Source organism: Mytilus galloprovincialis, chromosome 9 (assembly GCF_965363235.1).
Source record: "Mytilus galloprovincialis chromosome 9, xbMytGall1.hap1.1, whole genome shotgun sequence".
Taxonomy (NCBI): Eukaryota; Metazoa; Mollusca; class Bivalvia; order Mytilida; family Mytilidae; genus Mytilus; species Mytilus galloprovincialis.
The window spans coordinates 74,734,980-74,839,943 of NC_134846.1; the positions used below are offsets into that span (position 1 = coordinate 74,734,980).

General features: G+C 32.3%; 4 protein-coding genes across 4 annotated transcripts; 2 read left to right on the plus strand and 2 right to left on the minus strand.

Moving 5' to 3' along the window:
- Window positions 1-5,000: 5,000 nt before the first annotated feature.
- On the minus strand, window positions 5,001-12,253 carry LOC143047047 (trypsin-like). The gene is made up of 7 exons (XM_076220031.1): window positions 12,152-12,253; window positions 11,556-11,995; window positions 8,199-8,293; window positions 7,134-7,408; window positions 6,274-6,434; window positions 5,873-5,927; window positions 5,001-5,268 (listed from the first exon to the last, which is right to left on the minus strand). The coding sequence occupies exons 1-7, from the start codon at window positions 12,210-12,212 to the stop codon at window positions 5,147-5,149; spliced, it is 1,209 nt and encodes a 402-aa protein (XP_076076146.1). The 5' UTR covers window positions 12,213-12,253; the 3' UTR covers window positions 5,001-5,146.
- A 10,580-nt stretch (window positions 12,254-22,833) lies between these two features.
- LOC143045930 (trypsin-1-like) lies at window positions 22,834-36,948 on the plus strand. Its single transcript, XM_076218778.1, has 7 exons — window positions 22,834-22,993; window positions 29,561-29,634; window positions 30,916-31,019; window positions 32,185-32,456; window positions 33,474-33,616; window positions 34,659-34,713; window positions 36,783-36,948. The coding sequence occupies exons 1-7, from the start codon at window positions 22,915-22,917 to the stop codon at window positions 36,884-36,886; spliced, it is 831 nt and encodes a 276-aa protein (XP_076074893.1). The 5' UTR covers window positions 22,834-22,914; the 3' UTR covers window positions 36,887-36,948.
- Window positions 36,949-39,935: 2,987 nt separating this feature from the next.
- On the minus strand, window positions 39,936-70,245 carry LOC143045931 (uncharacterized). Its single transcript, XM_076218779.1, has 3 exons — window positions 70,012-70,245; window positions 46,817-47,122; window positions 39,936-41,738 (listed from the first exon to the last, which is right to left on the minus strand). The coding sequence occupies exons 1-3, from the start codon at window positions 70,064-70,066 to the stop codon at window positions 41,536-41,538; spliced, it is 564 nt and encodes a 187-aa protein (XP_076074894.1). The 5' UTR covers window positions 70,067-70,245; the 3' UTR covers window positions 39,936-41,535.
- Window positions 70,246-86,134: 15,889 nt separating this feature from the next.
- Window positions 86,135-91,341, plus strand: LOC143045932 (uncharacterized). The gene is made up of 5 exons (XM_076218780.1): window positions 86,135-86,304; window positions 86,818-86,853; window positions 88,564-88,710; window positions 89,299-89,444; window positions 90,498-91,341. Exons 1-5 carry the CDS (start codon window positions 86,220-86,222, stop codon window positions 90,687-90,689), a joined length of 606 nt encoding a protein of 201 aa, XP_076074895.1. The 5' UTR covers window positions 86,135-86,219; the 3' UTR covers window positions 90,690-91,341.
- Window positions 91,342-104,964: the final 13,623 nt, after the last annotated feature.

Sequence of the window (104,964 nt, forward strand, 5' to 3'; positions counted from 1 at the left end):
GTATTATTGATGAAGTTCATCAGATTTCATATAAAAAACTCCTGCAGATTTTATACTTTCCATCGTAGAATGGGCTCAATTGCCTTGGACACCTTTAAAATAATTGATAAAAAAAATCCATTTCTTATTCAAGATCTAGTTGTTATAAAAAATCAAAAATAACAATTCATATAGGTTCAGGTATGTGTACGCTGCTGACGTACCTCAGGAAAGAGCCTCAAGTTATGGTAACAACAAATTAAATGTTAAATGATTCTTGTGATGTGATATTTTTTTGTATGAGAAACACTATTAAAAATGCAACCTGTCATACTAGAAGTTCTAAACCAACTCGTCTTGATGTTAATTTAACTAACCAAGATAATAAATGTGGTAAAATATGTAGGATTGATTCATGTTCACAACCTGGGTCAAGATTAAATGTGAGTCACCTAACATCACCTAGTTTCATGCCGAATGTATGCATATGTCCACCCCTGTATACATGTCTCTAAACAACCTCTCATGGCACTGCCCTAACTGCGGAATGCCAAACTTTACATCTAGTTTATTTGACACCACAATAATATCTACACACCACATATTTTCAACCTTTGATAGCAGTGACATCAGCGATGTACTTACACACAGCCCAGGGCCACTAACATCCTGCTCTTCACCCTCTAAAAACCAACAAAGCAAAATATACCACATAGCTCGCCAATGAAAATTATTCATCAACTTTCAAAGCATAAAAAGAAAAAAAGCAGAGGTAAATATGAAAATTTAACCTAATCGAGCAATCAAACCTAAGTGTCATCATGGGAATAGAAACATGGCTACTGCCGTCAATATGAAGTGCTGAAATATTCCCACCTAACTATGAAATCATCCACAAAGACAGGAAAGATGGCTATGGAGGAGTTCTTTTGGCAATAAAGAAAGAATACATCGCTGACTCTATTGAAACCACAACAACATCTGAGGCCGTTTTTGCTAAATTAAATTTTGGAAAAACTTTGTCACTCATTATCGGATCTGTATACAGACCACCATCAAGCGACACCACCTATATGGATCAACTTTGCGAAACTATTTAACATGTACACCAAAGCAATAAAAATTCAGTTTTATGGGTAGGGGGTGATTTAAACCTTCCTGATATTAACTGGAACTCAACAGCTATTCAAGGAAATAAAGTAAACTCTGGTATCAAAAGATTCAATGGACTTGTTTCTTACAAACCGGCCAAGCCTAATCAATAGATGCTCTCCTTTACCTGGTATATCAGATCATGACACAGTCGTTTTTGAATCATCAGCAGCTGTAAAACGAGGGAAACCGGTAAAACAGAAAATACACCTACAAAGAGCAGACAGTGAAAAACTGAAAAAAGAATGTTTAAAATTCAAACAACAATTCCTAAACAAATACACCATTCAGTCGTCTATAGCAGAAATGTGGCTAGACATCAGCATCACATTAACGAACATCCTAGATTCCTCAGTACCATCAAAGATGACCACCAGCCGCTTTAGCCAACCCAGGATCACAAAAGAGATAAAAGCACTATCACGGCGAAAGAAAAGATGCTTTAACAGGGGCAGATCCTAAAACTGATCACGGGACAAGAAAAAGTACCAACATCTAAAATCAACAACAAAAATAGCATGCAAAAAGGCAAAGAATGATTATATCACCAACATAATCTCACCAGATTGCACTTCAAATCCAAAACGCTTCTTGGGTTTTATCAACAGTAAAAACAAGGACAGCAGTGGAGTGGCACCCCTTAATGCAGATGGCCTTACATACTCAGAACTAACAGCAAAAGCTAACATCTTGAACAAGCAATTTCCATTTGTATTTAACTCCAACGAACCAGAAGACAACATCAAATCAATGGGAAGAAGACGTTCCCGAATATAAGCTACTGGACCAGATAGACGACGTACCATACTAGTACCTAGTCTTTAACATTATGTAGGAATTCTTGACTTGACTTGATAATTATACCATGATTCTTATTCATCTGATATTAAGTGCTGGTAGCTTAGACTGTTCGAGGAGGGTATCGTAATAATTTTTGTAGTCATCATAAATGAAACTGAGTGCTCTTTCTTTTTCTATTTTCTTTATGTTTTGTTCACTACAGTAGTGCCATGTAAGTGGAAAATAGCTGAGGATTGACAAGATAAATGAGTGTTACATGTATATTGAAAGTTTAGAAAGGCTGATGAGATGAGTGCCGATTCTTTTTAGTACGTTTAGTTGACGTGCAGCTTGTTACATATATTTGAGATATGAGTGTTGAAATCCAGTTTAAAGTCTATTGTTACACAAAGAAGTTTTACCTCGAAAAGCTTTGGTTATGAGGCAGCAAGACTGGAACTCCTAGTTTCATGAGGCAAGAAGCTTTTCAACTTTTGGCCAGTTCAAAAATGTTATGTCTACGTGGTTGATTTGTACCTTCAGTTCTTGTTCCAGTAAATAATGTAACTTCTTGCTTCACCATGACTTGACCTTGAAGCCTGCTTTTTGTTTTATGTTGTTATTGTTTGCAATTGTTATTTCTTTGTTTCACTTTATGCATTACCTGTGCTGTTGTTGCTTTCAGACTTTTGCGTGTATTTTATAGTGTTTAATTTTACATGTGCTACTTGGATATAAAAACTGTGTGCTACTATGTGTTGATACTTTACATTTGTTTTAATATGTATCGTGCCTAGCTTTTAGTTAATTTGAATGTGATTTCTATGTATCAATACGCAATGATACATGTGTGTGTGTGTGTGCTGTCTGTCTTTATGTTTGTGTTGTATATGTATATGATGTTATAACATGTATGGTTTGTTTATTAATACCTGTCGGTTCAAGAGCTCTTAAGAGCACATTCCTTCTTAATATGTATATATTCCAGACCGTATGAGTATTTGGACCGTACGCGTACAGTCTGACTAATACTAAGAAGTTGGTCAATTTTATACGCAAAGGAACATGCATTATCAAAACATGTGAATTTAAAAAAAATATGACGGTCTTTGTAGAAGCTATTGTCACCTTGGCCTAGAGTAATAAAATAGAACTCACGGATAAACAATTAAACAAATATGTTATTTCGATTGTTCGCTTATTCACTTTATCCATCTAGTTGTAATAATAACAATTATATAACTTTAAATAAAGATTTTGATAAATGTTTGTTTAAATTTAACCCATATGATCCCGTAACATGTATAGTCAGCTGGACCGTACGCGTATACTCATACGGTCCGACCGTACGCGTATGGTCGGACCGTACGAGTATACGTATACGGTCTGGACAGTACGCGTACGGTCCAAATACTCATATGGTCTGGAACATATATATATGCAACCCGACTTTAAAAAGAGTACTTTACTTTACTTTTAACACAAATTGCGGCAATAGTATTCACCGCTATGAATAAAAAATGTTATTTTCAACTTATTGATCTATAGTCGATTAGTGTCCTGTCAAGGCTAATGTTAAAAATTTAAAACCTTGGTATTGCCGGGATTTATACTCTTGACATCTCATGCAGACTGTACAAACTATATTTAATATTACCGCCTTTGTCTTGTAATGAAGCTTATGATTTTGAGTTCATTATCTAGTAACATCATTTACGTAGAACTACGGAAGAAGAAGGCTGCAAGTATTACCATAATATTTCAGATTTACTTTACAATATGTTTCTTCTATGCATTTAAACAGTCATGGCATTGGGATATTCCTTATGCCGACAACATGTTCCAAAACACACAATAACATATACCTACCAGTGTTTTCGATTGATTTATAAGGTACCCCTAAACCACATACAATGCAAAAGTGCAAAACAAGACTTCGGCAGATGATGCATGTAAATTGTTTGTGAGTATATCATATGTTTAACAGGAAATCAGAAAACCTTGTTAGGCGTAAGTTTCCAACTGGTTGTCGAACGGGTAAGCGTTTTTGTTGTGTGTACTGATTTTGTGTCATGGATGGGTGCCTCCTATCCTTTCTTGTGGATTAACATATATTTTATTACATACTTGACTAAACTTTTATTTAAATTGTTTATATAAACATATAACATGTATGTTTCGTATATAAATCAGACATTGCTTTAAGGTATTTTGTCATGGTGAAAATGTAAACAAAAGACTTTTAAAGTAATAAAAAATATTTTAAAATACATGAATTTATTTTGATGGTTTTGTCTTATCGCGAACAGTCTAATCCGATTTTATTTGTTTTTAATTATTTTATTTGTTTTACATTTTAATAAAGTTGAGTAAGCTAAGTAACCAATATATGAAGTCATTTACTTCTGTTGTAGTTTTTAATCATGGTTTATTAATAATACACATCACCTTTACTTCGATCCACTGTCGTTTTGGATTTACAACACAGGTCAACCATTGTCTTCCGAACTTGTTTCAGAATCTTATATTTGATGTATAAGTATAATTATAAATGTTAATTTTTCATTTTTCTTTAATATTAAAAACTTAAAACGTGACCAAGTGCACAAGAACACGAAAAATTGCTGATACATACTGATAAATCGCACACCAACAAACGGAAACCCTTAATGCAAGGGGTTGAATGCAAAACAGGATAACTTTCTACATATGTTTCCTAGTCACCCATTGATGTCATGTTTATCCTTGTATTGTAGCCTTGTGCGAAGAGTAAAATTGTCTATTTCCACGTCCGAATTAATAGTCAAAAGTATTTATATTTTCAATATTAGGTCAATTTGAAAACGACATATATGTTCACCCAAAAAAGTTTACTCTGGACAAAAGATGTTTGTTTCGTTTTTTCGTGTGGCCCTTTACAGCTTGCTGTTCGGTGTGAGCCAAAGCTCCATGTTGAAGGCTGTATTTTGATCTATAATTGTTTACACATTGTGACTTAGATAAAGAGTTGCTTATTGGCACTCGTACCACATCTTCTTATTTCTATGTAAACATTTCATTACATAAGATGAAGAAATGAGGGATGAAAATCCGTATAATAATCTTTTAAACAAAGTTCTATTGAAAATAATTCTCTTAGTCCTATACTTATAATCAAGAGATAGATTAGTCCTCTTTCGTCTAAAACATCTGTCCCATCAAATTGTTCGTTAAAATTGTTTCTTTGTGTTTTTGATCACGTGTTTTCGAATATATTTTGCAATATCCAATCAACGTAGTTGTATACTTTTGTGTAAACTCCTGGTTGAAGTGGTTGTGCGCATTCTGTGTAAGTTATTCCTCCCCAACTTATTATTCCTTCAAAAGAAACTATAAAATGTTAATACTGCATACTAGTATAATATCTTTATCACAGATGATGTCAATATTTGCGTATGTATTATCGTGAGACATCAACTGTCGAAATGCGCTTCTGGTGCATGGAAATTGGTATCGGTTTTTATAATATATTATTGGTGAGATATGTCTTGTGAATTTAATATTTATCTCTGATCTTTATTTCGAATTTGTAGTTTCTGAATATCCTGTTATTTTAAATACTTTGCCATATATTTATTTTCAAATACGCATACATGAAATGAAAACTTTGTCTTTATCGCGATAACTATTTGAGTGTTAAAAGACCAATTTACTTCAAAATATATTCCTGTGTCAGTCCAAGGCCAGGAGTGTCGTCAGTGCTTGTTTGTCATCTTTTCATATTTTTTTATGGAAATTTAGTGATAATTCGTTCTTAATAGTGCTTCTTTACTGTTTCGCCATTTTCTAGAGTCGAGGTGACATAAAGCTTAAAATATGGTATAGACATTTAACAACACATTTTGTAGAATCCTATATTGATCTCTAGAAGTCTTTGTCATTATACTTCACCATGCATATATCGTCAAATAGTAATGCGTACCTCTTAAGCACCAGCGTCCATCTTCCTGACATTGTAAGGGCCCACCACTGTCACCCTTCAGAGAAAATAATACTGCTTAGTTCAGGAGATTCATTCAAAGTGTTCTGGACTACATATACATTATCAAAGGTTAGATTTTGTTACTTCGAAAACAAAAGGCAGACATGATACAAATTTTGATTGCTGAACGACTAGTGTCAAATATAATTATCATGTTTTTGAAAAATTCAAGAAAAGAAAAGAAACAATGGTAGTGTTTGTATAGTTGAAATTGCTATGCAGAACATCACTTTTTGAAAAATCAAAATATTGACTAGAAAACTTGTCACATTCAACCAATTTCTGTACAAGACGGGCAGATTTTATGTATTCATATTTCAATTAAAAAACATCAAACTTACTTGACATGCGTCGACACCTCCTTGTTCATATCCGGCACAAAACATATTATCTGTGACTTTATTTTTATAGTTTGACATACATATCTCCTGTGGAAGTATTGGAACACGTGTTTGTTGTAACATTTGAGGCCAAGCATCTGGGTCCGGTGTCTTTTTGGGTTCTTTAAATCATTAGAAATAAAATCATTTATTTGAAGAAAAAAAAGTGCGACTGCCTTAGTAAATTTAAATTAATGCAGCAGACCTCTAAATCAGAAAAAAAAATCTCATTACATTTTTTTAAGTATCATGGCTCCCTTTTAACACTGAGTTCTTTTAATAGCACTTTTCAGTTTTGTGAACCTTAACCAGTGAAATTTAGAGCTTAAATGATAAAATGGTGTTAAAGTTGAAAATATATAAAATATACATTTACATTGTGTAATAGATCAAATTTATTCGTTCAGTGTATGTTCTCTTGTGTTAATATGTCTTTTGATTGAGTGAAGTCATTTCAATTGATATTTTATAGTGTTTCTTTCTATATCGTGATGTTACACTATTGTTTCAGATAAGGCTGAAGGCTGGTACCTTTTAAAACGTGTAAACCCGCTGCATTTCTTTGCCCATGTCCTAAGTCAGGATTCTGATGTTCAATCGTTGTTGTTTGTTGATATGGTTCATAAGTGTTTCTAGTTTTTTAAATAGCTAAGATCGTAGGTTTGAATGGTTTCACACTAGTCGTGGTTTACTTTTACAAATTATGACTCGGATGGAGAGTTGTTTCCTTGGCACTCATACCACATATCCTATATCTATATAGATCACTGTGTATTCAAAAGTATATGTTATGAAAACGATGTCTGTCCATCATTTCTCACCTTTATAACGTCCCCATCCACTGATAGCACATACTGTTTGGTCTATGTTTGCATTATCTGGTAAACACACCGGTCGAACAGCAGAATTGTATGTCACAGTCCGGTCAAGTTTGAGTAAAGCAATATCATTGTTAAATGGTACAGTACTGGCTTCAATTCCTTGGTGTTTTAACACTTTGATAATCTTAAATGCTTGCTCATTCGGATCTTCAGCAAACGCCGAAGCATTGTGCAGGCCTACCCTAGCAGTTATAAACGTTTCGTTGTCAAACATCCTGCAATAAACGTATTAAATAAAACTCATCTATTTATACACCCTGCCAGTGAGTTACATTCTTGCGAGCAACCATTTCACTGATTAACAGCTGTTGGTGTTATTTTAATTGCCTGGGTTTTTTTTTTTTGTTTATGTGCTGTTGACGTAGAGTTGATATGGTTTATGGATATACAGTGGTTAAGTATACTTGTCTTTGTAAAAATCTTAGAGGTTCTTTTTTTATGTGTGATTCATGACATTTTCATATGTATGTATATTTTGTTTTCGAAGAAGGTATGGCATGAATTGAAGTTTCGTATATTTAATATTTTATTTTGACCTCTGTTGACATGAAAACCATCCAAGCAACATTTTGCATAAACAAACTTATAAATTACAAATTAAACTCTCGGTTTCTTTCGCATCCCCTAGTTTTCACGGAATCATTCTCAATGATGTAACAACAGTTTTAGTGAAGTGTCTATTATGTTAATGTAAGATGCCTTTACTAGTCTACTATTCATTTTTTTTTTTATTTACATGAAGTAACATTGTAGAAATTAACTCCGAATTAGGTGCTTTCTACCAAAGTTGGTTAATACTTTAAATACAGTGTTATGTTATAATAATAACATTCTATCTAGTTTGAATTATACTTAATATATTAGCATAAACAATACAGAATGCAGATACAAGAGTTCATTACTAGAAAGATGTTATGCTCAGTCGAAGTATGTTAAATATTTTCAACTTTCATAAATATGTGACTTTTTAGTTATTTTGGAAAGACTTTTAAGATATAAAAGTACCTTGAAAAACAGTGACCTGCTGTTAATGCCCACTGTTCCGATATTAGTACTGCTGCACAAGTTGGCTGTCTGAGAAGGTTGTTGAACAAGGAAATCTGTGAAATAATTCGAGTTTAGATACTCAGAAAACGGTGCAATAGAGCAAAGAATTTTTAACGTTAACTATCTACACATAAAAAGTTTCTGGTTATACGAACAATCATTATATGGATAGAAAAATCATTGCATTATAAAACGTACAAATTTGTGTTGGTATGCATTCACTCCTTGTTAATATGTTTGAAGCTGATTTCAGGGCCGTAACTACATTGAGGCAAATGAGGCAAATGCCTCATGTTGGAAATTTCAAAAAAAAAAAAAAAAAAAATGAAACAAAAGATTGTCTTCATATTAAATTTTTTTCACGGAAAGTGTCTTGCAAGAGGCAAGTTGTCTTCCCTCTCTGATGTCGCCCCTGCATGTTTTTCGTAATCCATTTTTCTATTTTACTTTTAGTTTTCAGAGTTGATGGTCTATTGTTTGTATTTCTGTGTCCCGGGTTTGTCTACTACTGTATGACTATAGTATGAGTTTTGATTTTCATTTGAAAACGTGTGGTTTTGCAATGTTGCATGTCCACCGATGTCCAAAATATTTTAAGAATATACTATGCTACTGGTCACAGAAAAAAATGGTCGTTTCTGCATGGTGAATTGAACTTGATATCAAACAATACATAGATGGTACTTTTTTGTTGATAAAACTAGATAACTGACATGGTTTAAATTAAAGTGAGACCACCAATTTCCTGGTATCAAATCATCTATAAAAAAACATCAATGTATTGCCATATGACCTTATAGAAAGGATTAAATTTGCATTTAGTCGTGTTCAGACTCTTTAACAGAAATAAAGGAATGTGGGTGGAGTAAACGTGCACGGGAGCTAATCGCACACAAAGTCAATGCATAGAAAAAATACAAATGATCAATGATCAAAGTTTTTATTCCTGTTTTTAATTTTGATATTTGCTGGAGGAGCTTCAACAATAAAATAATCATAATAATACCGTAAAACAAGTTCAAGATGGTCCTTAGTGTCGACTTAAACAGTACTAGTACTTAAAGTATAATACTGCACTGTCACATACATAAAAAAATCACTAAAGTCTAAGCACAATACAGGACAAGAACAGACAGACAGATCCAGTTTTAATGATTATGAGAATTACGATTTTTGCTTTATCCTATATTTCGATCTACTTTAAAATTGTTCCAGTAAAACCTAAAAGTCTTAAATTACAATGAATCTATGTTTTTTGCCTTTAGACCAGAACATTGTCGAAAAAATAGCTAAAAATTAATTGTGTTTCAAAGTAAGATAGAGTCCGGGAAACGCTCAGAATGCATGATTTTGCATTATTTTGCTCAGAGCTTCTGGGAGCGGCCCCCTGACCCCTCGCCAAAAAAGTTTCTAAATATAGAATAGATTTTGCCTCAGAATGCATGATTTTGCGTTATTTTGCTCAGAGGTTCTGGGAGCGCCCCCTCGAAATATAGAATAGAAGTTTTGCCTCATTATTTTAAGAGGCTAGTTACGGCCCTGGATTTTGTGATGACACAACAAATTGATTTTTCTTTTAAAATATTTAATTGTTGTAAACGTGATTTCGTTTATTTTGGACCGGTCTTTTATTTTGTTCACGTGTTGCTTGTGCGCCTACATATTGGTTATATGTAAAAAGTACTTGAATGTCTAACAAGCATATGTTCTGCTATACATGTTTTTCGTTGCTTGATCAATTATAGAAGAAAATAACTGAAGCTTTAACCGATTAAGTTCTGAATATGCATGTCATTTACATCTTATGTCGGCGTCACACATTGGCATATAGACAGGCGTGCACCAGACGTTTAGAGAAAATTGACCAAGTCGGTATACGTTAGTTGCACGCCAGAGGAACGCTAAGCAATCATTAAGGGCATACGATACAGTTTTGAACCTGTATTTACAAGTTGATGAAAATTTGCATATAGGCTATTTTTTACCTGATTAAATCAAATATGTCATAAAAAATATACCTTCATGTGCTACTTTTTGAGTAAAATGAGGTCGAAATTTTGTATATTTGCTCAAAATTCAGATTTGTGTCCGTATTTTCTTTTTCGAAAGAACGACGTAACTTTTTTGCTTTAAAAGATAAACACAAATTGTTTTTTGTTAAATAATCGGTAATTTCTGTATTTTATAAGTATCATTGAAAATTATGCAATTTTTATTCCGAAATAACTCTATATTTATCAAATGTTCATGAATCGAGGAAAAAACGTCATTTTTTGCTGCATGTTTATCAAAATTAAAAAAAATTGCGCTATTTACAGTTTTATAAAATTTGGGTCACGTAATCTCCTTGCAAAATGAAACAAATTGCTGTTTTAAAAAATAGGGGTCCATGCACTCGTTTTCAAATTAAATCAGTTTGAATGATAAAAATCAGTCGAAAAATGCATCTTTTCCCGATATGTCATAGTTTGTAAACGCTATAACTCCAGAATTTTTTTATGCCGCATAAAAATCTTCATCCAGCTCAAGCGTTTGTCAAGCGTATGCCTGTGCGCTACAATACACAAGCTACAAGCGCGTTGAAAACGCTATAGATAAGTTTGAGACACGTTTAGGGCACATTGTATACGCTTCACGATCGTTTGACTTTAACTAAAACGTATGCCGGCATGTTTGTAACAAACACCCAATAATAAAACGTCCCAGGCACGCCGAAAGCACGGATTATCGTCCGAGATACGACTGGGACGCGTCTCAAATACATTCAAGAGACTTTTTTTCCTTCGTAGCGTGCATTCCATCTACGTTAGACAAACGCCAGGCATACGCCAACATACGTTACTTGAACGTACGATAAACGCTTAGGTACACTTCTCGTTCGCCCGATACACGAGTTTTTATTACTGGGTCGCTAGCTCATTCACTTATATCCCTCATTTATCTATACCACTGGATCAGGGCATTGATTAAGTATGCTAATTTCAGTTTTAAATCATCATTTTAGTAATAAGAAAATGCAAAAAGTGTACAGACTACGGGCATACGAATGCAATATCAATGCGTGATGTCAATATATCTTTAGTGCTTAGCTAAAGATAAACTGGGTTGCTGTCTAGTTGAAATTTACTTTGCGTCTCCTTTTACTCATTATTGAAAATAAGAAATAGCATGACGTTAAACACGTTAAAATTAAATAAAGAAGGAAGAAAAATGTATCTTGAATATAATATGATAAATAGTAAAGACCGATCAACATCCCATATAATTATATTAATGTACTGTTGCCTATGATCAAAACAATATAATATAACATACCATCCATGGCCAGCTTCCTTTTATAGCTTCTCTTCCACCTATTATTCTGCTTAATGAAAACCGTGGTTCTACTTCTTGTTTTCCACAGATTTCTGAATGTGCATTCCACCAATTAGATTTCCAACTTTCAAAATGATTTGTATTTTGCTGATGAAGGTGTCTATCTGTAGTAATTGACTGTTTAGTTGTTTGGTGGTTGGGTAAATTGTGGTTTAATGGCACATTGTAGCTATTTAGTAGGTGACCGAGGTTTGAGACTTTATGACCATTGATGTGACCATGCCCATAACCATTCGAATTGTGACCTTTGTTATCTTGGTTCTGATTATGACCTTGACCCTGTCCAAATTGCGTATGAGAATGTCCGTGTCCATAACCATGTCCATTTCCATTTCCGAAGTTATGTTCTTTTGAACTATGGCGTTTAGAATAAGCAATATCTAAAAACAAAGAAAAAGTGTTTTAAACTGTGAATACATCAGTTTTAATAAATGATTTAGGATTAAAGCTAATTTGTTAAAAAAAAAAAACCATTAAAAACACTTGACAGTGAAATTATAAAATGTTTTAGACTAAAGACATATATTAATAAATACCTGTTACTGCCCCGAGAAATAAAAAAAATATACATAAACATTTTGAGTTTATATTAATCATTGCGTCAGTAGCTCTCGATGATGACCAACAACCCTAAAGTATGTTATGCCAAAGATTTTGTATGTTTATCTTTACAGTAATTGTAAATAATCGAGGCTAAATTTGAACATAAATACACTCATATTGAAGTTAATAAATATTTCATTATGAATAAATATACAGAATTCAATACTTCTAACTGATAATTAGAATCAGTAATGTTATAAATAGACGACAGTATTCTTGATTAGAAATGAAAATGTTAACAACACTGAAATGTCCACAATATGTTCCATATGACGTTGTAATCGCGTACCAAAGCTGATTATTCTAATAACTGGTCCAATGTTTGGCCAAAAATAATATCAACATGTTGCCATATTTGAAAACTTCCACAAGTGCATGATAAATATGTTAGCATCAAAACTAGATATCATTAGTCCATGGTACATCTCTTTTATTCTTTTATGATAAAATGTAAAATAAATGTCTTATATTACTAGATTAGGGGGACACCCATATGATTTTCTAAGGGAGAGAGGATTTTGAAATAAATAACACAGCACAAGACAGGACAAAAAAAATATTCTGTACAATAAATATGTTAATCTTTTAGTTTTATGATTTGATAAATAAAAAAATATGATTTAAGAAGTTGTATTATTGTTTTGTTTGTTTCACACCATATGGTCAAGAAAGGCAAAGGGAAAGGTTTATATTGGTTTTATCCACGAAATGAAGAGAAAGGCTAGTTGGGTCGAGATCATTTCAATTAACTTTGTAGAATGGATGTGAATGAAAGTTTGAGTTATGAAAAATCCTTTCATTCAAAATTTTACAAATGTAAAATATTTAATTTTCGTCAGTAATGCTATCCAGAGGAGTAAAATTCGATTATCTCTTATTACTATCAATGGTGAAATCTTACTCCCCTCATGAACGGTGATCGTGGGTTTTCGTTCGTTTCAGACTTGATGTTTAAAAACACCAATTCATTATACCTCTCTAATGCAAGGCAGCTAATTACAAGTAGCTGTCTCTGCCTTTACAAATAGGGTGTTGTGCGATTGCCAATGAATCAATTGTTCTCTCAGACTATAGATCAAGAAAGCAAAATACCTAGTTGCATTCCATTTTTACAGCGGATGACTGTGAGGGCATTCCGGTGTATTGCTATCGCCTAGATTTCCATTACGAACTTTTCGTTTTGGGTTTTTAACCGGTCTATAAACATGATGAATACGTAGACATCATCAAGTGCAAACTCATATTCCTTATCGCTAGTTATAAATTCATAATATAAAAATGTTTTGTTGTATGTATATACACATAAGTAAAACAAATCATTAATATCTATACACACGCATGCGGAAGAATATCTTTGCAATCTCAAGGAACGATGACTCTGTATGGATGATTAAATATTTTTTGCGGGAAAATACGAATGCCTAATCGAATCCATTCTAGTAGAAAAATCAAATTATTACAGAAGAGTGTCCACCATGCACTGCACTGTACTATTATTGATATAGTAGAATAGAATGATATACAAATGCATGAACATATATATACAAGTAACTGTAATATGCAAGTATTAATATAATATATAGCAATAAACCAGAGTATACTGATTTGTATCACTACAATATAATAGGTATTACGGTGAGGTTGGATTTCCTGTCATTAATTTATCATCCACACACGAACTTGTCCCAGAAAAAAATAATATCTGTACATTAAACTCACTTTCAGGTATAGAGATGTCATTTTTTCTGAGACAAGTGCTTGTCGGACCATCCAAAGAACTTGCTGTCATCCGATGTTCAGTACTTGAGTAATTTGATTAATTTAGACATACATGGAATAGATTTTGTTTGACAGATAATCTGGGACATATCTGTATAAGTGTTTAAATCCGTTCTGAATTGGTATGTTAACTCGGTTTTAAGAACGCTTGGTGCAACTCCTTAAGAGTTTGGGTTATGACATGTCGCAAGGCACATTTTTGCGCTAACTTACTTGTCCTCATTTTCCGTTGACAGTCCAAATTTTCTGTCCTTTATATTGTTTGTTGCAGAGCATATTCAATGAATTGATTTTAGATTTATTCTTGTCCTGAACACAAATGCATGAAATACTTGCCACTGTTCATTTAGCAATACACTTTAAATAAATCAAGAGTTCTATGGTTTTGGTTTATGTATGATTAATTTAAATGAGAATTTAGTTAAAATGGAAAAAGTAGCGGCAGTAAATTCGTCAATGTATGATCTGACGAGAAACAAATACCAATTAAGTACTCGTTAGGGGCATACGATACAGTTACAGGGGAGGTAATGTCGTTGCCAATGTAAATTGTTATTTTCGCGACGTCAAACTACGACTTATCGGGAAAAGATGCAGTTTTCGACTGATTTTTATCACTCCAACTCATTTAACTTAAAAACGAGTTCATGGACCCCTCTTTTTTAAAATGTCATTGGTTTGATTACGTGAGAAGATTATGTGTTCCAATTTTCATGAAAACGTAAACAGTGAAATTTTTTTAAAATATGATAAATATACAGCAAAACATGATGTTTTTTTCCTACATTCATGAACATTTGATAAATATGAGTTATTTCTGAATAAAAAATGTATAAATGTTTTGGATACTTATAACATACAGAAATTAAAAATTATTTAACAAAAAACAATTTGTGTTTATCTTTTTGAACAAAAAAGTTATGTCTTTCTTTCGAAAGGGAAAATGCGGCCACAAATCCGAATTTTGAGCAAGTATACAAAATTTCGACCTCATTTTACTCAAAAACTAGCACATGAAGGTATATTTTCTATTACATATTTGATTTATTCAGGTAAAAAATAGTCTATATGGAAATTTTTATCAAAATGTAAATACGGGATCAAAACAGTATCGTATGATAACTATGGCATGGTATTGGTTGCAAAAATTCGATATTTTTCATTTAAATGCAATATTTTATATTTAATTGATATATTTCTTCATTTAAATGCAATATTTTTTCATTTGAATGGTATATTTTTTCATTTAGATGCAATATTTTTTATTTAAATGGTAAAATTTTTCATTTAAATGGTAAAATTTTTCATTTAAATGGTAGATTTTTTCATTTAGATGCAATATTTTTTATTCAAATGGTATAATTTTCCATTCAAATGGTACAATTTTTCATTCAAATGGTATAATTTTCATTCAAATGCAATATTTTTCATTCAATTGGTATAAAAAATCATTTGCATGCAATATTTTTTATTCAGTTGGTTTAATAGTTTTTTTTTATTTATGCAATAATTGCATCATGGGAAATTCTTTGACGCCTAAAGGTCAAATTTGCAACAACGTTTGTGATTGGTCGGTATTTATTTTGATTTTCTCCCCTTTCTTTCTAAACTTGAGTGACCAAGAATTAAAAAAACGCGTCAGCCTCAGAATATCGCCCATCTAACTAAAATTTGGAGTTCGTGCAATTAATCCCAATAATGGCCAGGCAGAGCCAAAAATGCGAGTGACAAGTAATAATAATTAATTTGACACACAACTTGTTCATGGATAAAAACTGATGCCTGCGTGCATTGCAAAAACATCTCCAATAAAAACCCTTTCTGAAGAAACTCCCCTACAGTCTTCACATTGAAATAAAAAAATATATATACATAGCTAGTCCCCCTCCCCCTCTAAGTCCAGATACATGTTATCATGACGTTCTTTTGTGCTACATGTATATTATTTGTTTTTACTTTCTTGATCCTTAGAGACGTTGCAGGTGGACAAACATGAAAAAAGAATAAAAAGCCTCCCAGGACGTTAAAATTATTTGAACTAAGCCACCTCTTTTATGCTACATGAAGAAAAAAATATCACCTAATTACAACAGCAGAACCAGAGACCCCGTGACAAGGAGATACATAAGCTGTTATACTCCGGAACCAGTTCTTTAATAAAGACAATTCATGATAAATTGGAACCAGTTGCTAACCCATGTTACAACAATAGTCCTATGACATAGGACTCCACTGTATGAGGCGTGAACTTCATATTTAATGCTATCTATAATATGTGCTCTCATGTAGTATGCCGCAAATCATTTTACATTTAGGATTCGTTGTTGAGCTTTTTTTTTTACTGTTCTCATCTCCGAATCCCTTAAATAGACTTTTTTCAAGCCCCACAGTAGTTCAATAATTACTATATGTCATTGCTTAAATAAGTATGCAGGTGGCATACTTCAAAACATATTTTATCTTCAGGACTTTTAAATGATTTACTTTTCAATACTGCATTGGGAAAGGAAGGGGGTTATACAAGTTTATTTTGTGATACAGTGTATAATATTATTATAGGTATCCAACAAATTATATGATTGTACGTTTAGCTATTATCTAAACCCGCACAAAATGTATATAATAAGACACACATAACAGGGGCGGATAAAAAACCTCGGTGTCTTAGGGGGGAGGGGGGAGGTTCAAATTTAGATATTTGTATAGAGATGTATATATGCGAGTATTTGCAGCAATGGTTATGGTGTGTGTGTGTGTGTAGGGAGGGTTTCAGATCAAAGATCGTTTCTATCATTCTATATTTTTAGTTTTTACCATTTCACTCTTTTCTTTATCATTTGATCTCTATTATATTTGTTCCAAACATGCGTGACATATTTGCCACTGGACATAAGGCAACCAAAAATCAATCAACTTATTCTGTATATTTCATCATTTCTTTATTTCTTTATTATGTTATCTATAGGTTTGGTCCCGCCCCTTATGTATTTTTTTGTTTATATATTTGATAATGCCATTTTTTTGAGAAAAAAAAAAGGTAGGGGCAAGGCGTTTTTAAAAACATATTAATAATAAATCTCGCGTTTTTGTTTTGTTTTTTTTTTTTTTCGGAAGTGAGCCAGGAGAAGTCTATTTCTGTTTGTTCTGCTTTTGGAAGATCTTCTGGCTCTCTTTTACCTCTTCTTTTTTGATAGGTTATTAAGACGGTAGAGGCACATAACAAACATGACGTCGTTTAGTCTAAATGAAATTATTAATTTATGAATGCAGATATATAAGAATGTGAGCTGTTTATAAACGTTTTTTATGGTATGACAGTAGGACGATAAGCTGGATAAATATAAGAACTACACGGACAATAACTGATTTAAAGGGACAATTATTTGATATTCTAGGGAAGGGTTTTTGATTGATTAGTGTTTAACGCTACTGTCAACACTATTAATTGGCCTATTCCGTGGTGGTCAGTTTAAATTTATAAATGAAGGATGGGGAAGGGAAGGGAGAGCATTATTACTCATTTCAATCTGTCTCAAAACATGCATATTTTTCAGCTCTTACCAGGCAACCATATTCATATATGAAATCCTTCTGTCACCCACCCGAACAAATAAATAAATATAAAATGGCTCTTATTTAACACAAGTTTAAATTGATTGATTGTATGTTGCTAATTTTAACACCCAGTGACAAATATTTCATGCTTGTTCATGAAAACACGAGTTTAGAAGTCAGGTATATAATACAAAAACGATGAGATGGAATGTGATTGCAAATAAGGCAACTATCCACCGGAGTTCAAATATGAAGTGGATGTAAGCAATTATAGACAATCGTAAGGCTTTCAACAATGACAAAAACCTGATACTGTAAAGTCGTCTATAAAAGGCCCAACATGAAAATGTAAACAATTCAAACGAAAAAACAGCCTAATTATACATAACAAAACAATTTACAAAATATCAAATATGAGTCGAGACATGAATCAACGACAACCACTAAACAACAGGCTCCTGACCTTGGACAGGTAATAAAGAATATGGCAGGGTTGATATAGAAACGAAGATGTGGTATGATTGCAAATGAGACAACTCTCCACAAGAAACCAAATGACACAGAAATCAACAGCTATAAGTCACCGTACGGCCTTCGACAATAAGCTTAAGCATACATCGCATAGTCAGCTATAAGAGGCACCGAAATCACAAATATACAACAATTCAATCGAGAAAACTAGCGACCGAATTAATGTACAAAAAAAAATGAACGAACACAAATATGTATAACACAGCAACAAACGGCAACCACTGAATTACAGGCTCCTGACTTTGGACAAGCACATGCATACAGAATGTGACGGGGTTAAACATGCATGTTAGCGGAATCCCAAATCCTCCCCCTAATCTGGTACAGTGGTGTAACAGTACAACAACATGTTTGTGAGCACTCAATCCATCCCGAATATTGGACAGTGATATAACAGTACAGGAATTTAACAACCTGTAAAATCAGTTGCAATTAGATTAACTCAAGAGATCGGAACGAGACACACACACAAAAAAATAATTTTAAGACAATAGACACAAAGCACCGACATAAGAGTATTTGTAATTACTGGAAATTGCTCAAAGCTCAAAGCTAATACATGTAACAACTAGAACTGAAATGAATCTTGTTCTACCTGATTGAGTTATCAAACCGTACACAACGTGGGGCAAAGGATTTAAAAAAAAAACAGTCTGAGAAACGTCTAGTTTACGTTGTATATAGATATAAGAAGATGTGGTATGAGTGTCGGTGAGACAACTCTTCATCCAAGTCAAAATTTGTAAATGTAAACCATTATAGGTCAAAGTACGGTCTTCAACACAGATCCTTGGCTCAAACCGAACAGAAAGCCATAAAGGGCCCCAAAAAATGTCTAGTGTAAAACTATTTAAAGTCTAACCTATTTAAAAAAAAAAAAGGTATACAATGTACTTGCATATATATCTATATGCAATGGAAGTTTTTGAAAAGCTGCCCGAACGTTATGACAATCGAAATTTTACAATAGAAATACTAGTCAGTACCACAAGATTTTAATAAAACAGCCAGTGCAGGACTCGCACGAACGCCAGATTTATATAGAGCGGCGATAATCTGGAGCGTTTTTTTTTTTTAATTATTTAGAAAGAAAGGGGAGAAAATCCAAAAAAATACCGACCAATTACAAACGTTGTTGCAAATTTTACCTTAAGGCGTCGAAGAATTTCCCATGATGCAATTATTGCATATAAATATAAAACTATTATACCAATTGAATAAAAAATATTGCATGCAAATGATTTTTATACCAATTAAATGAAAAATATTGCATTTGAATGAAAATTATACCATTTGAATGAAAAATTATACCATTTAAATGAAAATTATACCATTTGAATGAAAAATTATACCATTTGAATGAAAATTTATACCATTTGAATAAAAAACATTGCATTTAAATGAAAAAATATACCATTCAAATGAAAAATTATACCATTTAAATGAAAAATTATACCATCTAAATAAAAAATATTGCATCTAAATGAAAAAATATACCATTCAAATGAAAAAATATTGCATTTAAATGAAGAAATATACCAATTAAATATAAAATATTGCATTTTAATGAAAAAAATCGAATTTTTGCAACCAATACCATGCCATAGATAACGTCATTTCTTTTAGACATACTACTTTTTGATATAAACATTAATGTAATCAAATTATATACATTATTTCACTTATAATAATGATAAAAAAATTATCGGGTTTAATTAGTAGAGCGATATATTTTGTTGACAGTTTTTTAAGATATTTAAAACCAAAGTAATCAACAATTTTAGAAAGTAAGATGTCTGAACTAAAATTGTTCTTAAAAGCGTAACATCAAAACTCTGTTAATTGAAAAGACTACTATATCTTCTGGTCATTTTCATTAGATAGTATCTATTGAGAAATTTAAATGACCGGCGATAGATTTTACTAGATAAATTGTCCGTCCTCGGACACCTATTGTCAAAAGAACTTCGCATGTTTTTATATTTCACGGTCACTTACTTTGTTCAGTTTGTAACTGTGAAACATGATCGTTCTTGTTTACATTGTAAATACGAAAGTTATAACGTCATCAAGAATGCATTTCTTTCTAACAAAAACGATGCAAACGGCTAAGCGCGCAAATGTTTTGATCATTTCTTTGAAACATACGTTTGCAAAGTTTACATAAACTTTGACAAACTATGCAAACGATAAAAATGCGTCTGCAGTTTGTTGTTTGTCGTTTGTTAGTACAAACGCTACATTTGTTTCTTACTTCAACCTGATTAAACGAAGTATTTGTTTCTACGTTTGAAAAAGTCTGCTTATCAACAACATGTGCATGCATTATTGAAAGTTTAAACAGGGTCAGTAAAGACTTATTAAACGATGTATTTATTTCTACTTTTGAAGCGTTTAGAAAACAACAACAAACGCGACACAACATTTACAAAATTTTGGTTAGAAAGAAATGCGGCCCAAGTTTGCACATCCTACAAGCTACTTTATATTAGTTTGAAGTATTTATTTTAACAATGCTAAAACAAAGTGTGTTAAAACAGGCAGAAAATTTTCACTTTTGGATTTGTTGTTTTGTTCATTATAATCTTTTAGTACAATTAATTACCGTTTAGTCTTTAGTTATTTGATTCTGTATCTCAGCCTTTCAAGAGGAACCTTTAAGATTTTTTAATGTACTGAGAAGCAAATTTCCGATTTTAATTTAATTTTTATCGCATGCATGTGTTCTTCGCTTATATTTTACTATAACTTACTTTACAGCTATATATTGAATGTGTTATGGCATCTATATATTGTCATTTTCTTTCATGGTATGAATCTACGAAACGGTGATCTTTCAAGTCCACAATCCAGTGCTTTCTGTACTCGTTCGCCAAGACGTTTCTTCGCTGTTGCATATGAACCATTATAATTAAAAGTTAGTCCTAAATATAACGTTTAAATTCATCTGACACAGTATCTTTCAAAAACAATTAAGGCTTGTTGCATTGATTCGACCGTCTCAGATATAATAATAGTGCCATCTCACTCCAATGTTACAGTTAAAAAACGACCAACACTTCGTTACATTCCTAATGCACGAACGAAAATTAACAAATACAGTTGTAAACAAAATAATATCTATACCAAAGCAATATTGTTCAATTTACAAAATCCTTTTTTCTGTATTTTTTTTTTTAACTTTTCCAGATGCACAGATAAAGCGCGTTTCGTGTTATGCCATAAGAACACAAGATCTATAAATAAATAGAACATGCTTTGTATGGTTCTATTCAAATAAAAGCTGTAGGAAAATTTGGAAAATCTCAAAACACACAAAAAAGTGACTTCAAAGAACGCATGTTATGTACAAACATATTTGACTTTAACCGATTCCGTCAAGTTTGGTTCAATTTCAATATGAATTAAATTTTGTGGTGACGATTTCTACAAAAGAGGGGCGAAAGATACAAGAGGAACAGTCAAACTCATAGATCGAAAATAAACTGACAACGCCATGGCTAGAAAACTAGAGACTAAGCAACACGAACCTCACAAAAAAACTGGGGTTGATCTCCGGTACTCCGGAAGAGTCGTCACCACAAAATTCAATCTTGAAGTCAAATATGTCACATGAAATTACACATGCACGCAGAAAGTGTTTTCTTCCTCTCTGGTCTAAATCTAAATTGAAGGATGGTGTGTTTGTTGTGGCGGACTGACGGACATGCAAACATAGGACCAAAAGCTGATAGTGTAGACTATGGTTTAATATTCAATGAGATTACCGTACGGCCTTCAACAGTGACCAAAGCCCATACCTCATATTCACTAAAGACCTGCACGCGTTTGTAAGTTGGTAAAAATTAATCGGACAAGGTTTACGTTATACCGTTATTAAAGAGTTAAGTGGTTTTTTTTTATAGTATTGACTTTTATCTCTCTTTTGTTACTTTTTATGGTCAATATCAAAAGTTGATGGTTGACTGATCTTTAAATCACACGATCATATTATATAGAATCGAATAACGTCACGCGGCAACCAAGCCATCATCCGTAGATGTATCTTGTATTATAAAATATTGATATATTTATATTAGGGCAATAAATAATATTAGTTGAGTACAAATAACTTAAAATTTTCATATGTTTATACACCAAGATAAGTTCTACAAATCTGCCATTTGTAATTCTATTGTATGATCCTAGAAAGTATCTACTGCATCTGAGCTGTTCAGAAAACTTGGTTATCTCCCCTCCACGTGCAATTGCTCATGTACAAAGAGCCACATTTAGGGTCCTCGTTGTGTGTTTTATTGTCATATCCTCCTTTCGGGGAGGGGGAGTGTCGTATGTATAGAAAATTTCGGGTTGGTTATGGATCTTTTGTTCACTAATCGGCGAGATTTAGAGTTTGGCATTTTGTTTAGACATATGTCTGTTTTTAAAGATAATATAACCGCTGCAAATTTATAGAGTTTCATATGTGTTGTTGGGTTGTTGTCTCATTGTCCAATGTCACCTGATATATTTTTGTCGTTAATATGACCACATTTAGCCATTTTTCACTTTTTAATTCTTGAAAAGAATTGTCACGAAGTTTTATTTTCTTACCAAAATTGGTTATATCTAGACTCTAATTAGATGTCAATTCAGTTGGAAAGCTATTTAATATTATTCACGTCATGGATAAACAATACGAGATTTTGTTCACGCACGAAATACGTTCCCCAAATCCTTCATATCTGTATAAAACGTGACGTACATTTTATTGTTCTTTAGACTCCTAACACCGAACTATTTTTGCTGAAGGGTCTTAGCGGAAGAATCAGAAAGTATATAAACTAATTTTATGTACCCGTATTCAGAATTGTTCAGTATAGTAAAGATGAAGTATCTAATTTGCTGTGTGATCTTTGGTGTAGTTGCGGGTGAGTTCGTTTTATATTCTGTCTATATGTTATGTGTGCATGTATGTTAATTTTATATTCTGTCCATATGCTATGCGTGCAGATGTACTCATTATATATTCTGTCTATATGCTATGCGTGCAGATGTGTTCATTATATATTCTGTCTATATGCTATGCGTGCAGATGTGTTCATTTTATATTCTTTCTATATGCTATGCGTGCAGATGTGTTCATTTTATATTCTGTCTATATGTTATGCGTGCATGTGTGTTTATTTCATATTCTGGGGTGGTGTTCTCGAAGCTATCTTAGGATTAGGACGTGTCCTAAGTCTATCTTATGACAAGTCTTTGTCCTAAGTCGTGTTCTCGAAGCTCTCTTAACTTATGATATATCTCATTTTTCGTCCTAACTTTAAGTCACCCAATAAGGTGTGTTAAGATCATCCTATCTTCATTCTAGCATAATAAAGTTTGGATTTCGCCTTTTGCTCATTATTTTACGTGAAAATGAACATGAAATGAAACGCATCATCGGTTATTAACTCGTATATAAATAAATTGTGAATGATTTTAAACTTTGAACTTCGTGTTTCACGATACGATTACACTACAAATGTAATTCTCATTTCAAAACAAATTGTTTTTCAGTTTAAATTACAATCCTTTTTGATATAATTACATTGGTAATTATGCATTTAATTCTATACATGTTATTATAAAATTCGTAATCAATTTTATTAAATAATTTCGTCATGAATAAATGTTTTATCAAAAAATTACTTTAACGATTTAAAATTTCGACTTAGGATATGTTTAGGACGTCCTAACATAAGATTCGTCTGAGATAGCTTCGAGACACAACTTCAGAGTGTCCTAAACTGGTCCTAAATCCATCCTAAAATTGATCTAAGATGTGTCTTAGGACGAAACTTAGGATACTTTCGAGAACACCACCCCTGTTCATTTTTTTATGCCTGCATGTGTGTTCATTTTACTATGATATTTTTTTCATACGTTGTGCGCTACATGACAATCGACGAATCAAAGATATTGTGGTTTTAACTGTCTTTATAAGCTATTGTAAAACAATTGAGTGAGATAGAATAATTAAGTCTGCACTTCATTATCTTGCTTTATATACATTAACTAGTCTTCGCCTCATCTAAATAAGTAACATTATCAGGAATAAACAAAAATGGAAATACATATGTTAGATATGAATTCATATTTTGACTTCTTACACTGGGAAACAAATAAGTTTATTTTAGAAGTAAATAATGTGGCACTGAGGAAAATATATTCACTTGCTATATACCATCAATTATACATGTAGGGTCAGTTTTGCATATGATTAAGAAATGTTTCTATTTCTCGATTTGTTAAAACATTTCTCCAACACATCAAATAACTCTTGCTCACTTACTGACTTAGCCAAAATCTTCAAATATTGGTACTCGTAGTCCAACCTGACGTTAAAACAGCTCATTCACTTGTAAAATTGAAAGGAAACAATAACATTTGATTATATAATTTATCACAGATAACCTTGTCTTGATTATTTTGTGTTTGAATTAATCTCATTGCATTGAACCATAGTACTTTTTAATCGTCTAAGCAAATGGCTTGAAGAAAATCATTGTCTCTGTGATGAGCAGAATGCATTTCGGCGTGGACGCAGTTGTGAAGAACAAATTTTCACATTTTATTTAATTCTAAATGACAGAAAAATCAGCCGTTCGATACTGTAAGGCGGGATTTTCTTTGGTACAAGCTTCAAGTTATGGGAATTCGTGGCCAATTTTTAAATGCAATAAAATCATTATATGAAGATGTTCAGTGCACGGTTCGAGTGAATAATATGCTAACATCGTGGTTTGATGTGTCATCTGGAGCTAAACAAGGATGTATTCTCTCGCCTACATTATTCTCTGTATATATAAATGACTTAGCCGACCGTATCAACAGTCTTGACTGTGGAGTGTCTTTAAGTGAAAGATCATTAAGCATTTTGCTTTATGCTGATGCTGATTTAACAATAACGGATTCTTATAAATACCTTGGGATCTGGCTTGACGAACACCTTACATTTACAAAAAATACCAAGGAACTAGCAAAATCAGCAAGCCGAGCTTTAGGGGCTCTTTTTAGACGTTTTATTTCATCCGGTGGTATGTCATATAAAGTTCATACAAAATTGTACAACTCAATAGTGGAGCCTATCTTAATGTTCGGAAGTGGAATTTGGGGAACAAAATCGTTTAGCGTAATAAACTCTGTGCAAAATAAAGCCTGTAAGTACTTTTTATTAGTTGGTAGAAATACGTCTAATACTTCTATTATGGGCGAATAAGGATGGACATCATGTTTGAATAAACAGCGTGTTTCATGCGTTCGGCTTCTGTGTAAGCTAACACGAATGGATCAAAGTAGAACTGTATATGATATTTGGAGTTGGATATCACGTCGACGGAAAGGCTGGAAACGGAGGTGAACATGATGGTGAACTTATTGGAAATTAGGAACATTGTTAGTGATGTATCATTAAGTACAAAAGTAGTCATGAAAAAAGTCACTGAACAAGTTAACATCTTAAATAATACAGAATGGCAGAGAGAACTCTTTAACGATCGCGGAAAAGACAATGGAAATAAACTTAGAACATACAGGCAATACAAAAGCAACTGTTCCGTGGAACCGTATGTGTCAAAAATTATTCCACGGTCGTACCGACGTGTAATGGCCCTGTTCCGTGAAGGCTCGCTCGGCCGGTTAAAACTGAGAAACATTTTTTATTGAACTGTTGTCTATATAATGACTTAAGATTTGACCTTTACTCAGAATGTTCACAACATATCTAAAATAGTTTTGAAAATTTGAATGACGATTTAAAATTTATACAAATCATGAATTGCTCCGAGATTCAGCCATTTTTATGTAAAAGTATTCATAAGTTTTTTATTCGACGTAAATTATTTACATAATTTTTAACTCTTTTCATGCGACATAAATTGTTTACTTAAATTTTTAACCGTGGAAAATTATTTATTTCATTCAGTTTATTTAAATTATGCATATCAGTTGATCCCCCCCCCCCCCCCACCACCACCACCACCCACCCCACAATATCTTAATGTAAATATTTTCACATATATGTGTGAAGTTTTAGATGTATGCATGTGTGAAGTTTTAGATGTATGTAGGGTAAATATTTTTTTACGGAACATTTTTAAATATTTTTTACTAAAGTTTTATTCATCATGTTGAAAATACTCTAAAATCATAGTTATTAGTTTTTAAAATACAGTGTTTCAAGGTATCGTTGGATTTTTAAGAACATGTATATATAATTTGTGCAATGTGTCTCATAAGCCAAATGATATGGCTGGGTATTGATTGTTCTATGTATGTTTTAATATTGTTGTATTATATGTTTGTCAATCAATTATGTGACACAATAATAAAATAGATTATTATTATTTTTATTATTATGTATAGTCTGATTTTTATTCTGCTTGGGGAGTTTCATTAAGAAAATAAAGATTTAGAATTGTAAATATTATTTTTTAAATGGCAACATGTAATTAAACGGCCTTTAATTAAGATTCATTTAAACAAATTACATTTATATAAACGAAAATTATTAACCTAAAATGAAAACCAAAGCACGATATTTCTGAACATTTGGTGAAAACAGCCTCTTTTATTTCAATGTAATTGTAAGTTATTTGCAAAATCTATTGTCTAACAAACCTTAATTTCGGAAGTAACTTTATCATAACATCCGAAAATTAGTTTTTTTTTTATAGAAACAGAGGGACAAAAATTCCGTTTAAGATTAATAAGTCAGGAGGCTCAAAGCAATTAACTTGTTTTCAACTTTTTTTGGAAAAGGGGATCATTATATAAATACGTAGGTGTGTCTGTCAACGTATATTTGTTCTACCTAACAACATTTCTCTATTTTCTTACAATTCTTTTATGATTTGCATATTAGGGAGAGGACTTCCGGTAGTTGATCTTGATGTTGTTTATTTTTCGATAGACGACGTTGACCGAACTTCTTTTGGCGTAACCAACGTAAACAAGATGGCGGCGATAATAACATCGACGTTAACATAATTTATTTTCACTGCACAATAATCGTTAAATTAAATAATAAACACAAAAAAAAAAAATTGTTTAAATGATGATCAGAGTTTTTGTAGTTTATTTTTTACTATACACATGGAAAAAAGTATTGCAACACCAAATTGAAATTGAAATAAAAAAAACACTTTTTATTTTTTTGTGATATAATTTGGTAAGATAGAACAACTTAAACATTATTTAAGTATCACCTGAGCTTAATCAATAAATATCGAATCGATAAGTTTTTATGTGCACATGCAGCTACTGTACCCGTAAACAGCAAAACAGATGTTTTCATCCTCATTGTTTTCAACACTTTAAATAACCAAGTTTTTAAAGTTATGTGATTGACACCTTGTAATGGGTCCTTGACAACTCTAAACTGCAGCAAGATGGCATATTATCAGCATGAGAGAAGCAGGGATGTCGCTGTAACAACTGCACGTATTGTTGGTCATCACCATTCCACTATAAGTCGTTTTGAGTTAAAAATAAGGCACTAAACGATGTTCAAGACCTTCCGAGATAAAGAAGACCCCCTATACCATTTGCTAGGGAAAATCAAGCATAATGAAGGTTGGTCAGAAGGAAACCCATTGCATACAATACAATCCTAAAAAGAGAGTGGTGGGCATACAGGAGCTTTTTAACAAGAACTGTTCGTGATCGACTCATCGCTACTGGTTATCGTGCGATAAGACCATTTCAGAGACCTTTGCTTACAAACAGACACACAGTTTTCCGTATCCAATGTAGTGCAAAGCTCGCTAAAGTTGAAAATTAGCATCGTGGAGGAAGATCCATTGTTCCAATGGAACTCGGTTCATCTTCCTTGGACGGATCGTAGCCCGGATTTGAACCATATTGAGCATATATGGAACACTATTGTGCGGAACGTGCGCGAAAGGACACCCTAGTTCAAACACATCATGAAATAAACAATGCTCTTCATCAGAAATGGTTGCTGCTACCTTAGCAACAAATTAGTCGATTTTTGGCAGGAATCAGAAGACGTTTAGATGCGGTTATCCGTTTGAATGGAGGATGCGCACAAAGTACTAATTCTTTGGCGTATAACGATCAACCATGATGTGAACAGTCAACTGAAGATTAATTTTGAAATGTCTGACATTGTAAGGTTCGACTACAGTAAAAGTTGTAAAATGCATTTTTTTGTACAAAAAACACTTCATTTTGTTATTAAAATTGTGGTTATATAAATCATTTTTTTTTCAAACATTTTTTGTTCGTTTCAATGCCAATGTTATCATAAACTATGTTTCAATAATATTATACAAATATTTTATTATATTCCATCCAATAAAAGAGGCTGATTTTTCAAATTTTAAAAAATCAAGGTGTTGCAATACTTTTTTCCATGTGTATAGAAAGGATATTTCATAGAGTTCATATTTTTTGCGTTAACCAACAAAATTATTCATGCGCCATGCCTATTCAATGACACAAATATACAATTTACGTGTGATAGAGGTTACGAGTAGGGGAAAATGTATTCCTTATCTCCAATTTTAAAGAATAACGCCTTTTGAAAGGACTTTATTGGTGTATAAACTGGACTAAGTCACTCACAATCATATCATAAAAGTCCTTCGGACTTTTTATTTGTTTGTGAGTGAATTGGTCGAGTTTACACACTAATAAATTCCTTTAAAAAGGCGTTTAATCATATCTAGTAATAAATAATTCTATAATATTTTTTCCTGTTTGAACAAATATTTCATTTCCGTTTTGAATAAATACTGTAACTTTTCTTTCATTGGAAGTAATATTAAATTATAGTTTTATCATTTTAAGTAATTATAATTCATTAACGACTGAATGTTTCAAAAATAATAAATAGAAAAACAAAAACAAAGCACATATGACGAAAAAAATACATGATAAAAAAGGCGCAGTTAGACCACCCTGTTTTGTTTTTTTTTTTTCTATGCTGTGTTTTGTATACTGTTGTGTGTCTTGTTTGTTTTTGTCTTGTGTTGCCATGGAGTTGCCAGTTTATGTTTTATTTGTGAATTTGAATTTCCCTGTGGTATAGTTTACCTCTCTTTATACTAAACAATGCTCAGCTATATGTTCTTGACCTTTTTGTGAAAATGCATTCGTAAAATATATTATTTTTCGTATTTGACTTCAAATGTCTTAACTTGAACACATATACTACCATAGTTGGCAAGCAACTCGGTCAAACTTTTGGTCTACATGCAAGTGTGTAACAGTTTGAAAATTTCCAATCGATAATCATCCCAATTCCTTATTTCGGTATGCATTTCCATACACAACCAAATGCTTCCATAAAAATACCATTAGCTTATATGTAGTACTGCATCTGTATGCGTGTAAGGATACAGAGTTTTACATAGTGTTGATATTAACCAGTTCTAAGGATATACTGTTCATATTCAACGTAATAAAATGATTGTACAATTGTATTTCAGCTTCCGGCAATCATGGAGGTCCAATGAGTATAGTTGGTGGAACAAATGCTTCACCCAATCAATATCCTTATCAGGTAGGATGTTTAGAAAGAGAAAGTTGAACATTTAATCGTTTGACTACCTAAGGTCAATTTCAATGTCAGCAAAGTGGTTGTTGTTTGTTGCTGTATATGTTATTTGTGTTTCGTTCATAATTTAGGCCGTTTGTTCTCTCGTTTTGAATTGTTTTGCCTTTGGCATTTCGTGGACTTTTATAGCTGACTGCAGTAAGGGTTTACTTATTGTTGAAGGCCGTATGGTAACCGAACGTTATGTCTATGTCATTCGGTTTCGTGTAGAGAGTTGTCTCATTGGCAATCATACAACATCTTCTTTTAAAGACTGATTTTACACGTTTAAACATAAAATTGAATGTGTAATTTGTTATATTAATACAAGCATGTCTGATAAAAACAAAAGTAAATACATTTTGTACAATGTAAAATTTCATGCATTTTTCGTATCTCATATTGTCAAAACTGATGGTATGCCAAGTGAAAATATCGACATCATGCCTATGGTTTGTGTTTGATGAGTGTTATGATCCTTCAATAGAAGTCATGTGCGTACGCCATACCTAAATTACCAACTTAATTCACTTTTTAGTATTGCTATTATAATTTTAGTCAAAAGTCATTGTTAAAGCGTTTTTTTTATTTCCTATTAAGTTTTATATAATAGTTAACTGTGTTATACCTATAAATCCTTCAATATTACATGATGTACGAATATTATGTTGACTATTGTCGATGCTATTCTATATGATCTAGTAAGGGTTTTGTTAGTTGATATCATGTTTTTTTTTTACTTGTGTATACAATTTATTCCAGATTTTGTGTTGCTGATAGTTCATTATCTTCCTGTCAGACACAATCTTTATGTTCCCTTGCCCCTCCGAAAATCAAACGGTTGTCCCCTAATGCAATATTAATATTCACTAAGTGAAAATTTAAAGTCATAGCACAGTCTTCAACACGAAGCCTTAGCTCACACCGAACAGCAAGCTGTAAAGGGTCATACAAATGACTAATGTAAACCCATTCAAACAGGAAAAACAACGGTCTAATCTATATAAAATACGAGAAAACGAGAAACACTTATGAACTACACCAACAAACTACAACCACAGGTTCCTGACTTAGGACAGGAGCACCAAATGCAGCGGTTTGAAACGTTTTAACAGGAACCAATCTTTACCCTAACAAGTACATGTATTATCAATTGGAAACTTAATAAATATATATATGGTAACAACTATGGCTCTTTAGTTTCATGGACATTTTAATCATCATTACCACTAATTCTATATTTTTTAGATTTCAATGAAATCAGCAGGTTATGACCATTTCTGTGGAGGGTCTCTTGTTCGAACTGGAAGCGGTGAAATAGTTGTAGTGACAGCTGCACATTGCTTAGAAGGGTAAGAGTTATGTCATGTTCTAGTTGCAAAAATCTAACATCACCAGACAACTTACTATTAACGTTTATTGCGAGTTTGTTCTTGTAAACTTTACAGTAGAGACAAAAACAGATCAGGGCTAATACTTTAAAAACATAATTACGTATTGGATTAAATATCCCGTACTTGTCTCGCGTCGAAAAGCGAGACTAAGGCGTGCTTGTCCGGCATCGGTATTAGTTTGTGATTAGTCCAGTTTATGGGGAACCACTTGTTATAGGTAAATGCTATTTAGTATGCAGTTAGTATGCAGTTGAAAAAGCATTAGCACATTTCATTTACATGGAGATTATTCGGCCCGACCCTCAGTCATGGTCTTTTGATCTTAACATTTTTCTTAGTTTAAATGCATTATCATAGTTTACAAGTTTGTTTTGTTTTGGTTTATTTTTGTTAATTTTAAAGGAACTAATTACGATGAGTCAATGGTATCAGTTCGAAAAGTTATTTCTCATTTCCATAGAAGTTATTTAGCCCCGCAACATAACACATGGTTTAAAAAAATGACTTGATTGATTCACATGGTCACATGTTTAGATATCGCCTTTCAAATTTTAACGATTGCGTTATACTATCAAAATTACAAAAAGTAAGATATATCTCTGTGTCGACGGTTTATTCTACATTTCTACTCCATATATTTTGCTAATTTTCTGGTTTTAATTACAAAAAAATCTCTGAACTGTTTTCTTAGATAATCGTTCATCATATACATTTCCAATTCACGTACCTTTCCATGGAACTTAATGAAGAGGCCATGTTTTTATTGTATTGTGGTTTTCCCCTTTGAATTCGTGAAATTATTGTCAATTTTTGGTATGCTTATCACTATGTTCAGATTTGTTGTGCTAGAATTATGAAATGTCGGGGATCGAAATAAGGGGGACATATCTATCATGTGCTCACGACACAGTTGTTTATATATTCTTTTACTAGTGTGGAACCTTCCCCTTTTTCCCACACTGGTATATCCCAATGTTGTTTTCAGATTTATCAGCTTTTACTTAGAACGATACTTCCAAGTCCATGTATTTTTCGTATAATGATTTATCCTTTTGCAATTTTCAGTCTCAGTCACATATGCATGTATGTTCTGAAGTGTTTTTTATCCATTTGAATTTTGTAGTGAATCGGCATCTAACGTTCAAGTTGTTGTCGGTAGACATACCATTGATGGCAGCTCAGGAAATCAGTATACAAAGGAATATAAAGTTAAGAAAATGATCCTGCATCCCGAATACGATAGTGAATCAGTTAACAATGATGTTGCAATCATGTACCTAGATGGCACTGTGGACATCAATGCTGGAGTTGAACCAATAGAACTGTCAGATAAAGCAACAGTTAACTATTTTAATAAGGAATGCATTATCACTGGATGGGGTGCACTAAGTGAAGGTAAGCCGTTCGGAACATATTCGCTCATACAAGTTTCGATGTCGATCGTATCGGATGCAAGTTGACACGTGTCAATAGCAATGTAATCAGTATATTACGTTTATATTTAAGTAAGAGTATCACATAGCAAAACAGATCAGAAACATAGTACTTTGTTTTGAGTCGTAAGATATTTCACACCTTCACAAAAGTAATCAATCTATTTTTTTTTTTTTGCACATACCCATAGCCTCTATTACTTTATATGAGCAGGCAATGACCAAAACTAACGCACATCTATTAAACCACTACTTTTAAAACATATAAAACGACGCAAACTTTACCTATTGTTGTTTAAATCCTCGTCACTTGGACTCATGTGGATATCTGTCTCATTGGCAACTATTCCAAATCTCCTTGTTCTTAAAATAAAAGACAAAACTAAAAAAATACTATAATAAAAGATACACTATATATGTGTGAAATACTGATGACAAAAATTCACCAATCACACAGTTAACTTAAAATGATTACAAGATTGAGAGCAACAGTGGTGTAATCTGGCGCCAGAATTGTAGTTTCATTCATTAGTGATTAATGTGGTATGGGTGTCATGCCATCTTGGATTGTAAAAAATAGAGAATTTAAGGTTCATATTTTCAATCAAGTTAGCAAAATTTGATGTAGGAATGAAGAAAACTATGTGAATTTTCATTCAAAGAACAAGAAAAAGATAATTACTTATACATATTAATATTTTTACAAAATGTATTTTTGCTCGATTTTTAATGTTTTTAAAGTGGCATTTTAAGGGTAGGTAACTCTGAAATAGTGTATTTTCTGAAGGAATCTGCATGCAATTTTCATACCCTATCTTTGCTTTTGATATTCTAAAAGCATTTTCAAAAAGCTATCTTCTCGTATTTTATTTTACAATTCTATCATTTAGTTTAGGTTCTTATAACATAATGATGTTTTTTTCCTGTATAATCAACTTTTTTCAGTAGATCAGCTGCATTTCATTTTTAATATTTTCAGGCGGTAGTGGTCCAAATATACTTCAGCATGCCTCAGTCGATTTCTTTCCTGATGTCAAATGCACAAAAGATTACGCTGATGGATATAACAAGAAAACAATGCTTTGTGGTGGAAAACGTGCTGGTGGTATTGATGCATGCCAGGTGAATGAATATCTTAATCCAGACTTGTTAGATTTAGCCTGTCCCTAAGTTATGAGCAAATTGTACAGTGGTTGTAGGTTGGTTCATGTATGGCATACTTTGTCTTTTGCAAATTGTCTTTCTATGAATTAGGCGGTTTTTCGTTTGAATTGTTTTACATTTTTCATTTCGGGACTTTAAATACAGGGTATATATCCCGTGCTTGCATTTCCTATCATGATTTTCTTGATAGAGGGTTGCTGCTCACAAGGAAGCTATTAATCCAAGAGTTCCAAATGGTGAAGTTGAAATCATCCCTTCGTAAATTTTACGGACGCCATCACGAGTTGGTTGACCGTTATGGAATAACCGTTTCACAAATGATATCGGATATGTTCCTTACGTCGTAACTACAATCCCCTTCCCTTTCATGTATGTGACCTACCGAATTAGACTATTTACCGGATTTGTTATCACATAAGCAACACGACGGGTGCCACATGTGGAGCAGGATCTGCTTACCCTTCCGGAGCACCTGAGATCACCCCTAGTTTTTTTTAGTTTTTTTTTTGGGGGGGGGGGGGTCGTGTTGTTTATTCTTTAGTTTTCTATGTTGTGTCATGTGTGCTGTTTTTTGTTTGTCTTTTTCATTTTTAGCCATGGCGTTGTCAGTTTGCTTTATATTTATGAGTTTGACTGTCCCTTTGGTATCTTTCGTCCCTCTTTTAATAGCCGACTTTATGTATTTTTGTCCCTCTGATGAGTTAAGCCTTTTTCAACTGATTTTTATAGTTCGTTCTTATGTTGTACTGTTATACCACTGTCCCAGGTTAGGGGGAGGGTTGGGATCCCGCTAACATGTTTAACCCCCGCCACATTATTTATATGTGCCTGTCCCAAGTCAGGAGCCTGTAATTCAGTTGTTGTCGTTTGTTTATGTGTTACATATTTGTTTTGACATTCATATATTGGTGTTAGTCCTATTTATTATATACAATTGCTGTTTCAATTTGAAAAAATAACGTAAAGGCAGTGTCAGATAACCTGTTTTCCAATGTTTTAGGGAGATTCTGGTGGACCATTTGCCTGTAAAGAAAATGGAAAACTGGTATTAAGCGGTGAGTACTCTCATTCTTATGTTACTTTAACTTATGGTTGAAACGCAGCTTGTTTGACTTTTTTTGCAAACATACATGCCTCTACTACTTGTAATAAAAAAAATGTTAATTTTGCAAAATTATGACGTTCTTAATTTTAGTCTAAAATAAATTGAGAAATGGTGATGGTTAAATATTTATATATTATATATATATATACACATGGAAAAAAAAGTAAAATCACAGAAATACTGAACTTAGAGGAAAATCAATTCGGAAAGTCCATAATCACATGGCAAAATCAATTAACAAAACGTATCAAAAACAAATGGACAAGAACTGTCATATTCCTGACTTGGTACACGCATTTTCAAATGTAGAAAATGGTGGATTAAAAAAGTATTGCAACACCTTGATTTTTTAAACCTTGAAAAATCAGCCTGTTATTTTGGATAGAATATGATAGAATATTTGTGAAATAATATTGAAATATAGTTAATGATAACATTGGCATTGCCCGGAATAAAAAAATGTATGAACAAAAATGTTTTATCTAACCCCAATTTTGATAACAAAATGAAGTATTTTTTGTACATAAAAAATGCATTTTACAACTTTTACTATAGTCGAACTTTACAATGTCAGACATTTCAATATTAATCTTAAGATGATTGTTGACATCATGGTTGATCGTTTAACGCCAAAGAATTAGTACTTGGTGCAGCCTCAATTCAAACGGATAACTGCCTCTTAGCGTCTTCTGATTCCTGCCACCAGTCGACTAATTTGTTGCTGAGGTAATCGCAACCATTCCTGATGAAGGGCATTGTTTGTTTTATGACATGTTTGAACTGGGGGTGTCCTTTCGCGCACTTTACGCCAAATAGTGTCCCATTAATGCTCGATATGGTTCAAATCCGGGCTACGATCGGGTCAAGGAAGATAAATCGAATTCTATTGGAACAATGGATCCTCCTCCACGATACTGATTTCCAACTTTGGCGAGGTCTGCACTACATTTGATACGGGCCACTGTATGTCTGTTCGTAAGCAGAGGTCGCCGAAATGGTCTTATCGCACGATAACCAGTAGCGATGAGTCGATCTCCAACAGTTCTTGTTTAAAGTCTCCTGTATGGCAACCACTCTGTTTTTAGGATTGAATTGTTTGCAATGGGTTTGCTTCTGACCAACCTTCATTATGCTTGATTTTCCCTAGCAGATGTTATAGGAGGTCTTCTTGATCTCGGAAGGTCTTTAACATCGTTTGTTGCCTGATTTTTATTCTCAAAACAACTTTTAAATGTTTCATTCATGCTGACACGAGGTCCCACAATAAAGTGCACAGGGTAAATTAAATAAAAACTTGATGAAAATCGTGTTTTCATGATCCTAACTAAAAATTGTAATTATAAGTATTGAATGCTTCTTTTTGTAACTTCATAGAGTTGTAAAAGCGTTGACCGTGCGCACATTTTTAGAATGAAGCGCTTGCGCCCTTCATACAAAATGTACTTCAGTCAACGCTTTTACACCCCAATAAAGTTACAAAAAGAAGCATTCAACTCTTAAATATGTTATAAACATATGATGTAATGACACGTAGATCATATTTTGCGTAGAAAATATTATATAATTACACGCAGGTGTTATCAAATATTATGTAATGACACGAAGGTCATATGTCGCGTAGAAAATATAATATAATGACACGCAGGTGTTATCAAAATATTATGTAATGACACGTAGGTATTATCAAAATATTATATAATGACACGTAGGTGTTATCAAAATATGATGTAATGACACATAGATCATATGTCGCATAGAAAATATTATATAATGACACGCAGGTGTTATCAAAATATAAAGTAATTACACAGTGGTGCTATTCAAAATTTCAAGTAATGACACGTAGGTGCTATGAAAATATCATGTAATCCGAGAAGGGGTTGTCCAAATTTTATATAATCCAAGTAGGGTTGTCAAAATGTCATGTAGTGAATCGTAGATGTTATACTAAAACAATTTACGAACATTTAGGTATGTATTGTTCTATATTCGTTTTATAAAAGGTTGTATAAATTGTAGGAATAACAAGCTGGGGACAAGGTTGTGCTCAAGCTGGAAAAGCTGGTATCTATACTGATGTATTTATGATGAGAAGATTTCTCGATGGACGACTTGGATTTTAATCTGTCTAGAGAAAACTGTGGTCTCTCTTATTTTCTATAAATAAATTTCATGTTGCAAATATCGCTATGTTGTATATATTTGTGCATTAATTCATCATAAAACAATGTACTTGTGGATTTAAATACAAAAAATCATTTGATTTTATATTTCAAATGTTGGCGTCTACAAAGGGTTCAAGTCTTGCATAAGCATGCAATAGACCAACATTTTGAAATCCTTTATACACAAATCAATATAATGTGTGATGACCATGCAGTATCTTGCAAACCAATGTCAGTTCCTTGGCACTAGTTTTTGGTATAAAAAAGGAAAATCACAAAAATACTGAACTCTGGGAAAAATTCAAAACGGAAAGTTCCTAATTATCAAATGGCAAAATCAAAAGCACAAATAAATTAAACTAATGCATGAATAAAAACTGGCATATTTCTGACTTGGCAAAGGCATTTTCTTATGTAAAAAATGGTAGATCGATCCTGGTTTTATAGCTAGCTAAACCTCTCACTTGTATGATCAGTCGCATCAAATTGCATTATATTGACAAAGATGCGTGAATTTAACAAACAGACATAAAAGGTAAAAATGTCAAAAATAGGTACAGCAGTCAACTTTGTGTTATAATCTTAACCAAACAAATATGTAATAAAGAAGCACAAAATGTCATATGGACATAAACAAATATTAAAGACAAAAATACACACATTTACCATAGTTAAATATCACAATGACGAGATATATAAGTACAGAGCGACGACATATATTTATCAAAGAAACATAAAAAGGTATATAGAAAAAGCACGTAGAAAAAATGAAAGACAAGCATATACACATGTTTTACAATAACATAATAACGGGATGTATAAGAACAGAGCCACGCTATATGTATCGAAGTATCACAAAGAGGCATATAGACAAAACACATTAGCAAAGATGAAAGATAAGAAGACGACAATTATCATAAACAATAACATAATGACAGGATGTACAACTACCGCAAATATATTAATCATAATAAAAAACAAATATTTAACAAAGAAGTACAAAAAAGAACACAGCAAACCAAACAACCCAAACTATTGCTTTCTTATTTTTAAATTTTATTTTTGTATGTTAAGGGCATAAGATAGATACAGTTATAGGGGAGGTAATGACGTTGCTAACGTAAATTATTATTTTCGCGATGTCAAACTGTGACTTATCGGGAAAAGATGCAGTTTTCGACTGATTTTTTCTTATTCAGACTTATTTAACTTAAAAACGAGTTTATGGACCCCTCTTTTTTAAAATGACATTGGGTTTGATTACGTATGAAGATTATGTGTACTAATTTTCATGAAAAAGTACAATTTTTTAAATTTGATAAATATGCAGCCAAAAAATGACGTTTTTTTCTTCATTCATGAACATTTCATAAATATGAGTTATTTGTAAAAATGAAATGTAGAAATGTATAGAATATTTAAAGTATGTAAAGAAAATGGCCTAAAGTTCTTTAGACATATCCATTGCAGAATGTAAATTAGTTTTTTACCTTTCCTTCTTGTCCCTAAATTCTTATTGAGTATTTCTTCTTCTAAAAAAAAAGAGAGCCACGTCATTAATTATAAAAGAAACACAAAAGGGTATATAGAAAAAGTATTATCAAATACGAAAGACCAGCATAAAAAATTATAATAGATCAATAACTCAATAGCGGGATGTTTAAGTACAGAGACACGTCATATGTATCAAAGAAACGCAACAAGTGACACGGACAAAGCAAACATGAAAGATAATACAAACAACACAATGACGGGATGCATACGACGCCATAGTAAAGATTTCCAGTTTATTAGCAACGCTTCTAGTACTATTTCAACACAAGATGAATGAAATATAATACATATTAAAAAGGTGTGATTAAAGTCATAAAGAAAAAGATCAATTTCTTTGCACATTCAAAACCTCTTGCAAAAATTCTTCAGTGAATTGTTGAAAGACATATTTGTTTTCTTTTTATCACACAAAATTTGATTTTCCATGCCTAATGTATACAAAATCTGACAATTTTGCACAGCGTGAAAAAAAGTCCGGTGACCCATACTTTTCAATATATTTGTGAAAAAAGCATGATAAAAACTTCATTTTGACAAGTTATCAAAAAATTCTATCAATTTTAATTAAGACTCCCTAGCCACCTTAATGCATTTTGCAGAGCTGATATAAACCTATTAGGTTTAATGTAAAGCAGGATCTGTATACCATTCCGGAGCATCTTGGACCACCCTAGATTTTGGTTGGGTTGGGTTCGTGTTGCTCAGTTTTTAGTTTTCTTGTTATGTACTGTAAAAGGTTGTTTTTCGTTTTTTGGCATGGCGTTGTCGGTTTGTTTTCGACTTATGAGTTTTGATGTTCCTTTTGTATCTTTCGACTCTCATTTGCTAGAGTGTCTAAATAAATAACTTACTTAATAAAAGAAAAGATGTTTATTCAAAACATCAACAAAAAATCAGCGCAATAATTAACCAATAATTATACGTTGACACTTTTGATACAATTTTGCTGATTTTATATTTTATGTTTAAAAAAATAATCTGAGTTCAAATGTCAAATTACCTCAATTTGTATCTGAACGACAATGTGGATTTGATAAAAAAAAAAAAATTATTGGTTAATTCCCATCTTATCTGTGTAATCAAACAATCAAAAATCTATTGATATTTGTAATATTGTGAGTTTTGGGTAATGTTTAAGGTACAGGGTAAATTGGTCATGAAGTTATGTTTCCTATGCTGCAAATAGAAAATAATATATGCAATGATAAACAATAGGAAATGTAATACATACTAAGAAATACGAAATTTTATTTTCAGAACCTCGCAACAAAATAAATCTCCAAATCTTCAAATTCTATAAAAGGCTTTTTGAAAATGCTATCGGGTAAAATACATTCAGCGGACTTAACCAAGATAAAAATTATTGTACGAAAAAGTCGTCATCGCTGCCAATTGCGCGTTTGGTGGTTGATGGTCTCGCACTGAATATTAAATGTCACAAGACTTATTAAATAGAGTACAGAAACAACAGACCGATCGGATGGAAATTCAAATTTTGTCAATTAAAATTGTTTGATCGTTAATTTAAGCTTCCTTTTGGGCATATATCTCTTCAAGTATTCAGCTTGTATACAACATTGACTTTTAAATATTTGCTTTTAAGAATTTCTGATTCAGAAAATCTAACGTTAAAGTTTTGAGGAAGCAGAACGAAAAGAAAATTGAATATATATAGCATGGAAACTCAAATGACTCACATAAAAAAGTAGTTTAATGTACGTATAAAAAACAAGTCAACAAGGGAACGAACAAAACAGTTTAAAAAAAAAAAACACATACCTACTGGACCAATTGCTACCATTCAAATAGTAGTGTGCTTTTAAAGTGAAGTCATAAAACTTAAAGCTGAGTATATAATAGTATAGTTTAAGCTCAATGTAAATGACAAATCAGTATGTATTGAAAATGTAATGATATGTAACTATACATGCAAAATACAGACTATATATATTCATATTATGTAAAGAAATATTTGCATTTAAATTTTTAATAGTTCTGCCGCTATAGTTTTACTCATAACATAACAAATTTCAGAATGCTCTGATTTGTAAATATAAAATATTTTCATTCCAGCATTTTTCTTAAAGGGACAGTAGCTGTCAAATTAGTGTTCACCGATTTTAATCAAATTTTCATATTTCATTTTTTAGTGTAATATTCTTAAACTAGTATCTAAATTATAAAGAGTCTTGAATGAAAAAAAAATATGATAAAATTGAGAATGGAAATGGGGAATGTGCCAAAGAGACAACAACCCGACCATAGAAAAAAACACAACAGCAGAAGGTCACCAACAGGTCTTCAATGTAGCGAGAAATTCCCGCACCCGGAGGCGTCCTTCAGCTGGCCCCTAAACAAATATATACTAGTTCAGTGATAATGAACGCCATACTAATTTCCAAATTGTACACAAGAAACTAAAATTAAAATAATACAAGACTAACAAAGGCCAGAGGATCCTGACTTGGGACAGGCGCAAAAATGCGGCGGGGTTTAACATGTTTGTGAGAATACGATGCATGGACTCGATAATATGTATCAGCAATTCGTGTATATTTTAGTCTAGATGCCATCTAAATAAAACATCGATGTGACTGCCAAAGACTATCAACGGTCATATTTTTATATAACCCGATAACAACAAAAACAATGATATAAATAGATAGCGAACACGTGCCATTGGGTCGGTTTGATTTCACAATATAGGTTTAAAAATATGTAGATTATCGTTTTAACCTGTATACAAATGAGTTTTTGTGGATCTAATCTTTCAACCAAATGGTTAAATCTTGTTTCACGTTCAATGCTGACATTATTTTCCTATTAATGGATAGTTTATGCATAACCAATCTCTAGCTAAGGAGTAAAATTGAAAGTCACATGCATACGAATTAATCACTTGGCAGTGAATGATATAACAGTATTTTTTTTTCAGCTTATTTTTTCAAAACTAAAAGCGAATTTATATTTCACGATTTCACTTTAACAAAAATCTTATTTTTTTTTATATCTCACAGCTAATGCCCCTTTAAAATTTCTTTCACATTAATTTATTATAATAATCGATCATGGATCACTTTTTTCACCATCAGTTTCATAATTCTGTATCTGTGAATAGGAGACAATTGTTTCGATGAATTATAATTTCTTTCTAGTTGAAGGATGCAATCTCGCACGATTGCACAGTCTCGTTTCAAGTCTCGAATTTGGCCACGTAAAACTCTATTTTCGTTTGTAATTTCTTCTTTTGTCATTGCTGTAAATAAAAAAAAAATATAAGTGTTATAAAACTACATACAAAAGATTACTTTACAGAAAGTACAGGACCGTTTTCAATTATAAAGTCCACAAGGGTGACTAGGGAATACCTGAGAAGTATGATCACCATTGGTCTTCCTCCGACCGGCAGTAAAACCCTCGCCAAATGAGTTTGACTGTGCAGGTCGTATACATTTGCCGTCACGTCCGGTCAAAATGTGGACTTTAATAAAGAAAGTGCCACACTCTTTGCACGTTAAGATTCCTTACAACAACTCTTTGATAGGTCCGTAGCTGACCTGTTGCAAGGCTGAATTTCTGTCCCTATCCAATATACCCTCATTTCCGGAGTCTTAATTTCTCCGACCTTAATCCCGGACTCCTCTATACAGAAACTACCTTTTGTAATTATTGTTAGTTAGTTCTCGTCCTGAATATGCATGAAATATTTGCCAAAAAATGGGACTCATCTGCCGCAACTTTGCACTTGAAACAAAGTCTTTGACGACGTGGAATATTTTTAATGTCTTCTTGTTTCAAGCGATGGTATACTCACTTATTCTAAATCTACATATACGTTTTGTTTTATATCCAGATTAAGGTATGTCAAATAATCTTCTTGTTTGTATTCATGTTTTACATGTTTGGTTAATAGAAGTTGACTATTTTGTTAAAGAGATGATATTGTATAGTCATATACTTCTTTATATCTAAAATTTGCTCAAGTTCATTATATCTTATTCTTACTTAGATGTTAACAGTCTTGCATTTGTTTTTTAATCTATCTTTGGCTTTGCTAACATCATTGTCCGACCTAACAAGATATTCATTTAAGAACCATGTGTAACATCTTGAAAATGAAGATTATTTGAAGGAGATGGTCCCTCTTAAAATGATAACTTTAACTAGAGGCTCTCAAGAGCCTGTGTCGCTCACCTTGGTCTATGTGCATATTAACAATAAACACAGATAAATTCATGACAAAATTGATTTTTGGTGATGGTGATGTGTTTGTAGATCTTTCTTTACTGAATATTCTTGTTGCTACAATTATCTCTATCTATAATGAACTTGGCCCAGTAATTACAGTGGAAAATATTTCCTAAAAATTTACAAAAATTAACAAAAATTTATGAAAATTGTTTACAATTGACTATAAACAGCAATAACTCCGTAAGGGGTCAATTGACAATTTTGGTCTTGTTGACTTATTTGTAGATCTTATTTTGCTGAACATTATTGCTGTTTACAGTTTATCTCTATCTATAATAATATTCAAGATAATAACCAAAATCTGCAAAATTTCCTTAAAATTACTAATTCGGGGGCAGCAACCCAACAACAGGTTGTCCGATTTGTCTGAAAATTATATAGATCTTGACCTGATAATTAATTTTATCCCATGTCAGATTTGCTCTAAATGCTTTGGTTTTTAAGTTATAAGCCAAAAACTGCATTTTACCCTATGGTCTATTTTTAACCATGACAGCCATCTTGGTTGGTTGGCGGGGTCATGCCACACTTTTTTTTAACAATATACCCCAATGATGATTGTGGCCAAGTTTGGTTTAATTTGGCCCAGTAGTTTCAGAGGAGAAGATTTTTGTAAAAGATAACGACGACGGACGACGACGACGGACGACGACGGACGCCGGACGCCAAGTGATGGGAAAAGCTCACTTGGCCCTTTGGGCCAGGTGAGCTAAAAATGTGGTCTACGTACAAAAGTATTATACGTTTTTTTTTTATCTATCACCTATCACTCATAGTTCATGTTTACAAAAAAAACTTGTAGTTAACTTCAGGTATCATTAGCAAGCTCCAACCTGATCGTACTGTTTTGCTTGTATTTTTTTCTGAGAAAAAAATGCCAAGAAATTCGATGACGATACATTTTTAATACTTTTATTGATATGACGAGATTGACTTTGACTCACCGTAAAGACAAATGTCTTCATTGGAATGGCATTGAATATGAATGAATTTTTATCAATAGACGCTAAGTAAACTCTTAATCCAAAATTAATATTTTGTTGAAAATAGTATATTGAAATCGAAATATCTTAGCTTCTAAGTTCTATGGTATTGCTAGAACATTGTATAATTCAAGTATACAATTCATCTCTTTCCATTAAATATTCAATCCAAACCTACTTCCATTGTATTATACGTTAAGGATCGTTAAGGCTGAATTAACTTTTTAGGAGATTTTGCAAATTAAATACATTTCTAAAACTATGCATCAAGGTCATCCAGTTTATCCAGTTCAAAACTAAACATCATTTATCAGAGGGAGAAAACATAAACAAGATAAACATTCGATAGAATTTTGTGTTTGAGTTGGAATTTAAAAAAAAAAACACCGAATCAGTGGTAGCAAGAATATTGAATTGTACTGGTGGGGTGTTTCTCTGTAGACAATAAAAAAAAAAAGCATTAATCCAGTGGTAGCAAGAAAATGAATTGAACTGGTGGGGAATTACAATGAAAATGTCGAACCAGGGTAGTATGCATAATGAATGGTATTGGTGGTACACTTTGTGGATTAAAACAGAGATAACGAACTTAAAGTAGTGTAACATTTTATGGTACTGGTGATACTATTTGGGGTTTGCGTAATAATTATCAAAACAGTGGTAGCGTAAACATTTAATGGTACTGATGATACTATTCGGGGTAATTAATAGAAATATATAACCAGTATATAATTTGGAGTTTAGTATGTCGTTCATTATCACTGAATTAGTATATATATTTATTTAGGGGCCAGCTGAAGGACGCCTCCGGGTGCGGGAATTTCTCGCTGCATTAAAGACATATTGGTGATCTTCTGCTGTTTTCTGTTCTATGGTCGTGTTGTTGTCTCTTTGACACATTCCCAATTTCCATTCTCAACTTTTTTTAGTATGCATATTAGAAAGAATTGGGATACTATTTTAGGTTAAAAATGGGAATAACAATAGAGAAATCGAATCAGTGGTAGTATGAACATTACATAGTACTCGTGGGGTGATACCTTAATGGGAATAACAATAGATATACCGAACCATGCAGTGGTGGTATTAATATTAGATAGTATATGTGGTACTCCTTCATACTCACAATTGTATAGTAAACCAGTGGTAGTATGAACATTTAGTGGTACTGGTGAATTATCCTAAAGGGCTAATATTAATAGTAAGATCGTACTAGTGGTACTATGAACATCAAAGGTACTAACAATGTATGTAAAAACCACATGTACAAATCTGCTGTATAAGGAAATTATAAAAACAAGTAAAACATTAAAATTAAAGATATCTTCTAGCACAATCCGACGTCTTTCAATATCAGATATAGTAATGCAAAACGTATCACTTAATGTCTTATAACAAAACTCGGTTATCAATATTCAGTTGTTGGTTGGTATTCCTATAGTCACGTTTTATCCCCTTCTCACTGATTGCTTATCATTTTGGAACCGTCACCAAAGTAGTTATCCAAGATTGAATTAAGTTCACTGTTGTGAAAATATTAAATATTTTGTCATATCTGTGTTTAATAATATTTTAAAGTTTAGTGAGCATTTTCTACACCTAGAAAGGTAATCGCTTTGCATGACGTCATCAAATGAGATGGTGTTGTATAAGCTACTGAGGTGCCAATCGAACTGGACAATTCCTAATAAGTCATCATCTATCTTGTACTTAGTTTGTTCTTTACATAATATTGAAATGCCAACTGCCAGATTTGTCTTGATTTTGCAATTGAAAATAAAAACCAGAAGTGGACAAGAGGAAGGGGTATGTATAAGAGATAGAACTGTTAGTTAAATAACACGATAAACTTAATCGACATTTGTCTGTCAAACACAAAGTTTTCCAGATATATAGTAAATCTTTAATTGAATTTTTATTTTTTTTTCTTTGAAATTGATTAATACTATTTTTCCCTCGTTTTTTCTTCTTCTTTAAAGTGTATAATAACTCGACTAAGTCAATATAATTATCCCAACAAACACAAGTTTTTGACATTTATGTACGATAGAGAGCGAATTGGATTTAATAATCTTGTCTTATATCTGATATAAATATACGGTGACAGAAATTTACATTTTGTCATGGATGTAATTTGTCAATGCAGATGAAGACAATGATTTAAGCAAAGCAATCAAGCAGAAATCACATTTTGTAACACATCAATCAATATAGAATGTCGTTATAGCCCACTCACTTGATAGCCTTTTAGATGGACGATTTGCAGTTGGAATGAGAATTTTATTAGAAGCAAAATTTGCATCATGGTAAGATATCATGCAGACTTAATTTATTAACAAGTCCGGACAACATACAATATTACTTCGTCAAATTGACAATTATTATTACTAATTTACACATGTCGAAATGGAAATTGTTCGGTTCAATTTGTTCCAATTGATTACAAAACCTAGTAAAATATGATTCCATTCTATATTCTGTATTTTTTTCCTGACTTTTCTTGAAATATATTACCCAAGCTGCATCCGTTTAACGAAAGGATAGTATTCAAAGTGCGCTCTTGATGATAAGAAATATGTATGAATATATAGCATAATACGAAGTAAAATACACGAAAACGTATGACGTACGTCGACGATAATCAGGACCTCTATCTGACCCGTGAAGCGGCAAAAAAACCTTAAAGTTCCTCAACTTTATCAGCAATCCTCAGCAGTGAATGTAAGTCACCAAGTTAGGTACTTTCAGCTTACTTTCAGTTCAGCAAACGAAGGTGAAAAAGAATGGAAGCTAGTATGATTTCTATGTTATATAATCAAGTTAGACACATTAACAAGGTTTCAGGGGGTATTGTTTTGCATTTTTTTTCTTCAACGTTTAAAAAAAAAATCAGCGCTTTGTCGTTTTTTTTTTTTTTATGTCACGTGTTAGTTTGTATTTGATTTTTTATTGTACATTCTTCTATATATTTCACCTGTTATTGTACTTTCAAATTTCTGGTAACCAGTGCGCTCTTTTACACTGACAGTGTTATGTTACTAATTTTTTGAATAACTGAGACATTGATAGAATAATGACAATGCGAATTCAAAAAATATACCTGAATATTTTCCTTCTCTATTTTTGGCTACCTCTAAGTTGTGGGAAAACTCTTTGCTGTTTTGGAGGTCATCACTTGATTCATCTACTTTAATATGAAGATGAAGAACACATCTTTTAACCAAGCCCTTAAGTTCTCTGTATCGTCGGAATGGATCCAACTCCTTCGAATGTTCATATTCATTTGCTAAATGTTCTACTATCTGTTTAAGTCTTTTGTACTCTTTCTGTAAAGTTTCAGCTTCCGCTGACAAATGTTCGTTTAATTGTCTTGGGTCATTTTTTGTTGCAACTCGATTACTACACGCTGAAAAAGTAAAATACAAAAAATACCTTTAAAGTGCTTTTTTTAATTCTTAGTTTTTTAAAAGATGTTTTCTATACACTGTTTTAACGCCTTGGTGTTTTCGTGTGAGCGTGTTCGCATCAATGCCAGGTTGCATTGAATCAAAGACTTTAAAATGGTGTATTTGCTGCTTCTCAGCCTTAGCACTCGATATTAAGGTGTACGAGCAAAAATTGCTCATCTCAAAGTCAGAATATGTCCAGGTAGGATGATATTTCTGCTTGTGGTTACATTATAAAGCACGTAAAATATGGCTTAGTGTGTCGGTTAAGTACAAAGCAGTGTCAATACTCAAAGTAAATTGACATGTTCCAATCCTGAATATACATTTGATTTGCCGCAGGTCGTGCAATCATTTTTTATCACTCACTGCTGAAAATATCAAAATTTTGTGTTAACTGATGTACAGTATTTTTTCAACAATAATCGTATGATATCTTTAAAAATATTTTGTTAATCGTATTAATTGAGATGAACCAAATGATTTTTAAGAATATTCATCTTTACTGATGAAATCGCAGAGTTAACCATCAAATCTCGACCAAATGGGTTAGCGAGAAAAATACTTTACTGGAACTTTCTGTTGAGATTTTCTGGTATAAAATATAAAAAAAATATATGTAGTGAAGGTTGAATGTTCATCAATTGATTGACAATCTTTGATTGTTTTGTTTAATAGGAGAATGTCATGCCATAGATAACTAAATGGGAGCTTAAAATTTTCTTGTCTATTACTTGGAAAATGTAATTTAAGATGACATCGGAATGACTTTCCTCTTGCAGGTTAGTACAACCAGCACAGTCAGAAATTTAAGATGACATCGGAATGACTTTCCTCTTGCAGATTAGTACGACCAGCACAGTCAGTTATTGACAAAATTATAGTAGCTAACATTTATATAAGTTAATTGGTATTCTGCTTAATCAATAGTCTTTCTTTCTATTTCTTTTTTCTATCTTTTTGTAAATTTTTAGGAATCACTATTTCAAAAATGATGTCGGTGCAACTTATAAAAACATACCATTTCATCTATACTCCAAAGCCACATTTAGCGACACTGAAGAGAGTAGATATGGTATGATTGCCAAAGTAATCCAGATTTCAAATGAAGTTGATGTAAGCAATTATAGGCCACCGTACCCAGTCAGTCATAAATGTGAACGTCACTTTCTTACTGTTTTTTTTTTTCTCTCTGTTGATGTGTATTTGTTTTCGGACAGAAAACAAATTAAATTAAGAAATTTTTCCTAAAGGCCTTGTATATGTCACTTATCTAAGTCAATATAATTGACAGACGCAAGACAGATTTGTTGTGACGCGGGAAAAAACCGGAGACAATCAGATTTTCTCTTGAAACCAATTATTGCTCCTTAGCAAAATTGATAGAATGTCAACAATCAATGTGTTATACTTCGATTAATGAGAACGTCGTATTTATGATTCTATGATGACCTATGATGCAAAAAAATACTTGGGTTCCGGCATACTCACATACACATAGAAATGAACCTTGCCAAAATTTGGATGCTTCGTTATTAGTATGGTTTCAAATAAAACATATATGAATGCAATTGTGAAGATTATGTAAATTAGAAAATTAAACGAAAACTAAATTATTGCGACAATAGTTCTTTATCTTAAAATCTATTAATAAGAGACAAATCAAGGTAACAAACAAACACTGAGTGAAACGCACCAAGACGGCAATATTTATAAAAATTACCAAATAATTGATATGCATGTCAACCCCGAAGTGCTGACTACTAAGCTGGTGATACCCTCAAAACATTTTTAACCCTGTCGTCTGACCCAAGTTAGCCGCTTCTTGGCTTTGTTAGTCTTGTATATTTCTTTTTTTTAATTTTATTTAATTATTATGTTTTGGGGTTTAGCATGACGTCCATTTTAACTGAACAAGTACACATTTTTATTTAGGTGTCAGGTAAAGCCCGCTTCTGAGTGCGGGATTTTTTCACTGCATTGCAGACCCATTGGTGGCCCTCGTCTGCAATCTGCTTGTTGGTCGGGTTGTTGTCTCTTTGAAATATTCCCCACCATTCTCAATTTTATCTTACTTTCCAACAATAATTTCTGCATTCAATCAAGGCTTGTTTTTTTTTAAATTTCTATTTTGGGGCAGAAAATGAGCAATTGCTGAAGATTGCAAACACAACACTGTAAATTCTGTCAACGTAAAGTGAAATTCACACGTAATTTGTGTGATACGAGAGATGACCCCGAGTTTTCAATTACCATGTGAACATTCATTACATCTACGTTGGTTAATGTCTTATTGGTGTATACCTTCATCCTAGTAATCAAAATACAAAAGTTCATGTAAGAAAGATACATACAAAAACCCGTCCTGACATTAGGTGCTCCAGACAGGTAGGTTTCCAGTAGTGAAAGATGAAAAATCGCAGCAGGTATTCGATGATGTCATAGATGAAAAACTGTAGCTACGACCAAATGAACATGGTCATGTGCAACAGTTTAAAGTACCGTTCAACAAATCATAACTTTCAAAGAGATGACGATAGTTTAACAATCAGAACATGTGGTTAATACGCGTCCTAGTAAGCATAGTAAGTAAAATGGAAGGAAAAAAAAGCCCTAGAAAATCATAGCAACTGGAAATATATACCTCCCTTGCAGGTGCCGCTTGAATTATAAGATAATTTTATTATCCAATCATGGTGCCGAAAATTTAAGCTGAATTATACTGGTACATTGAGTAAAACCTATACTGTATAGTCAGCAAAAAAGGCCTTGAAATGACAAAATGTGAAACAATCCGAACGAAAATTCAATGGACAACAAAATTAACAAAATCACAAATATGTCAGACGGCAACCAACAACAAGCAGGTCCTTGACTTGGACAGGCATAAACAAATAAATGTGACTGGTTTTAACATTTTTGTAAGCGACCGACCCTTCCCTAACCTGAAACATTGGTGTTAAGGTAAACTATTGAAACAATCCTTCATCAAACAATATATTTGTATCGCCGGCCGTTTGAATTTTTCCATGTGCCTTAATAGAAATGAGGAAAACATGTGAAAAGGGTGGAGAAGTCAGATGTGTTTACTTCAACAGGAGAAGAGGAGTTTATATTAATGTTTCGATATGACAAGAGTAGGAGGTTTTTGATGTGTTTTGTCATTTGATTTTGCCATGTGATTAGGGACTTTCCGAATTGATTTTCCTCTGAGTTCAGTATTTTTGTGATTTTACTTTTTATAGTAACTCTGAAGTGCGTTTGTTTTTATATCTGATAGAAGAGGGACGAAAGATACCAAAGGGACAGTCAAACTCATAAATCTAAAACAAACTGACAATGCCATGGCTAAAAATCAAAAAGACAAACAAATAACAGCACACACGACACAACATAGAAAACTAAAGAATAAGCAACACGAACCCCACCAAAAAACTAGGGGTGATGTCAGGTGATCCGGAAGGGTAAGCAGATCCTGAAGCTATGTTAGTAATTAGAAAAGGAAGTTTCGTTAGGCCTTCTGGCAGATCCAATTTTTATAATGTTGTTTGTTAAGTTTACTAGATCTAGCAAGGTAATTATATCATGTATAAAGTGTTAAAAGCAATACGATAGTTAAGATGATGATGGAACGTACACTACCTTTATCCTGGTATATAAACTATCAAGAGAAGATAGATATCCTATCTATTAGGATAGAAAAAGCTGTGTATCTAGTCATTTAAAACTGGATCGATTTATTATTCTATTGATGCTGGAAATGCATGCTTATCTTTTTATGTCACGATCTGGTTAGATAATCTCTTTCACATCACTTTTTTTCAAATTCTGAGAACAGTAACTAATTTTGAAATCACAATCGAATTTCAATCGAATGAAATATAAGAACAAGCCAAAAACACGTAGTATAAAACATATGAAGATATAGATAAACTCTTTGAAGAAATAGTCAAAAAAAGAAGTTGTTTGGTACATATTCTAACTAGATTCAATATAAATCTGTACTTCACAAATTTGCCTTTACAATGTAGCAGGAATTTGCTAGTTTAAAATGCCAGATACATAAATCCTAAGAAAAACACTGTCCGCCAGTTATTATAAATCTCTTCAATTTTCAATATTAAAGTTTCAGATATTATCTTACTTTCCATATATGCAATGTTGTAGTAATTAAAGTGAATTTTAAACCTCAGACATAAACAAAACATGAAATTATCAGGTTATAATTGGTTTGTTTCCAATAATATCAACGATGTTCATGTTTCAATCTTATTTGTGTTACCGTGTCAGAAAGAAATTATCTTAATTTACATTCACAGTAGGTTATGGTCCAATTAAAGTCTGTCTGTTGGAGGTCGTCGTCACAAGATTGATGACGTATTGAGCGAATTGCTGACTGATAATGAATGGATAAAAGCATCGAAATGTAAATTATCCAGTCAAAAGTACTGATCTCTGAGGAAAATTCAAAACAAAAAGTCCCTTATCAAATGGCAAAATCAAAAGCTCAAACACATCAAACGAATGGATAACAACTGTCATTATCCTGACTTGGCACATGCATTTTCCCCCTTTCTTTTCAAATAAAGTAAGTAACACGATCGGCGTTATCAAAAACCAACAATTGTCATTACATAAAAGTATCGTTATCAGCATTTCAATTATAGGTTTAGAAACATTAAGTTGAATACATAGACGGATTTTTGTGCAAAGTGGACACATGTTCAGGCACTATAAAACCTTACACAAGTGTTGGGAAGGTGTCGGATTCAATTACATTGTAACTGTTAATGAAATGAATTATGTCCCTATTGTTCCCATAGGCTTTTAAGGAAGCATTTAAGACACAAACAACATGTTACTTCCATTATCGCTCTTCCGGTTCTTTCGTCTATTGGCAACCAAAAGTTTCGGTCAATCTAAAATTGAAGTATGGTGGAAAAGGGTTGAAGAAAGCCACTGTCAGACCTCTCCATTGACTTGTTCTTTAACAATCAGTGAGTTAGCCACTCATCCTTGTTTCAAAAAAAAGATTATCCGAATAAAGTAGTTTCTAAAACAAAAAGATGAAAAAACAAAGAACAAGTTCACAAAACTTAAAACTAAACATTTAGAAATATGAACCAGTCATGATATCACGTGCTCCAGACAAGTAAGTAGTTTCCGGACCAGTATTGAAACATGACAAACAAGATAAGGTATTCAATAAGTCATATATGAAAAACTGTGGTTACGACAAAATGAACATGGCCATGTGCAATAGTTTAACATAACGTTCAACAAATCATAACTTCCAAAGAGATGACTCCAGTTTAACAATAAGAATTCGAATCTGTAAGACGCGTTATCGTAAGAAACCCTGGAAAATCATAGAAACTGGGAATATATATTTCGTTTACAGGTGCACTTGAATTATACAATGAGTACAATGAATAAAACCTTTACTCTATAATCAGCTAAAAAAGGGCCTTTAAATGTGAAACAATCCGAACGAAAATTCAATTGACAACAAAATTTAAAAAAGCACAAATATGTCAGACGGCAATCAACAACAAACAGGTCCGTGACGTAGGACAGGCATACAATTTTGAATATGACAGGATGTTTGTAAGCGACTAATCCTCCCTGAGAATCATCCCCTAACCTTGGAGAGTTGTGTACAACTTTGAACAAACCTTCCTAAAACAATATGTGAATCGCTGTTTGACTTTTTCCTTATCTCTTAATAGAAATAAGGAAAGTGTGAATAGACTGGAGAAGTCAGATATGTTTACTACTGTTGGAGAAGAGGAGTTTATATTAATGTATCGATATAACTAGAGTAGGAGGTTTACAGTAACTCTGAAGCGCGATTGTTTTTCCAGCTGATAGAATCTATCATAGTAATTAGCAAAGGAAGTTTCGTTAGACCTCTTGGCAGATCCAATTTTTTATAATGTTGTTTGTTAAGGTCACTTGATCAAGCAAGGTAATTATATCATGTATAAAGTGTTAAAAGCAATACGACAGTGAAGATGATGATGGAACGTACACTACCTGGTATATAAACTATCAAGAATAGATAGATATCTTACCCATTTGGATGGCATAAGCTGTGTATGTAGTCATTTAAAATTGGATCGATTTATTTTTCTATTGATGCTACAAATGCATCCTATCTTTTTATGTCACGATCTGATAAGATAATCTCTTTCACTTCACTTTTTTTCAAATTTGGAGAACAGTAAATACATTTGAAATCACAATCGAATGAAATGTAAGAACAAGCCAAACATACATAGTATAAAACATATGAGGGGGTTAGATCAACTACGTGCAGAAATTGTCAAAATAAGAAGTTGTTCGGTATGTATTCGATCTAAATTCAATATAAATCTGTACTTCACAAACTACCATTTCGCAGGAATTTGCTGGTTTAAAATGCCAGATACATCCTAAGAGAACAAATGTCCGCGAGTTATAATATAACTCTACAATTTTCAATATTAAAGTATCAGATATTATCTTACTTTCCATATATGCAATTTTGTAGTAGTTACAGTAAATTGTAAACCACAGACACAAACATAGCATGAAATTGTCAGGTAATAGTTGTTTTGTTCCAATAGTATCTACGATGTTCATGTTTTAATCTTATTTCTGTTACCGTGTCAAAAAACAATTATCTTTATTTACATTCACAGTGGGTTATAGTCCAATTAAAGTCTGTCTGTTGGAGATTGTCGTCTCAAGATTGATGACGTATTGAGTAAGGGACGACATCAAAAGATCGATGTAGGATAAAAAACTTAAATCAAATAGTTTGGGGTGGGGGGGGTTAAACTTCTGCAAGTTTTGTATATCTAAAATTAATTTTTACATATATCCCTATTGGTAAATCAATGTTTCCCAAATTAAGTTCAGAGGAGGGGTGGGGGGTCAGTGAAAAAACTATGTGAATTAAGTTTTTTATCCTACATTGAACTTTTGATGTCATCCCTAAATGATCTTGAATTACAGACTGATGACGAATTAATAATAGCATTGAAATGTATATTCTTCAGTCAAATATAAAAAGGAGATGTGGTATGATTGCAAATTAGACAGCTCTCCACAACAGACCAAATAACACAGAAATTAACAACTATAGATCACCATACGGCCTTCTACAATGAGCAAAGCCCATACCACACAGTTTGCAATAAAAGGCCCCGAAATGACATTGAAACTAGAAAACTATTTTGTATTGTAATGTTGATTCTTTCCAAATAAAGTTGGTTTTTTTTATAACACGATCAACGTAATAAAAAAAACAACAAATGCCATTACATAAAAATATCGATATCAAATTTTCAATTATAGATTTAGAAACATTAAGATGAATAATTCAATACCAAGAGGACACCTGTTTGGAATCTATAAAATGTCACTCAAGTGTTTGGAAGGTGTTGAATTTAATTTAATTGTAAATGAATTGAATAATATCACAATTATTCCTATAGGCATTATACTAAAGGAAGCATTGCAATACAAAAGTGCATGCTTTAATTATCGCTCTTTAGGCTCTTTAAATTATTGAAAACCAAAAGTTTCGGTAAATCTCAAATTGGAGTATGTATGAATAGGGTTGCAGCAGGCCACCGACGGACCTCTTCATTGGATGCTACTTTAACAAACAGGAAGTTAGTGACTAATCCTACATTAGATTATCATAGATCTATACCCGTAAGTCAATGCTGTATATTGTACTTAGTGTTATTTTACTTACACGAGTTTTACAAGAAATTATTTCTATTTCTCACAAACATATTTCTAGTCTTTTGAACACGCCTCATTTAAGGTATCACATATTTGTACCTTTGCTTTAGTGAATATATGGTTATCAAATCATAATGACCATACAAAACACAACTAATTTGCTTTCCATCTTTATTAACTGTTTTCTTGTGTTTGTGATACAAAAATAATCATTCATCTTTATTTATTGGTTTCCGTTGTACCAAACGATGATAATCAGTTCAACTGGAATTTGTCCGTTTTATTGTTGACAGATTTCTAGCCTTAACTTGATACCACTTATGTTTAGTAGTCATAGTACTTTTGGGAATACAATATTTCATTTCGATTAAGCTGGCAACTAAATGTTTGGCATTTTACAATTGTTGACAAAAATACATCATAACAAATCTATGATTCTAAATAAAATGTTTCAAACTCCGATGGTCAAAACATCTCGCCGAAAAGATTGCTGTATGAAATGGTATATGCAATGATAAAAAGCATGTCTTAGTTATATAGATTTGATTTATAAAAAACAGTGACCAACGAAGATACAAGAATCATTTTGTCTTAGGAAATGAAAAAGAACACACTCTGATTCAAATAAAAATTCTTTGAAACTGGCATTTGCAAGATGCTTGATTATTTTGTTGACCAACATGTATGTTAATGTTTGGAGGATGTGTTATTAAAAAAACAATGGGCATTCCCATGGAAACAAATGACTTGTTCCTTTATTCAATGAAGCTAAATTCATAGGGTAAGTTCTCATAAAGAAAGAAATGAAGTTAGCAGTATCCTTCAACCTCACTTTCCGCTATACAGATGATGTTCGCTCACAAAATAATTCAAAATTTTGGTGACTATGTTGAACACAAATATTCCAGCGAACTTGAGATACAGAATACAACAGATACAGTTAAGTCTGTATCATATATGGACTTACGTCTAGAAATTGACAATGACGTCCGGTTGAAATAAAACTTTACGACATAAGACATGATGAGTTCAATTGTGAACTTTCCAGTTTAATGTAGCAAAATTGCAGAAGCGCCTTTATGCGTAATATATATCTTTATAAGTGTATAAGGTTTCCCAGCGCTTGTATTTCCAATCATTATGTCCTATTTAGAGAGTTGCTACTGACAAGGATGCTATCAAACCCAGAATGATTGAAATTATCCCTTCGTAAATTTTACGGACGCTATCACGAGATGGTTGACCATAATGAAAAATATGTTTTTCAGATGACCATGCATATGTTTTGATTGTCGTAACTAAAATTCCGTTCCCTTTTCCCCGAATCTAACCTACCAAATTATACAACACGGCAGTGCAACATGCTGAGCATGATTTTATTACCCTTCCGGAGCACCTTAGATCTACCTCAGTTTTCTGTGAGGTTCGTGTTACTCAGTCTTTAGTTTTCTATGTTGAGTTTTATGTAATATTAATTGTTTGTTTTAGCCATTTCGTTGTCAGTTTATTTTCGAAATATGAGTTTGAACGTCAATTTGGTATCTATCGCCTTTTTATAGACAAGTATGTACATGTATTGGTACACAAAAAACACATATATAATTTTTTTCCGTCTGTAACCATAAAACGGGTGTCTACACAATTTGTCAAGCTCTTATTTTCATAAATTACATTTCATACTTAACACCGACAAAACATGCGTGAAACAAATTCATTGATACTTCGGAGTCCGTATCAGCAGAGATTATTCAGTTTTACGACAAACGTTTTCTAAACCAGAAAGTCTTACAAAATTCTACTTTGGTTATGTTTTAAAGTAAGGCACTGACAATTCTATAAGTTTATTCAAATGTTTAAAGTATTGTTGTTGTCAAACAACTGTGACCTTTCTGATTCTAAAAAGTAAAATAACAAAAATACCGAACTCCAAAGAAAACTAAAAAAAAATCCTGACTTGTTTCTTTCATCTAATTATTGTCACTAGGTTTACATTTATCTGACAACACAGTTCCCGGATGTTCGTGATTATTGTTATAGATCAGAAGAATACGAGAGAGGCATTGAACATTCTTAATCAGAATTAACCACAGATATACATACCACAATAATTCGTTCGAACATTTAATGTTCACGATTTCAAGTTATTTAAATCATTAATTTTATCCAATTAGTTTCATTTCCTTAATTTCATGTCTTTTTTTTTATGAAATTAGACTTTCTCAGCATAGTTTTTTCCTCGATAAGGATAAAGGTCATAGAAAATCCTATATGCCATAATGGTGAAGGTAAGGGCAAATACTAAAGCGTCCTTGTTGACATTATCACTATATACTATTGATAAAAATGAAAACTGATAACTTTTGTCATTTTCATTTTTCCAATATATTTTAAGAATTGCAGTTTTTACTTCTAGTGTTTTTACTTCTAAATTAAACTTTGCACACAAATCAATTCACTTGCTTGCAAGCAGTTCAGATGCCTATTTCAATTAAAAGTCTATCATTTGGAACATGAAGGCTAAATCCTCCTGTTTCGTAATTTTTATTTAAACATTTCTATCATAAGTTTTGTGACTATTGAACATCGACTACTGTTACTTTTTGATATGGTAATCTTCTATAAATTCATCATTTTCAATCAAGATTATGAATTAACATTATAAATCGGCAACAATCTAATCATGAGAAATGAATAACTTCAAAATAATATGTGACTAAACAGTTTTCAGTCATGTGAATTGTAAGAAAACAGATTTTCAGAATAGAGCAACGTCACCATGTTGCCTTGCTCATGGCAAATTGCTGGATTGTTCACTGGAAGAATGTTATTGCATGACAGGAAACTTTGTGTAGGAGGGGATAAACTTTTAAATGCCATTAAGACAATATCTGGTTTAAGCATCAAGAATATAACAATTTGAAAATGAAAATAAAATATCAAATTTCTAGAATGAATAATACAGTAGAAAGTGTACATTTAATATATCAGGTCCCCCCAAAACAAATGCAAATTTTTAAAGAAACGAAAACAACAGATTCTGGAAAATTACACGCTGCGTAATATACCGGTAAATAATCGGGTATGCATAGAAGTCTTGATTTATATCAACACATTTATAGAAGAATACCATATCAATTGAAATGATATGGGAGTTTATTTTAGTACAGAACAGAACGACCTAGCTTTCAAATTCCCAAACTTTATACATTTTTACCAACTATTTTGTGATTGAAACATAGCAATATTTCATATAAATATAGAACAATGTGCCTTATACCTCTTTATCGCCAGAAAGCTACGTTTGATTTTTCTAAATAGTGTAAACATAAAATACACAAATGTATATACGATGATGTTGTTTTGAATAATGTTCACGTCTGAAGACTCGTAATTTATTAAACTTGCACTTATTTGGAATAGAAACATAATGGTGAAACATATACATCTTATATTGTCTTATTATACAGAAAGTTTGAATACTAGCCCATATACATGTATAAGAAATGAGTAATGTTGCTTCAAAATAGGAAAGTTCATTATGGGAATAGTGAATTCATCGTTTTTGGCGTTTTTGGAAGTGTAAATATCGATGAGTGAAAAGGCAACAATACCGATACCATGCCAGGAGCCTGCATTTCAATGGTTGTCGTTTGTTTCTGTATATCATATTTGTTTTTCGTTCCTTATTTTGTCAATGAATTAGGTCATCATTTTTTTTAATTGTTTTATATTTGTCATTACAGGGCTTATCATAGCAGACTATGTGATATGGGTTTTACTGATTGTTCGAGGCCGTACGGTGACCTAAAGTTGGTAATTTCTGTGTCATTTTGGTTACTTGTGGAGAGTTGTCTCATTTGCAATCATCCAACATTTTAACAATAGTTTATCGATGTTCTTATCTCATAATTCTCATAAATCTAGGTATAGCACAGATTTCTTGTCCCTTGAAATTAACCCCCCAAAAAAGGACGAGCCCCCCCAAAAAAGGACGAGCAATTGTACGATGATACGAAAAGATCAAACAATTTTGATGACTTAGAACGTTTTGTTAAGTTTTAACAACTTTTCTAATACAAGAGATGTTTTTATTCTTGTTTGTCATTACTTTTCATGAAGAAAAAACTCAACTAATTATGTTTATCTGTCGTGTAGGGAATAGTTGTTTGAAACGCAGAATTAAAGCAACATATCTAATTTGCCTTTCTAAATTTCTACAATTGTTTGAAAAGCTGCAATCTGAATAAGATAAAATATAAGAATATCAAGAAGTTTTTGTAAAAATAATGTGTACCATCCACTCGAGTATCTAACAAGAGAATATTCTATTTTTTTTTTCAACCATACACCGGGGTAACAATTAAAACGGTAACAATCTAATCGACGCAAAGACACATACATACTTTGAGTTCATTTCTTTCTATCACAAACGATCGAAACGGCTAAGCGCGCACAAGTTTTGCTCATTTGTTTCTAACATACGTTTGCAAAGTTTACATAAACTTTTACAAACTAAGCACTCGCTAAAAATGCGTCTACAGTTTTTTGTTTATCGTTTGTTTATTACTTCAAACTTGAATTTTAGGAAAATTATAAGAAAACATTGGAACAATCTGCAAAAAGACAAACAAAGCAGTGAATTCTTCGCCCCCAGTGCCCATCATTTCATATACACGTTACATAAATATAAAAGAACAAATCAAACAGGGTCAGAAAAACTAATTAAACGATGCGTTTGTTTCTACTTTTGTAGCGTTAAGCAAACGATAACAAACGCAACACAACGTTTACAAAATTTTGGTTAGAAATGCACTATTTTATTGATTTAAGACGGTATACAAGTCTTCATTTGCTCAATGATAACTGAACAGGGTGTACGCGATGAAGTTAACCTTTATTTATGAACTAAATTCTGGGTTTTTTTTTTAGTTTGCATATATTTTGTTTGACACCTACAATATGCGCTCCTAGGTGATTTAAATATTTTATAACTGGTACGAAAATTATAGTTATATTTTGTTTATGTCTTGCTATTTAGAGTTGTCATATAATAATAATATCTTTAAGACCATACTTGAAACTGTACATGTGTGTAATCCTGCTTGATTGTTTTCTGTCTTTATGTCAAAAATAAACAAATTACAAAAAAAATACAATATGTGCTTTCAGTATTCTCTTTAAACCATCCATTAAAATTTCAAAAAGATTTCAATTTTAAAGTCATATGAAACGAGTGACTGATGGAAAAAATGTTTATCAAATTCTTGAACCAATGCATGTATATATTATAACTTTGTCTTCTGTGCAAGATTTTAACATTTTTTACGCAAACATTTCGTATAATCGTCAATTTTTTTCTCTCTCTCAGCTTTTGTTTGAAAATATTGCAGCTACTTAATTGTCGTATTTTAAAGCCGGAGTTTACCGATTGTCAACTTATAGTAAACAATCAACAAAGACGCATGGATATTTAGCACGTGTATAAGATGTGCAATCGGTTAATAGATTTTTAAATGACAGATCCATGCGTATTGCAATCACCGGAGAAGTGTCACGCTGAGGTCACATGCATACTGAAAATATGTCGGCTAATTGCTTTCTCGAAAACTATCCATTTAGTTATAAAAAACATATGCATCATTTTTTTTAATTCGAGGTTTCATATGACTTTAATAATTGCACCACTCTAACAATAAGTATATTAATTAAAATTTGTGAGGTATTTGTCCATTAGACTTCAACCCAACGACACTATATTAACTTAATAATGAATTCGACATACGGTGTTCAACACAGGACAAGTATCTCTACAATTAAATCGACTACAGTCTTATAATGTTATAACAGACTCAAGAATATTCCATTAAACTGATATATTCCATAAAGAATTGAAAAACAAATTTGAGATAATACGATAGAAAACAAGGACTTACTATAGCAAACATGTTGCGGGAAAATCTGACTTTTTTTTGTTTATTCAGATTTCAAACTATTCCCTTTTAATCTAGATAAGTGGATAAAAGAAATGAACGAAGAAAAACGCAGGTGACAACAAGTTAAGTGAAATAATGTAAATCTACACTACTTTAACAATTGTAAGCAAAAACACAAAGCAAATCAAGAACAAAGTATATCCTATCAGAGTATTATTGAATGCAAACTCAAATTAAGTATTTACGCTGCTAACATTGATTCATGCCACCCTCCATTGTAATATTGGCAATTGTACGTCTGAGAAGGAACCATATAGTATCGTCACAAATTGTACACATAGACACGACTACACACAGACATAAATAAAGAAACGTTTTGTATTGTTTCAATCTACAGATAAACGAATTGATGTTCATTCAAAACATTAACAGATTTATCAACAATTGTATGTGATTATAACCTTCACTGGTCAAAAAGTCTATTTAACCGAAAAGAAAAAAAAGTATGGACAATTCCTAAACTTGTTTGATATATGAATGATATTGCTGTTAACACATTGGTGTGAAATACACTTTTTGTTTAATAAATTCATGCAAGTGGAGTGGTCATTTAAAAATGAGTACCTTTTTTCGTGGCAAAATTTAGTAAAATGTTCGACCATTTTATCTCTGTACAATATCCCTGTTGAAAAAATTTAATTATGAAAAAAATATGATCATCTAAGACACGAGCATATCGAACCACTATGAAAGGTTCTCAGAGAAAAAGATTCAACGTACCTCCATTATCGAGGAAAGGAAAACTGACAATAAGAGAGAATCTTCCCGTTAGTCAGAAAAGAATACAGTTTGAACTACGATTTGGATATTGAAACAAATCCTGGCGTCGTCATGGAAACAGGTTTTCTCATTAATCTAGAAACTAAATATCTTTAAAAGGTGTCTTGAAAGTGATATAACATGACACTTGCATATACATGCAAACTTTTGGTATCTGGACAGGTAAAATATGCATCGGTCTTACAGTTACGTTTCAAAGTCAATTAATTATAGAACATTTACAGTAGAGTTTGGATTTTGGTTTTCTTCAACAAATCTTTTCATTCCCGACTCATTATATTAGATTTGCCGTATGTCTTTATTTAGTATTAAAAGAAAAATTAATAACATGGCAATGGGTTTAAACTGAAAACTTTTTACATGTTTTATCAGTTAAAACTTTGTAAATGATTAAAGAATTATTCTATTAAAATGACAGCTCTTTGTCATTTTATTTTTCTCATATTACTGAAGTTGCATTAAAAATTGAAAAACTAAATTGTGAGAGTTGTCATTTTCAATTTGTATTCGTGCCAGATAACATTATCGGTAAAACAAAACGCTTAATTTCTCCACTGTATTGACGTTAATATAGTAATATATCGCACAAGTTAATATCATAACTCATAACCAGTTCGAAAATAAAAGTGCAAATTTAGACAATTTATAATCCGAAACATTATGGAAATAAACTCATCATAGATACCAGGATTAAATTTTGTGTTTACGAAAGACGGGAATTTCGCCACAAAATGAAAAAACTGCTTTTCAGAAATCGCAGGTTTTTCATTTCTGTAGTTAGATTTCCATCCAAATTAACACAATCTTATGTGAAAAGTAAAACAACAAAATATCGAACTTCAAAGAAAATTGAAAACAGAAAGTCCCCTATTCAAACGACCAAATAAAACGTTCAAACACATCAATCGAATGGATAACAACTGTCATATTCCTGTGCAGGCATTTTCTATAGTACGGCGGCTTTGTGAAAAATTGTGCACATACTGCTACAAGCATGAAATTTGGCATAGACCTTCCTCAACTATAACTTCATACTTAAATCAGCCCAATATCGTAGGATAGTATGTGAAAAAGTGTTAGTATCATGCTACTATCACAATATTTGGTACAAACCTTTATTTTTTTACTGCTTTTGAATATATAACATAGATGAGATGTCTTTGAAAACTCTACTTCCGGTAAAATCTAATATGGCGGACATTGTACTAGAATAAGCTTATTTTTTAGGGAGGGTAGTTGAAATATGTTTAAACGTATAGCTGCTATCATAACATTGTGCAGGAACCTTTCTTTGGTGCTTCTCATGGATACAATGTATAAAACATATTTCTTTAAAACCCTAACTTCCGGTAATATCCAAAATGGCGGACAAAGAAATATCAATTTCTTATTTTAATATTCAACTTTTTCCAAAATGTAAAGAAAATGTTATTTTTTGTGCTGGTCATTAAATTTTTGGCTTTAAGTTATCCTCAAAACCACATATTGTATTATGTTGTAAATGTTTAAATACAAAGTTAACACTTCCGGTAAAAAAACAATCTGACGTAAATTTCAAAGATGAGTCCTCAATCCATATCTCCGATGTAAAGTTTTGGATAGATTGATTTAAACAAAATAAAACCACTCAAGTACTAAAACATTTTTTAAATTACTATAACATTCAGCCAAAAATACATGTTTATTCACGGTCACCACCACATGCACACAAGGCAGTCTATGATAGACCTGATTTTCCACATTACCAACGACCGCAGCATCCTTTCTTACATCCAAAATGTACAAGCTTCTAACAAAATGATGATGCCTCAGAAAGAGATTTTTAAAAGGGATCCTCTTTGTCCCTTCACAATCCAATAGCGCCTGGACTGGGTAACGTAAGAGCCAATTCCAAGCTCGTCCCCCTAAATACCTGCCTTGTATATTGCACGTTTTACATGCTGGAAAAGACTAGACCAAGTTGAGGGAATAGCCTCAATTACCCTTCCCTTTTGCGCAAATATTTATTTTCTTGCTTCGTTTACCATGTTAACCCGATCTGTTACAGTAAAACCCCTGTGATTTAGGTTGATCAATCATTATTCTTTATGTTAGTCACATCTTCAAATGCCATCAATGTCTCCCACGCAGTAAAGCCATGTATCACAATCAGTGTGTGTGATCACTCATTGCCTAGTTCATTTGAAAGGTCATCGATAGATATTAATTCAAAGTTTTTTGCCTTCCCAAACACAGTCCATAGTTCGTCTACCCCTATATCACGGAAAAGCAAAACAGTAATGTCAGCATCATCAGTAACGACTGTTCTAGTTATAACTCCTTTAAGTTCGTGTTTCACTGCATCAGATACATGCACCATGATTCTAGCGTCTGCCTCTAAATGTGAACTTGGTGCTAAACTTGAAAAACATCCCGTGGTAAATTAGATAGAAAAATCTAAGCATTTGTTGCTATAACTTCCATACTCATCCGAGACTTCATCCACTCGTGTTACAGTTTCAATGTATTTTATTGAGGTAAGGACGTCATACCCAATCAGCATACTCGTTAGGCCGCAAATACATGTTTATTCACAATCTTGAGAGCTGATTTTCTACATTTACAAAGACTGGTACCTGGTATTGTGTCTTACATCCATAAAGTGCAAGCTCCTGATAAGATGAAGAGGCCTAACAAAGAGTTGTCCCAAAGGGTTCCCATGGATTATATTTGTTCCTTCGCCATTCATATGTGTCTGGACAAGTTAGCATAGAAACCAATTCCAAGCTTGTTACTCATTCATACCTGCCATGGTATATTGCACGCTTTACATGCCGAAAAAGACTAGACCGAATCGTATGAGTAGCCTCAATAAGTCTTTCATTTTCCAAAAAACGCATGTTTTCTTATTTTGTCATCATTCTAAATGCTTAAGTCACATCTTCAAACGCCATTCATGTCACAAACGCGGTTCCTTTCCCGGCAAACGTGTAATCTCTCAATGCCTAGTGCATTTGAAAGGTCATGTATAGATATATATCTAAAGTTTTTCCCACTTCCAAATGCAAACCAAAGTTCGTCTGCCCCTATGTCACGGAATAGCCAAACAGCAATGACATCAGTATCGACTGTTCGAGTCATGACTCAGTTAAGTCTGTGTTTCACTGCATCAGACATATCCATCTTGATTCTAAAGTAAGTCTCTTCATGTACACATGGTCATGATGGTACTAAACTTGAAACATCATCAGGTGGTGGATAACACTGAACATCCTGAGCATTTGTTGCTACAACTACCTTTTCCTCTAAATTTTATTGAGCAAGCTGCTGTGAATGAAAACTTAAAGTTCTTTCTTATTGTCGTCAGGCCTAAATTAATATAATTTTTGTTTCCCCAATTTTGACTCTGCCAAGCCAGGTGTGGGTAGGTAGTTAGGGAAATAATTTTATTTTTTCCAAAAAGCTGGAACAATATCGGTCGATCCAGAAAGCCTGAAAATTGTGATGAATAAAATAATATTTGACTAAGTTTAGACAATAAAATTTTATGAGTCAGACCATTTTTGCAGGGTCGGTCGGGATTGGGGAAACAAACAATATTTTACTTGAGGCCTCATCTCTCAGAAAACTTTGCCAATTTTGAGGAATTTGTTTGATCCTGGATTCGTCTGTGTATTCCCTTTCCCCTAAATGTAGCTCTTGCTTCTTGTAGCAGCCTTCAAACTTTAGTATTGTCTATGTACGCATCCGAGACTACATCCATTATTGTTACAGTTTCAAGGTGTTTCCTAACGAGTATGCTGATTTGGTATTATGTCCTTACCTTAATAAAATACCTTGAAACTGTAACAAGAGTAGATGAAGTCTTTGATGGATATGGTAGTTGTAGCAAAAAATGCTTAGGATGTTCAATGTTATCCACCACGTGATGTATTTCAAGTTAAGCACCATGTTCATATTAAGAGGCTGACACTAGAATCATGGTGCATGAGTCTGATGCAGGGTAGACGAACTATCATGGATTGTGTTTGGAAAGGCAAAACACTTTGGATTAATATCTATCAATGACCTTTCAAATGTACTAGACAATGAGTGATCACACACACTTATTAAGATCAATGCCTTTACAGGTTGTAATACGGTCCTCTCTTTGCTTGAATAGAAAAAAGACTGCGTGGGAGCCATTGATTGCATTTGAAGATGTGACTTTTATTATAAAGAATGATGTTTGATCAACCTAAATCACCAAGGTTTACTGTAAGATGGCACAAAACAAACTTATCAGATAGAGCTAACATGATAAACTAAGCAAAAAAATAACTATTTGCACAAAAGGGAAGGTTAATTGAGGCTATTTCCTTAACTTGGTCTAGTTTTTTCCAGCATGTAAAACGTGCAGTATACCACGACAGGTGTTTAGGGGGACGAGCTTCGGATTGGCTCTTATGTTATCCAGTCCAGGCGCTCATGGATGTCGAAGGGACAAAGAGGATCCCTTTTGAAAAACTCTTTCTGAGGCCTCATCATTTTGTCAGAAGGTTGTACATTGTGGATGTAAGAAAGGATGTCGCAGTTGTTGTTATTGTGGAAAATCGGGTCTCCAGTGCACTTATTTGTTTGCATGTGGTGGTGACTGTGAATAAACATGTATTTTTGGCCAAATAGTAGTAATTTTAAAAATGTTTTAGTATTACAGTGATTTTATTTTCTTTTCATCAATCTATCAAAAACTCTTCATCGAAGAAATGCATTGAGGACTCATCTTAGAAATTTACGCCATATTTTTTACCGGAAGTGTCAACTTTGTAGATTGACATTTACAACAGAATAGAAATGGAGTTTTGAGGATAACTTAAATCCAACAGTTTAATTACCAGCAAAAAAAAAAAAAAAAAACATTTTCTTTACATTTTGAAAAAAAGTTGAATATTTAAATATTAAATTGATATTTCTATGTCCGCCATTTTGGATATTACCGGAAGTAAGGGTTTTAAAGACAGACTTCGTATACATTGTATCCATGAGAATCACCAAAGAAAGGTTCCTGTACAATGTAATGATAGTAGCAATACGTTAAAACATATTTCAATTACTCTCCCTAAAAATAAGCTTATTTTAGTACAATGTCCGCCATGTTGGATTTTACCGGAAGTAGGGTTTTTGAAGACATCTAATCTATATTATATATCCAAAAGTAGTTTAAAATAAAGGTTTGTACCAAATATTATGATAGTAGCATGATAATAACACCTTTTCAATACTATCCTTCGATATTGGGCTGATTTAAGTATGAAGGCCGCCATTTTGAATTTTACCGGAAGTGAAACATTTTTTTTTCAAATGCCTCCCTATCTGAAATAAAAGAGTAATAGCTGAGGAAGGTCTATGTCAAATTTCATGCTTGTAGCAGTATGTGCACAATTCGTCTGAAATATGCTTGTAGCCGCCGCACTACTATGTCAAACGTGGTGGATTAAACCTGGTATTAAAACTAACTAAACCTCTCACTTGTATGGAAGTCGCATAAAGTTTCATTATATTGACAACGATGTGTGAAAAAAAACCAGACATAATAGATAAAATGTCAAATATAGGGATACAGCAATCAACATTGTGTTATAATCTTAATCAATATAAAAACAAAAAAAAACATGTCAACAAAGAAACACAAAAAGGCATACAGACTCAGCACAGCAGCAAAGGTGAAAGACAAGAATGCATCAATTCACCGTAGTTCAACAACACAATGACGGGATGTACAGGTACCAAACCACGTCAAATTGACATTACCAAAAATTAATAATATTCACAAAGATAAATAAAGAATACTATAAAACGTTATTAAGATGATATACTACCTCAGTACCTAGAATCTACACTACATGATTTAACCCTTGTCGTAACTTATGTTGCATTCTTTAAAACCAGATAGTTAAAATAAACGCACAAATTTAAAGATCAAGTTGAGTTTTTTTAAATGTATTCAATGTAAACTTAATTCAGTTCATTGCCAAAATTCAGATTTGAATGTTGTTTATGTCAATGCTGGATTATGAAGCAGTCCCAATTGACTTTAGTTCAACCAGGTATGTATCATTTTAAAAACACATATGTCCTTTTTATTATTGCGATTATATCTCTTCTGCTTTTGTTCTGAGCCTAAATCTAAATCAGATTTTTGCTCGTTTAGACATATAATTGGTGTATTGTATAACTAGTCCGTATATAAAGTGAATAAGTGAGAAAGATCAGCAGTTCATTCAGCCAAGTTATGGACAGATTAACTGAATTTGATCCATAATCACATTTATAATTATTTGTAGAAAATAGTTTTAGACCATAATTTCATTTTAGAACATTTTAGGTGCAGGAGTGATTTAATTTTCAGGTGGCATTTTATATTAGATAGAATTTCAAAATCGATAATTTAGGGTTATTGTTCAATAAAAGTTGGAACTGAAAGATGTTGCTTGTTGATCCTAAGTGTCTTTGAAGTAACTGTTGAATTTGTTGTTTTCGTGAACACAAGACACTTTTAAAAGGTTTGGATGGTCATGTCAACATATTTGCAGTTTTTTCATCAGGATATCACTAAAACAGAGCAAATTTGCCTGAATTTGTTTCATACCTGGGTCATTTTAAAAGAAAACCATGTCAATATTTCTTTGAACTCACAATATCACAGCAAAATTTATGTTTCGTAAGATTCATGAATATAATTGCTTATTTATAAACAGATCACCTACTCATAAACACCGAAGATAACTGAAAACCGCACTTTCGACGGATTTAAAAAAAATCATTTATTTATCCCCCACAAATATATAAGGACATTGATCGATTAAAGCCAAAACACAAATTAGGTTTGAAATATATATAAAAGCATGTGTTTTCTTTCAAGGACAGTACTATAAATTACTGTCAAACAAGTGGGAGGTTTAGTTAGCTATAAACAAGGTTTTACCAACCATTTATTTCGAAAAATATATATACCAAATCAGAATACTGACAGTTGTTGTTCACTCGTTCCAATAGTTGATATCGTTTTACTTTGTCCGTTTTTTACGGACTTCCTCCTTTTTGAATTTACCTTAAAGTTCAGTATTTTTGTAAAACTTTTTTATCACTAGATTCATGCACTAGAAGTATGCAACAACAGGCACCAAGGAACCTGAATCGCTCACCTGGTGTTACCAGGTTTGGTCCAGATCCAACTGGAATATATTAATAAAAATAGTAAAGTCATTTAAGGGTAATCTTCCATACAACTGATTGTTAATTTAACACTTTGTTTTCTAACATCTGTCTCTGTTTATTACAGTTTTAACGATTATAACCAAACAACAAAAATGTGTGAAAACTGTCATTGAGGGCAATAGTTCCTATAATGAATCGATTGACGATTTCGTCGTATTGACTTCCTTTATAGGTCTTATTTTGCTTATTATTTTCTTACGTTTAAAGATTTCTCTATCTTCTATAGCCTTTATAATTGCAACAAATGCAGAAAAAAATGTAAAAATCACAACTGAGCGACGATAATTCATAATATTATAGGGTATTAACTGTACGGGTTGACCATTTGACTTATTTCTAGATCAAGTCTAGCTGATATCATTACGATTTTTTCCTTTTTATCTATTTTAGTTTTAAGATTATAGCAAAAATTTAAAGAGCAAAAACGTGTTTTGAACATCGAGATTTCGGGGGGGGGGGGGACTAGACCGATGCATGTTGGTATATTTGTATAGCTTGCCTTACTTGATATTTTTGCCTAAAACTAAAACTTGTGCTTTTATCTTGTATATAGCTCACGTGAATAATATCTAAATTCATACGTTAAATATGTAGATATAAGAACTCGTAGTGTTTTATTAATTATTGTCACAACTTTCAAAAGCTTGAAAATGCACAACAATGCAACAGAACAGTCTGCTCGATATGAGATTTCTTTCAAACTAAAAGCACAAAGAAAATCGACATAGACTGTCTTAATTATAGATAATAAAGATACTCTATCATGCAAGACACTCCAACACGAACATTTCTACTTGTTTATAGTGATAGCTCGTAAGAAGAAAAGCCACACTACTTGTCAAACTGTAACTTAGAGTACTCACAAATGTAGCACCGCATTGTATCTTTTAAAATATTAAAAATAACATAATAAAATATAAATAATCACTGTGTGAAAAATATAAAAACATACAAAATTATTTACTATCCTCCACTATAAACATGATAAAGAATATTTATGTAAAGTGTATTTTGCTAAAATGAAAATTAAAAGAACGACAAATATATCTTATTTTAAAATATGAAATATGAATAAGTTTTAAGATAAACGAAGTCTGCCTTACCTTGGACAGTGGCGGCCAAAGACAGCCACTGACTGAAAACTTTAGTCTTCCTCATTCCAATACAAATCTGAGTCTGTTTGTTTATTGATTATGGAATGAAAGTCGTTCTTACATTTCTATTTAATATAACTGAATTGTTTCTCGTGTTGATTTCCACCAATGCTACTTGTCAAATCGTCAATAATTTTCCAATTAGGTAGAATCGTCTTTTAATTTGTTCTTCTCTATTGCTAAATTCACAGCACTTTAGGCAATAATTGTATAAAGATTTCTTCGGTTGTAAACAAAGATGTGTCGGGACAGATTTGCATTGACAGTTTAATTTAGAAGTAGCATGGTTCCTATTAGGGTGAAAGTTGCTTAACTGTCGAACAAAACAGATACAAAACATATGACGTTAATAGACCAGACAAATACAATAAGAGAACAAGAACTCATTACCTTAATATAAACATGCAGGAGGATTCTTTTTTTATGTTTCAAAATTTAATGTACTTGCTAAATCATGACCTGCATTAGAATTACTCGCAATCAAATACATGTAACTATTGATGCATCCGAACATGAAGACCAACTAAAACGAGATAAATACTATTGTCATTGATGAAACCAAACAACAATTCGTTCTTTATTATTCAAAAGACTTTAACGAGGCTTTTAACATTTGTATCTAAGAGTTGTTGCTCAGAAAAAAGATAGTTTATAGCTTACATTACGTTATTTGCAGAAAAATTAGTAATTTCAAACAAAACACGCAATAATTTGGTATTGTTCATACATTATACAAATTGCATATTTAAAAAGTTGTCAGTGCTTAAGATGAAAACCATGTTAAAGTTATTAAACACGACATTTTAAGCAATTGAGATCCGCTAAGGATAATTTAAATGGAACTATTTTGCTTGTACAAACAAGAGATATACGAAAACAACAATGTACTTTACCAAAGTGCTTTAATATTTGGAATTAAAGTACAAATCTGAGCTTATCTTTGGGCAACTTGATAAGCTATATATTTTCCATTGCAATTTAATTTTATGACTGAACAAATGATAAAATAAAATGATCACACCACTTATTGCTGGTCAGAAATAATTCATTTCTCTCAATTTTCATTTTGTAAATGATGAAAACAATGACAAAGTGGTATTTTATTTCTGTCAAGGGGAAATCTGCGTCTAACAAAGCCATTTCTATATAAATATAACAAAATATAAAATAAACTTCGAAACTTGCTCGTCTCAATTTCATGAATTTCAATTTTCATTTTCAGGTAAGTGTTAACTGTACGTTGTTTGTTGGTATCGCTTTTAGTGGACATGGAACAGTCCGTATTTAAGTCAACCACCCAGTAGACTGTACTCAAATATCATAAGATTTGAATGTTACATTTTTGTAAATGTTGTTTTCCAGTTCTTGTATTCTGTAAGTGTACTATGAATACGGTTGTATATATATCTTCGTCACACAAAGTTAAAGTTAGCCTTCGATAGTTTTGGCTGTTCTGTTTAGGCCCCTTTTGGTCAGTGTATGCCTTCAAACGTTTCATATTTTTGTAATGTGGAAATTTGGGATAATTGATATCATAATTGATAATGAAGTTATCTGTGTATGTCATGATTTGGTATAATACTGTTTTTTCATGACCACTGGCAAGGCTGTTCACTATGACAAACACACAAAAACGCATTTTTTTCTAAAACACTTGATCCTACCCGATTTTATTTCAATTTGTGCTACAAACAAAGGGTACATAGAAGAATGCAACTATTCTAAAAGATAAATCTTCTACGGTAGATCGTGTAAGGTCAATCTAGACCGTAAATATTGTGAACGATCCATATTTTTTATATGGTTTTACTCTATATAATATTTTATAAAGACAAAAGTTAATTTGAAAGTATTAAACGGATACCACATGTACAAATATTTACTAAAAGTTTTACGGAAACTACCACTAGTTGGGTGACCGTAATGAAAACGCTGTGTGACATGACAGTCAGAATAATTATGTTCCAATTGTCGTAACCACAATCCCGTCCTCTTGTCCGCGAGTGTGACATCACTGAATGGGACTCATCACCGGAATTAGACTTAACATTACGAGGAGAAATATGACTGGAGACACCAGTAGAGCAAATTTGTTTTACCTACCGCAACACCTGAGATCACCCTCAGTTTTCGGTGGGCTCGTGTCGCTCAGTCTCTCGTTTTCGTTAAGTGCTTTAAATGTGAACTTTTTGTAGTTTTTTTTTTTTTTTTATTATGGCTATGTCGGTTTCTCTCCTTTTGAGAGTTTTGAATATCTCCATGTTGTATTACGCCTCTTTTAAACAGACACCTTTTTTTTTAAATTCAAGACTTAAAACATTTGCTTGTTCAACACAAAAATGATTTTACATGTTTTGGTCATTGAGGTGTATCTCCTGTTTGTGATAAAATATCAGATAAATTGAAATCAAATATAACTGTTGATATTTAATTACAATACTAAATTGATTCGAAGCATAAGTATCAATGAAATTAAAATTGGTTTCCTATTATACATTTCGAAAGTTCATGCTTTGTTTATTTAAGATAACAAGTGAACGGGGTTGTGTAGTTATAATTGAATATTCTTCTGGTCAAAAGTTGTTTCGTCAACTGTTACCTGGCTATCCATTAAATAGCTTTATAAAGTGAATTTTCGAAATATTTTTTTTTTTATTCCATGCGGATTCGGAATAAATTTTAAAAATGTCGTGACAAAAATATTTATTGGTTTATGCTTTATCACAGTCATTGGAAAAATTCAATCGTTAATTTAATCATCATTTCTACAAAAGCCATCAACGAAACAAAGATACTGCAAATCTAGAACTTGAGGGTTTAGCAAACATTAATTTAAAACAATAGAATGGTTTAGTTCAAGAAAACGGCTTATCTATTGACACAGTGACATTATTACTAACACTCAAGTCATTATACGAATGATTATCTTTATTAGAAAGCTTATAGAATCGATTAAAATGCTAGTTTTGGATCTCCTTATTTCCTTCAATTAGTCCGAAAAGGTAATTTATTTGTTTCCACCATTAGGAAACAAATAACAGATGATCCCGGCGTAATTTAACGTTTGTTTATTGCTTTTCAGGAAGGGTTTTGTACCGAACAAAGAATAATTCAAATCCGAGAACAGAAATTTATGACTTTACTTAAATAGATTTTTGAATAATATTAAAAGATCTAACACAAACAGGAGCTCTTTGTCATTCAATGATCAAAAGACGTATCGCAGATGAACACATGCTTTTAAAAGCCATGAGTAATATACTATTTAGTTAATTCCCATTTGGTTATCTGTTTGGTCAACTATAGTAACATTATGCGTTTTATTCTAGATAAATACTTTATGATAATATGTGAGTAGTTGAAAAGTTTCGTTAGGCATTTTAAAAAACCCTTGCTGAAAAGTGATAGTGGGTGTCAGTTGGACAGTACGGAATGAATGAATAAGTAGCCTCATTCCAGGACACCTGAGATCACCACAAGTTTTTGGTGGGGTCTGTTGCTTAGTCTTTAGTTTTCGGTGTTGTGTCTTCTGTGCTATTATTTGTCTGTTTGTCATTTTATTTTTAGCCATGGCTTTGTCAGTTTATTTTCAATCTATGAGTTTGACTGTCCCTCCTGTGTCTTTCTCCCTCTTTCATTCGTTTGGAATAGTTGGTACACAAATATGTAATGGAAACGTAAATTAAACTTGACAATAACTTTTAAAGGAGTTTATTGGTGACCTACCGCAGGGAAAAATTTTCACTCCAGAATATTTTTTTCCATAGAAAGTACACATTTTTCGCCCTTTGTCGCATTCAACCACTATTTTTTAAACACCAACCTAAAATATAGATGTTTAGTCTCCTTATTTTATATATGTAATGTTTGCCATTGGACGTTCAGCAAACAACGCAGTCAATCAATAATTATAGTTTATCATTGATTAGTTCAACGAGATTGATTTTCTCGCTTGAGCCGGTACGGAGAAAGCGAGAAAAGTAGTCGAGTTGAGATGACCAATGATAATCTGTTTATCGCTATTTTACCTATGACGACGTTGTCAATTTCATGTCAATTTCATAAGCAACGCCACGTGTCTCCTTAGTTTCTAGCGATAATTTTCCATCTCAAGCGAGTAGCATGATATGAAAAATTATCACAAAAAAAGAACAAAGGAAAAATGCACAAAATAGCGACAAGAAGCTTTTTTTGAATGTGTTCTAAATTCCAATTTTCTTTTATGAAAAATGAATAATAGTTGTTTTTAATATTAAACAATCTGTAATACCTTAGTACATAAAGATCAGGAGATGTGGCATGATTACCAGTGAGACTATTATCCACCAGAATTTAAATGAAGTTGATGTTTGTTATTATTTTTTATAACTTTAAAAATAAGAACAATTTTAGGATTATAGTTTTCATTTGAAAAATAACTTTAGTTTACCTTAACGAGAAAAAAACACAAAGATGCAATAGGTCACACACATGAGATATACAGCTCCTTTCAGGAAGACCTACACAAAAATTCTGCAGTCCTTTTCACGAAAACATTTATTTTGCTACATAATGATGATTAAAAGGCTTGATTTCAGGTCATAGGACTGGTGCCGTACTAGATTTTAATAGTCATTGACTCATAATTAATTATTCTTCGGGTCGAAATTTATTTCGTCAACCGTTTTATTCTTTAGATAATTATCTATGAAGTGACTTTTCGAACTACTAGTAGATCTTATGCCCATGTCGAATTCGGAAAATTCAATTTAAGAATATCGTAACAAAAAAATATTTAGTGGTTTGCTTTATAAGTGCAGTCATTAGAAAGTTAAATCATTAATTTAATCATCATTTCTACAAAAGCCATCGACGAAACAAATATATTGCAAATCTAGAACTTGAGGGTTTAGAAAACTTTAATTTAAAAGAATAGAATGGTTTAGTTAAAAAAAAAAGTCTCATCTATTGACACACTCACATTATTACTAACACTCAAGTCATTATACTATCAAAAGTTTTGTTAGCCTAGGCATTTTAAAAATCCTCGCTGACTTGTTGAAAAGTGGTAGTGGGTGTCAGTTGGACACTACGGAATATATGAATAAATAAGTAGCCTCATTCCAGAGCACCTGAGATCACCCCAAGTTTTTGGTTGGGTCTGTGTTGCTTAGTCTTTTGTTTTCTATGTTTTGTTTTCTGTACTATTATTTGTCTGTTTGTCATTTTATTTTTAGCCATTGCGTTGTCATGATTAAAAGAATTGATTTCAGGTCATTGGACTGGTGCGGTACTAGATTTTAATAATCATTGACTCAATGTTGTAGTTCTTCCATATATAGATATAAAAAGATATGGTATGTGCGCCAATGACACAACTCTCCATCCAAGTCACAATTTGTAAAAGTAAACCATTATAGGCCAAAGTTCGGTCTTCAACACGGAGCCTTGGCTCACACCGAACACCAAGCTATGAAGGGCCCCAAAAATGACTAGAGTAAAACCATTTAAACGGGAAAACCATGCAACTGTCTTGTCTATATAAAAAAAAACGAGAAACGAGAATCACTTATAAACCGCATCAACAAACGACAACAACTAAAGCCTGTATATTCAAATTATTTGTTAAGATCTTAAACTTTTGAAAAACAAGTATTTCGAATTTTGAATCTTTGGTTCTATTTATTTTTAAATTTATAAAGTATAATCGCAATAAGAAGCAGATTGTTTAACTAGACATTTATTGACCCTTGCAAGATTTATAAAGCAGGATATTTCTATAGTGATATTTTTTCAAATAGCTGTTTTCAGTTGACTGCATGGGAATCGATTGGTGGCTGAATTTACCAAATAGGAATATAAATTTCATTCAATTACGATGTAGTTACGTGATTTAAGCCGAATGTAAGCGATAAAACATTTTCAGAGCTAAAATAAAGGTTGCTTTTTCTACATGCGCTAAAATTAAAAGAAAAAATGGTGTGGTTCCTATAGAAACCTTTCTTGGTGTTTAGATACTTTTCTTCGAAATAGCTGATTTACAGTTTTGTTTTAAAATATGTTTTGTTGAATTTGTAGTAACCCCTTGTTTGGTGTATGTTTCTATTTTCCACCTTTTAAATAACAAGACCATTGAACGTTGTTCCTGACTATAACAATATGAAGCAGATATCAAGAAGAAAACTTTGACAGTCAAAAACTTCGCAATTTCCAAAAGTTGGCATAGAAATCCTTGCTTTTTTCTAGTTACTGCTTTTGAGAAAATGTGCAAATTAATGCCGTATTCTGTAGATTATGTAGCTTTTTATGTAAGATTTGGAGAGAAAGGGCCAATTAATGTATTCATTGTTTATGTTTGTACTAAAATGTTTTATATGAATAAGATTAAATAACTCGAGATGATATGTGCTATTATAGCGATTGTATTTTACAGATTACGCATTCCTGTTTACTCCATAGAGTTTCGTGGCGACTGTGTCAGGGACAAATATCAATAGAGTTTCGTGGCGACTGTGTAAGGGACAAATATCAATAGAGTTTCGTGGCGACTGTGTTAGGGACAAATATCAATAGAGTTTCGTGGCGACTGTGTCAGGGACAAATATCAATAGAGTTACGTGGCGACAGTGTCAGGGTCAAATATCGAAGAGTCGGTATATAATAAATTATCTAAAATAGCAAAGTTGATAGCTAAGGTTTACAACGATTAAAATGTTTTATTTAAATCTTGTATACCAACCTAAAGTAATAGTTTTGGAGCCCGTTTGGTGGACATATACAGGAAAACTAACCGATATTATAAGCCACATTTTCACATCAAGTTCTATTCAAGCACATATGGTATATAGAAGTTATCAACCACACATACTATGCTTTTGGGACGAACTGTTTATGAGTTCTGTATCAAAATGCTTTATCGTTAAATAACATTTCAATTGATTGAAAATAAAATTATTAAAAAACGTTTTTTAAGGATATGAGATAATGACCCTCCGATATGCTAATTTCAGGGGATTTAAAAACTTTTAAAATTTGACTTATTGCAAATATCTGTTGGTACATTTTGCTTTTTTACAATTTAAGAGTAAAGTATATTTCTTGTAATCGAAATTATTTCCGAGGAAAGAGAAGATTATTTGAAGATTATGATATAATAATATCATTTGCAGACAAAATGTAATTTGAAGAAACAAAATAATATGCGGATTTTTTCATCCTTTGTAATGTTTCGTAGTCCATATTCGGTGTACTACTATACCAGCTAGTAATATCAATTATTCTAAAGTTAAAAGGTTTCATTGAAATGAAAAAAAAAATGAATACGACAGAAAACTTATCATTGTTTCCAGAAATTGTGTAGACTATAGATTAAAGGAAGGCCCACATAAATGGAGATCTTGAAGAGATAATTATGGTAATTTCCTTACAGATGCATGAACCAGTATTGAACATCGCAGGTTTCTTTGGCTGGCAAATGCATATTATCGGCTAAGTTTCAATTAAACTTCGATTTAATCCGTTAAAAAATTTCAAATCATTAGACACAAAACTAGTTATCTTGTTTCACAAAGACTGTGTAATAATGAAGAGATCGCATTTTAAAACGGATTAATTTCTCAAGTCTCAAGCTTGAAAAACTTCTGTACTCTGAAATCAATTTTTACTTTTCCTGTCTCCGAAACATGTCGTTTTCTTAATGAAGCGTCATTTTGCTTTCGATTTACAATTACTTGTTTACAGCAAGAAACTTCAGAGGTAATTAAAAACAATCCATTTCCTTTGCTGTTTTTATATGTCATAATCTGATTAGATAGCAATTCCTGTTTATATCTTTTCGTCTTAATTCAATCAACTGTTAAATAATAGACTTGAATTTGATCATCTGTAGATACATGACGAAGAATATTATTGGATCTTAAATTGCAATTTTCATCCACATTTATTCTCAATTTGTCTCACAAAAAAACAATGGACAGATGCTATATTTCTGTGGAATTGCTCTGTGGACTTCTGTATGCCATCGTTTGTAAGGCGTAATATATGATTATTATTAAGATCGCTTCGGGCGCACAAAAATTATAAAAGATTTAATTTCATGTTTCTGCTTAATAAAAGTGAATACTATCGAGAGAACATTTAATATAATGTATACCCTTAGACATTGCAGGAATGTCAAATATAAAACAAAATAATGTTGTTGTTATTATTTTGTAATTCATGTCACATTAGAGTTTCATAACAAAATTACAAAATTAAGTTGTGCATTTAGTTGGTTGCCGACATTTGCTAAAACGACACATTATGATTGGTTAGAAAAAAAACTGTGGCTCCCCCTCTTATTATCAATACATGTATGTAAAATAATACTGCGTAAAAATGATCAGATAAAAAAAAAAGAAGACAAATATTTTGGATAATAGGGTGTCGTTTGCAATATAAAAAAAATACTCTTGTCAAATATTCCATGATAACAAATTCTACTGATTTGCATCTGAGGTTGAAATGGGAAAGCCATAAGAACGCACAAAAATCGAGTACTATATACTCCGGTCAATACATTTGCATGTGACTGTGAGTTTGGTTCGTTCGTCAAGAAAAACTGAAAATGTAGATATAAAAATAAGAGGATGTGGTATGATTGCCACTGAAAGAGAAATATCCACACCACTTAGAAGTTAACAACTATAGGTCACCGTACCGTGGCGGCCTTTAACACTGAGCAAAACCAATACCGTATTGTAAGCTGAAATGACAAATGTATAAAAATTAAAACCAGAAAAATTAACATCCTAATTCATGAATTAATGAAAAACAGCAACAAACGACAACCAATGAACTACAGGCTCCTGACTTGATAGGGGCACCATGATACAGAATTTAGCGGGATTGAACATGTTTATTTGTCAAAATCTGCCCCTTAACATGGTAATTTGGTGGGGCCGTACAACATAAGAACAAACAATAAAAATCAGTTGAAAAGGGCTTATATCATCAGATCGATACAAAGCACAAAAAAACACAACAAAAACCAGGGCCGTAGCGTAATGGAGGCAAATGAGGCAAATGCCTTACTTTTGAAACGACGACCAAACTTTAGAAGTGTCATTTTTTTTTAATTATGTATTTTACATTATCAATATGCGAGTTTCGAGTTACAAATTATCTACCGTCACACTACATACAGTGTGTCCAATCTGTAGCAGCGATTGCAGCTTTTACCATAGCGGTGACGGTAAAAAAATAAGTGTTCCGAATACAATTCAAAATAAAAAAAATTGAAATAATCTTAATGTCGTTACAAAACTGTTTGAAGACGGGTTCTTTAAAGAGAAAAAAAGGATGAAAAGGGTAACTTAAGAGTATAAACACCCCCTATAAGTATGCTGGCTTATTACTTTCCATGGTTTATTTTTGAGTCGATAACGCTATAGTTACCAATGTTTACACTATCAACTCACTGATCAACGCTAATCGATAAAATAATTCATTAACCAAAAATTTAATAACTATTTATAATTCAGTAATTTAAACAAAATCATGAAGCGCCTTTTCTATGGAAGTCTTTAATGTATAAGGCAATTCATGATTTTTATTTATCTTTAATAAAAGTATGAAATATATTTTTGGCATTGTTTGAAAATATTTTTTTCGTGTTTCTTTTTCTGATTATGATCAGCATTGTCTGGTTGTATGCTAGCATGTTCCATTAATTCTAGTGCGGTAGGTCGTGGGTTCGAACCCCGGTAGGTCAAACCAATGACTTAAAAATTGGTAGAATAATGTGTCCAGGTAGGTTGACATGTCTTCCAGCGGAATGTTTACAGATAACTTGTGATCACTTGTGACATTAGAACGTCAAAAATCCGGTTAAGTTACAATGTAGGTCTAGTCTTCTATGTACCTATACTTTGGGTTAATGATGTATAATAAATATATCCTAATTGATGCTTATAACATGTTCTCGTCTTTTAGAAGCTTATAACTTGCTGTTGGACATAAATATATATATACATGTATATACATAAGAACGTGTGTTGAAGCTTTTCGATAGTACAGGTCACAGTAGAATCGGAAAGTTTTGGTTGACCAACAGAAATTAACTTTAATGTTGAAACTTGTTTTGTTACCTACTAGGCTAGCTAATAAAAAAACCGCATTTCTGTTATATTCTTTTTTTCTATTATAAATATTAATGCTGAAATAAGCATCTCCCGTTTCAGGCACCCGAACCTCCCTAAAAAAAAGGCTCAAAAAATTTTCGCAACGGCCTTGAAAACACAACAGAAACAAAGTACAGATCTGAGAGTAGTCGCTTTTACTGAAAGTTTGATAAACGTCATTGTGGCACCGTTAAAGTCCACAATACCTCTAAAATCCACAACACCGCTAAAGTCCACAACGCCGCTAAAGTCCACAAATTTTCCGCTAAAGTCCACAAAATGACCTCCGCTAAAGTCCACAAATTTTCCGCTAAAGTCCACAAAATGACCTCCGCTAAAGTCCACAAAATGACCTCCGCTAAAGTCCACAAAATGACCTCCGCTAAAGTCCACAAGAAAACGCCGTTAAAGTCCACAAGAACAAGTTCCGCTAAAGTCCACAAAAAGCACCGTTAAAGTCCATGTGTACATTTTTTTTTTTATTATTTAAAACATCAATTCGGGTTTTTTTCATCCCGTTAGTGCAATACACTCTTCTCGGTAGTTTTTTGTATATAAATTTAATAAATGAAAAAAAGTACAGTATCTGTAGATGATTTTGTTCCTTAATTTTGATCTTTGTATTATGATGAGGATGGCCAATTTGGACATCATTTCTAAAAAGTTCGTAAATTCGTTAGTTATTACTTATTACTGCATTACTGCATTCTTCAAGTACTGGGTTTTTTTTTTCTTATTCTTTGCAAATAATTACTTTCATTTTGACGTAAATAATGTACAAAGTAGAAGAAAAAAACGTGCCTCCTAATCTATAACATTTGAACGGCATTTATTCGGACAACAATCTTGATTATATCATTAAACAAAAAAATACTAAACGTATATGAATCCCAAAAGGCTCCTGTCACAAAAATTTAAACCACTTTTTACGTTTTTAATTTTGGTGTTCGTTATAGAAAACAACGAAAATTAATGTGTTATGATTTTCAGAACGGAAAAATGAAGTCAGTATGATAAATTCTAAATAAAAAAGAAAATATTCTTTAGCTTTGACGTATTTTTTTTATTTATTAGCATCGGATATCGATGCGTTGAATGGGTGTATACCAAAATGTCACAATAAAACCTGATTTTAAAACATTTCATTGAGACAGCAACTCAACAATAAATGTAATACATATTTGCACCACTCTTACGGAAACCAAATTTGAAATTTAATTATTACTTGCATCATACTTTGAAACATTAATATCAGTTGCTAGAATATTGATTAGTTTTTTACCTAAAATGAATTTACACAAATTTTCGCGCTATAGTGTACTGTTTCGTCACTGTTCCAAGTTAGGGAAGGGTTTGGCGCCAAAAAATTGTATGTGCCTGTACCAAGTAAGGAACCTGTAACTCGTTGGCTGTCGTTTGTTGCTGTATATCATAATTTTCCTGTTTATTGTTAAGTAAATTGTGCTCATTATTGAGGGCCGTACGGTGATCTATAATAGTTGTTAAATTCTACAGCGTATTTGTTCCCCTTTCTTTGCCTTACAAGAAACTTTCATAGGAGCCGTAGATTGCGGAAAATCGTCCGCATATTTCCAAATTGTTCACGTTAATTGATGACGTAATGTGTAAAAACAGTTATTAGCCAATCAAATCGGTATATATGGTTTAATTTGCACGGCTCGGGATGACCCTTTAACCCGAATTCCTACGTCGTTCGAGTTAATTAGGGTCACCCTAGCCGTGCAGAATAAATCATATATATACCGACTTGCTTGTTCAATAACTATAACATAAACCAAGAATGTGTCCATAGTACACGAATGCCCCATCCGCACTATCATTTTCTATGTTCAGTGGACCGTAAAAATGGGGTATAAACTCTTAATTTGTTATTACAATTGGAAAAATTGTGTCATAGGGAACATGTGTACTAAGTTTCAAGTTGATTGGACTTCAACTTCATCAAAAATCACCTCGACCAAAAACTTCAACCTGAAGCGGGACAGACGGACGGACGCACCATCGAACGAACAAACGGACGCACAGACCAGAAAATATCATGCCCAATAATCGGGAATAAAAAAATATACATACACTAGTTGTTTAACTTGTTTAATCGGATGCAAAATCACTCAAAGATTAATACCGGTATGTATAAACTCGCAAAACGCTAAATATGTTCTACAGTAACCAATAACATTGTATTAAAAATAACAGAAACATTCTTTGATAGTATACAATTCGTAACAGTTTCAGCTCAAAATTTCATACTAGTCTTTTCAAAATACTGAAAAAGTCTCTTAGAAAGAGAATTAAAAAAGGAAATTAAATCTGAAAGCGATACCGTGAACTTTGATGTGACGTACATTATATCAATCATTATGACTATAGGATAGTTCCACAATTGTTGGTGTTCGGGCTCAATGCAAGATGAACGTTCCTATTGCCTTTATCCTCAATGCTCATATACATATATTTTTATTATTTCTGGATTTCTCAACACACAAATACATCGGTTAGTGAATTTAAAAATAAATACAAAACTACATGTGACGGCATTTACAGTTGGATTTTCACAAACCATTTGTTGAAAGACGCAAATTGTCTGTATATATATATTTGTTTATTTGGTCATAACTTTCTTCGGTTATTTCCGTTTTTTCCTGATGCAGTTTTTGGATAAAATATAAACTTTCAAAATTTGTGTTATATCATCAGAAATTGATAATTAACGCTTCAAAATAAATATCATTACCAAATAAACAAATAAATATATGAGAGTTCCGCTTCTATTGGTATCAATTTTGATAAAAACTTACATGAAATAGTCCATAAATTTTCATGATATATATAACAACAAATTGTAGGTGACAAATCCTTCTGACCATTAAATTTTACTGGCTTGACGGTTTTTGAAGTAACGTTCCTAAATATTCTGAAAACTATCTTCCAAAATATAAATGTATGTACGTCTAATAATTTTCATTTCAATGAGCATTTGAACTCTATTTCATACTTAATACATGATACTAACTCATACAATTACAATGTAGCTTCACTTTTGTATTTTGTTAATTTAAAAGTTTTTATTTCATATTTTGACTCTTCATAAATTTGACAAATGCACGTGTATGACTGAGATCGTACTAAACTGTACGAGCATACTTATACGGTTCGAGCATACGTTCGAGTATACTTATACGGTATAGACCGTACGCGTATGGTCCAAATACTCATATTGTCTGTACATGTAACATTGTTGAAATAAAATCTTTTATACCTGTACTCATCATGGGTAATACACAATACAGAACCGCATTCGTGTATAATTTATTCAATTCATCTTTCATTCTTAAACAAATGCAATTTTTTTTTTGAAAACAAAACAAACATGCAAACCAATGAGTGACGGAAATCTGCTGAGCACCACAAAATGCATGAATGTGTGGAATTCTTCATCATTATTTTGATTTCAAACAAAAACATTATGGTTCAAAGTCTATTGTGGAGCCTAAAAGACACTGAATGGAAATCGTTCTTTAGATGTTATGGATATTTGCAAAGGAAATTTAAATGTCAAATATAGACTCCAAATTATGTCAGTGTCTCCAGCATATACATATAGAGAACGCTATGTTGGAGTTTCTTGTGGATGAACAAATGTTTACTAAAGAATAAAAAGAGAATCATAGCTAGATAATTTTTCAGAAATGTTGTCTGTTTGATTGATAGAAAATCGCAATACAAAGATCAAATTTATGGGGATCAAAAGCAAATACTATAACCTTTTCATTTATCAAAAATATAATTCAAGCTACTTTCCAAGAACAAAAGTCCATGCTTTTTATTAGATCTATACTATCGGGAATAAAAAACAGCGAAAATTTAACGGAAACTTTTTAAGTATCAGATATTGTCAATTCACATCATGCTAATTTTAAGAGATAAACCGATTGACGAAGGTGAAAAGGCCAACCTTTAAGAACTTTTTCTTTTGCGTTAGTCTAATTCTCAGGTGATACGTGCCTATTGTGAACTGCTGATATGGGGTATTCGATACAGTCACGTGTGATATATTCAAACCAAATCAGAAGCTGGTAGCTGTCAATTATATGTATAATATGGATCTTTCTTTCAACCATTTTCTTGTCTTCTGGTGACTATGTCTTTTATAAAAGAATAATTTATTACACACACACACACACACATATATATATATATATATATATATATATATATATATATAGTAAAGTAAAGTTACATACAAAGATTTTCTGGTCAGATCAATGTCTGAAAAACTACTTGATTGAAAGAAAACATTCCCCACTATGTCTAGTAACTCCACGACGTGAACCGACGGAGTAAGCCTAATGTATAGCTATAATAGGGTTCAATCAATTTGTGTTGAAACTATGATATTTTCAAAACGTAGTGAAACATAGTTCACGGCTGGAATATAAAATGAGAAAGAAAACAAATAGACAATGTCAAAGGGCCTATACACGCAAAGGTTGAAATGCAAAAATACAGAATAAAAAGAGAATCATAGCTAGATAATTTTTCAGAAATGTTGTCTGTTTGATTGATAGAAAATCGCAATACAAAGATCAAATTTATGGGGATCAAAAGCAAATACTATAACCTTTTCATTTATCAAAAATATAATTCAAGCTACTTTCCAAGAACAAAAGTCCATGCTTTTTATTAGATCTATACTATCGGGAATAAAAAACAGCGAAAATTTAACGGAAACTTTTTAAGTATCAGATATTGTCAATTCACATCATGCTAATTTTAAGAGATAAACCGATTGACGAAGGTGAAAAGGCCAACCTTTAAGAACTTTTTCTTTTGCGTTAGTCTAATTCTCAGGTGATACGTGCCTATTGTGAACTGCTGATATGGGGTATTCGATACAGTCACGTGTGATATATTCAAACCAAATCAGAAGCTGGTAGCTGTCAATTATATGTATAATATGGATCTTTCTTTCAACCATTTTCTTGTCTTCTGGTGACTATGTCTTTTATAAAAGAATAATTTATTACACACACACACACACACACACATATATATATATATATATATATATATATATATATATATATATATATATATATATATATATAGTAAAGTAAAGTTACATACAAAGATTTTCTGGTCAGATCAATGTCTGAAAAACTACTTGATTGAAAGAAAACATTCCCCACTATGTCTAGTAACTCCACGACGTGAACCGACGGAGTAAGCCTAATGTATAGCTATAATAGGGTTCAATCAATTTGTGTTGAAACTATGATATTTTCAAAACGTAGTGAAACATAGTTCACGGCTGGAATATAAAATGAGAAAGAAAACAAATAGACAATGTCAAAGGGCCTATACACGCAAAGGTTGAAATGCAAAAATACAGAGACAAACTTCGGTCTCCGATCGGTCGGGTCAAACAAATACTTGAAAATTATTATGTGTTGCTTCTCTGAAGTATGCGATATTTATGAATAAGCCGCATAACAACTGGTCAGTTCAGAGTCCGAGTAGAGTAACGTTTTTTTCCTGCAGACTTGCGGTTACCTTATGTGAACAAGCACCGGTTAAAACCCCGACTCAACGTGATGGTTAAGTTCAAAGCAAGGCTCTTATTCATATCACAACTGAAAATGTTCTCGTCCCGTGATTATTTCCAATGGACATTAACCACCAACCCAACCATCCATCATCTCAATGAAATGACTTACAAACAGTTTCCAGATTTTCTTAGCAATTTGTTTACACACTATAGATTTATGCAAATTTTTCATGACTTTAGAGCACGTTGAATTTTTAGATTTTCTTCTTTTGAAAAGAAAAGACATGATTAGTTTCCGGAAATTTGTATACCATGTACGATTTTGATATTTTCAAACATTTAAATGATATCGATTTATTATTGTTTACATGGGAAACGAGTTTTGATACGTGTTCTTTATTTATTAGATCGGAATAATCATAAGGATCATACACTGCAGATTATTAAAAATGAATGTCTTAAATGCTCTGTTGTTGTTTTCTAGCATTCTTTTAGTAGTATCAGGAAATAAGAAAGAAGAGGAATTGTCAAAAGGTAAGTAAAGTTCTGATAATGTATGGTTTCAATTGTGTCTGATAATTGAATGTATAGATCCATTATTATAACAGTTATTGTATGATGACATTGTTGACGTAATACATTATTTTTGTAATTTTAATGGTTTGGCAAATAAAAACGGACTGTGCAAGGACTGATGTTCTTAGCAGATTTATTCTGACATCCTTTTAATTTTATATATAGATGGACGTACATACGGTACATTTACATATTATAATAAATGTGTGTCTTATTGTTTGTTGTGTCTCACTATGTTATTTGCTAGTCTGACATCCTAACCCAGTTTTATACTTCGTCGACAGGATACTGGCAGTGTTGGCAATCACTGAGTCAGGACCCAGGCTTCTTTATGTGTATCCCATTGACGACTCTTTTAAATAGATTTTATAATAAAAGATATAGTCTATTCTTTTATTATACATTATGAGTAAGAAACATGCATTTGGTATTTAATATTTTTCATTCAGCTGTGTTTTTTTTAAATTTTAGATGTAGTATGTGCTGGATGCGAAGCCGTTTCGAAAGGTGAGTTAAATAGTCAAATGTCCATTCAACCTATGAGTTGGTGCTTAGTGGGGACATGTTCTTTTTTTTTTTAATGAATTGCTTGATTCTTATAGTCTTGAAAAAAAAACTTTGGTTCAATAGTTTAGAAGACTAGTGAGAGAGAAAAAAATACCCGCCCCACTTGCATGATAAATAAATAGCGCATTTCTTAATGGTCCTAACTGAATAGAAAAAGTTCCCGCAATTTTTTGCTTAAACAACATGACTTTATTGATAAGATGTCCACATTGTCATTGATGTAATAATATCTATTTATTTAATGACAGTCTTTTAAGATCTTTTAACACTTACTTCTACTTTACACATTGATCGGTATATCTCGGTAACAATAGTCACAAACGTGCCATGCCAATAATACTCATGGGAATCTTGATGTCCAGAATGCTCGTTTTATTTTTTGACAAGAACCAATCTTGGAAATAATTGATTCTAAAGTTACAACTATGAAGTGCGAGCAATTAGGCATATCAAGTACAACATTTCCTGTACATGTAAATAATCCTATGTAATAGAATAATGGATGTTCTAGGAAAAATAAGAGCTGCATTGCTGTTGCTGAATTCCATGCATATAAATATAAAATTGTGACACGTCTGGGACTATTGCTCACTAGACACAATCTTGTTCACATGTCGTAACTTTAGATTTTTAGTTTTTAAACAATTCCATTATATAAAAAAAATGCTTATATTTGCTTTAAAAGCTTAAAAACTGAATTGTAAATCATATACAATATAGAGGTATGGTTTGATTGCCGATGAAACAATTTGGCTATCCATTTTAGACAAAAAGACAGAGCTGGAACCGTTATATGTCACCATATGACCATCGACAATTAACACAACCATACCGTATAATAAACTATAAAAGGCAACGGGATGCAGAAATGTGGAACATTGAAAAGAAAAAAAATCTATGGCCTCATTTTATATTACATAAACTTTTAAAAACATAGCAAAAACCAAGCAATGACAATCACAGACTCCTGGCTGTCGCATAGAAACGTTTTTTGGGACTTTAGGACCTTCAGACTCCATCCTGGCTACCCATGTAAACGGTCACCAATTATAACCTTTAGTTTACGACTAACGATACCAGCAACAATTCATCACAAATTGACAATGTATCTAAGTAGAACTCTGTTCGACTTAAAACAATGAAAGTCTACAATCAGCAACCACCACCTAGTTGAAACCAGTTTGGGCCTGAATTAATACAAACCATAAAATAAGGAATCAAACATATGCATCAATCATGAATCGCAACTTTCTTGTACATGTATAACATACAATAAGTCTGAGATCAGCAAATTCTCAAGTCTATGAAACGGAATGAGGAAATTAAATTTTACGAAAACAGTTCGGTTACATTAACAATATTAGTAACTACTACGTGGACCTATCAGTTGAGTGCGAATTTTGTAATCAAACATCGTAATAATTAAATTATTATGCCAGTGAATTCGTTCTTCTCATAGTTATATTACTAGATATTATGTATCGCTTTTGTTTGTATAAAATTTGGGCACATTCTTTGATATTATGTTTCCATGAAGTCTCTACTGGTAAACTCTATGTCTCACAAGCTGACGATTTTTCTTAAAGAACTGTATAAATTATGTATCCAACTGTAATTTGTCAACTTCTAAATATAGTCTTGTCATTATAGAACTTTCCAAACGATTGTCCTACGATTCTAAACAGAATTTGGAGAGAAAAGTACCAACAGTTTTACGAACAGTATGTGATGAAGATAATTTCAAAGATACAGAATTCAGCCCATCCAAAGTTAGAGCCGCATGTAGACAGCTTCTTAGTAAGTCAATAGGAAGCTTCTATTAATTCATAAAGTTTGTTGAAGTTTTCTCATACAGTTATAATAATTGCCTCCTGTCTTAAGAAATTACAACATTTGACTCTTTGCAATTATTTTAAGTAAAATTTATGAAAAGATTTCTTCTGGTGATTTTTTATTCCTATTTGAACAATTTTTATTTGTATACTATTTCATTGGAGTGTTAATGTTGATAGTATTGTATTAATTTGAATTGATTTTCATGTCAATAGAATTTAAGGTTTTCCTTTTGTTCCTCGATTGTATTTGCTATTTATCTCATCGGTTAGTAGATCAAACAACAAAGATAACGTAATTGATGTTCTTATTGATTACGCTAAATCATACATCTGCTTATATCTATTTTGACCTTTTTTTAACTTTTTTTTTTTTTTTACAATTTTCCGTGTTTAATTCAGTTGTTCGTTGTGAAAAAAATAAATATGTAATATGTTATGTATACGCCGTGAAGTCTGGCTTATGATACGGATAAGAAACAATTCAAATGATTTAGATATTGGAGTTGGTATTTGTAACTTTAAAGAAGACAATTTAATTTCCATTTTTCAGAAAAGCAGAAGTCAGATATCACAACAGGCTTGGTGGAACATTACAGTAAGAGAAAACAGTCAGGGTCTTACTTAGATCTGTTACAGAAAATATGTATCGATGTTACTGGTGTTTGTGAACGTGACACAGAGACGGGAAAACCAGCGGTAGGTTCAAATTACATTTTTATGACGTATCCATGTAACTTCGAAATGTGGCTTACTTTAGTTTCTCTTTAAAAAGAATATTTAAGATTAAAAAAAACAAAAACAAAAAGTCTTTCTAGGCAACTTGAAAAGAATGCGGATTTCAGTGCATACGACATTTATAACAGAATAATAATTCATTGAGTACGCTGGAAAGTAAAGTTTTCGAAATCACATCACATTTTGCATAATCAAAACATGACCAGGTTTCTTTGTTTGCGACCAAAGTATCCTTTAAGCTTTGAAAAAATGTTTAAATTGAGATTAGAAATGGGGAATATTTCAAAGAGACAACAACCCGACCAAAGAGCAGAGTTGTACCTAGTTTAATAAATAACTCAATAGTCTATCTTGCTCTGTGCACAAGATATTGTCACAGTGGGAAAATGGTCAAAAAAATTCATTTTGAGACTTTTCGGACATTTTGTAGAAGATTTTGTTAAATCACTGTTTTGTTATATTTGCAATATTTCACTAAGGGGTTTTGTTATTTTTATTGTGCAAGATTTAAGTCAAGTTTAGAAGATTAAGCTAATCTAATTTCATGTTTTAATTTGTTTTTCAATTAGCGACATTTTACTTCAAAATGATCTGTTATTCGTATATGACAAGCCAAACCTTTAATTCCATAAATAAGTCTGTATGTTCTATTGTTAATTATTATCTATGTGTTAATTTTTCTGTAATCCCTTAATTGAATTTTCTCACTCATTTAGAGAAATATTTGTCAAGTCTATTCAAGTAGTTTTTGGTTTGTTATATAAACTATGTTGTTATTTTAATGAGGCAGATTGGATTTAGTATAACACTGAGCAGTTCCAACCAGAGTCGTCTTTTGTTACAAGAGCTAGTCCCAGAGTTAGAGTCTGTACAGACTTGTCATACTGTTTATTGTGTGTGTGTGTTGTTCCAGGCCAACACACTTCCCAGTCACAGATACACCCAGAATCTATTTGTGACATTGTGCTGCAGTTATTGTTAATGTATAATTGTGTTCTTATTTTATATTTAAAGGAGGGTAGAGTTATTTTTAATGACGAAAGCCAAGAGTTTGAGGTTATAATGGGTGATAATGTACGAATGCCACAGCCGGTCATCAAGGAAAAGGATCTAAAATATTCACATGACAATATTGTAGTTGATGGAATACACTCAGAGTCAGTGAAACCATTAAAACCGACTATGGGAAGTCACGATGAACTTTAAGATTTGACAGTTGTGAATTTAGAATATTTCAGAGTTATAATTTTATTTTAAACAAAGGCATTTAATCAAACAGACGAACTATAAAGTGCAATAATATAAGTTGGTATTCTAATGAAAATAATAAGTAAAATAACAACGGATATGAATGGGTTTCTGAAGTGTTTAATAGATTTTTTTTTTTTTTTTGTCCCTTAAGACATTCCAGGGTAAATATTTACGAAAAATAATGTTCTTATACGGACAAAATGTGTGTGCTTTTTCTTAGTTTAAAATCAATTAATGTGCATGTCAATTTTTTATATCACTATTGGACATGTACTAAAATATATCATTTATTTCAATGATCATGATTTTTTTTTAATTATAGAATGAAACAGTTATATCCATTCCAACGTTAACCACTATTTAGTAGTTTTGTTTTATTTAATATTCCTCCAAACCATTGAAATGTATTGAATTCACTATGCAATTTTATGTGATTAGACATTTATTTGTGATACATCGTTTTTGTTAAGTTTTGTATTTAATCTCTCACAGATTGTATACTTGAGTCTTCTATTTTCTAACTGCATTTTTGTAAATAATTTACATTTTTCTTACCAATATCTTTTGTACAACTTTTATACTTTATTAATAAAAATTTATCTGAGTATTTGCTTTGTCTGTTCTTAATTCATATAATTGTAAAAAAAAAAAAGAAAAAAAAAAGAGGAGAGTTTTGTTGACTCGAGAAAATAAAACACGGATACATGATGCCACTAGGTACTGATTTAGCAGTAGAGGTAATCATTGTATATACTTACACATGAACTCTATATATAAAAGTATAAGAATTACCACTTTTATTTTGTTTATCCTTTTTAACCATATTCTCTTTCGAAGTAATATCTCAAGATGATAGAATACTGTTCTTTTTCGGGGACATTCAAAGCATGTGTGCTAAAGATAAACCATTTCAAATGGATGATACTAGTCAGTTTAAAATAACTTGACACTATTGTTTGTTGTCGGAGCTATATATCGTGTCCCATATGTCTTGGCAGCACAGACGGCATCCACACAAATTTTCATGGATTAATATGTCCCACAATCATTACATGTTACTTTTCGAGTTGACGGAGTTGTCACGAACAGTGGCCGAGAACCCACGTTTATGTAAAGAGTGTTGCTCAAAGTATCTATTGAACACCGGGACATTAACTATTGATCTAGTTCTGCATTGTACCATCTTTCTTTTAAGAATTCTTAAGTAATCCCTAACAATTTAAAAATTTTGAATGAAATTCAGCGAACGACTTAAATGGATTTTCATCTATTCTATTTTTCAGATTTTGTGCAATAGTATATTGCCTATTTTGCAGATTTGTGCCTCATTCTCGCTCTTCAATTCGAGCAGTTGTTGTTGTCTTCTTACATCCGATAAATGCATCCCAACACTTCTCTAGAGTATTTTTACTTAACACGTTGACGTTCCATTCCGTATATGTTTATTGTCTGATTAAATGTTGAAAAGTTTTCCGGTAGTTCATAAATTAACTCATCACAGGATTAAATTTTGTATTTATGCCAGACGCACGTTTCGTCTACAAAAGACTCATCAAAGTCGTTCGAATCCAAATAAGTTAAAAAGGCCAATTAATAAACGAAGTTGAAGAGCACTGAGGACCAAAATTCTTAAAAGTTTTGTCAAATACAGAAAGATAGAAAAGCCTTAGTATTTCAAAAATTCAAAGTTTTGTAAACAGTTAATTTAAAAATATGACCATATCAATAATAATTCATGTCAGCACATCGTCTTCAATATCCGTTACAAAAATCCCATATTGAAATAATTTATTTTTGGTGTGTCTCTACCAGCATCTTATCGTACTGTTAAGATTTTGTAAACTTACATTACCTGCACTCCCTATTCAGTATTTTACATTATCATTCACATTTACCGCTTAGTTGTTTTGAAAAGCAGTCTTCATAGGGTTCTTGATTTAATATATTTTTTTTGCTTTTTGTTTCATGGGATTTGAACAAACAGGTTTCATTACCTACAACCCCGGTATGAAACGTTGGAACAAAACAATTCCACATAGATTCCAAATCAAGGACACTTCTGTCAAACTCCGAGGTATCTTCTGAGTCTATAGTTATATAAGGCCCTTTATACTACCTGCATTTCTGCCCAAGTTACCTAATAAAATATGTTTTGCTGCTGCTTTCGTTGGTCTCAGTTCGCTTACCTTGATTCTATGTTACAATCACTATTTAAACAATTTTTTATTATTGCAATATCCCATCTTTTCCAATAGCTTGGATATTATTTAATTCACTGTCCATTTTTGAAAAGAGTTAAAAAAAGTTAAAGTGGTAAATTGATTCTGTGACTGTGAACTAATACAGGTCTCATTTCCAATGGATATTTCCTTTCACATGTCTCGCTTGTGTGCAAAACTTTTAAGATTACAAAGCAAATAGGTGTTAAAGATACTAATTTCAAAGGTGGAATCAATCGAAAGGTCACACATTTGACTGGATTAGTACAAAATGATATAAAATCATTTAACTGTTTGTCAATAACAAGAATATATGCAAAAAGTAAAATAATTTAAGTACAGTTCTCCAGGAAAAATTCAAATCTGAAAGTCCCTTATCAAATGGCATAATCAAAATCTCAAACAAATGAAAAACAACTATCATATTCATGGCATTCTTTATGTAGAAAATGATGAATAAAACCTTGTTTTGTAGCTAGCTAAACTCATTTATATGACAGCCTCTTTTAATGCCTTTATATTGACAACAATATGTGAACAAAACAAACAGACATAATAGGCAAAAATGTTTAAAAAAAGGGACGCACAGTAAACATTGTGTTATAATCTTAATCACTATAAAACAAACAAATATGTCAACATAGACAAACAAAACGCCACATAGACAAACCACATAAGCAAAAATGAAAGACAAGAATACAAAAAAGACCATAGCACAACCACACATTGACGGGATGCTTAATTACCAAGTCACGCTAAATGGTATTACCAAAAACATTGATTAAGCAGCAAAGGTTAATAATTTACAAAGACAAATACAATAATGTTATAACACGTAATAAAGGCGATAAACAACGTCAGTACATAGAATCTATACTTCAAGACCATCGTGTATTACTGGTGAAGTTGATACGGAATATTTATTACCGAGGTGAACATTTTTAGAAAAAGGATGAGGCACTGGTTCTGACACTTTTAAAAAGTTTCGATCAAGATAATGTTTGTCTAACTGGTTTAACAAGTGAACGAGTCCATCTGTCTTCTGCTGTGATGTTTGAACTCTATAAGTTTGTTTGCGATTGCTTAGCTCGGCAGACGATGATGATTTTTTTTTTATAAGTGAAGTTTTAAAAATAAATTAAGACTTAAGACTTTATTTGTGCATCAGTTTACATATCATCTAGTAAAGAGGTTTCAGTCTTGAAGTTTGCATTTATAACAGTGTGGTTTGAGTACAATATCAGTATCATTGCCATCGCTGTAAATTTACTGTACAACCGCATATCGGGATCGTTGGTCGTTTTCAATGTCACGGAAGAAATTATTTATTGAAAGGAGACTATTTGCGATAAAAGGGGGTTGTAGTGTTCCATGTTGTCTCCGTATGAATCGGGCTGAGTTTATACTATGTAACCCATTTTTTCATTTTTCTATCTGTCTACGTTCTAAGAGCACATCTTTTGGTAACCCATTATTTTTATCTTCCCGATTCCGCATAAAGGGACTTCATGCCTACAACATGAAAGCCAACAAATACAGCTTTCAATATCTCTTAACTTGTTGCATATGAAATTTATCTTTTAGTTCAACAAGCTAACACTGAACAATTTCTTTTGATTCTTTTAACAATTATGATTAAATTATTATAGTACCGTTACGCTTTATGTACCATCAAATATTTCAAACTGTATTTCGGCATCTGCCGAGGACAATAGTGTAATCGTCAAAGCATCCTCATCACATGCATTCCGAGATCAAAGCATCTCAACTGGACTGATCTTTAGGCTTGAGATGATTTTCTCTCAATCAATTGATGACTTTTGAACAACAGTATACTACTTTATTTGAAGATGCTTTTATTCTGAATCTGAATTTTCAAATAAGATTCACGTTTTATTGACCAAAGATGAGTATGGAGAATATCTTTGTTTGTATCGAATTCTTCATTCTTATTACAAGTATATTTAGCCCTAAAAATATCCACATATATTGGACCTACTCTTTATATGGGGCGACTCAGAGTCCGGATCTAAATTTGAATATTTGTGTAAGTATACATTATCTGGGATGGAGATTCTTTGAATGACTTGAGCAATGCATAGGAGAAAATGTCAAATGGGAGAGAAATCTCTTTTCATAGCTAGACATTCATCTCTATATAATTTGGATCAGATGACATTAAATCCATGTGAATCACGCTTCAAGATAAAAATTGTGAATATAATGAATAACAGGAGACATTGGTCAATCAAAAAGAGACACTGCAACAGCTGAGAAAAAAAAATCACATCTTTTTACCACGTTAGTTAAAAGATATAAGAGAAAGAAATAAAATAACAAAAAAAAAAAACTCTGAGGAAAATTTTAAACGGAAAGTCAAATGGCCAAATCAAAAGCTCAACCACATCAAACGAATGAAAAAAACAAATGTAAAACCAAAACAAATTTTGGCTTTCAAATATTCGGCTTTGAGCGTTCGTGAGAAGGTAATACCAGAAAAACGCGTCAGAGGCATGCAATATATAAACGTGTTTTTTATGTTCTGAAGGAAAAAACATACATATATACCTGCATCAATAAAGGAAGTTATAAAGTTGACTACGAATAAAATTGGTCGGAAATATTATTCTATAAACTTTATCCTAACAAAAATTCTCACCAGACACTAATCATTTGTTGTTGTATTAAGGATAAATTGATTATACACAGTGTATGACATACATACAGAAGCTGTACTTTACGGACCAAATTATCATAAAAGTAAAAAAATTCTGACTAAGTGAAAGATAAAGTAATATATACAAACGTTTTTGAAGGTGCTCAGTCTTTAGTGTTCTGTGTAGTGGTGTGTGGATTGGTTTATCTTTCGTCATCTTTCGTTTTTTTTTTTTTTTTTTGTTATTTTTTGCAATGGCGTTTTCATTTAGTTTTACTTTTTGCAATGGCGTTTTCATTTAGTTTTACTTCTACTTATGAAATTAAAATGTCCCCTTGGTATCTTTTGTCTCTTTTTAATGTCTTTTTCGTTCATGATTGAACTTTCGTCTGCTAAATAACCTATGTGTAGTTCTTTTGGTCAAATTTATTTCCATCTATGTGCTTATGAGTTTCCTCAACTGCGTACAGTAGACACCTTGTCCCCTTGTTTTAATCTGTATATGTTTAGTTCATGCATCATTGTAAATATAACGAAATTTGATGAGACTGTCAACAAAGTGAGAGGTTAAGCGCTATAAAACCAGGTTGAATCCACCATTTTCTATATTGAAAATGCCTGTACCAAGTCAGGAATATGACAGTTCTTGTCCTTTCGATTTTTATGTGTTTTGTTATTTGATTTTGCCATGTGATTATGGACTGTGAGTTCAGTTTTTTTGTGGTTTTACTTTTTAGTAGTCGATTTTTATAAGGATTTTACCAATTCAACACCGATGGTTAGATTCATAACGCTAAAGAAATAAAAGCAGAGTGTCATACTTGTGTGCTTAAATGTGTCCAAGTAAATGTCCTGACAGATTGTATATTTCTCATGACAGTCAGAATTATAGCTTGGCATATATCATTGAAACGGCAAATATAATTAGTTACTTTAAGAAGGATTTCTTCTATGCTCTCGTTTCAATTTTTATGTTTCTTGATTCTACTCTTCCATCACGTAGGCCGTATAAGGGATAACACTACTCTTCCTTTTTTGTTTATTTGAAGCTATCTTAAGTATCATTTGTTTCAAAACATATTTGTATGATCCCTATTGGGAGCAGTATTTTTAACACTTTTTTTAAAATCCCATAGGAACTTTTTCCGTTAGACAAATAGTTAAATTTGAAAGATATATAGTGTGGGTGGTATTTGTATTTATTTACAGTGTATCGTTCTCTGTACATTTTGTGTATTGTTCATTTTCCTGGAATTCATTAGTCAATATGAGTTTACAATTAACCTCTCTAAATGGGGTTTTCTCAACAATCTTTTTACTCCTATTTGCGTCTAATACTTCAATTGTATTCTCTTTTGTTTCTGTCCATGATATCGTATAAAACTACTGGTATCTGCCCACTGATGACGCTGATGTATGAAGTGTGTCTTCTTTTCTACTTTCAAACTCGTTTGTTCTCCTCTTTTCTGATTGAATATCAATAGTAACATCTGATAAAAAAAGAGGTGAAGTATTTATTAATCTCTTTGTAATGTACATGGTTCATCATTGCATGTTAGACATTAATGATCGTGCTTTCTTTTGTCATTCACCCTTAAATGCGACTGGCAATGCTTTCTGAAAATCTGAAATATTTCTGATGTTTGCCTGTAACGTTGTCGACTCTGTAATATATTGCTGTAGTTTTTATTGGCTCGAGCAATATTATTTACCTATATTTATATGCATTTTTTTTCATTTTAACTTTCTTTTCTTTTGGTATATGTATGACTTTGCTGTTCCGTGAGTTCTATATGTGCAGTTACAGAGTTATGGTGAACAGGTCCTAGATGTAACATTAATAAAGATATATGTTTAACTTTAATAGTTCTATGTTGTAGACTGTACATATACATGTACATATTCTTTAACATCATTTACCAAGGACGAAATTTTACAAAATCATAAATCTGTCCTTCTTTCTTTTGGTATCAACATCAAAGAAATGAAGAAAATTTATCTTCATTATACTGGATACCTAAATTACACAAAACTCCATAAAAAGAACGATACATAGCTGGATCTTCAAAATGTTCGACTAAACATCTTTCTAAAGTACTGACTACTATTCTTTCTACAGTTAAAGATGGGCTTCACAAATATTGTGATGAGATATATTCTACCAGTGGTGTTAACGAGATGTGGATTCTCAAAAATTCGAAAGATCTACTGCTTAATCTTCGATCACAATCTTTGCAATTTTGCGGCAACTTAAAGACTTTTGATTTTTCTACGCTATACACTACTATTCCCCATGCTCAGTTGAAAGATCGACTTAACCATCTCATAAAACAGAGCTTTTTCTATAAAAATGGGAATCGTAGATACAAATTTCTTGTTTTGGGTTACAATAATTTATATTTTGTGAAGAATCACACTGAATCTTCCAGAAAATATACTGAAGATGATATTATCAAAATGCTGGACTTTTTGATAGACAATATATTTGTTGAGTTTGGAGGATTTATATTTCAACAGACAGTCGGTATTCCAATGGGTTCTAATTGTGCACCCCTGCTGGCCGATTTGTTTTTGTACTCGTATGAAGCAGAATTCATTCAATACCTTCTAAAAGACAAAAAGAAAAAGCACCTTCCGAAATTCTTTAATTTTATTTTCCGATATATTTATGATGTTTTATCATTGAATAACCCATATTTCAGCCAATACTTACATCTCATATATCCCAGCGAAATTGAAATTAAGGATACAACTGATACTAGAAGGACTGCTTCATACCTTGATCTTTTCCTCAATATTGACGCAGATGGACGACTTCACACGAAAATCTATGATAAACGGGACGATTTCAACTTCCCAATTATCAATTTCCCATTTCTCAGCAGTAACATACCCTCTTCCCCTTAGTATGGTGTTTACATATCACAATTGATACGTTATTCTCGTGTTTGTTCACACTATACAGACTTTATATACAGAAGTGTGCTCCTTACACAGAAACTGCTTCAACAAAGTTATTAGGAGGACAGATTAAAATTGACACTCCGTAAATTTTATGGACACCATCACGAATTAGTTGATCTATACGATGTGTCTTTGACCAAACTAGCAAAGGACATTTTTACCACATGGTAGATTGTAATTTGTCATTACGTCGTCTAATCTTTTAATTACCGAACGTGTCTTATTACCCATTGTGACTGTTTTGCTGAGTGTGAATTTGCATTACTATAAGACGTGTTACGGTACTTATCTATCCCAAATGTATGTATTTAGTTAAATGTAATATTTGTAATTCTCATCGGATTTTGTCAAACTTGTTGAGGTCTTTTCTATTATATTCATGGTAAAGAAAATTAATCACCGCCTTCATTTATTAGATTTGATTTTGTTCAACGTAATCTGAACGATGTTTTACGTTTGAAGTTAGATTCAAAACAAACCGGACATATATATATATATAATATAGTTAATTGCTATTAATAAGTATTGCAGTGTGCATTGTATTTAAATGTAATATCAGTATTTAGTTCTATTATAATCTTAAATCAATCCTAATTCTACCTTATTTTTGATATATAGTTTTTCAAATGTGACGTAATTTTTGTGCTCTTTCAGAAATTCAGATGTGACGTAATTTTTGTGCCTTTTCACCACTTCGTATGTGACTTCATTTTTATGACTTTTTGCGTTGAGGCCTGGACTAAGTCGGGTGTGTCTATTTTCTGTATTTTTTTGTCTTTGTATTATGTATTCGAGTTTTGTTTTCTGTAATTAGTTAAGACTTCAGTTTTATCATGTATATCTTTTATATTCATTTGATAAAATTTACTGTTTGCAATAGCATAAATTGTTCTATATAATAAGGATGTTCTTATCACGAACTCTAGCCGTATTTGGCACAACCTTTTTCAACTTTTGATCCTTAGTGCTGTACAATTTTGTACCTTTTTTTGACTTTCGAACTTTTATAGCTGGGCGTCACTGGTAAGTCTTGTGTGGACGAGGCGTGTTTTTGGCGTATTGAATTTTAAACCTGATGCCTTTTGTTATCTATTATTCATGTGTTTATTGTAGTCCAGTGATATTATGTTGTCATTTTAATGTTATATTTAACATTGTCATTAAAGTGCGAGGTTTGGCATGCCACAAAACCAGGTTCAATTTTAACCCACCATTTTTCTTTAAAAATGTCCTGTACCAAGTCAGGAAAATGGCCATTGTTATATCATAGTTCGTTTCTGTGTGTGTGTAACATTTTTACGTTGTGTCGTTTATTTTCTCTTATATTTTAGTGTGAATTCACATAACTATGAGACGTGTCACGGTACTTTTCTATTCCAAATTCATGTACTTGGTTTTGATGTTATATTTGTCATTTCTCATCGGATTTTGTCTAATGCTTAGTCCGTTTCTTTGTGTGTTACATTTTAATGTTGTGTCGTTGTTCTCCTCTTAAATTTAATGCGTTTCCCTCAGTTTTGGTTTGTTACCCCGATTTTGTTTTTTGTCCATAGATTTACGAGTTTTGAACAGCGGTATACTACTGTTGCCTTTATTTGTGTCATGTGCACTATTGTTTGTCTGATTGTCTTTTTCATTTTTAGCCATGGCGTTTTCAGTTTATTTTCGATTTATGAGTTTGACTGTCCCTCTGGTATCTTTCGGCCCTCTTTAATAAACCATTTGGGTTTCTATTGTTTTTAATCAGCTTCCAAGTAACATTTCCTTCATTTGATTTCGTAACTGGTGGCAAAAATTCTATACATTATCATGTTGTCAGATGGACTCAGAATTATGATGTAGAGATTGGATATTAACTTGATTGTTCTCTCTGCTTTAAAATATGCCAAGAACCGATTTAATATGTTTGACCTCATATGCTAGTTATTATTCTAGTTTTTTGTGTAGATTTATTCTTTGTCTCTTTTGTTTAAGTGACCTTGTGTTTATTCCCCGATCCTCTGTAAGAGTTTTTTTTCCAAGTGTCTTGTGTTGAAGCAATCACTGCTGTTAACGGTTACTGTTTCTCATCTTTTGTTTTTGTTTGGATTTTCTGATTCTCGAATCTTGTATAACAACGGGTGACACAATTTTGTTTAAAACATTTCTCATCTTTATTCCCTCTGTTATATAGAACTGAGTTTCAAAGTTTGGATTGAACATTCATCTCTTATCCTATCTATTCCTATTCGTATTCAGGCAGAAATTCCCTAAAAGTTCATATCTTGTTCTCCATCTTCTCGTTGAAATGACAATTTGAAGAGATCTCTTGATAGACAATATATCATGGAAACTACTAAACTAACTTTCCTTAACCAAGTAGCAAATCTACTTTAAGGAGGCTCAAGGGTACAAAAAAAATCAGCTAAAATTGAAATATTTTTTTATTACAAATTTTATTTATTATACTATTGGTTGTTACTTTATGATGGTACAAAAATCAACAAAAAATCAATTCGTTTTGGCCCCTGATGACTTTTAAAATCTTTATATCATCGAAAAAAGCTCCAAATCAACTCCCTTTGGTATTAAAATTGAAAGAACATTTTTAACTAATCGGTGATCTATATTTTTCATTATTTTTTTCAAATAAACTGTACTTAAACTAAACTGTTTTCAAATTTAAGCGATTTCTGTAATTTAGTTCTTTTTTTTATTCGATATTACCTTCATCTATTAGTTCAACAGACAAAAAGTACCTTAACAAAAATGCATGCTTCTTTCGAAGACAGATTGTGAGCTTAAATGAACGGTGACCCCATATTTTTATTTTATATTTCTATTAAGTATAGGATAAAGTTTATTTATAGAAATAAATAGAGATATCCTATATTTGAAAATAAATATGATTTATACCCGCGAGCCCCTTAACTATAATATTTTATCCTGCAAAGGTCAAGTAACAACAAAATGATCACGCCAGACTAGAAACGTATTGAAAAAACAACAGCGCCTACATACAGAGTATCTTCCAGTTATTACGATATTTCAGAGCTTCGTTAACTAACATGATTTCCTTGATGGAGGTTTGTCGCTTACTAGGAAGCAAATAAATCAAGATTTGAAGTTATAATTATCCCTTTAAAAAAATGTACGGACGCCATCACAAGTTGGTTGGCTGTTATTTGATATTTGTTTCACAGATGACTATTGACCTGTTCATTTGTTGTAACCACAATCCCTTCCTCTTTTAATCGAATACGACCTACCGAATTAGAAATAAGCCCGGGTTTATACTAACAGTACCAAATATGGAGAAATAATCAGTTTAACATTCCAGAACACCTGAGAACACCCCTAGTTTTGTTTAAAGGGGTCCGTGTTGCTCTTGTTTATTTTTTAGTGTTGTCCTTTTGTGCTTTTTATTTCTTTAATGTATGTGATATTTATACCAACAGTCTTGACTATATACATATATATCCTAAGGTTATGTCTATAAGTACCTTTGGTTGTCTTCTGAACATCAGGAAGTATGGTTAGAATCCAGTTGACGTTTCACGTGTACAGTTGTAAGCATGGACAAAGCCTTCAATATGTGACTTCCAATCTTTCTTCTGAACGTTTTCTATGATACCAAGCCTTCCAAGTATTGTTCTGTTGTAACTTTCCAAGTTCCGTGATGCCATTACCCATTAGATGAAACGGTGTTATTCGTGACTTCGTCATAAAAGTGATGTTGCATATTTACTTAGAACCAAAGTTTGCACCTTGATCAGAATGGATTCTTTTGGTAAAAACCGTAAAGGACGACAAAGTTGTTGAAAAATGCGTCTGCAGATGTTTTTGCTGTCTGGTTTCTTGTTGTTTTGCCAAGCGTATAGTGTGAAGCGGTCTGATTTAATAAATTCAAATATACATTTAAATATTTCAAGTGTAAGGTAGCCAATGCACACTAACTAAAGGGATTGTGTCATCTCAATGTTGATTAGTGGCGCTCTGTGACTTGCAGCCTGCTACCAGCGAACACATCTGTTGCAGTTCAAGATCCAGTTTTCAATATTAAGATTCAAGCTGTCAGTGTTCTGGTAGTTACATTGTTGATGTGTATTGGAATGCTGTTGTTGTTTCTATACTGAAACGATACTCATCGCGCAGCTATATCTAAGTCATATGGTATTGCCGCTCTATCAGTTGACTGTAGAAATCCACAAACGTATATGGTAGTTCGTTGTCCATGTATCTCTGTAAAACAGTATCGTTGTTAGGTGTAGGGACATAATTATAATCGACTAACATGGCTATCGTCCCGCGGAAATCTATTAGCTCAAAAACAAAGGAAACTTAACTTGACCGCGAAATACTAACAACCAATCAGAAACAACGATTCAAGTAAATGTATATAATGGCTATTCATAGAACAATAGAGTGCATACACAAAATTAAGGTTAACAAGTAAGAATTTTAACTCAGATTTAAAATTCAAAAAATGAATACTTTTATTATAAACTGATCTACAATCTGTCGATACCTGTATCTTGGCATTGCACAAGGTTATGTTTTTCTCTGACTGTTCATGACGTCTTTACACTAAATCCATTGGATGTTGGATGTGTACGGATTGATAATTTAGTCTTAGAGGCATGATTTTTTTTATTAGTTGTTAGTGGCTTTGAACTAGCTGTCAGATCTGTTCCTAGTGTCTTTTTGTTGTCGGGATGTACAAGTACCCGGCCACGTGCACTTGTATTTTTGTCCATCTGATGAGTTAAGCCCTTTTTCAAATGATTTTTATAGTTCGCTCTTATGTTGTACTGTTATACCACTGTCCCATGTTAGGGGAGGGTTTGGATCCCACTAACATGTTTAACCCCGCCACATTATGTATGTATGTTCCTGTCCCAAGTCAGGAGCCTGTAATTCAGTGGTTGTCGTTTGTTTATGTGTTACATATTTGTTTTTCGTTCATTTTTTTTTTTATATATAAATGAGGCCGTTAGTTTTCTCGTTTGAATTGTTTCACATTGTCATTTCGGGGCCTTAAATAGCTGACTATGCGGTATGGGGTTTGCTCAATGTTGAAGGCCGTGCGGTGACCTATAGTTGTTAATTTCTGTGTCATTTTGGTCTCTTGTGGACGGTTGTCATACCACATCTCCTTTTTTATATTATATAAAAATAGATGATTTTTACGATATATCAAATTATAATTTAATTTTGGATGTAACGCGTCCTCTGATTGGTGACGTTATTTTGTTATCAGCCCATAGACATAATTTAGTCATGTGATCGTGACGTCATCAACGTTTTTTCATGGTTTTCTACGGTTTAAAACGGAATTTAGAATTAAATTATAAGAAATGACTGTAATATTTTTTCTGTCTAATCGAAATAACATAAAAAATGTGGCGCACACTGTTAAATAACCCGTTACGCGCGTTATTCAGTGTGCACCAAATTTTTTATGTTATTTCTTCATAGACAGAAAAAATATTACAGTCATTCCTAAAATCATAAAAATAACTCTGCTAAATAAAGATAATAGTAATCAAAGGTACCAGTATAAATTGCGTTGACAGGCAGCATAAACATGGACATAAAAAGCTTTAGTTTGATTCGGCAAAGCAAAAAACACACAAACAAAAACTTTGATGAACACTTGGCATTATCAAGATGATTGATTTCTTGATTGACAACATATTTGTTACGTTTGGATGACGTGTTTTACAACAGACTGTCGGGTTTCCAATGGGAACCAATTGTGTCCCTCTTCTTGCCGACTTGTTTCGTTATTATTATTAGGCGGACTACATACAGGAACTTCTTAGGAAGAAAGATAAGAAGTTAGCAATATCCTTTCACTTTACGTTCAGCTATATAGATGATGATCTCTCACTAAATAATATCAAATTTGGTGACTATGATGAACGAATCTATCCTATCCAAGTAGAGATAAAGGATACTACAAATACATTTAAGTCTGCCTCATATCTTAATAATAATAATTAATAATTATAATTATTCAAGTAAAGGCAATATATACAATTACATAATACAACCTTAAAATATATCAATGGTTGTTACATAGGTACCACTAATGCCTTAACCCAAGGATGAACCATGAAAGCAAACACTCGCTGCATTGAAGACCTGTTGGTGACCTTCTGCTGTTGTCTTCTCTATGGTCGGGTTGTTGTCTCTTTGACACATTCCCCATTTCCATTCTCAATTTTATTTTAAGCTTATTTCCAATGGGGTCCTTTTAGTCTTGATAATAAAATGAATCATTTTTCAATCAATTTTACATCAATACTAGTATCCATGATACACAGCATAACTTGTTCATATAAAAAATAATCTAATATTTTGGTCTTTTGTGGATAATTGTTTCATTGGCAATCATACCACATCTTCT

Coding starts and splice junctions, on each gene's coding strand:
- LOC143047047 (XM_076220031.1), bottom strand. CDS start 12,212: ATGATTAATATAAACTCAAAATGTTTATGTATATTTTTTTTATTTCTC. Junction 11,996..12,151: donor ATTTCTCGGGGCAGTAACAG/GTATTTATTAAT, acceptor CTTTGTTTTTAG/ATATTGCTTATTCTAAACGC. Junction 6,435..7,133: donor TGGATGGGGACGTTATAAAG/GTGAGAAATGAT, acceptor AATGATTTAAAG/AACCCAAAAAGACACCGGAC.
- LOC143045930 (XM_076218778.1), top strand. CDS start 22,915: ATGTACCCGTATTCAGAATTGTTCAGTATAGTAAAGATGAAGTATCTA. Junction 31,020..32,184: donor GCTGCACATTGCTTAGAAGG/GTAAGAGTTATG, acceptor TGAATTTTGTAG/TGAATCGGCATCTAACGTTC. Junction 32,457..33,473: donor ATGGGGTGCACTAAGTGAAG/GTAAGCCGTTCG, acceptor TAATATTTTCAG/GCGGTAGTGGTCCAAATATA.
- LOC143045931 (XM_076218779.1), bottom strand. CDS start 70,066: ATGAGGAAGACTAAAGTTTTCAGTCAGTGGCTGTCTTTGGCCGCCACT. Junction 47,123..70,011: donor TTTGGCCGCCACTGTCCAAG/GTAAGGCAGACT, acceptor TTACTTTTTCAG/CGTGTAGTAATCGAGTTGCA. Junction 41,739..46,816: donor TAGAGAAGGAAAATATTCAG/GTATATTTTTTG, acceptor TTTTATTTACAG/CAATGACAAAAGAAGAAATT.
- LOC143045932 (XM_076218780.1), top strand. CDS start 86,220: ATGAATGTCTTAAATGCTCTGTTGTTGTTTTCTAGCATTCTTTTAGTA. Junction 86,854..88,563: donor ATGCGAAGCCGTTTCGAAAG/GTGAGTTAAATA, acceptor TTGTCATTATAG/AACTTTCCAAACGATTGTCC. Junction 89,445..90,497: donor CAGAGACGGGAAAACCAGCG/GTAGGTTCAAAT, acceptor TTATATTTAAAG/GAGGGTAGAGTTATTTTTAA.